General features: G+C 57.8%; 16 protein-coding genes and 3 non-coding genes across 19 annotated transcripts; 10 read left to right on the top strand and 9 right to left on the bottom strand.

The window, feature by feature from the left end:
- Positions 1 to 6,455: 6,455 nt before the first annotated feature.
- Positions 6,456 to 18,197, top strand: BESB_071030 (Lon protease family protein; the record flags this gene model as incomplete). Its single annotated transcript, XM_029365476.1, has 20 exons — positions 6,456 to 8,081; positions 8,550 to 8,691; positions 9,094 to 9,208; positions 9,711 to 10,368; positions 10,781 to 10,879; positions 11,466 to 11,669; positions 11,947 to 12,003; positions 12,597 to 12,723; positions 13,106 to 13,215; positions 13,653 to 13,755; positions 14,307 to 14,443; positions 14,686 to 14,839; positions 15,110 to 15,217; positions 15,404 to 15,542; positions 15,793 to 15,893; positions 16,257 to 16,434; positions 16,673 to 16,848; positions 17,115 to 17,299; positions 17,812 to 17,871; positions 18,084 to 18,197. The coding sequence occupies 20 exons, from the start codon at positions 6,456 to 6,458 to the stop codon at positions 18,195 to 18,197; spliced, it is 4,593 nt and encodes a 1,530-aa protein (XP_029217960.1).
- Positions 18,198 to 19,245: 1,048 nt separating this feature from the next.
- Positions 19,246 to 22,931, bottom strand: BESB_071020 (Mov34/MPN/PAD-1 family protein; the record flags this gene model as incomplete). Its single annotated transcript, XM_029365475.1, has 7 exons — positions 19,246 to 19,341; positions 19,877 to 20,252; positions 20,521 to 20,609; positions 20,899 to 21,019; positions 21,200 to 21,321; positions 21,863 to 21,901; positions 22,383 to 22,931. 7 exons carry the CDS (start codon positions 22,929 to 22,931, stop codon positions 19,246 to 19,248), a joined length of 1,392 nt encoding a protein of 463 aa, XP_029217959.1.
- A 2,485-nt stretch (positions 22,932 to 25,416) lies between these two features.
- On the top strand, positions 25,417 to 32,045 carry BESB_071010 (rhoptry neck protein RON9; the record flags this gene model as incomplete). Its single annotated transcript, XM_029365474.1, has 9 exons — positions 25,417 to 28,174; positions 28,676 to 28,827; positions 29,092 to 29,238; positions 29,552 to 29,770; positions 30,093 to 30,299; positions 30,536 to 30,766; positions 30,992 to 31,085; positions 31,367 to 31,443; positions 31,827 to 32,045. The coding sequence occupies 9 exons, from the start codon at positions 25,417 to 25,419 to the stop codon at positions 32,043 to 32,045; spliced, it is 4,104 nt and encodes a 1,367-aa protein (XP_029217958.1).
- A 4,425-nt stretch (positions 32,046 to 36,470) lies between these two features.
- Positions 36,471 to 38,084, top strand: BESB_071000 (dual specificity protein phosphatase; the record flags this gene model as incomplete). The annotated part of the gene is made up of 3 exons (XM_029365473.1): positions 36,471 to 36,736; positions 37,411 to 37,465; positions 37,887 to 38,084. The coding sequence occupies 3 exons, from the start codon at positions 36,471 to 36,473 to the stop codon at positions 38,082 to 38,084; spliced, it is 519 nt and encodes a 172-aa protein (XP_029217957.1).
- A 2,121-nt stretch (positions 38,085 to 40,205) lies between these two features.
- Positions 40,206 to 44,066, top strand: BESB_070990 (uncharacterized protein; the record flags this gene model as incomplete). Its single annotated transcript, XM_029365472.1, has 4 exons — positions 40,206 to 40,991; positions 41,300 to 41,464; positions 41,760 to 41,893; positions 42,431 to 44,066. The coding sequence occupies 4 exons, from the start codon at positions 40,206 to 40,208 to the stop codon at positions 44,064 to 44,066; spliced, it is 2,721 nt and encodes a 906-aa protein (XP_029217956.1).
- A 1,204-nt stretch (positions 44,067 to 45,270) lies between these two features.
- On the bottom strand, positions 45,271 to 48,112 carry BESB_070980 (uncharacterized protein; the record flags this gene model as incomplete). Its single annotated transcript, XM_029365471.1, has 4 exons — positions 45,271 to 46,025; positions 46,405 to 46,507; positions 46,707 to 46,776; positions 47,112 to 48,112. The coding sequence occupies 4 exons, from the start codon at positions 48,110 to 48,112 to the stop codon at positions 45,271 to 45,273; spliced, it is 1,929 nt and encodes a 642-aa protein (XP_029217955.1).
- A 5,504-nt stretch (positions 48,113 to 53,616) lies between these two features.
- BESB_070970 (uncharacterized protein) lies at positions 53,617 to 58,211 on the top strand (the record flags this gene model as incomplete). The annotated part of the gene is made up of 7 exons (XM_029365470.1): positions 53,617 to 53,934; positions 54,543 to 55,435; positions 55,629 to 56,079; positions 56,523 to 56,670; positions 57,098 to 57,255; positions 57,597 to 57,651; positions 57,985 to 58,211. The coding sequence occupies 7 exons, from the start codon at positions 53,617 to 53,619 to the stop codon at positions 58,209 to 58,211; spliced, it is 2,250 nt and encodes a 749-aa protein (XP_029217954.1).
- A 1,783-nt stretch (positions 58,212 to 59,994) lies between these two features.
- On the bottom strand, positions 59,995 to 66,182 carry BESB_070960 (uncharacterized protein; the record flags this gene model as incomplete). Its single annotated transcript, XM_029365469.1, has 5 exons — positions 59,995 to 61,337; positions 61,616 to 62,160; positions 62,304 to 62,904; positions 63,113 to 63,244; positions 63,764 to 66,182. The coding sequence occupies 5 exons, from the start codon at positions 66,180 to 66,182 to the stop codon at positions 59,995 to 59,997; spliced, it is 5,040 nt and encodes a 1,679-aa protein (XP_029217953.1).
- Positions 66,183 to 68,442: 2,260 nt separating this feature from the next.
- BESB_070950 (uncharacterized protein) lies at positions 68,443 to 83,387 on the top strand (the record flags this gene model as incomplete). Its single annotated transcript, XM_029365468.1, has 14 exons — positions 68,443 to 69,963; positions 70,448 to 72,967; positions 73,348 to 73,944; positions 74,422 to 76,431; positions 76,832 to 77,152; positions 77,497 to 77,710; positions 78,012 to 78,204; positions 78,604 to 78,684; positions 79,052 to 79,374; positions 79,796 to 80,015; positions 80,372 to 80,495; positions 81,182 to 81,481; positions 81,743 to 82,081; positions 82,530 to 83,387. The coding sequence occupies 14 exons, from the start codon at positions 68,443 to 68,445 to the stop codon at positions 83,385 to 83,387; spliced, it is 9,621 nt and encodes a 3,206-aa protein (XP_029217952.1).
- A 1,175-nt stretch (positions 83,388 to 84,562) lies between these two features.
- On the bottom strand, positions 84,563 to 84,635 carry BESB_075730. Its single transcript has one exon. It is a non-coding gene; the product is annotated as a tRNA-Val (tRNA).
- A 545-nt stretch (positions 84,636 to 85,180) lies between these two features.
- On the bottom strand, positions 85,181 to 85,253 carry BESB_075720. The gene has a single exon. It is a non-coding gene; the product is annotated as a tRNA-Val (tRNA).
- A 1,767-nt stretch (positions 85,254 to 87,020) lies between these two features.
- BESB_075710 lies at positions 87,021 to 87,093 on the bottom strand. Its single transcript has one exon. It is a non-coding gene; the product is annotated as a tRNA-Val (tRNA).
- Positions 87,094 to 88,371: 1,278 nt separating this feature from the next.
- Positions 88,372 to 95,147, bottom strand: BESB_070940 (splicing factor U2AF protein; the record flags this gene model as incomplete). Its single annotated transcript, XM_029365467.1, has 8 exons — positions 88,372 to 88,803; positions 89,320 to 89,763; positions 90,253 to 90,534; positions 90,961 to 91,032; positions 91,456 to 91,517; positions 92,113 to 92,423; positions 93,778 to 93,898; positions 94,511 to 95,147. The coding sequence occupies 8 exons, from the start codon at positions 95,145 to 95,147 to the stop codon at positions 88,372 to 88,374; spliced, it is 2,361 nt and encodes a 786-aa protein (XP_029217951.1).
- A 359-nt stretch (positions 95,148 to 95,506) lies between these two features.
- On the top strand, positions 95,507 to 98,164 carry BESB_070930 (putative 50S ribosomal protein L33; the record flags this gene model as incomplete). Its single annotated transcript, XM_029365466.1, has 5 exons — positions 95,507 to 95,655; positions 97,116 to 97,133; positions 97,209 to 97,343; positions 97,565 to 97,756; positions 98,143 to 98,164. The coding sequence occupies 5 exons, from the start codon at positions 95,507 to 95,509 to the stop codon at positions 98,162 to 98,164; spliced, it is 516 nt and encodes a 171-aa protein (XP_029217950.1).
- Positions 98,165 to 102,482: 4,318 nt separating this feature from the next.
- BESB_070920 (histidine acid phosphatase superfamily protein) lies at positions 102,483 to 103,028 on the top strand (the record flags this gene model as incomplete). Its single annotated transcript, XM_029365465.1, has 1 exon — positions 102,483 to 103,028. The coding sequence occupies one exon, from the start codon at positions 102,483 to 102,485 to the stop codon at positions 103,026 to 103,028; it is 546 nt and encodes a 181-aa protein (XP_029217949.1).
- A 1,057-nt stretch (positions 103,029 to 104,085) lies between these two features.
- BESB_070910 (histidine acid phosphatase superfamily protein) lies at positions 104,086 to 105,882 on the top strand (the record flags this gene model as incomplete). Its single annotated transcript, XM_029365464.1, has 1 exon — positions 104,086 to 105,882. One exon carries the CDS (start codon positions 104,086 to 104,088, stop codon positions 105,880 to 105,882), a length of 1,797 nt encoding a protein of 598 aa, XP_029217948.1.
- Positions 105,883 to 107,928: 2,046 nt separating this feature from the next.
- BESB_070900 (uncharacterized protein) lies at positions 107,929 to 115,173 on the top strand (the record flags this gene model as incomplete). The annotated part of the gene is made up of 8 exons (XM_029365463.1): positions 107,929 to 111,390; positions 111,811 to 112,363; positions 112,776 to 112,906; positions 113,347 to 113,406; positions 113,724 to 113,789; positions 114,283 to 114,366; positions 114,785 to 114,823; positions 115,063 to 115,173. 8 exons carry the CDS (start codon positions 107,929 to 107,931, stop codon positions 115,171 to 115,173), a joined length of 4,506 nt encoding a protein of 1,501 aa, XP_029217947.1.
- A 1,110-nt stretch (positions 115,174 to 116,283) lies between these two features.
- Positions 116,284 to 125,941, bottom strand: BESB_070890 (uncharacterized protein; the record flags this gene model as incomplete). The annotated part of the gene is made up of 13 exons (XM_029365462.1): positions 116,284 to 116,780; positions 117,463 to 117,832; positions 118,100 to 118,177; positions 118,515 to 118,596; positions 118,902 to 119,033; positions 119,364 to 119,533; positions 119,750 to 119,789; positions 120,197 to 120,447; positions 120,809 to 121,086; positions 121,413 to 121,755; positions 122,570 to 122,651; positions 123,124 to 123,215; positions 124,106 to 125,941. The coding sequence occupies 13 exons, from the start codon at positions 125,939 to 125,941 to the stop codon at positions 116,284 to 116,286; spliced, it is 4,251 nt and encodes a 1,416-aa protein (XP_029217946.1).
- Positions 125,942 to 126,204: 263 nt separating this feature from the next.
- On the bottom strand, positions 126,205 to 127,483 carry BESB_070880 (uncharacterized protein; the record flags this gene model as incomplete). The annotated part of the gene is made up of 2 exons (XM_029365461.1): positions 126,205 to 126,284; positions 126,880 to 127,483. The coding sequence occupies 2 exons, from the start codon at positions 127,481 to 127,483 to the stop codon at positions 126,205 to 126,207; spliced, it is 684 nt and encodes a 227-aa protein (XP_029217945.1).
- Positions 127,484 to 134,642: the final 7,159 nt, after the last annotated feature.

Below are 134,642 nucleotides of genomic sequence, written 5' to 3'. Positions count from 1 at the left end.
AGAGCCGCAGGAAAGCGACAAATGTATCGAGGAGAAATATCCGCCGAAACCCTTGCCCCCCGTCCCCCCTCCCCCTGTGATTTCACAGACTGTGCCTCAGACTTTTGCGTTTCAGTTGCTGCTGGACGCCGGGGCCGATCCGGCACTGCGAACTGAAGGAAAAAAACGAACGCCGCTTACTCTCTGCCAGCTGAACAAGCATCATCGGTGTGCCAGGTGAGTGAAAAGCCAGTTATTTGCAGGGCGCAAGCATCAAACTTTGGAGCTCCCCGAAGTGGTGACAGCTACTAGAGGACACCTGAGCCAGGCGTTGAGCCTTATACTCTTCATAAGTTGCCTGAGACGGGCCAATGCATCTCTTCTTCCAAAGCGTACTCGTCATCTTCGCTCTAGACCAATACCGTCGCGAAACACGGCAACAGTGCACATCACATTCCGTACGCCGTATGAGCTGTCCGACGCCAAGTATTTCACTGTGACGCTTTGTTGCTTTTCAATGGCTTCCTTTCCGCCTCTCTGCCTCCACTCAATTTCTCTCCCTCTCTGTGTTTGCATTTGCACTGCGTGTACGGCCAGCTACCTCCAGTGTCGCTTGAGTAGCTGCGGACGACGGAAAGCCGTGACGCGCTCCGAAGACCTTCCTGCGGGCGAGCCTTCTGCAAATCGCCATGCCGAAGAGTCGGCTGTGGCCTTCGAGTCCACAATAGGAACATCGGGGCCGAACGGAGGCGCCAACGTGAAAGCCTCTCCAACAGCCTGGGGCATTGTGACCAACTTGTGGCAGGGCGCATCTACAGCGCTTTGGTGCAGCCGTCTCCTGTTTCGCGACGTGTCTACTGGGGAGAGCGCGCGAGATGCATTGGCTGATCGAGTTTACAGTGTGTGGACAAATCCTGTCATGGTATCACTTGTGTCGCTCTTCGCAGCTTTCGCTGTTTCTCATGCGGGAGACATCTTCTCCCTTGCCGTTGATGTCCTCCGTTGAACCGCTAAACGTATCTCCGACGTCCCCCCCTGACTAACTACACAGAGAGTTACTCCTCGATTTCGCCTATTGCTGGATGTGGGCGCTATAAAAAACAAACTTGTTCTGCCCTGTGTCTGATCCCCTGCAGCACCATGTCCCTTGCACGAAGGAATCAGCGAGTTTTGTTAAGAGCATTTGTGTGAGTGCGGAGGACAGGTTGCCTGAATACACAGAGTCACCCCAGCACTGTCCTCGGCCGCTCTCTATGTCCTGCGAATACGAAGGCGCAACTGAGAAAGCGTGCCTGGACCGCGCAGCCAGCGGAAGCGCAGCCCTGGTGCTGAGGCGTACAAAAACGAAAAGCACCGTTCAGTAACATGTTTCGAAAGGGATGAGGCCGATGATTGTCATGGTAGAGAAATACAACTTAAAAATTGTCCTGACTCGCCTGGGTGCCACGCGGCCCAGCATAGAGTCGGGGGGGGGCTGGCTGATTCTGGAACGTAGACAAGTCGCGAATGTCGGAGATTCTTAGCCACGGGCGGCAACTGCCAGGGGGCAGAGGCGTAACTGAATAGCTGCAGAGAGTGAAGTTGAAACCTGAGTTCAGGGGTCTGTCCACTGCAATCTTCGTGCTGATGATGAACTCCGCGAATTGGTGACAAAAACACCGCGTGCGCTTCATCGCGGAGAAGAACTGGCCCTTGCTCTCCATGCTTTGTGCTGACGCTTCTGCCATTATGATACGGGGTTAAAAGAAGCGCACTTGGAGCATCTGGATTATCCCCCTGGTATTCGCCTTTTATTGTGACTCTGGAAGCACAGATGTGTGACACAAGATTCAACACAGCAGACAGGCGACGTACGCTGCTAGTTTACCGATATCCGGCCGTTCTCCTCGGGCGAGCCACATACGTTGACTGCCAGTACCCGCCATCTCGCAGAGGCTCAGCACACGGCGTGGTTCTTTGTGGTAGCACCGTTTGGAAATCCCGTCTCTTGACTTCCCGGGCGGAGGTAACACCCTCTGCGTTTTGGAGGCTGTCGCGACGGTGCCACGCTGTCTGGAAGCCTTGCAGCGCCTGTGGCTGACGAAGTTGCATTCGCCCTCCTTCCCGCCCCTCCTGCCATGTGAGGACTCCCCTGGGAACTGCGTATAGAAAGGTATATAGGTAGATAGATATATACAGAGCAGTGATCCGCTTGCACAGGTGACTGCGCACAAACACATGCACATCGTCTTCATACAGACAAACATTTCTGTTCTCTGATCCTATCGGTAGGTATACCTATCGGTGCATGCGGAGAAACGCGAAGCACGCATGCGTTTCGTTGTGTGCCTCAGCAGCAGAGTCCGTGAGCAAACCACCCAGCCCCCGGAGGCGGCAGAGGGGAGAGTTTTGCGTTGCTTTGCATGAACTACCTTTTGGACGAGAGGCTGAAAGTGCAGCGCGCGATCGTGGGGTGTGGCGGCAGCCGAGACTTCCGTCCATTCTTTGCGCCTCCGTCTCCGTCCGCGAGCGAAGGCAAAGCCAGTCACAGGTACGGCTGCGAAAGGGAAGATCCAGTTGTGTGGTGAGGCACGCATTCACACCGTGGCCGTTTCATGAGCAGTTGGGTTTTGGTGGGCGTGGTGAACACTCCGCATTCTTGCGCTGGGTCCACTACCATTTAAACACGACGGCGCAACTGAGTGTGTCTCATAGGGTGCTGCTCACGGTAGCAGAGCACCGCATATCTGCGAGGGAACGTCAGACCTGTGACTGGCTTTGCCTTCGCTCGCGGCGAACCTTCTTGTTGGACGGGCAGCCCCTGGATGCCCAGCGCCTGCGTGACGCGGGAGTAGGCACATACGCCGTTCCTGAGAAAGCACAGCAAACCTCTCCAGCAACCGCAGGTGATTTCAGCAGAGCCGTCGAATGGGGAAAAAACGCGGTCGCGAGAAGGGATGCCTCTCGAGTCCGAGGCACTGGCGCCCTTCAGGTGTGTGTGGTGCATCCGCACTCCACAGAATAAAGTGAAAAAACTCAATATTTGCGCCTGAAACGCCCCAGACCGAATGCAGGCTACACACCTCGCAGGAAACTGGAACTAGCAAATTGTGTGTACACCAACCCGCCGTGTGGGAGAGAAAAAGCGGGAGCCCGCTTTTAAGCGATTTCCCCTCAGTGTTCCCGCGTTCTAGCACTGGAACGGACTGAACGCTGAGATTTATGACAGGAGAGCAGGCGACGTGACGCCACCGTCGCAAGTTTGTTTTACACATGCGGAAATCCAGGGCACCACACTGGCTCGAATCTGGAGCGTCATCTGTGCTTATCTCAAGAACACCCAAGCGTATGGATTCGCTCTCGAAGCCAGATGAGGTTGAACAGAGGGCGTGGCGATTTCATGTACCGATGCTACATACGCCTGAGCACATGCACTCATCATTTACGTAAAATTCGTGGGGGCAGGGCAGCCATCACACACAGACACACACGCCAAAGCAGTTACACGTAGATAGAAGCGTCTCCCCATTGGTGTGTGGCTCAGTCAAACCTGTGCCCGCCTCACGCGGCTGCCGGTGAGGGAAACAAAGTTGAGAACTAGCGGAACCGGCGTTGAACAAATGGAGAGAGACGCACGGGCCTTTTCCGCAATTCACTCGGCGTTCCACGTTGCCGCCTCAGAAACAAAGCGGAGAAGACGTCTGCGCAGGAGCGCGATGGAACTGGATTGGCGAGCGGCAGAAAACATATGCATGCATGTGGGTGTATCCAGTTGTGAATATACGAAGCTGTTCTCACGTCTCTAAACTGGCAACACAGCCCTTTAGTTCCCTAGGCGTACACATATATTTATGTATATCTACCCACGCACTGGGCAACAGAGCAGACTGCATATGTAGTTGAATACATGCAGCTGCAGACGAGGGACGCACGGATACCAACGCCCAGCCAACGAGGCCACCGGCACACGAGAACCGTAACGTGACTGCCGAGGTCGAGTTGTGGCCAACAGTTCCCTCTAAACTACTCGTGATACGCAAAACAGATCGGCGTTTTCCTGTTTAAGAACCGGCCGTCTGTCTCAAGGCGCTCCCCGCAGGAAGGCGTGCAGCGCCGAGGCTCCGCCTCTGGTGCCGTTTTCACAGGTGCCTTTCATTTCCTCACTACTTTTCTTTCGCATGGGAAGGCCCAGTACATGACTGTCCTCGGCTCGAATCCCTCTTTCAAGATGGCAGAGATGTCTATTCCGCTGTCGTACAAACCGCCCATTCTGCCTCTCTGCAAATAGACGCGGCAGGTCTGTAGTTATCAGTGATTCGTGGGCTAGGCGAAGATGAAACACGCCCGAAGAGCAAAAGGACTGGAATATGTATCGTTATAATGGAACGTCTGCAGAGCGAACGCAGCCCTCGGGGGAAGCCTTTTTGAGCTTCTTTGTCGGGCGCCCCTGTCAGCCCCGCAAATCTCTCTCAGGTATGAGGTAACTCCGCTGTCTGTGACGATCAAGCCGCGTTCTGACTCAGGCCTCGGCCCTACGAAAAAACGCAGACGCGGTGTTAAGTGTGTTCTTGCAGACCAGTTGGTAAAATATGAGTGTTCCAGAGAAGCAGCCTCCTTCGTGGTAAAGCCCAAATATAAGCCGAGACTCTGCCTTTGAGGCTCCAGGGCGCGTCAATTCCCCGGCGCGTCACTCAGCGCAGGCGGGGAAAGGCTTCCACAATGCGCCGGGGAGTTCGCTGCGAGCGACAAGAGCAAATCTCGGCGTAATGAAATCCGCTTTATAAGCAGAACTTTTGCGCTGCCCGTGCGGGGGGCGTGAAGGAGTCTACGGGGTGGGGAGTAGGGCGGCGGAACGCAGCGCGATCTGGCTGTGTGACGCCACAGCGACCAACCAACGCGCGCCCGCCCAGTTTTAGAGGCGACGACTACAAGTGCCTTAAGGTCAGGTTGAAAGGTGAACGTGATTACGACTGCATGGGCGACCTGTGCGGCATTCGCCACCCTACAGCACTGAGGCAGGTATGTGTTTGACTATACTAGAAACTCTGTGCTTCAGCACACGTGCCGAGAGCTTCGTCCAGGAGTACCGACGTGGGACAAAGCCTCCAGTGACTGAGCGGTGGAGGTGAGAAGCGGGAGACAGAGGAGACGAGAGAGCTAGCTAGGCGGCGTGGAGGAAGCGGCGATCAGAGGGCACGGTGAACAAAAGATGAATAGGAGAAACGCCGAGAGCGAATCACCGCGAAGGATGGCCTAGGGTAGAACGAGGATAAGCAGAGGGGGAACAGTGGGGCAGGAAAAGCAGACCCTAAACCCTAAACCCTTTCACCAAGGAGCGTTTAGAGACAGTACAGAGGAGCGGAAAGAAGACGTCAAGGCGTAGCGCGTAGGAGTCGGACGAAGAAAGAAGACCGGAACGCCTGGCGACGGTGGGTCGCATAGGGTAGGGAATCCCGTGTATCGAGTTGAAGCTTCGTTTTCCGAATCTGCCGATCGACGACTGCGTGCCTAGCCGAGTCGGCGAGAAGAGCTAACCGAGGTGCGGAGGTGATGTTGCAGCGACCTCGCGAGGCCGAGACGCGCAGGCGGCGCCGCCGCAGGGGGAGAGGAGACAGCTTGCTGGACGCAAGAAAAGTTAAGGCAAGTGAGATAAAGTGCACACTGCCAGAAGCAGGCAGCTCAGCGGGGGGCCCTACGCTCGAGGTGGAAAACGCCGGCGCGGCTGCGAGTCGATGAACGCGCGCCGACGGCGGCCTCGAGGGCTGAAGACACGCGAGGAAGGGCGATGAGAGTTGCTTCGTGACGCCAGAGGCGCAAAAAGAAGTAGTTTTTGTTCGGTGGGCGTTGGCAAACGCGAAGTCACTCAGGTTGCTCATTGGCTTCGCGCGTCTGGAGGGCAGTGGCGGCATGCACACGCCCTCCTTAACGAGACTCGTCGACTTCGCGAGGCGGTGGACGGCTGCGGCCGCTGCCCGCGCGCTTGACGTCCAGGAGGGAAATCGCTCCATTTTGAGTCGAACAACACGGCGGGAAGCGCATTGCTTCGTGTTTTCTCGTTTCGCGGCTAGCGGCTTCCTCGCTCCCTTTCGCAGACGGCCTCCTCTTTCTGTCTGGTACCCTTGTCTTCGTTCTGCGAGCCGCGCAGTGGCGAGAAGAAGCAGCTTGTGTGGATTTTGTTTAGTCGTCAAGCGTTTCCCACCCGTTTGGCTCTTCTCGCGGTTGCTCTGTCTGCTTCGGCTGTCTCTCCCTCCTTCCTTTGCATGTCCTCTCGCTCATTTCTTCACTTCATTTCACTTCATTTGTTTCCAAACTCTTCATCGCGAAAGCTCGCAGGGGAGGGAGCCTCGTGGGGCCGCTCCTTCTGCTTTTCCGCCGGTCTCTCCATTTTCTTCGACTTTTCCTCGCCTTTCCAAAGTGAGAAATATCTTTTGCGACACAGAGAGAGAGCTTCTTCTCTCTCTGTCCCGCCTTCCTTCCTGCCTCGGGCGTCTCACAAGATGGCGTGTGCGCCGCGACCTCGCGGCAGGCCGCGGACAGGAAAGACTTCCTTGTCTCCGCTCTCCACGGCGCCGCCTTCCGCGTATGTACAGGGCTTCTACGGCTCCTCGTCCAGTGCGCGTTCACAGCAGACTTTGGTTGCCGCGAGAGCGTGTCGTCAGAATGGAGGGGAGCCCAATCCGTTTCAAGGCGCTGGCAGCGACACGAGCCCGAGAGAAGGCTGCCTCTCTGCTTCCTTGAGTGCCCACCTGACTCGGCGGAGGAGCCACGCGTCTGCCTCGCCCACTGAGTTCTCTTTCTCTCCTATTTCGTCGGCTTCTCGTTCTTTTTCTGCCTCTTCGTTGGCTGGAAGTCCATTTTCTTCGCAAGCCTCGGGGAGGCGCCCATCTGTCTCGGCCGCCAGTGCGTCGTCTCTTCTCCTCTCCTGCTCGCCTGCTTCTTCTCTCCCTGCCGGCCGCCCTTTGTCTCGCGTTCTTCCGCTTTCTTCTCCGCGGTGCCCCCTTTCGCGCTCTCTTGCCTTGCGGCGGCGCGCCGCGGCCCCTGCCGCTTCGTCCTCCGCGTTGCTTTCTACTTCTCTCGCGTCTTCCTCCGTGGCTGCCTTTGCGCATGCAGAGCTGTTCGCTGCCGCCTCAGCTCTGTTGCAGCGCCCCTCGCTTCCTCTGCCTCATTCGTCGCGAGTCTCAGAACGCCTCTTCGCCTCTCAGCGCGGAGCTGCGCAGCCCTCAGGAGACGAAGCGGCTCAGCGGCCTGCGGACGCCTCTGCGGAGAGAGGAGACGATTGCCTCGCAGAGAACGCCGCCCAGCGAGGCGAGGAGGCGCAGACTGAGGCAGCAGAGGGCGACAGGCCGGTAGGCGAGAGCCGAGACGCGACAGGAAAGGAGACGGTGGTAGAGAAAGAAGATGGTCAGGCGGGAGTAAACGTTTCAGGAAACCGCCCGCGAGGTGCGGCGCTGCAGGATTTCGTCGCACGAAAGGGGCAACGCGATGAACTCCCACGCAAGGACTCGCGCGACGCCCTCTCAGCCTCACACGGAGGCGAGCCGCGATCCTCGGCGGCGGAGCCCGGCGAAGAGGCTGCCGCGGGGCTGCGCGTCGAGTCGCAGACTGCGGAGACGCAGGGGGCTGCTGCTCCGTTGAAGGCCTCCGCTGATTCCGCGCTCTCTTCTTCCGCGGAGGAGCTGACAGAGCTGGACGTTCGCGCCTTGCCTTCCGCGCTGTCGCCCTCGGCCGCGGAGATTCAGGCGCGCCTGGAGGAGGCGGACGCAGAGGAGACGCCGAGCTCGTCGCCCGAGGCACTTCCGGGGGGCGTGTCGTCTCCGCGCGTGGGCCGCAAGCGGCGGGGCGGAGAGACAGATGGAGCCCGACGCCGGGGGGAGGGCACCACCCCAGAGGGCGGGAGCGCGGCCTCGCTGGGGTTTTCAGCGAAAAACGCCCGAGGCGGGGGAGGCGACAGCGGCCGGGAGGGGAGCGAGGCGATTCTGCTGAGCGACAGCGCGTCGTTCTCCAACGGCGTGTCGCCGCTCTCCGCGCTGCCGCCGCGATTTCCTGTCCTCTCCGCGCTGCCGCTCTTCCGCCGGCCTGCGTTTCCCGGCTTCTACCAACTTCTGCACATCCCAGACAATGACGTGAGCGAGGGAAAGAAGCGGAGTTTCCTGCTGCTGAAACTTCCGGCCTTCGTGGCGTCGCCCTGGCGTGCTTCCTCGCCTGCCTCCAGGCGCCCTCGCGTTGGTCGCTTCAGCCGATCGGACGCGAGTGTCTCGCAGATCTGGAGACTCGAGGTCTAGTGCAGTTTGATCTAAAGATTACGCGATTTGCCTCGAAGACGCGAAGTAGCGCAGCACACCAATAAATTCGCGTAAATATGGACAGAGTATAGTTGCATATTTGCATATATACCTGTAAACAGGTAGATGGATATGCTCAGATATAGGTAGATAGATATAGACAAATAGGTATACAAGTATATGAGTGAATGTGAGCGCTTTGTGAGTCGCTCGCCGGGTGACGCTGCGTATGCGGATGAGTGCTTCTCTGTGTGGAGTCCTGTTTTTCTCATGCGAGACGCGTTTGCTTCAAGGTGTCTTCCTTCGCAGGTTTTCGAGGCTCTCGTGCGACAGAAGAAGAGCGGCGTCCCCGGCGGAGACTACGTTGCTGGCTTCCTCACAGTCGAGGAGAAGGAGACGCAGCAGGAGGAAGATGAAGAAATCCCTGGCGCCAAGCTGCGCAAGGATGCAGGTAAACGAAAGGCGACAAAAAATGCCGAGGTGCACACCAGGAAAAAACTCTCGCGATGTCACTCGAGGGACACGCTGATATAGTCGTGCGTGCCCACCCGAGGCCGAGGCGATCCAGCGTGGGCTGGGGAGTACAGCTGCAACTGAGGGACTTTAGATAGATAGAGAGGCATGGCAATAGATATATAAAGGCATAAACAGACTGATAGAGAGCTAGGGACATAGACAGACAGATAGAGCGATAGACACATAGATAAGCAGATGGATAGAGGCATAGGCAGACCTAGATAGACAGATATATAGATGGATAGATAAATAGATACGCTTGCGAGTCTTTGTGGGCGTCATGTTGGTGTGCTGCGGATGCTTGATTCTAGGCGTCGCGTGGTCTTTCTTTTTCCAGGTCGCGTGGCAGATATTTCGGAGCTGCATGACACCGGCAGTCTTCTACACCTTCTCAACTTCGCGCCGCACAGCCACGTGAAGGGGGGGCAAGTCGTCGTCATGCCTTATCGCCGGTAGGCTGAGATGCAGTGCCTGGGCTCGTGAGTCTTCGGCGTCGTCTGTGTTCCACGGAGGCAACGCGAGCCTCGCGTTTCTTCTTTTCTTGCTGCGATGTCTCTGTGTCGCTCATTTCTACGCATTTCTATTCACTTCTATTATGCGGCTGAAGGAGCAGCTGCTAAACGGCCGCGTGGAGACATACGCACACAGTCCACAGCTGTATACGTATACCTAAAGAAATGCGAACGACACAAGCACCAATTTACACATACATATAAATATATGCAAATGCCCTTCGATGGAGTCGTGGAGTGTCTGGAAACGCCGAGATCGCTCGACAGATTCATATATATATATTTTTTTTCCATATATAGTGGATATACGCGTGTGTTCACGAGGGTGGAAGATCTTTTACGTGCTGCATGAGCGGCAAACGAGGGCATTGGTCGGCCGTTTTTGTCGCGAGTTAACCCCGTCACGTTAGTTGCCTCTTCGCTTCTTCCTCCTTTTATGCAGCGTTCGTCTGTTGGGCTCGGCAGACTCGCCCACAGTCCCTCAACCTGCCGATTCGACGGCTGCCGCCCTTCTTCCAACGGCTGCCGCCGTTCTTCCTCTCTCTTCTTCCTCGCCTTCCGCGGAGCTCGAAGCAAGCGTGGCGCAGGATGCGCTGACGGCCGAGTCGCTTGCGGATGAGGAGTCTGGCGCGCCCGCCACCCCTGTCGCTTCCGCTGAGTCTCCGTCTCCGCTCGAGGCGCCAGAGGCCGCTGAAACCGCCGCTGCCGAGGTCAAAACCGCCGCCACTGAGGCTGAAACCGGCGTCGATGCCAAGGCCGAAACCGCCGTCACTGCCAAGACCGAATCTGCTGCTGGCGAGTCAGCGGCTGAGGAGGGCTCGAGGGGCGACGGAGGCGCAGAGGGAGACCTCACGACGGCGGCGGTCGCCTTGGCCTCGGGAGAGGCCGCGAGAGCGAGCGCTGAGAAACTTTTGCTGCCTGTGTCGCAGCCAACTGGCGCGCCGTTCTCGCTGCTGCGCGTCCGCATCGCCTACTTGCCTGACGAATCCGGGAAGCTCGAGGCCACGACCGACACACAGAGGGCACTCCACCTCGAAATCGTCGTGACTATGAAGGAGCTCCTCAAGCAGAGCTACTTTTACAAGGAACACTTTGATCAAGTGAGAAGCCAAAACGCCTCTGCCGTCTTCTCGTACGTACACATATGCCTCTACATGACGCGTGACCCCTCCTGCACGCAAGCGCTGTGCGCACATGTGTAGGTTAGCTCGCCTGCTGCGCACAGACATTATCTATGCGAGTGCTTATAGGTGTGTGGAGACGCATTTGAACCCGAGGGGATGCTCAAGAAGGCCGCATAGATATCGCACTGTGACGACAAGAGACGCATCGGGGGGGCGGAGACAGAGGCCCGTGGTCGATTGGAGGACTGGAGACATGAAAACGTGTCAGCGCGAAAACGCGTCGCTCCGCATCTGTTTCTTGCTGCAGTATGCGACTGCCGCGAATCCCGGAATCCACTTTGTGCGCATGCAGCAACTCAACGAAACCTGTTTTTTCCTTTTTTCACAGGTTGTTCGCTTTTACAACTTGGATTCCCCTCGCAAGCTGGCGGATCTCGTCGCAGGCATGTCGTTTGCGAAGCGTCACGAGCTTCAAGCAGTCCTCGCGGTGCGTGCGACTCCGAGAGAAGAAAAACTCGAAACTGAAGAATCACACAGCACAGCCCATTAAGAAAAGCGGCGCATCTCGTCGAAGCGAAGAAGATGCAGAGTTGTTCTGTGTTCCCCTCGCGCTCTCGTGGGAGAGGGGCGTGTGCTGCCGCGTTCATCACGAGTTAGACTGGATCCGCTCGCGCTTCTCGTGCCGAATGGGATGCAGCGTGAAAAAAAGGCAGGATAGATCCCAAGATTATGGAGACGAGTCTGATTACGAGATACGCCTATATCAAAGTTTCTGTGACTACAGCACAGCACCTTCCCCGCTGCACTGTGCAAGGGGGGGGGGGGGCGGGGGGAGCAGCGCGTCTGCCGCCGCGAGCAGGGTTTGCTCATCGTTCTCACTCGGTGGCGGTCGCTGTTCGATTCCCCTGAAGAGTCACGCCCGGTGCGTGTTTTTTTCTCGTTTCTCCGCAGGCGGCGTCATCGCTGTGTCTCGCTCTGTAGCCTGCTGTCTACTCCTCTCTGCCGGCATCTAAATTTTACGTTTTGTCGTCCCTCCCCACAGGCCTCGCGCGTTTTCGGCTTGTTTTTTGCAGGAAGGAAACATCGAGAAGCGGCTGCGGCTGGTGCTGGAGATCGCCAAGAAGGACCTCGAGTTCTCCAAGCTGCAGGTGCAAGTGAAGACGCAGGTCGAGGAGAAAATGAACAAACTGCAGCGGAGGTTCCTCCTCAACGAACAACTCAAATTCCTCAAGAAAGAACTCGGCGAAGTGAAGGACGACAAGGAGTCCATCCTAGACGTAGGTCGAGCCTGACGCACGGGATGCGAAAAAATTCGCGAAACGACCCGATGTAAAAGAATTGAAGGCAGAGCAACAAAGGCGTATTGCCTCCGCTGATAGTGCAGCAATTAAAGAGGCATTTTTCTCAGGCTACCTGAGCTTCGCAGGCGCTATAAGTACGCGCCGTGCCGCGTTTACAAGTATATATGCCGTTATTAATTGCGATTTTTGCCTGCTTTGTTGGAGTTTTTCTTTGTCATTTTCGGCTCTCTGGGTGGTGCGGTCGGCGGCGCAGACATTCCGGGAGCTTCTAGAGAAGAAGAAAGACGTCATGTCGGAAGAGGCGCAGAAGGTGAGAGGAGGAAACCAGGGGGAGAGGGCGGGGAGAAATCGAGGAAATATTGCGGGGAAAAAGTTGGAAATAAAGCAGACTGCGACACACCTGGAGTCCTTTCAGCTGAAGCAGAATCTGAGAAGAAAGGGGGACGGCACGGGGCGACAGGCAGCAGGAACGGCACGGCAAAGACCTTGAGAGGCGAGGAAACTTTTTCTGTCTGTCGAATTCGCCTCAAAAGGAGGTGGAAAGGCCAGATAGAGGAGCGAAAGCGACACAGACTTTGGAGGGAGGGTTCCAAAGGTGGGACACTCTGCCGAGAGCGGGGCTGCAGAACTGCTGAAAGAGAGGCACCGCGACAAAAAACGAGGCGGCTGCAAAGCGAAGTTAAGCAGTACTACAGCTCATCGAGGGCTAAAGTCAGCATAGTTTATGAAAAGGCGCGGCGCCGCCGGGAAGCGAGAAGCGGCGCAAGGGCGCGGAGCGAGGAAAAACAGAAAGCGAAACTGGCGTCGAGGTGACACAAAGCGACGCGAACGGCGCCTTGATCAAGAGCTTATGAGGACGCGAAAAGGGGGGCAAAGCGCATGCCGCGTGTCTTTCCTCCTCAGGCTGTGACTTACGAACTGAGCAAGATGAACAGCCTCGACCAAGCCTCCTCGGAGTTCAACATCACGCGGACGTACACGGATTGGCTTCTCAATTTGCCGTGGGGCGAATACACCGAAGACTGCAGCGGTGAGTGAAGACGTGCCTCACACTTCTACTAGGGGCCTCGCGACGGCCTGCCTAGCCGCTTTTTTCAACAACTTCAACTGAAACGCGCGGCCGCGTTAGTCATTTGAGTGTCGGAAGAGGGGGCGCTGCGAAAAATGCTGAAATTTCTCTGGAAATTCGTAAAAAAGAGATCGAAGGCTTGAACGCATGGCTGAGATGTTTTTCGTTAAGCACTCCATGAGGGCCCTGCAGCGAGGCGCGCGTTTGCGTGTCATGCGTCGCTTTGAGCCCTTTGAGTGAAGCGAAGTGTGAGGCAGATATGTGGGGGGAGCAGGCTTGCGTGGGCGCCGGGCGACGCGGCGAATCTCTTCTTGACTCGTGTGCATGCGCGTCCCATCTGCAGACATTTTCCACGCGGAGAAGATCCTGAACGAGGATCACTACGGCCTCTCGGACGTGAAGGACAGAATCCTCGAGTTCATCGCCATCACCATTTTGAAAAAGGACGTCCAGGTGCGTCTGGCTCAACTGTGTCTCAGCGTGCCTCTGCCTTGTCTATTCACTAGATCTTTCTTTCTAAATAAATTATGTTAATTCAACGAAATGTACCTCTAAGGAAAATTTCAAAAGTATTTTCTGGGAAGCCCTCCCACGCTCGAGGGCGGTGGTTTCATGTCGCCTCTGTTTTTGGCGCGACGTGCGTGTGCTCACAGACGTGCATCCGTTGCCTCAGCTGGGCTCGACGCGCGCTTCGCTGCGCTAAACTATAGATATTCAGGACGATTTGCGTTTGCATAAAGATCTCAAGAGTCAACGTTTGGGGTACAACGTGTGCTTCTATGTTGGCGTCTTCCACCGCCTGTAGTGCCTCAACGATGCGTGCCCGCTGAGGCAGATCCACGCATCGTCTTCTGTGCCGATTTTCGGTTTGGATTTTTCCGTGTTTTCAGGGGAAAATCATTTGTTTAGTAGGGCCTCCGGGCGTCGGGAAGACATCGGTCGGTCAGAGCATTGCGCGAGCTCTGAATCGCAAGTTTTACCGAATCAGTCTTGGTAAGAGGATTCAGCTCGCATGCTTCAGCTTTTTTTGAGAGAATCGACAGACGCCTCAAACATCTTCATCATCCGAGTGTGTGTGCGCTGCCAGTGTGCGCCTGCGTGTTCGGGGGGGGGTACGCTGCATCTCTGCATGGTTGCATGCCTTCAAGGTGATATTCTACTCTGCATGTTGAATCCAATGAACATCATGTACGAGTATAGCAGCACCAGGGTAACGACATCGGGACGCGTGTGTGCGTGCCTTCGGCAGCCTCTTTTCTGTTGAGACCTTCCGCTCCAATCGAGTCTCAGGTCTTGTTGGCGTCGTGTCGCCCCGATGGCCGCTTGAGTGTTTCTCTCGCTGCTGTGGAACTCTTTGGAAAACACATTCCTTCTGCCTCGCTGGAGGCTCTCTCTGGGTCTCGCGTCCGCCCTGTGCTCTTTTGTGCGGCGTCTTCTCGAATTTCCGCGCGCTTTACAGACGGCGGGCGCGGGCCCTCACACGTCGTTCCACGTATTTGCTTTTCCTCAATTTTTCCCGATTTTTAAAAGTTTTCTTTTCGCAGGCGGCATGTGCGACGTGGCGGAGCTTCGCGGGCACCGGCGGACGTACATTGGCGCGCTGCCGGGCAAAGTCATCCAGGCGCTGAAGGAGTGCCGGACAATGAATCCAGTTATTCTTCTCGATGAAATTGACAAGCTGGTGAGCGCAGTGGGATTCTGCGGTGCTCCCTGTTGCTCTGCACGTGAAGTTTCGCTTCCGCGAAAAAAACGCCGGGTTTCGGCGTGCTTCTTCGTTTGCTGGCCGGGGGTGGCGGCGCCGCCCGGGGGCTGCGTGTGTGTGTGTGTGTGTGTGTGTGTGTCGCGTTGCGATCGGCGTTGGCTTTGCCGCGGGTGTTTCGGTGCGCGCATTTTTTGTTCTTGCGTGTGGCGTGCCGCCTCCAGGGCCGGGACTTCCGCGGAGATCCGTCGTCGGCACTGCTGGAAGTGCTCGACCCGAGCCAAAACAAATCCTTCAGAGATCACTACCTCGATGTGCCGGTTGATCTGTCAAAGATCCTCTTCGTCTGCACCGCTAACACTCCCGACGTCATCACAGGTCAGGAAAGCAGCAACTCGCTGTCTCGCGCGTCCGAGTGCGGGCCCTTCGCCTTCTCGCCGCGGGTAGGCTGTGGAGGGGACGTTAAACCGAATCTGCAACAGAAACATATTTTTGGATAGTTGCATATGAGCGACTAAATGTCAGTCAAGCATGCGACGGTGCTGCGAGTCTTCCACTGCGCGCCGCGAGGGCGTGTCTCGCTTCTTCTTGCCTGCGTCTCGTCCGGCGGCTCCACGTTTGAAAAATAAAGTACCGCTTTTCTTACAGGTCCCCTTCTAGATCGCATGGAGGTCATTCGCATCGCGGGCTACATCTTCCAAGAGAAGCTCTCCATCGCGCAGAACTACCTCCTCCCTCAGACGCAGCAGGCCACAGGTAAAGAGCGAGGAAGCGAGACTCCCTCGAGTCGAGCGATTCCCTCGATTTTTCTTGCAGATGAGCTAGGGAGCGTCGTGCGGCTGCGGTGCGAGCAATTGCGGGTCCGGTCGCTGCGCCGGACCTGGTTTCCTGTTATTTCTTTCAATTTTTCTGGTTTATGAGGGCACTTTTGAATCTTTCCAGGGCTGACCGACGAGCAGATCGACATTGCGGCCGAAGTCTTGGAGAAGCTTGTCCGTGACTACGCGCGCGAGGCGGGCGTCCGGAGTTTGCTCAAGCTCATCGAGAAAATCTACAGAAAGGCTGCACTCACGCTCGTTAGGTGCGGTAAAGCGCGGGAAAAATCTACCACAGCGTTGAGTCAGCTGCCAACAGGCCTCTGCGCGCGCGACTCTGTTGAATGCATGCATACGAATATATATGCATACATATATGTATGTATACGTACATTTGTACGGACACAAGCTATTTTTGTGGGAAGAGAAGACAGTTGGAGCATCTGTCACGCGTTTCTCCGAGTGGTTGTGAGGTTTTCTTTCGTTACTGCAACTCTGTGTGGCTGTGTTTTGCAGGAAGGAGCAAGAGAAAGTCCGAGTGACGCTGGACTGCCTGAGCAAGTTTGTCGGGCAGCCTGCCTTCCAGTCCGACCGTCTCTACGGTGTCACGCCTCCAGGTTAGAAACTAGAGTGATATTATTTTAGGCGGCGAAAGGTGCAGCAGCGCCTCGAGTCGCCTCATCGCCTCTCAAGTTTTCTTTCCAAGGCGCCGTTGGCGGGCGGCACCATCGCCACCCTCTGCATGCCGGCTGTCTGAAGCGTCTCACATCGGTTCGTGTGGAAGTTCTCTCTGCTTCTGGGGCTTCAATTCCATTTTTTGCCATTCCGCAGCCCCGCGCGATGCCTCGAACCTCGGGTGCAGTCCTCGCATCCGCATCTTTTTTTTGTGTTTTTTTGCGGGGTTCTCTTATGCGTGGGCTGGCGGTGTGTGGCCGCTTCACCTCCGCGCGGGCACTGTGTTTTTTAATTTTTCTTCGCAGGCGTGGTCATGGGTCTCGCGTGGACGCAGATGGGCGGTGCCACGCTGTACGTGGAGGCGATTGGGCGGCGCCCGCGAGAGACGCCGCGGCGTTCGGAGCCTGACAAGCAGGCTAAGACGGGAGAAGAAGGCGCCGAGGAGGAAGACGAAACCAAGAAGGGCAGCCGCGCCAGCCGAAAGTGAGACCTGAAGTGACACCTCTGAATCGCCTCGTCTTCTGGTCCCGCCGCGCTTGGCTCGTCGATCGCTTTCTTGTTCCTTGTTCGTCTCCGGACCCTCAATGCCTCGCAAGTCTTTCGTGAAGCGGCGGGCGGCCGATGCATGCGGCGCGGGCTCGCAGCGGTTGATCTTCCGCTGCCATTTGGGTCGCGTCTTCAGCGCCTCTTCTTTCTTTTCTGCGCGACTTCTCTTCTTCAGGGCGCGCGCGGCGGCGGGAGGCGGCGAAGGGAGCTTTAAGGTCACCGGACAGCTGGGCGCCGTGATGAGCGAGTCGAGTGAAATTGCTCTGACCTTCTGCCGCATGTTTGTACGGCTGGTAGAGCCGAACAACTCCTTCCTGGAGACAGCTTACATCCATCTCCACGTTCCCGAAGGTGCGTCTCTCAACGCCCTTGTTTCCTGGTTTGTTGTGTGTCTTCGCGTTCTCGCTTTACCCCGTTTTCTCCCTTGCTCGCTGTGAGGTGCTTTACGTCGCCAAGGTTTCGCAGAGGCCGTGCAGACAGCCCGTTTTGGTGCTTCTTCCTTTGCAGAAACAGAAGTGATCGGTTGCGCTGAATCCGTATCAAACATGTTTCACAACGAGACAAGAAGGTTCTTCTTTGTAGCCTCTTGAAGTGGAGTTTTTCTCCTTTTTTCTCAGGCGCGACCCCCAAAGACGGCCCCAGCGCAGGCATCACGATGGCGACGGCGCTCGTCTCGCTCGCACTCGACAAGCCTGTGCTGCCCGACGTCGCGATGACAGGCGAACTCACGCTGACAGGAAAAGTTTTGAAAATCGGCGGCGTCAAGGAGAAGGTCATTGCGGCGAGGAGGGAGAACGTCAAGGTAAGGCAGTCAAGGCCGCCGAATCCTCCTTCCGCACACACGCACATATTTGTCTATACATATATATACATACAGATATATAGGTAAATATATATGTATGTATATTTACATGTCGGTGGATAAGTCAGTCTATATGTGCACAGCGGATTGGCAAGGAAGGGAGTGAGCCCGACGCAGCGGGGAGGCTAGAGAAGAATGCTTTCGGCGTAGACCTACCGAGCGAAGGAATCGTCCAACTGGCTAGAGCAGACAGACACTGAGACCCTCGCGGGTGAATCTGCACAGAAATTCAACGCTACGTCAGCACAGCGTCATGCATTTGCATACAATTTAAGATGCGTACGATGTATTTCTGCACATATCTGATAGGAGCCGCTGACGCGGGACCAGTCTCTGTCGCGGCGTTGCTGAGGCGAAAGGCGTGAGAGCCGGACGGGGTCTCGACTGGAGGGGGGCACGACGCGACGATTTTTGCTGCTTAGTTAGAGGCTGTGTTTCGCGTTCCTCTGCAGACTCTTATCTTCCCCAAGGCGAACGAGCGCGAGTTCGCCGAGCTCCCTGCGCATATCACGGTGAGTTTTTTCATTCGGGTCGCTTACCAGACAGGAGACTGACAAAGCACGCCTCCTTACGCATGGGAGTGCAGCTTCGCGGAAACCTCCGTGTGCGCATTCATGCGCCCGGTTTCCCCCCTCCCCCCCCGTTTTCTTCTGCTGTGCTCCGATGTGCTGCTAATGTTCCGTGTTCTGTTTTAATTTTCCGGTTTTTGATTGTTCGTGTTCAGGAGGGACTGCAGGTTCACTTCGCAGCGACGTACGACGACGTGTACCAAGCGGCCTTCGGCACAGAGCCTCCGAGCAGACGAGAAGAAAAAAGCGGCATGCGAGGCGGCGTTTAGGTTTTAGAGTTTTCGAAAAAAAATATAAAACAAGCGGAATGCACAGGCAAAGGAAGGACAACCGCGCATGTTGACGCGAAAACGGGAAATTGAGGCGAGGGAGGCGCAGCGAAATTAGAGATATGAACCAAGTTTTGCTGGGAAGCAAAGAAAAAAGTGGAGGACGGAGAGTCAAGGCGAGCGGAGGGAGAAAAACTAAAGAGCCGCGTGGGCGACAAAGGAACACTGAAAAAAACATGGTGGATGCAAAGATCAAGTATTCATATCTCGCTCGAGTTATCTGCGTCATTCCGTTTCCTCAGACTCTGTATGCAGGCCTCAAAAAAAACTTGCACATCTTGTTGCTGTCTCGAATGTGCTCGTTCTCTCTTCTTCTATTTTCTCTTTTTCTAGCGTCCCGCTTTAATTTTCCAAAGTTTTTTCCGGGGAAAGAGGAGGCACCGCCTCAGTTGAACACCGCGAGGCAGCCGGCGAGCGAGATTCGCCGTTTAACCAGAGCAATCTGCGAAGGACTTCCTCGGCAGGCGACGCGCGAGCTCCTTGCAAATCCTGTTTCCATCGGTTTGCGACTCCGCTCCTCGGGTGTCAAAGGAGGTCCGCTCACTAGTTCAGAGTCTATTCCGTCGCGCAGTCAGCTGACCTAAATCTCTCACGAGCAACCTCACGAGAAGCTTGTTTGTATATAAACTCATAATAATAAATATTTATATATATATATATATATATGTTTGTACACACATGTGTAGATGAAAGGCAGATAGCGCACGCACGGCTCCTGTCGAGTAGCGGCTGAAGGAGGCCGCGGCAGTGAACAACGGTCGATAGAGCCAGAAAAAGAGAGATCTGCACAACTCCGCAGTAGTCGGCGGCTAGAAAGGTCAGACAGATAGATCGGAGGAGACCAACGCAGCCGACAGCTCCGCCCCCGTCCCGCAACCGCTGCGGTGCATCGAGGCAGGCAACGCCTCCACTTAGAGACAGATGACTGAGAAAACGATCACGAGACGCCGCTGATCCTAGACGGATTCTTCGCACACGTCTTCTGTTCTCACGAAGCGTCGGGAGCGGAGCGTCTCTTCTCGCGAAGCCGCTGCCGCAGCGCGATCCAGGAGCAGCTTTCGTCCGCAGGCGAGAAGATCAAATCCTGAGAGAGGAAACGCGCAACAGAAACACGCGCATGCAGCGAGCGGAAGAGGCCACCGTCGCTAGCAAGCGACAAGGGGGCAAAATCGAACTGACACTTTGAACTCGCATCCGCAGAGAAAGCTCCACCCGTTTAAAGCGCAAAAGAGACCAAAAAGACTCGGCCTAAGCTTCCCTAGGCACCACACAAGCAAGCCATACACATATTTACACGTATACGTATATCTATATATATACATACACATATATAGGAATACATATCTACATACATATGTATATATATATATATATACTTGGAGAGCGACGCATCAGCCACTCAACTGCAGGTACATCGGTAAGCCACGTCCTTTCGCTTTTCAGTTTCAGTGAATCTCGAAAGAACGCCGCGAGGGCCTGCGAGCTTCAGAGGGGCGCCTCGGCTGCAAACGGCAGCAGGCCGCTTCGGATTTCACATCTCTCGGCGTTTTCGTCAACCCCGCCCCTGCTGCTGAGGCGCAGAGTCGCTTCGCGAGGGTGTCATTTTTTCATCTTCTTACCGAGACGGCGGCAGACACGCACGCATGTCGGGCGTCGCAGGCGAGTTGCTTCGCCTCTCGAACGACGGCGTCGAATGACAGTTCCTCACGCGGTTCGCCAGCCCGCTCTCCCGCGAGGAGCCTCGCGGCGTGCTTCTTCCGCAGGCTCGACTCGAGCATCAGCCGCGTCTGCCGCTGCATGCGCTGCTGCGCCTCCTCTTCGTCCGCCAGCGCCGCGATCCTGTCGGCTCGCGCGTCGTTGGGCGGCGCCGCGGCGAGCGACGACGCAGCCGACGACGCGCCCAAAGGACCCCCGGGGGGTCCTTTGGGCGCCTGCACGGCCGCCGAAGGACGCGCGCAGGCCCCCTCTGGCGACGCCGACGCCGAGGCGCGAACCCTGCGCGCGCCGCCTCACGCACGACGCACACACACTCGGTCCTGAACCCTAGGAGAACGCTCAAATGCGACGGGATCAACCAAGGCGACCAAACTTCGCCGCGCCGGCGGTGCGGCTCTCACCCTCGTGTTCGAGCAGCCACCCGACCCTCCAGCGGCGGATCAGCGGAGGAGGTGAAGGCACGAACCGCGTGCTCGCGACAGCGCTATCGACGGCAGAAAGAAAGTTTCATCTCCGCATAGGACGGAGAAAAAAGGAGGACACTCACTTGGGCAACGGCGGAAAGAGCGTCGCTTCGGCGCGCCGCGACTTGCTGGCAACGTCCAGCATCTGAGCGGTCCGGTACGCGCGGCGAGTCTGGCGATGAAACACAGCACACAGCAAGGCAGCAAGAAAACTCGAGAGGAGAGAGTTTCGAGGGATTCCTCCGGAAAGACGCAGTTTCATCTGCCCACGAGGCACACCCCCGCACACAGCGTGTCTACAGTCTACAGTGCCGCACACGGTGAACGGCCGCTGCACGCGGAGCGGGCCTGTAAGAACGGATCTTCCGCTACTGCCTCTGCTTAAGGTCCTCGCGGAAATCTTGGGGTGTTACGAAGATCTCGAGAAAGGCGGAAAAACAAGAAAAAGGATGCAGGCTTACAGCCGCACTCTGGCTCTGCGGCGCCGGCAGCAGAGGCGTGAACCACGAAGCCTGAGCGAGGCGCCGAATGAGGAGGGCATCCAGGGACGAGCAAAGCAAGTCGAGTTGCAGCTTGTAGTACCTGCAGGTGGAAACAGCCGAAAGGCGAGACAAAAACGCAACGATGAAACTGAAAGAGCGGGCCGCGATGCCGCAGGACACACTCGCAGGCGATTCGCGTGCGAGGCAAAGAGAGCGAGGAGTGAGTGTAGAAAACAAAAAAGCACGCCGCCCTGAAAAGACCGGAGACGCCCACACGTACTGTCTCCAGTGAACGCCAAAGTCGTCGCCTTTCTCCAGGGGGACGCTCGCCCGCACAGCGCAGTCACCCGGCGAAGCCGAGTCAGGCGAACAGCCGTCGGGGTAGCAGCGGAAGGCGCCAATCTGCGAAAAGCACGCGACAGCAAGCGCGGCCGCAGTCGCGTGATGAAAGGGCGTCGCCTCGCGGACGACGCGCCGGAAATCGATAAAAAGGGAAAAAAGCGAGCGGCCGCCTGCAGGCGTGCACAACGCACCACCCAACTCTTGTCTTCGAACTCAAGGGGGACACAGAAAAGGCAAAAGGAAAGACAGGAAAAGCAACGCGAAAGGCGAACACCTAGCGACGATGGTCTGCCGCTCGAGGCCAGACGAAAGCGAAGACAGAAGGGGCGCAAAGGCGCAGGGCGCGGTGTTGAGAGCGTCAAAACAAAAAGCGGGGCCTGCAAGAAGCGGCGCAGGGCCCCGCTTCTTGTTCTACGGAAGCGAGTTCTCACAAGATATCCAGCGACGACAAGCTTCTCGTGAAAGCACGACGAGAGATACGCCACGAAACGTCGCCAGAGACGAGAGAAAGAGAACAAGGACAATTCCACCGCGTGAGTCCCCCCAGCTTCTCGCTTGCCCGTCTCCATTCCGAGATTCTGGCTCGGATGGCCTCACTTACATCGACTTCGCCGGTCGCGAGCGTCCGCGTAGGATCCACCTGCAGCAGACGCGAGGCGCCAGAGGAAATTCACGATGAAAGTCAGGCGGAAGGCGAGGAGGGGCAAACCCGCTCTCTTGCTGCACGAGACGGAGCGAGACGAAACAGAGAGAAGCGACAAACGAAAAAAACGAAACGACGTGCGCCTTTGTTAAGCCGAGTGGCGACCGCGTACAAGCGGGCCTCACGCGCTTCTACACGGGCGCCACCCATACGTGCTTATATCTACATCGACCTAGACAGATAACGAGCGATATATAGAAGCGGACTGACAGATTTAGGTCGAGAAGGACGTAGAAACAGAGAGAGGGATAGAGCTGGGAGGGATACAGATACAGATAGATATACAGATATAGACATAGACAGATACAGGCAGATAGACATAAATTGATGTGCATTTCTGGTTCCCTGCAGACTGAAGAAGCGCGTGTCGTCTGGGCTCGGTCCCAGCGCGAGGCTTCGCCCAGCCGCTGTCGCGTACCACGATCGCGAGGAAAGGCTCCTGCCCTCGCTGGTGAAGCTTCTGGGTCTCGACGTCGATTCCGCTGAGCCAGCAGCGGTAGCCGGGGTGGCTGTGGTACCATCCAACGACGCAGAGATTCGCCTCGCGGGCCTCCTCCGCGCGGCAGACGAAGCTGACCATATACTCGTTCGCCTCCGCGCCGGCGTTCACCCGCGTCTCCGTGCCCTCAACCGGCAAGCGGAAGACCGAATGAATGACGAAGGCCTGCCCATCCGACGCCCCCTCCGGCCTCGCAACCGCGGAGTCGCCCGGCTGCATCGACCCGAGCATCAGCCCCATGACCTCGAAAGGAGCGCCGCCGTCCGCGTGCAGAAGCATCTGCAGGAGGGCGAGAGGCGAGAGGCGCACCGCCCCAAGAGCCCTGGGCGCCAGCCGCGGCAGCAGCGCATGCAGCGCCTGCTGCTCGGCGTCGGACGGCGCGTGCGCCAGCGAGAAATCCTCAGGAGAAAGCGCGGGGGACAGAGTCGCCCACGACGACGCAGCCGAGGTCGCAGCGGCCGCCTCCATCGTCGTTGACTGACTCGCAGCGAAGGCCTCGCGGACGCGCAAAGGAGGGCACGGAACGCGCGAAGCGGGCTCGCCCAGCGGTCGCCGAAAGGACGAGAACGAGCCCTACCTGCTCAGCGGCAGCTCCACCTGCGGGAGGCCTCCATGGGGCACGGTCATTGTCTAGCTTCGTCCCTGTCTTCCCCCGCAGCCTCGAACGGCGAAGCGACGAGACGAGTAGGAGCCAGGCGGCGGCGGGCTGGGTGACAACAGTCTCCTCCTCAGACTCTGGGGCTAGGTCGTGTCTTCTATCCCCGCGTTATTTGGCGCCACACGCGCCTCCTGTGTCGGAGGATGTGCGCCGTCGCTCCAGTCCTACGCCCTGTGGGCATTTATTTGGTCGCTCTCGCTGGCGTGGCGGCCCTTCGTCAGGCTGTGAGTTTTTTCCACGCAGTCATGTCACGATTCCCTCCTTGTTCGGCACCACACTCTGTGGGCGTCACAGCCGGTGCCTCCCCCCGAAACCAAAGCGGAGACTTTTTGGCGGAACTGCTTCGGGCGAACTACAGTCTGAAAGCTTGATGCGGTAGCCTCAACCGCACACCGGCTGCGAAAACCGAGCGCGCCGAGGCGAACGCTAGACCTCCTAACGCGCTCGTTCCTCGAAACGGCCCAAAGAATGAGACGTGAATCGAGAGTAAAGCGAAAACGTCCACTTATGCAAAGATGAGAGGGTCCTCATGTTTTTGGCAGCGTGTACCTGCCACCTTTTCTCTCGGTTTCGGCCGCGATTGGCGCATGCAGACAGAGATGGAGAGCGCGTTTCTGCATGAGCCTGCCTGGCGCGGTGGGAGGAAAATGAGACACGTGCGAGCGCGCGAGCGGGCGCAGCTCTCTGGCGGATCGCTTCAGGCTGCTGACCAGTGCGGAATGGCTTTTTCGTGCCAGCTTCGAGAGCAGAAAAAACAAAAAACAAGCACATCAATGGCTCACGAGAACCTCTTAGTGGTTGGAGGCCTTTGAGCTAACGAAAAACGCGAAGAGCTTCAGTTTCCCCACTTTATCGCGGAAAGCGAGGCGCGCGACAACCGCTGCGCCGAGGAGGCTGAGAGTGTCCGGCAAGACACCGCGCGCGCGGAAGGAGCTAGCTAGCAGCAGTGAGGCTTGCAGGGTCGTTCGGTCTTTGATTTCCTCTTTCTTCGACGGCTACGCGGCCTATCTTAGTTATTTTTCTCGTGTTTCCGTGTCCGGAGGAAAAAGCCTTGTCTGCGTTTTCGAGACTCACTCTTTTCCCCTTGCACGTCGCCGCGGGAATCTGCCCCGGGCCCGTTTCAGCGGCAGGGCAAGTGAGGAGGCGCAAAACTCGTCTCTCAAAGCCCTTGTATTTTCTGAATGTGTTTTCGTCTATTTTTCTTCACTTCACTTCCGTTCGTATCCAGTTTTTTTTGCGTCAGGCACGTCGCCCCCCAGGCGCGGATCCATCCTTCCGGCAGACTGTCCTCGCCTGCGCGCCATCGAGATGCCACAGCAGACGCCGATCGGCGTGCCTTCCGTGACGCGTTTTTACCGGAATTTACTTCAGGCTCGACCTCTGCCGGCGACAATCTGATTTTCCTGTCTTAGGAGCAGTGAAAGGACTCACGATGGCGTATGGAGGCTACCCGGGACCGTCTTGAGCTGACTCGTGCTGCATTGGCATTTCTCTTCGGCATGTCCGCGAATGACAGCAAGCCATCTGGGTCGTCATTCCTTGCAAAGTGGAAACACGCTGGAGCGAGGACCACAGCTGTTGGGGACTCGGGAAAGTCTTAATGTTTCACTGTGATCACTCTCGCATGTGCCACTCTGGTATGTACACTGTCCGAATTTCAGATACATCTCCGCGGTGCACGTACACCTGAACCTGAAGTGTATGTACACCTCGGTGTGGAGTGTACAAAAAAAATTTTCCGAATGTTGTCAATCTGACTGTCACCGCACGCATTTCTTTCCAGTGGCCATCTGTGCTTGAGACATGTATATGTTCTCGTCTGTCTGAACGGGCGGGACCTGCGGTGAATCAGTCCTTTTCTGCGGAGGCTTCGCGTATGCAAAACAATCGCGAACAGCGGTAGACGAAAGTGACCGTCAGGGTATTCTCCCGGATTTCGTCTTGAGGAGGGCGCAACCCAGCCCCTTAGGGAGACGCTGGGCAAGTGAATAATTCGTTTTTTTGTTGAAAGCAGTTGTCGGTGTCACATCCTCGCGACCAAAGATCGGGGGGAGCATATCCTGTAAGAGGCCGGTATTCTACCACGGACATACGGCAAGCTAAGTCTGCAAAACTGCGACGTTCTGAAAATTCATGTGACGGTACTTACGCATCCAGTCCTGTAGCATCGGAAAACACGTATGTTGTTCGCCCAGCTGTCTCCGGAAGGGTGTGGATCGGAAAGGCGCGTGCACCACTCCTTGGTACCCTCCCGTCCTTTCCAAAACCTCTCTTCTTTTCACCTCCGTTTTCACCATGGAGCGCACCGGGGGCCGTCGTCCCTCTTTCGTTTCCCGTTTTCTCTCTTCGTCGTCCTCCGCGATGATTGTCTTCGCTTCCCCTCTCTGCACGTTCCTGGTCCTCTGTCTCGTCCGTAGTTCTTTAGAAGTCTCGCTGGCATCGCCTTCGTTCTCAGATGTATGGACACCGGATCCGTCTCCTTCTCGGGCGTGGTCAGGTTGGAGAGATGCCGCGTCGGCCGCACCCGAAGCTGAATCGTCGTTTTCTCTCCCCCCCTCTGTGTTTTCACTGGAAGACGAGAACGACGTTCCTGCAGTCTCTTCCTCGTTCTCGCCATTTCATGTCGCCCACCGGTCACTGGGCGGATTTCCTGCTTCTCGGAAGCTGCAAACAGACCGCCGCTTCCCTCTGCATCGCGCGAGTCCAGCCAGCTGGCTCGCGCTCAGCGAGGACAAGGACGACGACGGAGGCGACTCCGAGAGCGAAGACAAGGAGGTCCCAGCGGAGGGAGACAAGACCGAAGAAGAGAAGTCCGCTGGCGATGAGCCTGACGCCGAGGAAGATTCCGACGAGGCCCCCGAGAAACAGGAGGGAGCGCCAGAAGAGGAGGGCGAGCTGAAGGAGGAGGAAGTGCCGGCCGCGGCTGAGCAAGGAGAAGGAAAGGAGGAAGGCCAGCTTTCCAATCCGGAGCCTGATGCCACGCCGGCAAGGGCGCCAGAGGGGGAGGCAGAGGCGAAACCAGAGGCTGCTAAGCCAACCGCACCACAAGCAACACCTGAGGAACTCACCAAAGAAGGCACAGAAGCTGCCAAAGCGAATGAAGGCTCAGTAAAAGATGAAGAACCGAAGGAGAGCGAGACGCCAGAGGAGTCGAAAGACGGGGAAGAAAACTCCGAAGACAACCAGGGTGACGAGAAAGCTGAAGAGCCGGAGGGAGAAGAGAAGGCGACAGAGAGTGCGGAAGAAGGAGAAAACGCCGAGGGCAGCCAGGATGAGGAGAATGCAGAAGAGTCGAACAACGGAGGAGGGAAGGCTGAAGAAGAGCCTAAGGAGGGAGAGGAAACGAAAGAAGGAGGTGGCGACGAGGCTACAGAGAACAAGAGTGAACAGGCGGAGAGCCAGACTGTTGCTGCCTCTCCAGCAGCGGGCAGCGAAGCTCCTTCTGCTGAGAATGCCGAGACAGCGGAGGAAACGAAGACCAGCGCGCCCGATGTGCAGGCTGTAGAGTCCGAGCCCCAGGGCGGGCAGCCCTCCTCTCAGACGGCCGCGGAGGCATCTGAGGCCGCCGCCTCAGAGACGCCACAAGCAGAGGGCACAGAGCCGGAGAGTCTAAAGCCGGTCGCCGAGGGAGACGATGAAGGGCAGGGACCGGCGAAAGAAGAACCGGAGGCTGGAGAGGCAGAGGGTTCAGAGTCTGCGGGCGAGGAGGAACCCGAGGAAGGCAACGCAGAGGCAGCTGTAGGCGAGTCTTCCGAACCTGCAGACAAGGAGACAGAAGCCGCCCGCAGCGAACCTCCAGCGGCGCCTGTCGCCCGTGACCAGAAGGTAGACGCGGCAGAAAAGCCCGAGGGAGAGGTAGAAGCAGCAGAGAAAACCGAGGGAGTGGAAGAAGCAGCAGAGAAACCCGAGGGAGAGGGAGAAGCAGCAGAGAAACCCGAGGGAGAGGGAGAAGCAGCAGAGAAACCCGAGGGAGTGAAAGAAGCAGCAGAGAAACCCGAGGGAGAGGGAGAAGCAGCAGAGAAACCCGAGGGAGAGGGAGAAGCAGCAGAGAGACCCGAGGGAGAGGGAGAAGCAGCAGAGAAACCCGAGGGAGAGGGAGAAGCAGCAGAGAAACCCGAGGGAGAGGGAGAAGCAGCAGAGAAACCCGAGGGAGAGGGAGAAGCAGCAGAGAAACCCGAGGGAGTGGAAGAAGCAGCAGAGAAACCCGAGGGAGTGGAAGAAGCAGCAGAGAAACCCGAGGGAGTGGAAGAAGCAGCAGAGAAACCCGAGGGAGAGGGACAAGCAGCAGAGAAACCCGAGGGAGAGGGAGAAGCAGCAGAGAAACCCGAGGGAGAGGGAGAAGCAGCAGAGAAACCCGAGGGAGAGGGACAAGCAGCAGAGAAACCCGAGGGAGAGGGAGAAGCAGCAGAGAAACCCGAGGGAGTGAAAGAAGCAGCAGAGAAACCCGAGGGAGAGGGAGAAGCAGCAGAGAAACCCGAGGGAGAGGGAGAAGCAGCAGAGAAACCCGAGGGAGTGGAAGAAGCAGCAGAGAAACCCGAGGGAGTGGAAGAAGCAGCAGAGAAACCCGAGGGAGTGGAAGAAGCAGCAGAGAAACCCGAGGGTGAGGGAGAAGCAGCAGAGATACCCCAGGGAGAGGGACAAGCAGCAGAGATACCCCAGGGAGAGGGAGAAGCAGCAGAGAAACCCGAGGGAGATGAGCAGGCTGCCTCTGAGGCGTCGGCGGCGCCTCAAGAAGCGAAGCCACAGGAAGCTGAAGCCGCGCCTGAGAGAGGCGACGCGGAATCCGGAGCGGCCGCGGGCGAGATAGCGGGTGAAGCAGAAAGAGACAAAGAGGCAGCAGAGCAGGAGGCGTCAGCCTCCACGGAGGGAGGCGAGGCCAAGGCGGACCAAGCGGCTGCGGAAGGCCCGCCGACTCCCTCGCAAGGCGCGCCTGCGGCGGATGTGCAGGTTGGTCCTGAAGAGACAGGAGAGGTGAAGGAAGGCTGCTACTTCACGCGGAGAAGAGAAATCGAAGCGGAGGCGAAGGCGCTCTTGGCGGTTTGCGAGAAGAACGGTAAGAGTGCGGCTGCGGAGTCAAGGGGTTCGTCTCGGGCCGCGCGACAGAAAAGAAGCCAGCGGGCGCAGGAACCTCACAGAGAGCCAGCTGTTTCTGTTTTTTACAATCATTGTCTAGCCCAGGGAGTGTCCAAGTCGCCTGGCCTACGCCGCCGCATCTCTTTTCGTGGTCTGCACTCGTGTCTCACTCCTTCCGCCGCTTACCTAGACGGCGGCCTGACGATGCTCTCTCTCTTGCGCTCCTCTGCTCCTCTCGCGCTTTGGAGTAGCTTTTTACTTTCGTTAGTTGTGAAGAACGATTCCGTTCACGTCGGCGCTAGCAGATAGTCTTGGCTGTCGCGCTTCTGTTTGGGGGCGTTGCATTGGGAGAAGAGACGCGAAGAGGAACTGCCATGTGCGTCTCTTGCTCGCGCGATCTCCGCGGCTGTCATACCGTCTCGCGGTCTTGGGCGTAGAGGACTGAGAGCTCTCCCGTTTCGCTTGTTTTTGGTTTTTGCAGACAACTTCACCAAAGTTGATCGTGGCTTCTGCGACGAGCTGTTTAGGAGAATCGACGGGCCCTACACCGTGGGCGATGTCTCCGCGCTGCTTCGCGCTGCCGATGCGGCGAACAACATCAGCCGTAACTTCCGCTTCTGCCGCGCCACTGCAGTAAGTCCGGAGTCTCTCGTCTCTTGGCGTGGAATCTCCGCTGTCCTCCGGCCTTCAGGCCGTTCAGCTGCGCCGGGGGACGCGGAATCTAGCCGAAATGCCTCTTCGTGGCGACGCACAGACGAGCGGCTGCCTGGATGGAAGTGACTCTCTTTTTCCTGCTTGTGGTGGGAGTGTGGCGATCGCTGCGTAGTCGCAACCATCGAGGAGATGCCCTTCATGTCTTCTCCGCTGTGTTTTGGTTTTCTTTTCTTTCGTGTGCAGGCGAGCAGTCCGCCACGCGTGCGAGAGGGCGACAGCGTGATCCACGCGGCGATCGCGGCCTCGAAGCCGCGTGTCGTGGAGGTGCTTCTGCAGTATGGCGCCTTCCCCAACATCGAGGCCTTCCCCGTGTCTCCCGAGGTTGCTCTAGTAAGCACCAAAAGCGAGTTGAACGGCCTCAGGCGGGTTTTCCCGCGCGCGCTTCGCCTCGCTTGGGGGGATGAGCGTAGGGACAAGCTCGATAGCGGTGAATCTCGCCCTCCATATCCCATCTCTTGTTGGTACCACGGCCTCTCGCAGGATGATGGCGGTGCCCTACCGAGAGCTCGGAAGAGACGATCCTTTTGTCGCGCGGTCTGCAGGCATAGGACCTGCCCGGTTATCTGAACCAGTCATTAAAGAGGCCTGTGCGCGAGCGGGTCGAATTGGGAGTCTCGAGTGTTTGGACATGTGCGCTTTTCAGCGAACGGGAATGCGGCCGCTGCACTACGTCGCGCGGTTTCAGACGCTGGAGAACTACGAGACGCTGTTCCTGCTGCTGCAGTATGGCGCCAAAATCGACGCCCGAGATGTCGGCGGCCGCACACCGCTGATGATCGCCGCGCGGTCTGCTCGCCCGCACGCCAAGCTCTTCGCGAGGGCCCTTATTGAGCACCAGGCAGACGTCAACGCGAAAGACAAGGTGCGGAAAAATATGCTTCTTTATCGTGTATTCGCTCGTCTTGTTCGCTGCCGCGATGTGGAGGGCGAGGTTTTCCGTCCTTTGAGAGGAGCTTGCGTGGAGACTCCAATGCGGAGTAGCCATGTGTGCCCGAAAGGCAGACTCCCCGAACCTGACAGGCCCTCGTCGGCATTGGAAATGAGAGGGTTCACCACCAGGCAGTTTTCTTTTAACCTGGTTTAACAAGGCATGCGTGTATTCTTTACACACTTGGCGGCTTTCTCTGCTTTCTAATCGTGCATCTGAGAACAGTTTCTCTTCTTGTTTCGCGTGGATGGCGCAGGCGGGTTTGTCAGCCTTGCACTACGCGGCGAAGGCGAACTCGAAGAAGATCGTCAAGCTCTTGATCAACCGCGGCGCGACTGTGATGGCGGCGGACATCCGCGGGAACACGCCTTTGCACTACGCCGCAGCCTTCAACGCGCCCAAGGCCCTCGATGCGCTTTTCGCCCTGGCAGACAACATCATCGACATCAACGCAGCCAACAAGGTACGAAGCAGGGAGCGGAGGGGGGGAGGAGTTGTGTTCTGTGTTCCATGAGGAGGGCGCCCTCGGTCTGCGCCACGACCTCGAGCGCATCGCAAACCAGTTTTGCCCGCAAATTCAGATTCCCATATGCGACCCCCCCCCCCCCCTCCCCCGACGATCTTGGCACCGCAAGCGCGTCGGGTGCAGTCGTTTTTCATGTCTCGCGGGTCAGCTGCGGCGTGCTGTGGTATCTGCAGCATGGCAAGGCGCCGATTCACCTGGCGGCCGCACCGTGGTCTTACGACGTGGTTCCTGCGAGCCTCGCGCCGCCACTAGCTCTCGAGGTGCTTCTCGCGCACCATGCCGACCCCGTTGCCCGCGACGCGCACGGGAACACGCCGCTGATGGATGGAGTCATCGGCGGGTACTTGGAGATCGTCAAGCGGCTGCTGCAAATCGCCAAAGTCCCGCTCGACGACAAAAACAAGGTGCGCCCGAAAGCGAACGCAGAGACCCCTGGGCGTCATCTCGAGACCCGAAAACCCGCAGAGAAACCCGGCGAGTCTGTGAGGGAGAGCGAGCTGTCCCTGGGGTGACTTGCTGTCCGTCGTGGCGTTCTGGTCTTTTTGGATGTTCAAAATGGATACATGTCGTTAAAGATAGATTGCACTTTAGAACAACAGGACTATGGGTGTGGCTGTCGGGCTCTGCAGGACAACAAAACTGCGCTGGACCTTGCGCGCGACACCTCCGAGCGCAACGGCGACGAGCTTGTCGCATACCTAAAGGCCGTCGGCACAGGGCCCTGTAAGCCGCGTGCCGGGGGGAGGGGGGGATGATGAGAAGCATGCATGGCGGTCGGAGTCGCGAGGGACAGGCCGCCACACGTGCTCATCTGAGCATGTAAATGCGCAGAGTCTGGTCTCAGAAGGTGCCTCCTGGGAGGGGGGGGGGGCCTCTCCAGGCCAGGGGGCACACATGCGCTTGAGGGGGGACAGCGGGACTCCGCTGTGTCAGAGGCAGTCGCTCGTATGGTCTGATTGCCTGGCTCATTCTCTGTTGCTTGGTGCTTGTGTGTCTCTGTGCAGATTGTCCTTTCATTCCTCGCGTTCCGAACTCGACGCACGTCTTGTCTGACACACAGCTGGGCTCCTTCATGCGCGTGGTAAGTGCCCTCAGATTCCAGTCGCCAATCTAGGGACGCCGGAATTGGCTCGGGCTAACTCGCTCTGGTTCTCACGTGAGCGCGCGCTTGAGGCATACATGCTGTCTGTATGTGCGTTTGTTTCACGTTACGTTTGCGGGCTGGCGTCGTGTTTTCACAGAGACTCGCCTCTTCAGTTCAGGCACGGTGCTGTACGGAATGCAGTTCGCCCCTCGGCCAAAGGCACTCGGGTGGAGCCGAAGTATCTGCTACAGGCTATAAATATATATATGCATATGCAGAGAACCCCTGGTGTCTGTCAGACGGGGTGTGCGTGGCGTTTTCTAGTGTTTGGGCGCCTGCAAGTGTTTGCGTATGTCTCGTCGGGTGTGTCTCTTTCTCAGGGCGACACGGTGACCTACGAGTGTCACACCGGCTTCCAGTTGCTGGGTCACTCGACGATCACCTGCATGACCCGCGACGGCGCGCCGGAATTTGTTCCGGAGCCTCCTATCTGCAGTCCCTTGGCCCTGGCCGCTGGAGTCTCTCTCTCTGCCTGGCCCGCTGGCCTCGCGATGGCCGCTGTTTTCGCATCACTGCCGCTCGCGCAGGTCGCCTGGTAGAGGCGAGCGAGCCGTTCTTCGCGAGTGAACTTCGATGCGTTTTGGTTCGTGGAGTCTCCCGAAGTGTGCGACGCGATATGTGTACATGCTTCGCACAAGCAGTGTCCAGGGAGACCCGTTTCACGTTTCGTAAATAGTACTTTTTCATTTCGGTGGTGAACCGACTCTTGCATCCATTTCTGTGTGTGTGAGCGACGCGAAAAGTCGGTTCTCCTGGCAGCGCGCACGTGATGAGCTCCAAGGAACGCTGGTGCCCCAATGCGGTTCGAATAAATGGATCGACGCGGTCTGGTCTCGACAGACACGCAAAAGAGGGGGGCGTGGCAAGGCAGGTGGAGGCACAGAGCGTGCGGCGCACAAAGAGATGTTCGGGTTGCTACGGCCTCCAGACGAGGCGTTAAAAGGGAGGGCGCATGCGGTAGCAAGGCGAGCTGAAAACCCAGAAAAGCGTTGTCGCTTGCGGCAGTCAGCCCCCAAGGTGTCGCAGCTACATACAGGGAGACGGACAGACGTCGGGCATTTGCCGGCTACGCTTTCTAGACGGAGGAACGACAGCAGGGGAGAGCCCCTGTTCGGTCGAAGGCGAACAAAGAGCGAAACGCCACAAGCTGAGTGAAGAGGGGTTCTGCTAATGGCTCCGAGGTTTGTTTTTTGCGGAGGGGTGCAGCTACAGGCAGGTGAAAAAAGTGATACTGCTCACGGAGAGTGAGTGCATCGTGGTGAAAACGCCTGAGTTCTCTACCACGAGCACATTTTACAATGCTGCAGGTGCACAGCAGATACACGCTGCACACGACCAAGGGCTCGTGCAGAAGCGTCTTACCTGCAGTCATCTCCTGCGAAGTTTTCTAGGCATTTAAACATTCCGCCAATGCAGATCCCGTGTTAGTTGCAGTTCGACGGACGCGCCCGCGAAGCACAGTAATCTCTGCTCCATCCTGGGTAGCTTGCGCAGCCATGCGCACTGCAGGCTCGGGAGCTCTGTTTTTTACGGAGGGGTGCAGCTCTAAGCAGGTGAAAGAACTAATGCTGCGCACGCACTCTGCGTGAGAGGACGCGGACGATGTGCCCCCCCACATATCAGCCGTCTGCAACGGCCCTTAGGATTCTGCCAGCTTCGCACCAACGCACTCGGCCGAGGGCGCCTTCAACACACTCGGATCAGGAGGGAACAAAATCCAGTAACTTAGAGAGCTACAGTAGAGAGCGTATCAACTCTGTTATTGATCTTGGAGCTCGGCCGCTTTTCTGTGACCATGAGTCCGGATCTGCGCTAAGGCTGTTTTAGAGTGTTCTGGCCGCTCCATACAGTGTTTCACGCCTGGCAGCATTCACTTTTCGCAGGCCTGCGGACGGCAATCTGGGTGATCGCATTGACACAGCAGAACAGAACAAGGCGATTGACCGCGCAGCTTTTTCCTCCGCAACAGTCACAGGCGTGCATCGAGTGGCTGGGCGCTTGGTTTCTGTCACCTTTTCTCACGTGAACAGAACCATGCTGGCTCTCGAGGCGCTGGGCAGACTCTTACTACTCACGCAATCGCGGAAGCCCTTCGCGAAGAGACTGTGGCACGATTGCGCTCGCCAGATCGAAGCTGCACACGCTAGAAAGGCCAGCGCTGTATTGTCATCCCTCCCTCATTCTGTTGTGCCGCATTTTCGCTTCTCAGGTGTGCCTTCTCTTCCCGGAGCCGCCGGCGCTCGAGAGCCGAGTGTGTCGTGATCGTTTCTTCGCTGATACGCGCCGACTGCAGCGCACTAGGGCAGCGACCCACGTTATGTATTTGCTGAACCCGTTTTTATGTGATTGGCCCAAGAGTATCGAGTCTGTGTCTTCTCCTGGCGATAACGCGTCAAATCTGTGTAGCATTCACATGAACTATGGCTTTCTCGAGGTAGCTCGGTGAGCGTCACATGGTCGCACAACCCCACTCGGGAGACCAGGGGGATCAGCGTTAGACTCGGCACACGCTCACCACCCGTTATAAGGTTCTATCGTGCCTGGGGACAGAGTATGCAGTGCGGAATCCTGTCCAGTTCAAAGCGGAGAAGCAAAGCTTGGTATATGTAGGCCGTCTGCATCCCTCTCTCTCATGTGCTGAGCGTGGTATCTGAGCGGCACACCTCTCTCGGTGAGGCGCTGTGACGTCGAGCTGCTTCCCCGGTTTCTCACTCTCCAGGCTTGTGCAGAGCCCGAGGGCACCAGAAGCTGGTTTCTTGTGAAGTGGGGGTTTCGATTTCGGCTGAGCAGGGCGTGGCACCACCCGAGGCCGTCAAAAATGCGATCAAAAGCTCGCCTCTGCACTCAAGCGTAAGCCACTCACGACGGTAACCAGCAAGCCTGCAGATCGGCTCGTATAGCCTTCAGAGTCTTCCTTTCGCTCGTGTTCCTTAACGGAAATGCGAGAAAGAGACTGTGTGAAGGAACACGAACGCGGAGACAAAGACGAGAGCAGGGAGTTCGTGATGAAAATGTTTCCGTGTTGTGTGGTGGTGGGCGCAATGTGCTTTGGCATGCTGTGAGTGTACATACACCCACCGGGGTCGTGTTTCTAGCCCTCTTCGTGACGTTGCCCATTATTATTCTGTTCACGTCTCTCTCTCGGTTTTTTGGCTCTATTTGTCGGCAGTCACGCTTTCTTATCGTCGCCATTATCGCGTCGTCGCCGCCAGTCCTCCTCGTTTCCGTCGTGCGTCATCTCTCATTCCGCTTCTGCTGATACGGCCGGGGTCCCGTATAGGCGAAAAAAAAGCGCCCTCTCTGCTGACGGTTTGGGATTCCTTTGGCAGATTTCTGTCTTGTTTGCGTTCTATCTCCTGCTGACCGTTTTCCTCGCCGATGAACTCTCCGTTCCCTGACCTCTGGTGCTTCCTTTTCGGCCGCGAAGCAGCTCTCTGTCTCTTCACTCAGCGCGCTTTCTTCCCGCGGACGCAGTCTCCATATCCGCGTTGTTCCCGCCGGACCTGTATCCTTTTTCTCCGTTCTTCCTTCTAATAGTTTTCTCTCGTCTCCAATTTTGCTTGTTCCAGCGCTCCCACATTTTTCCGTCTTCGCCGCGATTTCGTCCTCATTGCCCGTAGAGGCATTGCGTCGTGCGTCAATCCGCCCCTGGCCCTCCGGGACGTCCATTCCTGTGCGGTACCATTTCTGTCTAGTCTTCGTTTGCTTCCCCGTCTTCGGCCACCTCTTAACTGAGCACTTCTCCCAGAACCTCGTGTATGGCGCATGCAGAACTTTTCTCCGCATAGGCGTCGCGCAGGCTAACGACAGTCGCGTACAGCCCACCCCTGGTAACTACAACCGTTCGTCTCTATGTCCACTGAGTCCTTGTTTTCTCCAAGTTCCTCTATCCGCTCGAGTTTCTTTCTCCGAAATTAGTTCGTGTGTTTTTGCGTTCAGCTGCAAAATGATGGGATGAGTTCATCAGACGCGACAGTTTTCCTTGTTCTTTGAGGGCAGAGAAGAGGGCCTTCTGAGAGTTCCTCGAAGGGGTTTTTTGCTCCCTGCTGTGCTTCTTTCTCGCGTTTGAGCTCTCCTCCGTCTCCAACTTGCGTGTCTCGCGCTCCCTCATCCGCGAAGCACGTTGCTCGCCTTCCGTAACAATCCCTTTCTTCGTCTGTCGCTGTGGGACCGAGAAGCGGCGTGAACAGACACTGGAGATGGTGAGCCCTCGCATCTGTCCTTGGTTGTCTGGCGCGTCATGCGGGTTTCATTTGTGCGCGGCAAAGTGACTGAACCCAGCATGACGCCGCCCCGCTCCTGGTTTTCCTCCCCTCTCTGTACTAAGCGTTGTGATTTGTGTTCGCTTGCTTCTCCGTCGTCGAGTCGTCTCTCGTCTTCCCCGCCAGGTTCCCTTCCTCCGCAGGTTTCGGTCTGTTCGCCGCATTTGTCTCTGCATTCAGGCGGTGCGTGCTCAAACGTTTCTGCTAGTCATTTGCACTTCCCTCTGCGCACGCCGCTGGAGGAGTTGACTTCGCGTGTGTTCTTACCGGTCTCCCTGTGGTCTGCGCATCCGGACAAACCGTCAGCCTCTTCCTCGTCCTGCACTTGGCTCTCTGCATCTAGGAGGAGTCCAGTTTGGGGGGCCGTCGCGCCTCAATCTCTCGTTTCTGCGGGGGGTTCAGAGAGGCGCGTGTTTCTTTCGCGCGCAGAGTCGTCGGCTAGGTCTGCGTGTTCCTTTCTGTCTCATTCTTCGACGGCCGCGTCTTCTTCTCTCGGCGTGAGCTCATCCTCGCCCTCGGGGTCGCACTGTGCGCCTTCGCCTTCGCCGCTCGCGTTTCTTCCCAGACTCGGCGCTCGCCTTTCTCTCACGTGGGGCAGTCTCGTTTTGCGGGCGTGTCTCTTGACTCTCGTCGGCGCCGTGTGCTTCGCGCGTGGGCTGCTTCTGGCACGCTCCCTCGGCCGACTCTGTCCTCTGAGAATAGATGAACGAGATTTTGCCGTTTCTATATCTGGGAGGCCTGACCGACGCCGAGAACGTTGCGGCGCTGGAGACGGCAGGCATATGCGCGATCGTCACATGCTGCACTTACCAAGAGTGTCCGAAATATGCAGAAAAACGTGAATTCGAGTACTTTCGAGTTGACATAGAAGACACCAGCCGGGAGCCGCTCCACCTCTACTTCCAAGAAGCCGGACAGTTCATCGATCGCCATGTCTCTCGCCAACAGGCCGTCCTCGTCCACTGCAAGTAAGGCGCGAGAGCAGAGAAGAAAGCAGTCAATTTTTATAAAAAGTATACTCGTATCAAAATGCAGAGGATCTCTCCAAGTTAGAGTTGAACCCTTTCCAATCTGCACCCAGTCTAGAAATTTGTAGCCATGTAAAATGCCGACGCCGACACGAACTGGACGGCTGTGGGACCTCCCGAGACTGAAAACAAAGTGGAGGAGGGAACAGACGCTGAGGTGCCATAGCGGTGAGCCCTTCTACGCGGGTTTTCGTAGTTTTCGGGAACAGTGTGTCCGGGTCCGCGAGACAAAAGGCGCCGGCGGCATGTGAGAGTCGCTCCACGCTGGGTGGGGTTGCCCCCAAGTTGGAGCCGCGTGCAGCTGGGAACTTGAGAGATTCGAAGGAATGAAACAGTCAGATGAAGCCTTCCTGGGCGCCCGTCCACGGGGCGAAGACAGGGACTGCGGGCTGAATGTAGAGCTGTCTTGCGGCGGCAGCAGAAACCAGTTGTTTGTCAGATTGTGGGCGCAACGTACGTCACAGAGACTGAACAGGCGAAGCGCTTGTGTGGCGCGGAGCTTGTTTTGGCCTGGGGTTTCTTGATCTTCTCTTAGTGGCAGGGCGTTCTTCACAGCATGTCTGTTTTTTGCGGCCCTGAGTCGCACTGTCGCCGTGCTTTCTCTCTGTCTTCAGGGCGGGCGTGTCTCGCTCGGCGTCGATTGTCCTCTCCTACCTGATGGGCTGCAAGGTGAGAGAACAGACAGAAACGCGCAGAGGACGCGTCTCACGTCTTTTTTTTCGGGGTTCGTGGTTTTTGACGGAGTCGCGTCCTCTGCAATCGTAGAGGTGGCGGGCTCGGATAGTCGGTCAGTGGAATTGTGAACCCTTCTTTTAGTCTCTCGCGTTTCGTATGCGCGTTCGGGTGCCTGTGAAGCTCGGTGTCTCCACTGTGCTGGAGCAGTTGCTATCCCAAGTGAGAGCAAGGTTTTACGTTTCTTTTCTCGAGAAAGGCTTTTTTTTTTTTGCATGCGCGGTGCGAACGCGAGTGGCTGGACTCCCGCCTTCACTCACGTGAATATATCGGTGCTGAAGAAGGCAGTGTAAAGGATCTCCCGGGGCGTGTGTGAAGGGGAAACAAGGTTTTCTTGGCTGTGTGTGTGGCTTCTCAGAACTTCGCACTTCAGGAGGCCTTTTTCCACGTGTTGACGAAGCGCGGCTGCATCTGCCCGAACATCGGCTTCATGGAGCAGCTCTGCGCCTACGAGCGAGAAGTCCGCGACAGCTGCTCAGTCTGCATGTTCAAATACACGGACTGGTATACGGCGGATTGCTCCTACCGCCCCGCGATCCCCGATTTGGAGCCCTGAAGTGCCCGCAGAGACAGCGCGAGCCGCACGGGGGAGGAGAGATGAAGGTTGCGGGAAAGTTTCGAGGATCTCTGTGGGAACGCCGAGGCGTCGAGGACTTTTGGAAGGTGCGAAAGCTCAGGCGTGAGAGGATGAAGCGAAGGCGCGAGAGGAGCGAGCGAGAAGACGATGGAGAAGGGCAGGCGCGGGAGAAGAGATGCGCTTCGGGTGGGTTCGATTGGGCGAAAGACTGAAATTTGCGCGGCGGGCCTTCGTACTGTCTTTCCTGAAGAGCCTCTACTGGGCAGGCCGTCGAATTTTCTGGAGTGCAGGCAGATATGTCGTGGCGGGAGAGTGAGCGGAGAGGCGACGCAGTGGCCGATGGACCGCTGCGATCTTTTCGAGGTGTGACTCGCGAAGCTCGAGATCAAGCAAAGTGAGGGTGCGTATGCGGCTTGGAGACGAGGATGGGCAGCTGCATGCGGGCGTGTGCAAGGCGCCACGACCCACGATAGACGGCTGTCGTTCCTTACAAAGCTGCGCGGAGTGAAGTGAACAGATCGCGCCCACAAGCAGCTCATCGCCGGGCGGAGCTGCGGCGAAAGTCGCGCGAACGTGCAGACGAAGAACAAGCGACATAACTGACGCCAGGAGAGAGAGAGATAGAAAGAGAGGAGAGAATCGCGCAGCGTCCGTGCCGGAGGGCGGACTTACTGCTTTTCCGAGTTTTGATTCCCACACACACACATAGACGTGTGTATCGAATATATCTAGCGCTAGATATATCGTGCACGATGTGTCTGATGTGCCGACGAATTCATGCTGATCTTCGTGACGCACCTAGGCATTTCTCCGTGTGGAAGAGATTCATGGGCCTGCCGATGATACGTTTTGGAGCGAAAGTTTTTTTCGTTGTTTTGAGCATATCCATCCCGTTGTGGGTATTTATGTCGACCTAACCAATTTCGTTGCGAAATCCATGGGAAAAAAAACTTTTCCGCGCTACCTTAACGTCTCGAGATCCTTCCGGTCGCGCGCCGCCCAAGACTCGAAACCGGGCCTTCGCCACCCCAGCAGACGCAGAGCTGTGGCAGCCTGAATTCTTGATTTACACTCGGTGGGCACCTTGTACCTATTCTGTTTCACGTCGAGAGAGCGTCGCACCCTCCGGGAACTTTTCGAGAATTCGCGTGCCTCTGCGTCGCGTATGCCCTTCCACTCTGCATGTGTTCACACGACACCGGCACAAGCATATAGAATACATATGTAGATTCAGTGTATCAGCTCCGTATCCGTCCGCAGAGGGGGCAGCGGCCTGTCAGAGAATTTGCTGGTCCGTCGGCTCGTTTGGAAGACAAAGGCAAGCTTACACGAGTCGCGTGTCCCAGATGAAGCGCAGCGAATGAGTTTCGAGGAGTCACGAGTGTTTGGCCGCACGCCACAGATTTTCGTTCGCCCAGTGCGAAGAGAAAGTTTTCCGTCCTCCCTCCTCCTCGCCGTCAGTGTGTAGAGCCGGGGGGCTGCCAGCAACGCCGCGATCGAGTTTTACAGCTGCTTCTGTGTACCCGATTGAGATGCCGACTTACCAGCGGGACGACGGCGACGGCAGGCACTGAGTCGAGTCGAGTCCCACAGGACCTCCCTCCAGAACGCCACGACAGAGAAGGTCGCTAGTTATTTGCATGCTGATGGAGCTCTGGCGATCATGACGCGCTTGATGACAACGGCAGACACGGAGGACTGCCTTCGTTCCACAGACTCAAAAAGAGCGCCGTGCCAAATTCGACACTGCGCATGTCTTGCAACTGTTCGCAGGCCGAAATCGATTGTGAAGGGACCTACCGAGAGAACCGAAACCGTCTCGCGCTGAACGTTTCATAGTTCTTTGAAAATCTCCACAGTGTGCTGTGCAAATGTTTGTCGCCTTCCACCGAGCCGAAGTTCGGCCGTTCTAGTTCATCTCACCCCCTCTTGCGTACCTGCCGCGACGCGCTGTCTTCTCGAGGCAGTCGTTTCGCCACAGCGCAGGTGCACGGACGGACGTAAACGCGTCACTGTCTCCTCTCCTTTCTCGCCACACTTGTTTCTACACACGGCACGCTTTTCTTAGTTGCTTCGGCAAGAGCCAGGGGTTAGACTCCCATGTCCCTACAGCTGTCGCATTCTTGGGTTGCTTCAGTGCGGCAACCCCGCGGTGTCCAGCCCAAGCGTAAACTCTTCTCAGCGGGGCTAAAAAAGGGTCTTTTCGAGCGGCTAAACTCAGGAGCCACAACGGGCGCAGGTCAGCATGCGCACGGGCAGAGTCAGGCGCCCCTAGATCCTCTTCCTCTCGCTTCGTCTGCGACGGCCGCCATGGCGCAGGCCTCAACTTCCTCCGGGCCCGAGGGTCACCTTCCCTCCGACGGTTGCGCCACCGCTTCTTCCGCTGCGCCTCTCTCCCCAGACGCGCGCTCTTCTTCCCCCTTCGTGGCCTCTTGGTCGTCTTCTCCGCCCCCCTGGGGCGTCCCCTTGTCGTCGCCTCCGCAGCTCTTTCCGCCGCCCTTCGGCGCGTCTTCGCTCTCTACGCCTTTTTGGACGTCTCCGCCGTCTGAAGCGCCTTCGCAGGCGCCTCCTTCTCCCACTTATTCGCTAGGCCAGCAGATCTGGAGCTTCGAGGACTCTGGGAAGTCAATTCTCCTCAAGGCGCGCGCGGGCGCCTTTGAGTTCACGTCGCTCCTCCTCGCCCACCCGCTGCGGCACCTTGAGCAGCTGCTTGAAGGAGCCTCACAGAAAGGCGAGGCAGAGCGCGACCCTGGAGGCGCCGCGTCAGAGAGGCTCCCTCTCCCTTCTTCTTGCCCAGCCTGCGCCCGCCCCAGCGTCTGCCTGCGCGCAGGCGACAGGATCGTCGTGGAAGGCGCCACGCAGAGCGGAAAGACGCTTCTCCTCAGAGTTAGTGGCGACCGCCGGGCTCGCGCGAGCCTGTAGGGCGAGGCCTGAACGATTTTCTCTCGGCTCCGTGGACGAGCCCGATGAGGAGACGGCCTTGGCCAAGTGTGGGTCCCCTGCCCGCGTGCGACCCGCCGAAGGAGCGTCGGGAGCGTGCCGACTTGAGTCTGTGCGGTGAAGTGCCCAGCGCGTTATTGGAGATGCTTTCACGTTTCACTCCTATTCATCAGTCTGCGTTTCCTGGTTTTTTACCTTCTTTTTCGTCTTGTGATCTGTTAACCTTTCGTGCGCGTTGTTGTCTTTGCCTGCAGCAACTGGCTGCGGAGATCGCGCTCGCGTGCTACCCCAAGTCCGCGCCCCTGAACTGTGACTCGCGAGGCAGGGGACAGGGCGTCCTCGTCCTGTCCTACGGCGGCGACGTCTCTCTCTTGAATATTCGCGAGACGATTGAAGACATGCTTGCAGAGAAGTTACAGGTACGGGGCGAAATACGTTTCGCGTTCCAGAGGGCCTGCGCGGAGTGGCGGCAGCGACTGCTCTTCATGACTCCTCTCGAGATCCGCCTCCGTCCCTCCGTTTCCCCTGTCGACTGTCGCCGTGTCTCTCTCCATGCGGGCGCGGGCCTCTGCGCCGCCGCTCGCCATCGCAGGCGTCATGCGGCGAACTCCCCTCGCGCATTCTCGTTGCTCGGATGTGGGGTGACACCTGCCTCGTGCACGAGTCTCTGCTGTTACGCTTCCTTCCCTCGAGTTCTTTCTCTCGCGCCTCCAGGCTTCCCCCACCGGCGCAGAGCCGCGCGCCCACGCCGCGCCCCTGAAGCCTGCCAGGGTCGCCCGCCCGTCTCGACTCTCAGAAGCGAAGCGCGAGCGACTCGCTGTGCGCCGAGCGGCAGCCCAGGCACTTCGGTAGGCGTCCGCCCTGATTGTTGTTTGGGTGTCTGCCTGCGATAGACGCGTCTCAGCGAGCGCAGTGGAGTGGCGACTCAGCGACAGTCTTTCTGTCCCATGCTCCCTGCCTCTTATAAAACTAAATGAGACAGCTGGAGTTACGCTCAACGCAAGACAGCGACGTGCGCGATGCGAATGGGCAGTCTCTGCGAAGATGCGAGCGACGAGAGCGCTTTGTTTCACAACAAAGTACGGGCGCCTCGCCTGTGTCCGCGTCGGAGTGTTTCGAGGAGCTTTGTTTCGGAGCCCACATGCCGCTCAGCGAGCGGCCAGCGACGAGGCCCTCCCCACGCTGGGGCGCTGGATTCAGAGACAGTCTCTCGCCACCCGCCCAGCATCGCGTGCTTCGTTCTTTGAGTCGGATTGTCTCCCCGCTTCTCGGCGTCGCCAGGCCCCGCTTCGCCCCTGAGGGCTTCGAGAGCCGGTGGCGCTCGTTTTCTTCAGCCAGCGTCCTTGTTGATGGCCTCTCCGCTCTTCTCTCGCTCTTCTTTGCAGGCACGTGTTTGTCATCAGCATATACACGCCGCTCCAGCTTCTGCACGTCACGAAGTGGCTGCCCTTCTTCTGCGCGACGCACCCCAGCGTCCGCGCTCTGCTGGTTGACGGCGTGGTGACTACCGCGGCCGCTGCGCTGGCTGCCTCCCCCGGGGGGCCTGCGCAGACGTTTTTCCGCTTCGCGCCTTGCGGAGGAGAGAGCCGCGATCCAGGGAGGCGAGAGAGGAAACGAAGGCGCAGAGGCGAAACCGCCAATTCCGACCACGGAGACTCCGGCGCCCTGGAGCGGCGCGGAGGGCTTGCTGCGTCCCTGGGCTCGGCGGGCGCGTCGCCTGCTTCGTCTGGGGGGGGGGGCACGGGTTCGAAGCCTGCCACCAGCTTCTCTCGAAGTGCCGCGCCGGCCGCGGCAGCCTCCGCCCGCGCCACGCCCACCTCCAGCATGCAGCTGCTTACGCTGGCAGTTCAGCAGATTCTGCGCGTGCACCAGGAGCAGCGGCTTCTTCTTGTCTACACGAAGCAGACCGCTGCATCTGCGGCGGCAGCCAGGGGGGGCGAGGGCGAAGCGGAGCCTGGCGACAAACGCGTTGCGATTCCTCTCCCGTTGCCGCGCTTCGCGGCGCGAGCGGGAGACGCTGAGGGCTCAGCTGAGTTGCCCGCAGAAGCGCGTTCACTCGGCTCTGCTGCCTCGCGGGCGGCGCCGCCGTCGGAGGAGGCGCGCGAGCGCCAAACCGCCCGCGGGCCCGGCGCAAGCCCCAGCCGCGGCGATCGCGCTGCAGACACGGCTTTTCATAGAGACAGCCTCTGGACACTCGCCGGGTTTCCGCGCTTCCCGCGAGGCGCTGTCGGCTTCCTCTTGCGTCGGGTGGCGTCAGACGCGTGGGTCCGCGCGACTCGACAGCCAGTCAGCAAACTCGTTTCCTGTTTGCACAAATCGCGCGCGAGACGCGGCAGCGAAGGCGAAGGAAGCGAGCGATTTGCGCGAGGCGCCGCGCCGCGCCGCGCCTCTCGGGTGTATCAGCTTCAGCTGCTAAAAGCCGAGTCGCTGGCGTCATGTGGCGCTCAGCCGCCTGAGGCGGTGACGCGCGAAGGCGAACCTCCTCACGCCTCCACGTTCCAGGAGGGCAGCCAGTCCGCACTCACCGGCACGGTCCTCGCATGCGTGTGTAGCTGCAGTTCTGTCGGCGGTTTGAGCGGCCGCGGCGCCTCGGGAGACCTGCGGAGGAGTCAGGCGACTCACGCGAGTGCGGCTGCTGGGGTCGGCTCAGCGGAGAGCCCAGACGCTGTCCGCGCGCGAGTTGTCTGCGCAGTGGCTGGCAACACTCATCTCGTTGCCAATGAGGACTCTGTCGGCGCGTGCCTCCTCCGCCGGTCCAGCGAGGCAGAGGGAGCAGAATCTGCAGCGAAGCCGCGCGGCGGCCTTCGCGAAGCGCCTCGCAGAGAGGAGGTGGAGGGGGGGGCGAGTGGTTTACAAGAGAGAGGCGGAGGCGCCGCTGCGCTTTTTCGAAGGTCATTTGCAGAGAGCGTTGCCGAGGGAAGCGATGTAGCCTTGGCGCGCAGGCAGGCCACGGGCGGGACGTGTGGTGTATTTGTCCTCCTAACGAAGCATGGCTCACGCGACGTGGTGCAACTCTTATAGACACTCTCTCGGAACTCCTGCACGCCTACTTGTAAATCCCATTTCGTCTCACTAAGCGGAGCTTGAGCCTGAGAGCTGAAGGAGGCCTCCACGTCGCTGCGCCTCTGTGCGGTGCACGTTTCTGTTTTCATAGAACTAAACTTGCTGTCTGACTTCTAGAAGCCGCGTAGCAGAGTGGTCGCGGAGGCCGCAGACGCTTTTGCGCGCCGAATAGATGGCGCGTGGAGCTAAGTGGAAATGCCGAGGGAAATGTCCTTATTTACCGCTTTACCGCAGAGAGGCCCAGACTCGCAGGACTGTGCTGCAGATTATCTGCAAGTGCGATTGAGGGAGATTCACCGTGACTCTTTGGATCGCCGCAAGGCTACGAGGACGAGAGACCCGAGATACTAAGGGCGAAATGACACTGCCATGGAAGCTGCCTTCTGACTGTCTGTGCTCCCGTGGATTCACACCCCTCCTGCGGCATCCAGGACATCCCTTCGTCGCGGCTTCAGAGCGACATGAAACGGCTAGAAGCCACGTTCCAGCGTTCAGCCTGAAAACGTGCTTGCACGTTCCCGCCACCAGCACGTGGTGCGAAGTCATCCGCCTCGACAGACAAATCTTCTTTCTCATACCTTCGTTCGAAAGATGTCAGAACTGGCGTACAGGCACACACGTAAAAGCGTGCCGCTGTGTGGCGGCCGGCTGGGATGTGCAGTTGAGAAGCAGTGAAGCCACAAACAGAGCCAAAAGGCGTTTTTAAAGAACCCACGCAGCAACAAGTCTGTGGGAACCCTCTCTGCATCGCACACGTGCTCCAGCCAATCCGCCGGGTGCGCGAGCACAAAAACGACTAGTAAACCGCCCCCCTTCACACAGCTTTCGCGGGCGAAAAAGTCTTCCCAAGTCCTTTATTTGGCTGACATACTGCGTAGACTCTGAACTCCTCGAGAGCCCATCGAAGACACGAAGATCCCCGCTGGGCGAACACAAAATTGATCCACTTTTCTGCCTCCAAATTTCGTGCACAGCATTTCGTCATGCTGTGTGCGCCAACAGGAGTTGTCAAAACGTCGTGCTTCTAACGCATGAACCCACCCACTCGCCTAGCCTCTGGCGCCTCTCCCGCATCCGACTATCCGGCGGCCATCAGGCGCGGACGGCTGCGCCGGCCACGGGCCTTCCCCACGTCCCTTTTCCGCCGACGGCGCAGCCCCTCCTAGGCACCCAGCTGTTTCTCAATGATCAAGTTCGCCAACAAATTGGGGTCCGACGGCAGACGCTTCAGAAGATCGTCCTGCGCGCCTGCGGTCCCGGCAACGCCCTCAGTGGAGCCTGTTGCCTTCAGGGGCTTAGAAGGCTGCTCCAGAAAGCCCGGGTACAAAAGGAACTGCAGGCCTCCGTTTGCGCGAGCTGCGGTGCAGACGCCTGCCTGAGACGAGAGCTGCCCGTTCTGTTGCATTTCGAGGAGCTGCTGCTGCAGGTGGGCTTGCGGAGAGGTCTTACCCGCGAGCCCTTCGGCGTAGCGCAGTGCAATGGGAACCGCGGCACCTGCAGCTTGGACACTCTTCTTCACATTCTTTGTCACACCTTTGGCTCGGCGCGTGACGGCCTTGCCGGTCTTCTTCTTGGGTGACCCTTTTTTCTTAGCCCCCGCCGCTCCCCTCTTCAGCCCTGTTTTCTGGCCTTTCACGCCCTTTGCAGCGCCCTTTTTGGCGCCAGCTGCTTTTTTCGTCCCTTTCTTGCCGGTGGCCGCCTTCTTCTTGATCGTGACCTTCTTCCCCTCCTTCGTGACCTTCTTCTTCTTCACAGTCTTCTTCTTTGCCAATACGGGCTCCTCCGGCTCTACCCGTTCCCCTGGCGTCGCGAGCCCCGGCGAAGTCTCGCGCGAACCCGCAGGCGGATACGCCGGCGAATCAGACACCTCCTGGGGGAGCGGTCGACGCAGGGGCGGCGGCTGCGGGATAATAATCGCTGAAAAGAGGCGAAGTCAACAGAGCACAGAGCGCCCATGAGTGCTCCAGGCGGCAATGCAGGAAAACATCCGCAAACGCAACATGCGAGACAACTCCCTACCCTGCTGCAGAATCAACAAAACACAGGCACGGGGCTGCCGAAACTCTGTCCTCATCCCGCCTCACGGTGCGGCTCCGCAGGTGCCAGAAAGCATATCGATAGAATTCCTCCCCCTCCCTCCCTGGCATGGCTAAACAGCTACCGTGAAGCTCCTGGGGGGGAAAATCTCCGCGAAAAAACTCTCCGCCCCACGCGGAGGGGAAGTGAATTACGGAAAAACATCCCATGTGCATGAAACGTTCGTTGGAGCAGGACGTCCACTGTCTGCTCCACTTACTGGGACCGCGCATGCCAGACTCCTGAGCCTCGTTGAGGACACCAGCGACCTCACTGCAGAAGCCACGGAGGACGGCGTCGAGCTCAGAAGTATCGGCGCTCTCCTGAGCATAAGCGGAGAAAGAAGCTAAAATATCAACTGACCAGAAGGACAACAAGACTCCATCACGCACAGATGTCCAGACCCCGCTCCCTATCCTTAGAAGCGCCGTCTTTCTCTTGCCATCCTCACTGACCTGGTGGCGGGCCTCGACTATCCCTAACCAGTGCGTTTCAGAGGGCCCGAGCCTCGCGCCGACTTACGCGAATAGTGTACACTGTCTCAATCGTCTTGACGACCTTTTCACGCAGCTCATTCATGGATTTCTCTGCACTGAAAGCACACGCACAGACAACCAAAGAATCGTCATGTGTCGTCCCGTGAACCCCGACGCAATACCCAGAGCGCCACTTCAGCGCAGAGTGAAAAAAATACGTCCTTGCCACTCCCTTCCGTCACATCGTGGGTGAGCATGCGGATGCAGCACAAGCGTCGGAGAAAACGAGCCCCTGCGCTCTCCCCGTGTCTGCCTTTCAGCCGCTGCTCTGCAATCGTGCAAGACTTATTGTTTGCGGATGGGCAATGTCCCCTCGGCTTCGAATGGCGAAAGACAAGTTCACAGCGGCTAGATAGCGCACAGAACCCGCCGGAAACACAACAGGACTTACAGCTTGGTCTCCTTCTCGAGCTGTGAGTTTTTCTTTTTCAGTTCGCTGGTTTCGTATTCCAGCTGGAGCTGTAGCTGCTCCCGGGCCTCGTGCTCCTGCGCGAGTCTCTTCTCCGTCTCGAAAAGCCGGATAACCTGCACACGGTTCGTTTCCTGGAACTCGGTGATCGCCTCGTCGAGTTGCTCCTTTTGTTCTTCCAAGGCTGCTTGCTCTGTTGTCAAGTAATCCGGGCTGGTGCACAAGAAGCATTGGAAATTCCGCATCCATCCCTTCTGCTTCTTCGGCGCCTCTCCCGCCGGCTTAGTCCCCTCGAGATCTCTGGCGGCCGAGGGGACGGAGGTTGTCCCCGCTCTCGCCAGAGACAGGTTCTGAGCGGGCGACATGGACAGCTTGCTCGACGGGTGCACCGTCCCTGGGGCGTCGCTCAGGTTTGTTCCTGACTTCTTCGCAATGCCAAAGATGGATTTCTTCGTGTGCGGCTTCTTGATTTTGTTCAGAGCTTCATCCTGGTTGACGACGAGGCGGCCACAGCGGCTCAAGCAGATCGCCTGCGGGTCCTCCTCAATGACAAGGACCTCGTAGCTTCTGTGTCGCGGGATCTTGTTCCGTGGAAAGGAGTACTTGAACTTGCTGGGAATCATGGGGTTCACATCGACGGCTGTGGGCGGCGGCGAGGTGGGGGGAGAGGCGATGCCGGGGCGGACGCAGGAGGGGATAGGCATGCCCACGGGCCCGCAGGAGAGCGCCGGAGCTCTGTAGCAAACGTCTGCCTCAGACGCAGTTCCAGATGCGTGCGAACTCGCGGGAAAAACCGCCGAAGTCGAGGAGACGTAGACGGGCTGGCCTCTGTCGGAGCAGAGGCTTGCGTTGCTACTCGCGGAATGCGTCGACGCATACGGGTGAAGAGCGGCGTCTGAAGTGTGGCCGCCAGCCGAAGGCGATCGAAGCATCGTCGGACTTCCTCCCCCAGGGGACGTGTGCTGCCAGGCGTTGTCCGCCATGTTTGCTGGACGACCACACTGCCTGAAATTCCCGTATACACAAAAGCGGAAAAGTGGCACTCTCCGGAGTGACGCAAGGCGTGCACGAGAGACTCAAAGGGCCATTTCAGACGGAAAGCAAGTTTCCTCACGGGAACGTCGCGCCAAAGGGAAAATGTGGCACAGGCGCGTGCGGAAAGCGAACGGCAACAGCCACTCTGCACTCTGTATACTCAGTTTGCAGACACCAGAACCTGTCGTCGCGTGTGGGTCCAGACTCCGCCCGAAGCCAAGACACCGAATTGAGGAAACGAACGCGAAGCCGTGACCGGCAGGTGAGTTACACAGTCAACTACGTTTAAGTCGAAAACAAGGCGCACTTTTCTGGCGGCGATTCGACGACAGAGCGGGTACAGCGAAACTCCGAGCGGCCGTCCTCGCACCTCGACAACGAAGCTAGCGGTCAGCCCTCGATGCCGTCGTACGTCTTGATTCTCCGCACAAGTGAAAAATGCGAAAACCACCTGTCGCGACACCGCAGCACAAAACAAGTTGATCCTCCCTTCCTGTGAAAAGTACGGGTATTCCTTCCTTCTGCCCGCCGAAACTGCACGTTTCGTCTGTCCTCGGCGGAGGCGATGATAAATTCCTTCTTCGCGGAACACACACCGACGGACGACTCACAACTCGACGCAGGCCATGGTCGTCACGGCGTTGCTCAGCCGAAGGGGCCGTCGCTAGCGACTCGGGAGATGGGCGCAGCGTCCATACGTCGCCGGCCACGCGATGCAGATCGCCTCACGGTAGAAAGTGCGTGGCGCCGTCCATGTGCGGTCATTCGTTTCGCTCGCCAGCATGAATTTCTCCGATTCGCTCCGCATTTGAGTGTCGGAGGCGGCAGTCCCCGGCAGCGTCGCGAAAATATGCAAAGGCACCAGAAACCGTAGCAAACCGGTCGCTGAAGCCCCGCCGTCAGGAACAGGGGCCTAGTTGCTAGGAAGTGCCGCGTCCTTCGGGCTGGACGTCGATGGGGACTGCTGTAGCGCTTCGAAACCTGTCGAGGGGTGCAAACGAGGACTCGCGCGACGTCTAAAGGAATGCGAAGCAAATTCCTACACGGGTTCAGTGTTGGGTTCAGTGCCGCCCCCTCCATGCTCGGAGGGGGAGGGGCGGGACCAGAGACTGCTCCTCTGGAACGGCCTCTTACACAGGTCGCACACGAAGAACCAAATGCCCGGAGTGCTTGGGCCAGTCCCTGCCAGACTGAGATCTCTAAAGCCAGACCATCCAACCGGTCCCAACCGTCAGCGTTTTTCGCTGCAAGCACTCGACCCTAACCCCAGTAGCCGCACCTCGGGGTCTGCCGGGCTTGGAACGCTCAACACGGACAGGTTTCAGCACGCGCTTGGCCGCGGCTCGGGGGACCCTTGTAGCGAGTGAGAGGAAACGTGAGGGTTGGTCGCGAGTTCTGGCGGGGTCAGAGGCAGGGTAGCTCCTATGCACTGCCTGTCACTCCGCGAGGGAGCAACTGCGGCTGGAGTTATCCATCGGTCGACCAAGACAAGTAGCTTTGGTGCAGGGTTACCACCTGCTATGAAGACAACTTACTGCACGGGTACGAGCATCCTCGCTCCTCGCCCGCTGTTTCCCTCTCCCCCCTCGTCCCCCTGAGTGAATGGCTTTTACCAGCGGAGTATCTGCGTGTGTGGTGGGGGAGTTCAGTAGCCACTAGACGGTCGTCTGTAGTCCGTGTCGCACAGCGTCGTGCGAGTACGGTGCGACGACGTGAGTCACGCCGCGGTTTATCCATGCAGACACTGGTCGTGTGGCAGTTCGTTCACACCGAAATGTCCGGCCTGTCCTCTTGGATGTGCGAGGCTGCGGCGACGCCTCCATGTCACATAGGAGAAAACTCACAGTTCAGATGTGCCAAGATAATGCCTCAGCCCTGGCGTAATGCGTGGCCCGCTGAGGTAAGCCACGGTCGCTGCTGCGCTTTGGACGTGCGCCGCAACAGAGACCTCAGACCTCAGTGAGGCAAGGAAACGCTCCGTTCCATCTCTCTCGACGCCAGTGCCGAATTTGTGTGAACACGCTCTCCTCAGTCGGCCAGATTTCCGAAAGAGCATACACTGAAGAAGCGCTGGGAGTTAACAGCAGATTCACGTGAAGCGGAGAGCGAGGCGCAGTGCGGATACGCTTTCGGAACGGCGTAGTGACTTCCTGCGAGTGGCGAGCGAGCGTGGCAAGCAGTTTACATACGTGCTCCAGTCTGCGAAGGGAAATGCAGTTTGTTTGCACAAGCATATATATGCTTCTTTGTATGGGCATGGCTGCAAATGCCAGTCCACTGCAGTGCGCGCCCACCCGGGCGGGTTTGTGTCTCCTCGCCTAGGCAGCCGTAGTCAAATTTTAAACGATGGTGTGCATTATACAAGCGGTTCCACATGCTGCTATGCTCAGTGTAGGCCTCCGATCCGCGATAAATACAAGTCCTGGGCAGGCAGCGCGTTTCCCTTACTCGCGGAGGCAGCATGTCCCGACCAAGCCGAGGCTTGCCGTCTCGTTGGAAGAGCTCCCTAAAGATGAGCGGACTTACACGCTAGACCGCAAGAAGGGACTTTGATGCTCGCTTTAAGCTGCTTTGCCTTCGACGGCTGGAGAACGGTTGCCAGTGAGGAACTAACGGGACATCGGCCCTGTACAAATCAGGCTGTCTAAGGATTCCGATCGTGTCTTTACTATCAAAGCACATGACACACGCCCGCGGGTTATGCACCATGTTCCGCGTTAGGATGTAACAGAAGAGAACTCGGTAATCAAAGACAAACAGAAGGGTCGCCGGAAGCGGGGTCGCCTCGTGAGCATCGGACTGGCGATTCCTCTGGCGGTGGACGGCACCTCAGTGCACGGCTGCATTTTATGCAAAGCGCGTCCTAGAACATTCCTCCCAAATTGGGTGCCTGAGTCGATTTCTTTTACGCCTGCTAGACACCTCGCCGCCCTACGAGTCAAAAGCAACATGATTCTCCAACTAGCAACGTGAGCTGATGCGCCAACCGTGCGGGAAGCGTCGCGCAGCTGTGAAAGACGAGAAAACTGTGTGCTGCACTGAGTACGAAAAGTCCGATCCTCGTATTGCGCAATGCTGGCTGAGGGGAGAATCCTGAACTCCGCAAACGTCTGGATTTTTAAGCTCCTCCAGACGATCTCGAGGGCGCTTTCCCCTCGATCCCCTTTCGAACTTTTAGCAAAGAGGAAACAAATGCTGAGTGAGACATTGAAGGCTCTTGTAGAAAGGACGGGGGGGAATCTCAACAATCGCAAGCGTGTTCGACTCGTGCCCTACGCGAGTAAAGCTATGCAGCTTCGTTCTGCGTTAGCCACAGTGTACGCGCTTTACAGATACCTGAGAAATGTCTGCGGGCAACATAGTTATTTCTTCTCCTTTCCATCTTTCTACTTGCCGTGTCTGTACCACACTAGACTATTGCTACGCATTTCCAGGATCCTGGAGTGAGATATTTTAGTTGACGAAACAGAAGACTTTTACATGCACCAACGCCCTGGCCGCTCTCTGCCAGTACACCGGGCCTGGGCCGCAAGCTATCCGCACAGCAGCAGGAGAAAACTCGCAAGCAATCGAACTTTCGATATACAGGAACGTCGCCAGAGACGACCCCCCCTTCCAGAGCCGCTGGTGGTGCCCCCGGCAGCGTGAGCGCTCTAGATTCTTTTCAGCCTTGCTAGTCCTGGGGAAGGGGCGACTCCACACTGCGTATATACCGTCACAGCGGAAGAACCTGGTTTTCAAGGTGCGACGAATATCCGCACATACACATTGAATCCCGGAGAAGCAGTTCTCTGCGCAGGAAGACTCGAGGAGATTTCCGCTGATACCAAAAAAAAAATCGAGCGCCGGCCCTGTCCCCGTTGCATTCGCAGTCGCCCTCGCTCAGCCATAACGAGTCGGAGACGCTGCAGCTTACCTCTGCAAACTCTCGAGACAAAAACCACAAAAAACACAGTGGAAGACACGCCGCAGCTGCGTAGCAGACTTTGTGTCCTGCATTCGTCGACAGGCGCATTCGCAAGTGCTTGCAAAGAAGGCTGAGAACCCACGACCAAAGAAAGGCACACCGATGTTTTTCCTGGCAAAAGAAAGTATTTGGCACGCCACAGACCCGAATTGGCGACCTCCCTTCCATGAAAGAACGATAGGGAAGCGCCACGAAAAGGAATACTCTACTCACTAGGCACTGTATGGACCGCACAGGAAACGAAGAATCGCTTGGATTGCGGCTTCATTCCACTGCCCTCTCGCCCCTGACTTGCGGGTTTCACGGAGCCAAAACGTTCTTGGTTGTCTTCCTTCGTTGGATGGCTCCAATATCTCTCCATCCCTGCTTCCATTTTGGAGCGGGACCTGCAAGCAAAGTCGAAGGGTATCAGGGAAAAGTCAACTTCATCCGGAAGACTCGTGCGCGCGTGCCGCCCTCGCCGACTTGCAACGCCAACTTCGTTTCGGCATATCCGCATCGACATTGCAGCCATTTGCCTCTTTTTCCCTTTCTCCTCTCTCTGCACGCGTATTTATTCGCGTGTGTGTTACATTATCTTTCATTCGTCTGTCTTTCCTTTTCCCTCTTCATACCGTCTTCCCCCAATTTCTACTGTATAGGGCGCATTTAGTTTGCGTACTGACTGCGGGTGGATTCCAGGCTGTTCGAGTTCTTTTGTCGGTCTGTGAGGAGCGAAACCGAGGGATACTAGACGTTCTTTCATCTCCAGCGCAAGAAAGCTTCTTCGGTCGACCGTCGGATTGCTCGGGGGTCCTCGAAAAGACATGCATTTGCCCCCTCGATTGAAAACGTCAGAACTTCGCTGAGGCAGCCTCGTGCTCGTACCCTCTGTCGCTGTTGACTTTTTTCTTGGCTATTTTTTCTCCTGGAGTTGGACGCTGTCCGTCACTCGTCTCGTTTCTTTGCCTGCGCTCTGCGCCTTCTTATCTCCCGTCCATCCCACTCAGATGCAACGACTTTCGGGGCCTCGCTCGCTTCGCAACTTCCAAGCCTCCAATATTCTCTCCTCAAAGCAACGCCATTTTCTCTTTTCCTCTTCCTTGAAGCGTTAGGGGAGCCTCTTGAACTGCCTCTCTTCCGGTGTCTCTACACCTGCCGCACCAGGCCTAGGTCTACCTCTCTTTCGTGCGTGAGAAAAAAACGAAACCCCTTCGCTTGCTTGATCCTGCTTCTTCGCGGCTCTCTAAGTTCCTCTGCGGCTTGGCGAGGTTGCGCTTTCATTTCCAGGCCGGAGGGTTCGTCTTCGGGTCTCTCTTTTCTTATATCTGGTCGTTCCTCCGGCTTTCCTTCGCTTCGACCACGTGTCTGGATTCTGTGCCCCCGGAGCGTATTTCGTCCGCTCCTTTCCGCGCGCACGTGTCTTCCTCCGCGTTCTCGCCTGCGGCCCTGCCCCAGCTTGTTTCGCGTCTGCCGTGCGTCCTCCGCGCTGCCTGAGTCTTCACCATGTCGTCGAGGGTCCGCGACGAGAGCGAGGCGGTGGCTGTGGGTGTGGCGGACGCGGAGGGCGGTGAAGACGACGGCCGCTCGTACGTCTTTCTCCGCACGCTGCCCGCGGCGAATATCCAGGCGATTCAAAGCGAGATCATGCAGCGCCTGGAGGCCATCATGGTTGGACAGAAGGGCGCAGAAGTCGGACCTGACGAAGCGACGATTCAGGAGGACATGAACATTCTGAACGAATACGTCTGGCATCTGCTCACCCAAGAAGCTGCCAGCCAGGGCCGGCTCAGAAAGGAACTCGCTGAGTTCCTGCAAACAAATGTAAGTGCTGGTCGCAGCCCCACGCAGAAGCCGTTGAAGGACGGCGCGCGATGGCGGAGGAAGGAAGCCTGCACAGTACTTCTTTCCTCGTTTTCGCTCCGCCTCAGACGCCTTGGGCCTCTCACCAGGGGTGACTCTACATTCTGAATCCCTGCCATGCACGGACACTACGATCTGAGTCCCTGTTAATGCCTTTCTGCTGCCTCCTTCCTTCCGTGTGCTCCCCGCTTTTCGTTTTTCTCTTCTGTTTCCTGAGTTTGCTTTCTTCTTTCTTTGAGCACATACGCAGTGGGGGGGTTGGTGCGTCTAGGAGATCTATCGCCAGTTGCGCCTTCTGGGTAGTTCATGCCGCGCCTCGGCTGTCTTTCTTCCGACGTGCATGCTCTCGCCTCTTATGCAGGACGCGCGAGGCCAATTTCATATGCTGGATATACCTGCATTTTCTGGGGTTTCGTGGTTCCACTGAAACGAAAGCGGCCGCGTGAGGCGCGATAGCCCCGGCATGCGCATTGGTGTCGTCGTAGGCGCAGGCGTTGTACTGGGGTCAGCTTGGGGAGGGTCCGATCTTCGCGCTGCGCGTGTGTTTGTGTCTCTCTTTTGCTTGACAGACGGAGGACTTTGTTGGCTGGCTGGACACGCTGTTGTCGGGATACGAGGGGGAGCCGCGGCGGTCTGAGGAGGACGAAGAAGGCGCCCTGGAGCAGGGGGCCGCGACGCCTCCCTCCGCGAAGCTGCATAGTTACGACCGGAAGGGCCGTTCGCGCGGCGACGACGGCGTCTCCTCTCTGTCACGCGAAGCCGACGACCGCCACTACCACCGGCACCGGAGTTCGCGGCACGGCGGAGACTCCTCTTCGGATCGATACAGAGACCGCCGCTCGTCGCACTACTACGATGACGAGCGGGTCCGCGAAGAGCGAGAGAGGCGTCACCGCCGGCACAGATACGAGGAGGAGAGGCGCGACGAGCGGCGACACCGCAGTCGGCGGAGACGCGATGAGGGCGACAGGAGCGGCGACCCCGAGCCCCGCCGCAGCAGGAGCCCGCACGCCTCCAGAAGAGACCGAGACGCGTACCACGCGAGTTCGGCGCGACACTACGAAGACCCGCGTGGGGCGGCCCGCGCGGGTCTTCGTGGGGGCGAGTGCGACGGCAAAAGCCGCGCAGGGCGGCTGATTGGTCTCGCCGTCAAGCAGGCGACGGATTCGGCCCGCGGGTCCGAGGGCCTTGGACTCCATCCGGGGGCGGCCGCGGTCGAACGGACCTCCGGTGGGCTCCAGAGCTGCAGGAGCCGCAGCCGCAGCCCTGGACACGTCCGCGCCGTCGTCCTCGTCGAAGACCGCAGCGGGGCCCGGAGGGGACACGAAGAAGGCAACGAGGCGTTCCGCGGCGAAGGCCAACGAGAAGAGACACAGCAGCCCGGCGACCTTGACGCGAGCGCCAACGGCGGGGGGCTCGAGGCCGGGGTAGCAGGGGCGAGCAAGACGAAGGCGATTCTGAGGTGAGACGCGACAGCCGTCGCGTGTGGAGGGAGCCCTGTGCGACCGGCTGCGCCTTCAGAGTCCAGGTTTAGGGTTAAACGAAGCCGCTTCGCAGTGCACGTGTCGCTGCCCTTGGAGGAGATTTTTGCCCGCGCGTCGGTCCTCGGTCAGCTCCGTCAGCTCCTTGCCGTGCGTGTTTGCTCTCTGCCTCAGACCGAATCCGCGATTCGCCACGGCGATGGCGCCGCCTCAGGCGCCGTTCGTGTCCGATCCCGCGACCGGGCCTTCCGGCTACGCCCCCGCGCTGTCTGCGGCGCCTGGCGGGCCTGCCTTCGGCTTCCACCCCGACGGCGGCCGCGGGCTGCACGCGTCTCCAGGCGCGGCACCGCTGTTAGCGCCGCAGGGAGCAGGGAGCGCACCCTTCGCCGCTTCCTTCTCGCCGTTTGCAGCCGCGAGCAGGGAGGGACACCCCGCGGACGTGGAGATGGGGGGCCGCGACGGCCCGCTCGGCTCGGTCTTCGCCAATGGCGAAGGCCCGCAGGCCGACGTGGTCGTGCGCGGCGGCGGCGCCTCAGGGCTGCTCGCCACGGGGGGCAGCTTGCCCAGGGGACAGAGTCTGCCAGGAGCGGACGCGGGAGGCGTTCCGAGCTCCGCGCAAGGAAAAGTAAGCCAAGAAGAGCCGGCGGCGGCGGCGGAGACGAGCTGGGCAACGCAGCAGGGAGACGCATTCGCGCGGCCCAGAGGGGCTGGTTTCGAAGTCGTTTGAAGAGCTGGAGCGCGCGAGTGGAAAGGAGAGACGAGATTCCCGTTCCGGCGCCGGCGGGAGGCGCGGAGCCTGACGAGAGCTCTTCTATGCGGAGCTGTTTCGCCCGCTTCGCTCTTTGCTTTCCGCTCCGCGGCTCCGGAGGGGCGTTCGCCGTGCAGCATTCTCTTTAACCCTAAACCCTGGACGCTGAGGAGAGACGCGGGCGGGGCGCGTGCGCGCGCGGAGTGAAGCCTTTTTCTCTGCTTGTCTGGGGACTGGGACAAGGTAGTGTGTGCGTGCGCGCGTTCCACCTTCGAATCGGTCGATTCACACGCGCGGGTCGGGTGGCTTGCGTCTCGCAGGTGCGGAAGAGATGCATCAAATGGCCGCGCTGCCCCTTCGGCGCGAACTGCATGTACATCCACCCGACGGCGAAGTGCACCAAGTGGCCGCGCTGCGCCTTCGGCGACGCCTGCTTCTACTGGCACCCCGCAGTCATGTGCAAATACGGTACGCTCTCGCCTCGGCCTTTTCTGCGCTTCAGCTGCCGCCGCTCCTGCCCCAGCCTCTCTTAAAAGACACATGCGTTTGTTACCTCTAGACATATATATATATATATACATCTGCATTCATACCTTGGAGTGGCGATCGGAGTTTCGTTCTACGGAGCGACGCCGTCGACGCGTCTCGCCGGGTGAGACTTGCCGCGCCAAGATTTATCTCTCGTCGTGCGCTTACGTTGGCCGTAACTTCCTCGCGGTCGCTCTCCCTTCCGCGCGCCGATTCGGGCGTACTGATACTTGCACTGCGCCGCCTTTCTTTCTCAAACGCGTGCCCCTAGCGTGGTCGCGCGCGAGTAGGTACAGAGAGAGTGGACGCGCAGGCGGCAGAGGTGTTGAGGCTGCGCGTTTTTTCGATTTTTCTTCGCCGTCTTCAGGCTCCAACTGCGCGAACCCGTACTGCAACTACACACACGAGCCCGTGGATCCCGCCCTCGCTGCAGCGGCGGCGAGCGCGGTCGGGGCGACGATGCCAGCGGGCAGCCCGCAGACCGGCGAAGCACTTCCTGGCGCTCCTCAAGAGAACTCGCGAGCGGTGAGTGTTTGTTCTCTCCCTCCTCCTCTGTGCCTTGCCATGTCGGGTTTCCAGCTGCAGCTGCTAGGACGGGGTTGGGAGGGGAGGGGGCCCGGGCAGGGCACCTCCGTCTCTGAGGTCTTCAGCGAGAAGGCGAGAGCGTCCCAGCCGCTCGTTTTGCTTTCTTCCTGACCTCTGCCCGTCTCGACGCCGTGGAATACACTTGGAGTGCGTGCGCGATTCGGCAGCGCGTTTGTTTCGCTTTTGTTTCGCCGTCCCATGTGCGCCACACTCACGGGCGGTGTGTAACGGCTTTCGGCCTGCTTTCTGGTGTGTGTGTCTCCCCGCGATGTCTTTTTCAGTTCCTCGGCACCTTGGGCGAAGACGGATTCTACCGGAACAAAACTTGGACTCCAGGTATGAATGCGGAGTGCTAATTAAACAGAAACGCTTCGCCGATCTGACTGCGCGATGCAGACTGCCGTCCAGACCCCGTCTGCCCGCCCGCCCGTGCGTGTGTGCCTGCCTGTTTACGATTATCACTATCCGTCTCTCTTTATGGCTCCACCTGTCCGTGGAGGTGTCGCGTCGCTTCTGCCGCCGCGCGCTGTTGAGAGAGGGGACGATCCCCGCACTGGAGCTGCGGCGCCTTTGCGCTCTCTCTGTCGTTACTCGCCTCGATCTTTAAAAGGAATCCGCTGCGCTAAACGGGCGTCGCTTCGCGTGTGCGTTCGGCGCTTTTCCTTGCAGGAAGCCAGGCCGATGCGGCGTGCGCGGCGGGCGGCGAAGGCGCGCGCGACACGCTGCAGGCCTCTGTGGAGGCGCTCAGCCACACTCTCCCCGGCACGCCGCCGGAGCTGCGGCGCGCGCGCGAGGCCTCTGAAGGGGGCCTTCAGGGCGAAGAGCTGCGTCTGCCGCCGGCGGAGGGCGCGGCGGAGAGCGGGCGCGCCGACGAAGAAGGTGTCATGGAGGGCTGAGCGCGAGGCCGAAAGCGCAGGCGCCAGCGAGAGCCGACGGAAAATGAGCGACGGGCGCGCCGTGCGTGCTGGAGGAGCCTTGAGACTCGCAAAGGGCAGGGCAGGGGAAGGGCTGGCGGCGAAGCGGAGGGAAAAGAGGGGGGGGCGGGGGGGGGAAAGGAGGGGAAAAGGGCACCTCGTGGGGCTCGTGAGCTTCGTGTGTGCGGATGCGGTTGTGTATGAGTCCCGTGTAAGTGTGAGATCAGGTCTCGGAGGCACATGTGTAGACCGTGACATACGTGGTGTCTTGGATATTGGCGCGTCGAGGCGCCTGGCGAGAAGAGGCGACCGAGCCGCGCCGCGTGAACCGCGCAGGAGGCGCGGCCCGGCGAATTTTCCGGACTCGAAAATCTTCTCACACGAGACCGTAGATTTGCACTGCATCTGGCACTGCGCAGACCTCGCACACTCGAGTCGAGACTTCTGTGGGGCCTCCGGCACGGCGTGCATGCAGCTCTCGCCAGCGGGGGGGCGTGTCTCTGCTGAAAAGATGCGACTCAAAACTCAGAGTCGCACCTCGCAAAGGCTGTCGGCTGGCAGCTCTGCGTGTTGGCTTCCTCTGCCTCGCGCGAGGAGATTCGCGGCGAGGCGAGAGTCAGTAGACGGGCGACGAATCGTGAACGCTGACTCACGCAGAGGCCGCTGAAAAGCGCGCAGTCGCAGCGCAAGCCCTGGCTCGGGAGGCGCTTCGCTGCACCCGCAAGCCCGCAAAGGAGTTTCACTTAACAAGAAAAAACGTCTTCCCTTTTTGTGGACTTACGCCAAGTGCGCCGCGTCCAGGCATCGGGAAACTCGACATCGACAGCACGCGCCTTGCACTGTGAAGCGCAGGCTTGCAATCGCGCTAAGAACTGCATGCCTCTCCGCAGACGCGGCGAAAAAACTGCCCGCGCACAGTCAAATCGTTCACAAGCAAACGGGCACATTATCACCCCTATTCACTAATAAAATTATAGTCATGCAGTGAACTGGTGGTGCCATATTCACATATACATACATTTACATATATATATATATATATATATATATATATATATATACATCCGTATAGGTATATATACATATATATAAATATATATGTATGCATTCACATGCGCGCTCGATGAATAGTCGCGCACAAGTAACGACTTGTAGTGGCGGCCCTCTCGTAGAACGAGAAGTCTGCGAACGAACTCTCAATGCCCTAAACCCCAAACTGAAGTGAGAAGGCAAACACCCGAGCGAGACACGCGGCGCGCGTGTCTGAAGGGAGAAGCGAATAATCTCCACGACTCGGCTTCTTCGTCCCGTTCTCTCGTGCAACTTCATTTCGATTGCGTCTTGACTCGGTTCCTCTGGTCTTCTTCGCTCTCGCAAGTTCGTTCTTGTCACTCCTGTCGTCTCCTCTCTCTTCGTTTTTCTTTTCTTCGGGCCTTTAAGGTTCGAGAACGATCCTCTCTATCTCTCCCCCCCCCCCCCTCCCCCCCCCTCGTCGGTTTGACTCGACTTCCGTATGGTTTAACCGCTACTGTTGGGCTGGGTTTCAAAACCCGAATCCAGATAAGACAGCTATTTACACGCCGAAGTCGCTCATCACTTTTTCTCTCCACAGCGCCACAGGTAGGCTGCGGCGCTGAGAGTATGAAGCAGGTGCAAGAGGCGAAGCGCTTTTTTTTTCTTTGTAGCCCAGTGTGTCTCCTCTTCTGTCGCGTGACGGTTTCTGCGCCTCCGCGCGTCTCCGCGGACGTGCCCTCTCTCTCGCCTCCTAGACTTTTGGCTCGTTTCTTGCTGCGGCGCCCTGCGGGGCGTCGGGCGCCTCGCTAGCCGCATGTGAGGAAGAAAACTCCGTTGAAGGAGATGACGCAGACGGAGAAGAGGAAAACGAGGCGGGCGCGCCGCAGAGAGCGCCGGCGGCCGCAGGCGCAGCGCACGAGAGAGAAGAAGGAGGGGAGAACGCGAGGGACCGCTCAGGCGACAGAGAGCGAGAAGACGAGCCACGCGAAGACGGAGAGGAGACGAAGGAAGAGACGAAGCATGTCGTCGAGAAGACGGGTGACAAGAGAGCGCGCTCGTTGCCGATTGACGTCGTCTCTTGCTCTGACAAGGCAGAATCTTCCGATAGGCTTATGACCTCTCGGCTGCCCGCTTGCTTCTCGCTGACGAGCCGCCAGTCCCTTTCCTCTCTGCCGCCCTCTCTCTCTCGTCTTGCTCTACCGGCTTCCACGCCAGAGGCGTCGCTGCCATCGGCGACCGCCTCCTGTGTCTCTCTTTCTCTCCATGCCTCGCCTCGTCTGCCCCTGCCGATGAGAGATTCCTCTGCAGCGTTTTCTGTGCTTTCGCTTTCGCAAATCGCCTCGCTTCCTTCGCTATCGCCCCCGCCCCGTTCGCTCGCGCTGTCGAGCTTCGCAGTGTCGCCGGAGGTTACGGACCGCGCGGTAGACTGAGAGAAGGAGAAGCTCGCCTCTTGCGCGGCCTGTAGCAAACTTTCTCTCTGTTCGGCAGCTGCGAGTTCAGCTTTCGCGGGCTGTCCTTCGCAGAGGCGTCCTCTCTCGTTGCCGCCTCCCTGCGGCAGGTCTTCTTCGCCTTCCGTTTCTTCCTCGTCGGTCACGAGGTCTATGCACTCGACGTCCCTGTCCACTTCCGGCGGCGCCTGCTGTCTCCCGTCTCTCGCGCCTGTGGTGGGGCCTGGCCTCTGTTCCTCTCGGCTTTCTTCGAGCTTCAGGCGAAGCTCCCGCCTGCGCATGGCGCCGCGCAGAAACGCGTCCAGCGGCCTCCTGGTCAGCTCCCGCGCTCGCTCTACCTCCTTCCGACGTTCCCTCTCTCTCTCGCGCTTGCCTTGGAAGCTCGAAAACCCAACAGAAATCTTGTGGAGCTCGAACGGTGGTGCGGGACCGGCTCGTTCTCGCAGTTCCTCCGCCTCCGGGGCTTCCCAGCTGTCGCAGGCATCTGGCTGCACCGCGCGGCTGGAGAGCGCGAGAGGAAAGTCAAATCGAAGGAACAGGAGGAGTGCGTAGTGAAGAAGCAGAAAAGCCTGACAGCCCTCTGCCGGCGGCCGAGTCTCCGCGCCTGTCCCCCGCGTGAGCGGCACGCGCGCCGACGCGTCGTCGCCTACGGACCGAATCCAACAGACGCGAGCAAGATGTGAGGCTGCTGTGGTGTCGCATTCGAGACTAAAGGCACGACGACCTGAAAACGCAACGCCGTTACCTTCGCTAAGCGGTTGCTTGGACGTTGACGCATCGCGACTCAGAGATGCAAATCACTCTCTCCCTACATCCATATCTATCTATGTCTATATCTATACATCTATCTATCTATTAAAGGAGGCCCGCAGGCCTCCTTCCCTCGTTTTTTCGCCTTTTCCTTGTCTCTGCGTCGATTCTCACCTGGGCAAGTCGATGGAGGCGACGAAACAGGAAGACGCGCAGACAAAGCGCCTGCGGAGTCTCTGGAGGGCACGGCTGCTCCAACGACACACTGCTCTTCTAAGCAAGAGTCAGAGGAGAGAGAAGATAAGGTAGAAAACGACGAAGAAGCAGGTGAGTAGGGGAAGCGGCTGGAAGCCTGGTGCGACAGCTCGGCGCGAGCGGGTTTGTGGCCTGTGGTGGCGTCTCCGTAGGCAGGCAGAAGCCGTTGAAGGAGACGCAGAACTTCAGAGGGAAGCTGCGCTTCAACCTGCGAGAAAAGAGGGCGATGGGCGTCGCACAAGAGCGAGACGAGATCCGATGAGGCGCAAAAAGAAGGACAACTTAATGGGGAAGAAGCAGAAGTGGCGCTAGAAGACGACGAAGCAGCCGCAGACGAGGAAAGGAAAGACGCCGCAGACGCCGAGGGAGACGGAGGAGCCGACGCCTGCGTGGCTGCGACGCAAGGATCCCAGAAAGACGAGGGCAGCGTCATCTGACGGCCCTCCCCGTTGAAGTCCTTCTGCCTGCGAAAGAACAAGAGAGCAAAGGCGAGCACTCAGATCTCTCTTTCTGTTCGCATTCATCTGCCAGCTCGTCCGGTGTCTCTGCTTGTCACTCTGGTCGCTCCAACCTTTGCTAGGCCTCCCCCAGAGTCCGTTTTTCTCACCGAATGTGCAACTTGAAGGACGTGGCGACTTGCTCGAACTTCTGCTCATGGTCGGCGTGCCGCTTCAGGAGCCTGGCGACGAGTTTCTGGGCCTCGAGCACAAAGCGCTCGGGTGTCCGTACACCGCGCGCGACGTAAGAATCTTCCGCACTCAGGCTCTTCGGGGCGAGCGTGGTAACGACCGGCTCGCCTTCGTCGCCGAGACAGAAGGCGCGGAGGCAGAGCGCGGACAGGAGGAAGGGCGACGGCGCAGCTGCTGTGGGAGAGGCCTCACCGGATGAGAGGGAAGGAACGCAGGCAGACGGGGTAGGAGATGCTTCAGAGGCGAGCAAAGCGCCGTCGTCCCCCTGCGCGGCCTTCGCCCTGCCCAGAGGGGCATCTCGCTCGCGCGTGGAGCGGCGTTTCTCGGCGTCCGCGCCTTCGCCCCAAACGCCTCGGGGCAGTCTGCCATCGACGAGCTGCGTCTTCGCGAGAAACGCCGCGGGAGCAAAGTGGAAGTTCGCGGCTTCCAAAAGGCCGACCAGCCGCGCGAGCGGCGCGGCGAGGAGGTCCGCACAGGTTCGAATCCGCGCGCGGTGGAGAAGGCGAAGCAGGGTCCAGCCTGAAGGCGAAATGCATCGAACGCGGGCAAGGAGAGTCGCGCGCGCGCAATGCGCTCGAAAAACATCCGACAGGAGGAGAGCCTGGCGCTTCGCGCACGAAACGCGACTTGCACGAGAGGCGAGCGGTCCGCGACACGAGGGCGAGAAGAGGCCTCTCGCGCGCAAACAAGACGCAGGACAACGACTCACGCCGAATGCGCTGCTTACCGAACCCAGGGAGTTTCTGAAGCGAAAGCGGAGCGAGGAACTCCCGCCGCTGCTGCGGGAGAAGAAGCGTTTGGTGGCTGGGCTTGTTGTAGGCGCCGACAAGCTTGGCTAGAGATTTGTTCGTGCCGATGCCTGGGAAGGCAAAAATGTCGAAAAAACGCCGTTGCGCAGAAAACGAGGCTCGCATGCGGCAGCGCCTTCATGCCGCTTTGGCACACCGCCTCTTGCGACCAATCAGAGACACACACAGTCTTTGCGCGCCTCAGAACGCAGAGCGCGAGACCCCGAGATCTCTCGAGTTGGGCGTGGTTCCGTGTCGCTTCCCTCCGTGTCTTCAGCTCTGCCCCCTCTCCGCTGGCGGCGTCCCCTTCTCGGGCGCCCTTCCGCATCGTCTCCCCGCTCTCCGTCGTCGCTGTAAGGACGTGAAGCGACATTAACAGGCCTGCAGACTCCCACTACCAGTCTCTGTGTGACTCGAGCTATCTCGTCCCCGGGCTCGCGTTTTTACTCTAGATTTCGATCGTTTTCCTGGCTTCCCTCTCGCAGAGCCCCGCTCGCTGGATGTCTGCAGTGACAACGTCGCTGCGGCCTCGGGACCCCGCTCGCAGACAGGAGGGGACCAGCGGCGACCGCTGAAAAGAAGTCGCGTACCTGCGGTGCTCGTCAGGCCAATGCGCGTGTGGATGTACGAGCGGACAGCCTGGGCGAGATGCGAAGCGATCGCCAGAGGCAGCAGACAGGGACAAAGACGTCCGACGGAGGCGTCGCCGCCTCCGTCGGGTGCGCGTTGTTTTCCTACTTCTCTGCGACTGAGGTCGGCGTCTCTCGCGGGCTCTTCGCATTCCCCATGCGCGTCTCCTCGACGCGAAGCTCGCTCAGTTCCACCTGCCTCGCTGGCGGCCAAGGCACTCTCTCCCTCGGCAGCCACGTCTTCGCGTCGCAGTCTCTTTCTGCTCAGCCCATCGCCTGCCGGCACGGAACCTCTTTCGCCGCTGAGACGCCTTGCGCCGCGCGCCTCCTCCTCTTCCTCGCAGCTCGCGAGGCAATAGAGCGCCTGCTGCGAGGCGTCGCAGAGGACCCCAAAGTCCTTCTTCTCCGCCGATCCGCCTTCAACGCCCGCCGCGGCGCCGCCTCCGCCTCCGCCTCCGCCACCCGCCGCCTCGTCGGCCTTCTGCGGGTAGACGGAGGGCGCGAAGGCGAGGAACACGAGCGCGCAGGACGCCTCCGCCCCCTCGGTCTGCCCACTCGGCCGCGGAGGCTCGCCTTCTTCCGCGACCGCCACGAAGGCGCACCGCGAGCAGCGGAAGGCGCCCTCTGGGAAGAAGAAATCTTCGCGCCCGCGGCCTGCAGCCAAGCGAGGGGGGCACTCCTCTCGCGGAGACCAAACCGAACAATCCAGCAGCTCGCGCCTGTCTTGGGGAGTGCCTGTCAGGGCGAGCGAGAGGCTTTTCGCCTCTCCCTCGCCCTGCTCTTCTGCACGCGTCTCCGCACGGCTCTCTTCGCGACCTGACTCGCTTGCGGCGGCAGCGCGGGCAGCGGGGTGGCATGAGGAGGCTTCTCGCGCTGCGCATCGCTCGCGGCGGACGAAGGCGTTCGCCTCCTGTCCCGAGGGCGTCGCGGGCGCATCCGAGCCTGCGCCCTTCTCGTTCTCGTCTCGCGCGTCAGCGAGCCGCGAGGCAAGAAATTCGCGCAGGGCGCGTGCGCCGGCGCTAGCGAGGGCGGTGACGTCGATGAAGAAGTCATCGAGCCCCAGGCGCTGGACGGCGAGCGGCTGCCGAAGCATCGCTCGCACAACCGCGCGAGAGGCCTGACGAGACAGAGAACGGCAGTGGCACGCGCAGACGGACGACGCGCCCTTTCGCGAAGAGCTGCGCCGCCGAGAGGCAGGCCGCGCCTCCGCAGAGAGGACGAAAGAGGTGGGAGACGCCGAGGGCCCTGAGGCGCGCGAGGCACAAGCGGGGAAAGAGCCATACCGAGCGACGTCCTCACGAGGAGGGCGAGATGAACGATGCGAAAGTAGACCAGCAGCGGAACTAGACGGAGGCAGAGAGCAAGCAACCGAAGAACAAGAAGACGAAGAGCAAAGAGACGACGAGCAAGAAGAGTAAGGAGAGGACGAGTAAGAAGAAGAACAAGACGACAGAGCGCAAGACGACAGACTACAGAAATGAGAGGGAGAAGAGGAAGAGCAAGAAGACGAAAAACAAGAGGAAAAACACGAAGTCAACGAGGAGGACGATGGGTTGCATGAAGAAGAGGAAGCAGATGAACGGGAAGACGACGAGGGCTGAGAGGTCAACGAAGGTGCGCGAGGTCGTGAAGCAGCTCCAGGCGCGGAGGCCCGCGAGGGCAAAGCCTCCACCGCTGGGGCGTCAGGCTCGTCGCCGGCCGAGGAAGACGGCGACCTGGAGGAGGGGGGGGAGTTTTCCAGAGCGAGAAGGAACGCTTTCTCTTGGATGGCGTTTAGAATGCGGTCAGATACGTCTCTGTATTTGCTCAGGTCTTCTCCGTTCTTCACGACGAGGCACGGGCATCTGCGGATGGCCTCGGGCAAGTAGATCCCCTTCCGCAGCTTCCACGGGGGGCATCTCGCGACCAAGTTCGTTGTCACAATCAGCTGCTTCTGCCGCACTGCAAGCGGCTTCCCCGCGACGGACGGGTCCCGTAGGGTCTCGACTTGCGCGTAGAAGCAGTCCATATCCACGTGAACTACGGTTCGCGCCGCGCAGGGCGACTCCGCGGACAGCCCGGAGGGAGGCGGCGAGCTGGCAGACGCCGAGTAGGCGGAGGACCGACAGAGAGAAGAGCGTGCCACGCCCGGTGCCGCGCGGGCATCCCCTAGAGCTGCGCAACAGCCGAGGCCTGAGCAGCAGCAGGCCGCGGACGCGCGCAGCGCCTGCGAGGTCGCGTCTCTCTGCCTTCCTAGAGAGAGGGAGAATTGAGAGCAAGGAGAACGAGACGGAAAACAGAGGGAGGGACAGGAGGACGGAGAGGTGCCAGCGTGACGACGCGCAGGAGAGAACGAAGCCGACGGCACAGAGCGCACTGCGGCCTTGTTTGGGGCGGCCATCTTTTTGCGCGTCCCTCCCACGACGAAATGAGAAAGAAAACCCACGAGGTGCGCATCTCGCCGATCTGCGCGCCTCTCTGTCTTTCTTTTCCGCTCTTTCTTTTCGCTCTACTGGTCTGCTGTCTGCGCGGCGCTCTCTCTGGCGCCCTCGCCTTCTTTGCCTTCCTGCGGCGTCGTACTGAGCGGCCGCTCGCCCCCGCGGGTCGCCTCCGCAGCACACGCGGTCACCCCGTTCACACGGCAGGCGAAAAAGGCGAGAAAACGAGAGACAGTGACGCGGTGGGTGCGACACCACGCTGCGCAAGCTATGTCTTGCGCGCCCGCGTGGCTGACGTCGAGGACGCTCACCGCCTCTTCGCACGCGGGCTGCGATGCTGGGCCTTTGATCACCGACTCTAAGCGCCCTAGCGCCTCTGCAAGGTGCCTGGAGCATACAAGTCTCCAGAGTTTATGGGCAGAGAAAACAGCCTCTGCCAAAGATCGCTGGGGGGTCGTTCATGCAGCCACGAACACTTTGCGCAGCGGCCTCACCGTGCGGAGATGCGGCGCACGACGCGAAGGGAGACGGCTAAGACGACAGCCGCCACCACCGTGAAAGAACTTCAGCAAAGAAGCACAAATAATTCAGCGCTTGGCTGTCAAAGAAGTCGCAGGTGACTCGCGGAGAAGGAGGAAAAGAGGAAGAACATTCCAACAAGCGTTTGAGTCGATGCGCTGCGCGGATGACGGCCTCTCCGCGCCTCCTTCCTCCCTCCTCTCTTTCCTCGGAGGTCCTCCGTCGCCCCTCTAACCCCCGAGTGCGGGAGAAATCGACGAAATGGAAAAATGACGCCGAAAGAAAAAAGAGCACAGCTCGAGAAGAAGTTTCTGGTACTGTTCTGCATTGCACACACGTGCATACGCGCGGAAAAAACGAACGGCGCCCACATGCGCGCGTGTCTTCCTCGCAGGATGTGCGCTTTTCTCTCTCCCTCGCCGCGTGAGCCGTACATACACTGGAGCGGAGAGACAGAGCAGCGCGAGGCGTTCCATTCGTGATTTCTGGCTAAACTCTTTCCTAACACACAAGCAACACACATTTGAGTCCCCGTGTCTTGCAGATGGAGCTAGCGACTCAGAGGACGCCTCGTTTCCTCAGAAGAGAAGAGAGGAAAAAAGCTGCAGACCGTTTTGCCTCACGCGAGTGGGCGCCGAGCCCAGCAGCCGCCAACTGACGGATTGTAGGGCTGTCCCCTCTCTTCTGTTTCCGCGAGGCTGTTTTGCGCGAAGCATTCTTTCTTTTCTTGCCCTCGTTTCTTCTCCTTTCTTTGGGGAATTAACTAATGGATCTGTCCACATTTTCCTTTTTTTCCCATCCCCCTCGCCGTTCTGCGAAGCGGAGCCTCTTCTGCTGCGGTCTTTTCTCTTTTCTCGCCCCGATTGCGGCCTCGTTCTCGCCTCCCTCTCCTCGTTTTCTCTCGCTTTTGCTTCGTCTCTTTCTTCGTTAGTCTAGCTATGCTTTTTAAACTCACTCTGGAGGCGTGAAGACCTTCTTTCCGCTCGATTTCCTTTCTAGCGGGAGCTTCCATCGCTGCTCGCCCTCCCGCGCTCTCCCCGCTTGACGCGCGCGTGTTTGTTGTTTTCTTGCCGAATTTGTTTTTCACTTGCTTTTCTCCCCGGAGGAAAGCCTTCGTCTCTGTATGGCTTTTTCACGTCTCCTCTTCCTTCCGCTACGCCTTGCCCCTCTTGTTCTCCGCGGCGTCTCGCTGCATGCGCCTGCTCTGTTTCGCGGGGGAGTCTACCGCGGATCTGCACAGAGTGAGGCAAGGCGGTCGTGCACACGCCACCCCCGTTGTGTTTTTTTCCATTTTTTCTCGCACGTTTTTCTCTCTCTGATTTCTCTAGGAGAGTTAATCTGCGTTGCTTCTTGACGCAGCGCGCGCGCTCCCTCACCGCGGGCGCGGTTGTCTCTTTCCCCCGCCTCCCCTTGGTCTGCCTTTCCCTTCGTCGTACCTCCGTCTTGCCCTTCTTCAGCGTCCGCATCATCTTTGTTTTGTTTCCTTACCCCCGTGCCGCAGCGCTCCGCGTTCCCCGTCGTTCCGTCTGCTTCCTCTGCTTCGTCTGTATCTGCGGCGCGGCTCTACGCCCTCCGCAGCTGAGCGCCGCGCCTCGAGTTCTGTTCAGTCTTGTGCGTCCGCGCACGCTGAATCCTTCTTTCCCGCGTCGCGTTCCGGTTTCTGTCCCCTGCGCGCCTCTCTTTTCGCTCTTCTCTGTCTCGAGCATGGAGGCGTCCGCGCCCGACGCGCCCGCGTCGCCGGCGGCGCGCAGCCCCCCGGGGGACGTGGAGGAAGGCAGCGCGCCGCGTCGGCTGAAGAGACCTTCGTACGAAGACGACGAAGACGAGCCGCTGCGCGTGTCTGAGAAATCCAAGAAGAAGAAGAAGCTGAAGAAGCGCGAGAAGAAGCGCGATCGGCAGGGCGCGGAGAAGAAGCGGAAGCGCAAGAAGAAGCGGTCTTCCTCTGCGACACGGAAGAAAAAACGCCACAGATTTCTGAAGGACAGCGCGCGCGAGGGCGAGGAGGAAGACGAGGACGAAGAGCGCCGCAGACGCGTGTCCGACCGCAGCGACTCGGAGGACGAGAGCGAAGAGGAGGAGTCTGCCTCAGATGAGGAGGCGGAGATCGCGAAGGAGATGAAGGGCTTCATCGTCAGCGAAGAGGATGAAAGCGGCGACGAGGAGGAAGGCGAAAGCGACGACAGCGAGAAGGACGACAACGAGGAGGGCCTGCAGCAGCTCGACGAAGAAGATCTTGCGCTGATTGAGGAAAACACGGGGTTGACCGTCCGCAAGCAGCCGCTGCGGCCGCCGGGCGTGGAAGACGAGTCCGCGGACGAAGAAGCCGGCGAGACGCAGGACGGGGAGGCAGGCGGCGGGCGCGCAGACGCCGCGGCGTCCTTTCCTGCGGAGGAGCGCAGGTATCGCCGGCTGAAGAAGCAGCATGAGCCGCGGGTCTCGAAGACTGGCGGGGTGTCTGAGGCCGAAGGCCAGAGCGAGCGCGACGATGGTCACGAGGACTGGCTGTTTCTCGACGAAGACAAGGGCGAGAATCGTCTCCTCGACTCCGGCGAGGGAAGCTTGGCTTCCCCTGTAACGGCCTCCGCGCTGGAAGACCGCGACGGCGACCGAACCGCTGGGGCTGCGGCGGCGCTCGTCGGAAAAGGCCTTGCGCCGGCGAAGCGCGGGTTGCTCAAGAAGGCCGCGGGTCGCTTCTCCGCGGCGGGCGCGCGCGAAGACCGGGCGGACGTGAGCGACGAGGACGAGGAGGCGTGGCTGGAGGAGGAAGACGCGCTGCGGGAGAGCTCCACGCAGCAGCGCATGGGAGAGACCTGGGGCCTCGTGTACGACTGCTTTGGCGATGTTGAGGCCGTAGTCCGCATCCTCTGCAACCAGCGGCCGCCGCGGCACGCCTGGCCTCGAGACGGAGAAGAAGATGACCTGCAGGCTGGCGACAGCGAGTTCGGCGACAGAGCCGCGCGCCGCCGCCGCGACGCACTCCTCGGAGACTGCGAAGACGAGGAATCCGAGGAGGCCCGCGCCCGCAGCGGTAGGGTGGACAGGACAGGGGGCCGCCGCCTGCCTGGAAAGCCCGGAAGCAGACGCGGCGACGGTTGGGAAGCGATCGGCGAACCCGACGAAGTCAAGCGCGAATTCCTCACGGCCTTCGACGAGCAAGTGCGCCGCGCAGACGAACCCGAGCGGCTCTACCTCAGATTCCTAGACCGACCGAAAACCACCTCCAAGGTAAGCTGAACTTTGTAGAACGCGGTAGAAGAAGAGGAAGAAAAAAAACGCGGAGGAGAGAGAAGCCAACAGAGGAAGCCACGGAGACGGAAACAAAGGAAAGGAGAGCAAAGAAGAGAACGGGAGAGGGAACGTGAAAGCCAAAGGGAGAGGAAAAGAGAAGAGCATGAGAGAGAGGAGGGAGTTTCGAAATGCAGCCGTACAGACGCCGCGTAGACAAAGGGGAGACGGGATGGGCGGCACGGATGGTATCCCGTTTTGGTTGGCTATCTAGAAGCAGGGCAAGGTTTTTCTGCTTCTTGTGGCGCTTACCTTCACGTTTTTCTTCCGTGCCCACCCCCGCCTCCCTCCTCCCCTCTCTCGTTCTGCCGTTGGCCTCGCGTTGTTGCTTTCCCTGTTGGGTGCAGGAGTTTCGTTTCCCTCGATTCTGCGTGAGCGCCAGAGTCTCCTGCAGCCTCGGGGCGTGCGTGTTTTTTTTTCTCAGGCGGCCTTGGTGTTGGAGAGCAAGTGGATCACGACGCGTTTGTTTCGCGAGTTTGGCGCGCAGCTGACGGAGGAGGAGCTTCAGAAGCGGTACTTTGATTCGTTTTTCGAGGGCTGTCGGCTGCGTCGGTCGCCGCAACACGACGTGAGGCAGAAGGTGATTCTTCTTCTTGACTGGGTGCTGAACGAGCGACTCGAAATCGTCTTCATTCTGCACCACAAGCTCCATTTGCTGGCGCCGCCGCTCACTGAGGAGATGATTTGGCGCGTCTACGAGCTCGACCAACAGTACGCGCGCTTTCTGGCGAAGAAGCGCAAAATCTTTGAGTTGATTGAGGAAGTCGTGGACGGCGTCGCGCTGCTTCAGGGCGCGCGGCAGAGCGAGGAGGCCCGCCAGCGTCTCCTGCAGACCTGGGCGTTGTGCACCGAGAAGCGCGACGACGCCCGCAGCGGCGGACGCGGCCTGTGCGACGGCAGCAGACGCGCGGAAGACGACTTTGACGCCGCGGATCAAGGCGACGAGATCGCGCTCGAGGACTTCCGCACCTTCCTCCACGCACACTACCGTCAGTTCATCGCCACGGCCCGCGAAGCTCTGCAGAAGAAGCTGCTCGCGGAGGACGGCGACGCCGCTTGCGGCAAGCGCGAGGCGGGCGAGGAGGAAGACGCAGAAGACGCGGGCGACCGCACAAAGGCGTCACGGCGCGCGGCGGAGCGACAAGGGCCCTTTGGAGCCGACGGGACTCACGAAGAAGAGGAAGACGACGGCCTCGGGCTCTCGCCGGCGCGCCGCGCGGCAGACCGAAATGGGGAGGGAGTCCCCAGCGAGGAGGAGCCAGACGCGGAGAAGGAGGAAGAAGACTGGCTGGTTCGACAGGACGACCTCGCCGCGGCTTCGCCGGACGCCGCGCGTGACCCGCATGCGGCCGAGGCTGCTGCTCATTCCGCCTACCTGCTGATGACGGAGCAACAGGGTGCAGGCGCGTCGCAGCTGGGAGGGGGCCTTCAGCTCGATCCCTCGCTTCCTCTGCCGCCCCCTCCCGAGGAGCTGCTTCAGCTTTCTTCGCAGTTGCCTTCCGCGGCCCCGGCGCTCGCGAGCGGAGCCCGCCGCGCCGACGGTGCGCGCGAGGAGGAGGAGGCGGACGCCTCCGCGGAGCGCGGAGACAGTGTAGCTGACCTGTCTGAGGAGAGCGGCGCCGCGCCGCTGTTTCGGTCCGATGCCGTCCTGAACGTCACCCCACCCTTCTCGCCGTCCTCGTTCCTGGGGCCGCGCGAGCTCCGCGCGGAAGCGGCGACGCCGATCGAGGCCGAGGAGCCCAGAGATGGAGACGAGGGCGCGGAGGCGTTGGAGGCTCGTCGCGGCTCTGTCTCTTCGTCTCTCATCGCAGGGTGCGGCCCAGCCGCGCTGTCTCCTCGCCGCGTGTCTGCCTCGATGCGGGATGGCGTCTGCACGCCTGCGGCTCGTCCTTCGCAGGCGCTCTTCGCGGACGAGAGTCTCTGCCGCGCGTCGCCGTCCGGCTTTCCTCACGACCGCGAGGAGGAGCCCGTGGTCGCGGGCGACGGCTCGCCGATGGAGGAAGAGGAGGACGAGGCGCCCACGCAGCTCGTGGGCGGCGGAGGCGACGCGCCTGCCTCCTCGGCTGGCGAGGGGCGGCAGGAGGCGGAGCACAACCCGCGAGAGGGCGCGGGCGAGGAGGCGCCTGCGCCGACGGCCTCGGCGTGGAAGTCCCGTTGGGGCGTTCAGGCGCCTCGCCCTGACGGCGAGCGCGAGAGGGCGCCGCGAGTTGACGCAGGCGATGAGCGCGAAGCGGCTGCTTACCGCAGCGGCCGCGAGAGGGAGGGCGGCGGCCGGGGATGGAGTCAGGGCGATCGCGTCTGGCGACGCGAGGACGAAGAGCGCGAGCGGCGCTGGCGAGACGAAGGCGCGTACGACGCCCACGGCGGGGCGGAAGGCCGCAGAAGCAGGCCGCGAGAGCGAGAAGACGCCGCGCGAGGGGGGGAGGAGCGGCTCAGAGAGCGGCGCGAGGAGGACGAACGCGAGTACGCGGATCACAGGCGACGCGACCGTGACGACGGACGCGTGCCGCCGTCCCATACGTCGAGTGACAGCTACTACGGCGACCGCGAGCGCGGCTCGCGACGCCGATCGGCTGCAGAAGACCGCGGAGGACGAGAGGACTACTACGACAGACAGAGCCGAAGCGGCCACCAGTCCTGGTGGAGAGACGCGTCGCCTCTCTCCCCGCGCGACCGCGCAGAGCGGGAGCGACGCGAAGGCGACAGAGAGTGCGAAAACGAGGGTCGCGGCCGCCTCCGCGGCGAAGACGAACTTGCAGAAGCCAGCGAGGCAGCCGAGTGGGCGGCACTCGAGCAAGAGGCCCTCGAAGAAGAGCGAAAACTCGTGCTGGAGGAAAGAGAAGAGAAATTCCGTCGCCTCCTGCACTCGACCGCAGCCGGCGAACAGCCTGGGCTGCGCGTCGGCGTCGGCCTCCGCGAGATCCCCGGGCTCGAGGCTATCGAGGTAACTTCTGATCTGCGCCTTGGCGAATGTGCCCCCGCGAGTCCAACGCTCCAGACAGCAGCAAATACGCCTATAAATATATATATGTATGAATACGCATATAACAATAGAATATGTATGGTAGCTACGTAGTGAGGACGTGTGCGTATGAATATTCCGTATTTACTGCGGCTTTTCACGCGCGCTGTCTCTGTTTTCTGACGTATGCCATCGAATGCACACATGCGTGGTGCTGCCTAGGAGTGCTGAAGCTTCGCAGCATCTTGTTCAGAGCCTCAGCGTCCTGCGGCAAGTAAGTCGCGAACCAGGCCACAGGTCGCCGTCTCTCGTCGCCTCCCGATTCGGCGTGGGGCGTCTGTCTGTCTGTGCGGTCGCTGCAGCTGGCTGATCGCTACAACATTTTCTCGCTGTGGGAGGCGTATCTGTTGCCTCCGGACGCGTTCGTGTCGAATTTGGAGGCGCTGTCCTTCGCGTCTTGTGCGTTTTCGCCGTCACTCTTTGCCTCGCGCTTCTCGGCGTTGCTGCGCCCCACGGAGACGCCGCACATTCCGATTGCCTCGGGGGCGGCGCTCTCGAGTGTGTTGACGTACGCGGCCTCGTCGTTCCTCTCGCAGTTCGTGCCGCATCTGTTTTTGAACGCGTCGCCGGATCTTCCGCACAGCAGCCTGGAGAAGCTGCCGCGGCTGCCCGTGGAGACAGTTGAGAACCTCGAGGCCGCCGGCGACGCGTGGTGCACGCCCTTCTGCGTGCACCCGTTTGACTCGGGCAAGCAGCTGAAGCGCGTCCTGGTCGCCTACTACGCGAAGATCCTCGCCTCCTACCCGCCGCTGCGCAGCCTCATTCGCAAGCGCTTCCACCAGATCTGCTCACTGAGCACGCTGACCACCGTGAAGGGCGAGGCGGAGACAGACCCCGCCAAGCCCTGCTGGCTGGCCCGGCGGCTCTGCCGGCTGCCGCTTCTCAAATTCATCAACGGAGTGAGGTCGCCCGAGGCGCGGGCTGCACTCCTCTCTGTCCCCTGGTCATCACCAGCCTCGCATCTGCGGAATCCCGCCGCGTCCTACCTGTCGACTGGACTGCACTGTGCATCGGTTGCGTCGCACTTTTTTTGGCTTCCCCCCTCGTGTACGAGGTGCCTCGCGGGGGCGGTGCCTGCTGTGCGCGTTGCTCGTTTTCTTTCGCTCTGTGTGTTCCGCTTTTTTGCGTCTCGAGGGGGGCACTGCGTCGGGCGCCTGTGCTTGTCGGGGCGTCCGTGTCTCAAACTCTAAACCGTAGACGGTCAGCGGATTTAGAGTCTAGGGTTTTTTTCCCTCCGTGTCCGCGCTCCTCTCTTCTGTGTGACCTCGGAGGGGTTTCTCGCGCGCTGACACGGGGCATGGGCGCGTTGTGCTGCCGCTGTGTGTCGGTGTGCGTCTTTCAGAGCTGTTTGTGCGCGAGGTGTTGGCTGTCTGCAGATTCTTCCCTCCTTCGAGGAGGCGCCGGCGATTTCGCCATGGAAAGACCGCGCGCGGCGCAAGGCGGAGGAGGAGGCGCGGAAGGCTGAGCAGCGGGAGCATCTCAAGAAGTTGGTTTCGCTCGAGGAGAAGCGCAAGTACTTGGAAGAGGTGCAGAACGAGCTTCGGCGCGAAGAAGATGAGCGTCTGTCGCCAGCAGAGGGCTCGATGACGCGCGCGCGTCGCCTGGAGACGCTGTTGAAGAAGCGGCAGGAGACGCGGTGCACAGAGCTCTTTCTGCAGGTCTACCGCCTCGAGAAGGCAGGCGAAGTAGGGCTCTACATTCATCCGCAGACCTCCGTGGAGCAGGCTTCGTCCCGCTTCTTTCACCAGAAGGAGTTTGAAGAGCGCCACAGGGACTTCCGGCGCATGTATCGCAGCTTGGTGATCGACAAAGGCCGGGAGGCGCCTGCACTCGAGGCGCTGGCGATGAACAAGACGGCGGCGGACGCGTTCGGCACCGGCGTCGGCGCGTCACTGGTCTTCGACCTCGTGAAGCAGAAGCGCTTCCTGGATGCGGAGCAGACTGCGTTTCTGCGCAGTCGCGCCCAAGACGCCTTCCTCGTTCAGCGCCTCATCGACGAGCTGCTCGCCGCTTACAGTCCGCATCTCTGGCAAGCCTCCACGAGCGCGGGCAACATCGGCAGCCGCCACTTTGCGGCGTTCTTCAGCGAAAAGGCGCGCAACACGCAGAGGAGTCTCCACCCCGGCGTGTCTCACCACGCGGCGGGCGGCCCCCGGGGCGCGGGCGCGGAAGAGGAAGGCGAGTCGTTCACCCAGTTCCTCCAGCGCAGCGGAGGCAACGTGTCGGCTGCGAACGCCTCGAGCGCCATGGCTGGCTGGCTCCACATTCAGCGGGAGATTCTGCGGCGCGTCGTCGAGGCCGAGTTGTTCCCGATTTTCAAGCGCGAAGTCCGCGAGGAGCTGCTGCAGCGCGCCCAGCAAGTCGTCGTGACGCGCTGTCGCGAGATGCTCGAGTGGCGCCTGAACACGCAGCCGCTGCGGCCGTCGCCTGAGCAGATTCGCAAGCGCCAGCAGCGCGGAGACGACGACGGCGAGAAGCGCAGCAAGAAGGCGCGGCGGAAGCGGGGGGAACGCGAGCACGCGGACGCCAGGATGGCCTCCTCGAGCGACGAGGAGGACAGCGACTTCTTCGGTGGCGAGGACTCGGACTCGAGCTCCGGCAGCAGCAGCCTCTCGTCCTCCTCAGAGGCCTCCTCGAGCTCCGGAGAGGAGGACGAAGACGCGTACGCGGTCTCCGGCGCCTTCCAGACCGAGCGCAAGCGCCAGAAGGCGGCGCGCCGACAGCGAAAGCTGCAGAAGCAGCAGCGACTGCTCGAGCGAAAGCGCCGGCTGTTTCAGGAACCCGCACTTGTCGAGGTGCTTTCCTTCGTGATTGAGCATGTGCACCAGGACATCTCCGCGGAGCTGACCAACTGCGCGACTGTGGGGAGCGCCGTGGACACGCCGGGCGTCGCGCGGAATCCGCTCGGGGCGAAGCGCCGCAGCCGCGTGCGCGTCCACGCGATGCTGGTGAACGCCTGGGGTGAGATGGACGAATACGACGTCTACGAGTTTCTGCTGAACGCGCCGCTGCCTTCGCAGAGGGACCTCGACGAAGCGGCGCAGACCGGCAACCAAGACCTGAGCCAGGCAGACGCGACCAACGGGCAAGTCGGCGCCCCGCGCCCGACCGTCATCACCCCCGAGCAACGCCGCGCACACGACGACTTTGAGCGACTCCTCCGCTTCTTTAAAGATCACTTCATCGACGCTGCGGTCGTCGGCGTCCGCGACCGATTCGCCCTCCTGCTTTACTTGATCCTCAAGGAGCGCCTGCTCCCCAAGCTGAAAAAGAAGGCGCAGCCGCTCTTCCTTGAACTCGCCAGTCTCGAAGTCCCCATCATTTGGGCCGGAAGCGACAAAGTCCCGCCCGCCCTCAAACAGAAACTTGACCGGGAAGGGTTGATGGTGAGAAGCAAGCGCAAGGCCTACACCAGCCAGCGGATTCAATTCACACCCCGACCATATATATATGTATATGAAAAAATATGTATTTATACAAAATTATTTACTTTAGGGTCTAGGCTGATGACGCATATATATACATATACATATTTGGATGTGCACTTGGCCGCGTGATGGGTGATGGATAGGTGTATCGCGTATGTAGTTCCGCGGGTTCACGCGTGTGTCTCAAGAGCTAGGTGAAGGGCCGTGGTGGGGTCGAGGGTTTAGGTTGCTTTGCAGTGTTTCCTTTTTCTCTATCTGTGCGCGTCGACGCGTCGTGCTTGTTCCCCCGCTGCGCGCCGCGGCTGCCTTTCGTTTCCTCGCTGGAGCGTGTCTTGCCTTCCGTGTGGCGTGTGCGCAGTGCCTTTCGCTGGCGCGCTCGCTGCAGGATCCGCTGGCGGAGATCGCGGGGCTGTGGAGCGAGGGCCGGCAGAACTCGCTGCTGCAGCTCAAACTCCACCCGCTGCAGAAGCTGGTGCCGTCAGACCGCCTTCAAAGCGCCCTCGAGCGCGTCCTGCTCACTGCCGTAGGAAAAGTCGGCGTCGAGCTGAAGCGCGCCTTGCGCGGGGGGTCCGCGGCGCTGGGCGGGAATCCGAGCGCCGCCCTCCTGCAGTTCGTGCCTGGTTTAGGCCCGCGCAAGGCTGCTCGCCTTCTCAGCATGTTCAAGAGCTCCACGCTGCTGGTGAGGAGCCCAACCCGCCCGAGGCGAGAAACAGAATAACATTCCAACTCAGGGGCCCTTTGAGGATGAGTTAGCTGCGGATATGCAAACAGCAGACCTGCATAGTACGCGTGCAGGCTGAGAAGCTAGTGACGACCAGTTCCACTTGTCGAGGCAGAGTGAGGCCTAAACAACTACACATTGATCTCTATTTATATGTATCTATCTATCTATATATTTGAGTGAGCAGGCGGAGAGTTCTTGCGGGTGGCGTGGAGTGTTAGGGGCGCAGGCACGCGAGCGTATCGGTGGTGTTTCTCGATAGTTTTTGAGTTCCCTTTCTTCTTTCCGCGTCCTCACGGCAGATGCGGTCTCAGCTCTGCGCGCCGAACGACGGCGGGAACTCAGACAGCGATTCAGGCGGCGGCGGCCGCGGCGACCTCGACGACTTCCATCCTTCGCAAGTGCAGAGCGAGAAGCGGCAGTCGCAGCCCGTCGGTCTAGGCCGGCAGGTCTACATGAACTGCGTCTCCTTCCTGCGGCTGAAGAACAAGACCTCCGACCCCGAGTCTGTTGACGGTGAGACTGAGAACTCAGGGCCGTCGCCGCAGTGCGCTAGCGCAGAGCCGCGCGGAGCTTGCGCGCGCTACGTGGGGTAGAGTGCCTCGAGGAGGAAACCGCACGAGAGGGCCGTGTTGGACCGGCGGGGCGGGGCCGGCGGGGAGGGGGGGGGGGAGGAAGACGGGCGCGTGAGGGCGTGTTTCTGCTTCCCTGAGTGCGCCAGCAGTGTGTGGAGGAATTCTGTCGACTTGTCGACCGCCACGCGTATCTCGCGAAATGTTTTCTCGCAAGAGTGCGGATGTGCGCCGCGTGCGCGCAGCACTCGACGACACACGCATCCACCCGCTGGAGGGGCGGAGCTTCGTGGCGAAGATCTGCCGCGACGCCGTCGCGGAGAAGGAGGAGGGGAACGCGAATGGCGAGGAGGAAGGCGGCGAGCAGGGCGGCGACGGGGGCACGGGGCGCCGCGACGACGAGGCCGACGACGACGACGCGATCGTGGAAGTGTTCAAGTAAGCGCGCGTCGCGCCTCGCGCAGAGACTCGCAAAAAACCTCACACGGGCGAGGGGGGAAGGGCGGGGGCGGGGGAAGGAGGTAGAGGGTAAGGCGTGGACGCGCCCTGAAGGCGGCAATATCGTTGCGTAGTGCGCGTGCACAGAAACCGCCAGGCAGCGGGTGAAACTGCGCGCAATAGGAAAGCGAGGAGACAGCAGGAGAAGGATCGAGGGCCGGACGGGAGGAGCCGGCCGAACGAGACAGCACGGGGCACCAGGGGGGGGAGGGGGAAAGGGAGGGGGGGAGGGAATTCGTTGAAGGGAAGGGACCGCGGGAGAGAGGACGGAGAGGGGAAGCACGTAGAACAGAGATGCTGCTGAAAAAGCATGCATGCAAGTTGTTTTTTCTCGTCCAGGAAACCATCTTTGCTCGACGACATGGATCTCGAGGCCTTTTCGCAAATGCTTGCTCAGACAGAGGAGCAAGCGAGATCTCTGTGAGTTTCCGCTTCTGCGGGTTCTTGAGCCTCATCTTTCCGCATCCGCACATGCACGTTGGTGTGCGCTAGTCATATTGCTGGCGGATCTGCATCTTTCTCTCTGTGTCGTTCCCCTCTCCTCTTTTTCATTGCCACCTAGCACTCATGAACATATATATGTATATAAACATATATATATGTATATGTATGCATATATTCTCCCGCATGTTTTCCATGGGACGTGTTTCTGTAGGCGTGTCGCGACGATATCCCATGCAAGATATCCTGCGAGTACTACGCTCGTCCGTCGCTCCCTGCTTAACGCGACAAGTCGCTTTTGTTTGTGTCTGTGTCTGTAACTGATTTAATGTGTCTCTGTGCGCAGTCCGTACTTAGAGTTCATCACGTCGGAGCTGCGTCACCCGTACCGAGATCCGCGGCTGCCGTTTGAGTCGGCGAGCGAGATGGAGGTTTTCTTCTGGGCCGTCAACGAAGACATGGAAGACTTCCACGCGGGCTCGAGCGTCTCGTGTCAGGTTGTTTTCGTCCGCAACACCTCTCTAGTCGTGCGCCTGCAGCCCTCCGGCATCCGAGTGCAGCTGTCTGACTTGCGTGAACTCCGCTCGCTCCTCGCACTCCGCACTCAAGTGAAACGCGAAAACCCAGAACTCGAACAGCGGCCCTACGAAGACCTTTCGCCTCTGCTAGGTGAGACGAAACGCGAGATAAAAACCTGCCGCCAGCACTGCCCCTGCAGCGGAGCCGTACCGGTGTACTTCTGTATATATCTGTATTTATTTATTATTTTTATCCATATCTCGGTGTGCCGGATGTAATCTTTCGGCGGGGGGTCGCACGTGGAAGGGGAGCGACGGCGGCAGACGGAGAGAGGGCGTAACAGAAAGCGACTCGAGGAGCGAGGAGTCTTGGAAGTCCGTGCAGAGTCTAATCGCACTGAACGTATGTATGTATGTATGTATATGTATATTTTTATCTTTAATTAGATACGCACCAATATGTAGAGTCTAGAAATCTATGCGACCCGTGGCGCGCGCGCAAACAGCAGACGGACGAAAGGAGGGAAGTGCACATTTAGCGCGGATCCGTGAAGACTGGTTTTAATTTTCAGGAGAAGTGCTTCACGGCCGCATCGCGTTTTTGCATTACGGTATCGAACTCGAGCGCTCGGGCTTCCCGACGTACTGCGTGGAAGTTGTCGTGACTGGCGACGTCGTGAAGGCTATGGTCGCGCAGAATCTCGTGGCAGACATCTCCCTCAACTCAGTTCACGCCTACCTCTCCCCTGCGGCGAGATTCGACGGGCTCGCGGTGCGACGGCCTCTCACAGTGTAAGTGCGTCTGCGCATGCGCAGGGCTCCACTTACGCTGCCGCGTTCCTTACACGCCGTTTGCTTCTAAAGATAAAGATGTATACCTATATATATATATATATATATATATATATATATATATATATATGCGGATATACAGATATAGGTTCGTGTATATGTGCGCATTCATATGCCTGGGCGGCACTGCCCAGGCAGCACATAGTTGGAAGCCGGAAGAGGTATGACGCTGCGAGTGCGGCGAGTGACAGGGCCCTCCCTGATACACCAGCGTCTATCTATCTACATATATATATATATATGTATATATATGTGTATGTCCCTATATCTGCATATCTACGTGTGCATTGTTTCAGCGAACTGGACGAGCTCCAGCTGCAGCAGCAGAAGCAGCGACAGCGCGTGCGAAGGAATATTCGGCATCCAAACTACAAGCCCGTGACGCCGCTCAAGGGCCTGCAGCTCCTCCAGCGTGCAGAGGTAGGCCGACGAGGACTCCTCTATACACATACACATATATTCATAGAGGCGTGTATATGTGGCGTTTCTCTGGGTGAGCAAGCGTATTTGCTCGTGTGTGTAGCGTATATTTCGTAGATATGGTGCAGAGGCTGCAGATGCAGGGGTCCCGAGGTTACGTGTGCGTTCTGCCGTCATCACTGCGTCATCATACCTCCTGTGGATTCCAGGTGTCTGAAGCGTTTCATCGGAGTCAGTTAGGGGCTGGATAGCCATCTGGGCGCAGTGTCTCGGCACGTGAAGGGCTTGTTCCCTTTTATTCCGAACCGAAGCAACACAGGAAGAGGGACGGGAAAGCGCCTGCTGTATGCGCGCGCTAGAGAGGCGCCCGCGTCGCTCGGGATCCCATCGCGCGGACTCAGGACGCGCAGTGGACTGTAGAGCAGAAAGAGTCTTACGGGCTATTATAGGCCGACGCGCGAATGGGCCTGTAGCTGTGAAGTAGGCGTGCGCTGGCATCCTGCGTGCTTGCCTGAGGCCTGTGGGAGGTTCACGCGTCGTCGCGCGTGCGTGGGTGGTATACATATACGTATATACACGCATGCGTACACATGTTTATGTATATATATGTGTATTTACGTGAGTGCTTTTCGCCAGCATGCCTGTATACTTGCGTGAGTGTGTAAGACCGGATTGTGTGCGCGCAGGTTCCCGTGGGAGAAGCGCTTTTCCGTCCGGGGACTTCCGCGGAGGGGCTGACGCTGATGGTGAAGACGTGCTCCGAGCCCTTCAGGTGTTTGTCGCTACCGGTTGAAGAGCGGCACGCGCTGCTGGCTGCGGACAAGTCCCCCGAGGGTCTGGCCGCGGCGCTTCAGCAGCAGGAGCAGCTGGGAGGCGTCGGCAGTGAGTTGATTCTGCAGGGCGAGAAATTCGACTCGCTGAACGCCATCATCGCGCAGTTCTGCGACCCCCTAAGAGTCAACTTGGAGGAAGTCTTCAGACATCCGGTAAAAACACGCACCAGCGAAGCGAGCCGGCGGAGATTACAGTAAATTATCTGCGAACGAAGACGGGACCGCACTTGTATCAATGCATATCGTAGCGTGTGTCTTTTAGGCAGACTTCGGAGACCTTACGGTTTCGCAGCGCAGCTCGTTTCGTGCCGGCGCTTTGATGCGCGTTTCTGGGTTAGCGGGCGCGTTGCGGAAATGGCCCAAGTTCGCACGCATGGGTGTGCGTTTTCTTTTGCGTTGGGTTTTCTTTTTCAGAAATACCTGCCGATTCCGGACTTGGCGCTTGCCGCCGAGAAGCTGCGACAGGAGGCTGCGTCGCGTCCGGGCTCGATCATGTGGGCACTGCTGCCCCCTGCGGCCCCCGCGCCGGCGGTCGTTGCGGGGCGGGACCCCCGTAACGGGACTGAAAACCCCCTGCGCTTCCAGCTCGTGGTTTTGCCGCCGCAGCCGCCGCAGGCCGCAGCTGTGGGCGGCGCCGCACGCGTGCTTGTCGACGGCATCTACGTAGATCACAAGAAGTTCTCGCTGTGGAATCAGGAACACAAGTCGCTCCAGAAGCTCGTCTGCTGGTGGAAGGAGAAAGGCTATTGGAGGGTAAGCAAACAGACTACGCGGGCGCCCCCAGCGGAGCGAGAAGCGTTGTCGGGGTTTCCCGTACCCGTAGACTCATATGCACATACATAAAAAAAATATATCTATATAAATAAACATATTTATGTGTATATTTGTGTGCATATATCTGTATGTCTGAGGGCCTTCGATGGGGCACGAAGGGTGGTGGAACCAGCTGCTTGCCTCGCTTATCGGGTCGTTTCCTCAGAGTCTGTGTGCGTGCGGCTCGCTGCGGCCGAGGCGGCTGGCCTGAAGGCTCGGTGGGATCCGCAAGGCTTCGGGACGACAAAGGCGCCGCGAACGTGCGGCGTAAGTTGCGGGTGTGTGGTCTTCGATTGCTGCGTGGGACGTTTGGCGTGCCAGATGTGTGTCCGTGGATGATTGCTGAGGGACTCACAGGTTTTTCTCTCTGTGTGGGCGTGTGCGTCAGCGCCAAGAACTGCTGAAGGCGTACGCTGAGGAGAAGGCCCGGCTGCAGGAGGAGCGGAACCGGAAGCGACAGGAGCGTGAGCACCTCAAGATGTTGGAGGAAAAGAGAGAAGAAGAGGAGCGCACGACCCAGCGGCAATACGTGGCGACCTACATCCAGCCGCGCAACGAACAGAGTGCGAAGGAGTGGTACGAGCGCGCGCTGCGGCGCCAGAAGAACTACGAGCCCCGCGCCGCAGGGACCGTCGTGGAAAACGCACTGGGGTCATCTGCCGACCGCGGCGGGCGAGGCGGAGAGCGGAGGACGCCGAATGCCTTCCCGGGGGGCGGCGACGCGTACTTCTCAGGGCCCTACACTCAAGGTTCTGCGTCACTGCATGCGAGGCCATCGGGCTACGCCGGGGGTTCGCCCCACGGCCGCGGCGAAGCCCGCTCCAGCCCGCGCCGCGAAGGAGACGACTTCGGCCGCGGAGGCCGCTGCGGACCCTTCAGCGCACCCGAGCCCTTTGGCAGCGGCCCCCCCGAGTTCGCGCACGCGGAGCTGACGCACGGCTACGCCTCGGGTCACATGGGTCGCGGCAGCAGGTCGTTTTACTACGGGGGCGACGCGCGGCGCCCAGACGACGGCAGAGGCTCAGGATATCTTCCAGGCGCGCACCGCGGCGGCGGGCGGGACGCCGAGCGCACCAGTTTTGAGAGGGGCGACAGAGAGCGCGAGGGAGCTTGGCAAAGAGACGACGGACGACGTAACAGGTTCGGCGGCGAACGCGGGGACCGGTGGGGCAGAGATAGAGACGACAGAGACAGCCACCGACGAGCCCAAGACCTGGACGACGACCCCTTCCGCCACGGACTCTAAAGAAAACTGGAAAGTGCCGAGTCGAGGCTACACTACCATAAAAAACGATATGCTTGCACACCTAAACCTCTACAGACGTCCGTTGCGGCGGACCAAGAGCTTCAGGCGGTCCGAGGCTCTTTGTTGAGCTTCGGCCGCGACATACACATACATATACGTGTATATATATATATATATATATATATGGCAGTAGGTGTATTCAGATGGTGTAAGTGGGGTTCTGAATGAGGCTTAGCGTTTGTGGTTTATAAGGAGATAAGAGAAGTCGAGGCGTCTCTGCCCCCCAAGTAGGACGCGAGTGATGTACCTTCTGTTACTAAGTCGTGCGGGCTGGAGACTCGAGGGGAGCTCTTACATGCAGCCGTGCTTGCGCATTTATCGATGTATCTAAAGATATGCGCAGCATTGCGACGTCCAACGTGTGCAAGGAGGGAAAAAATGAGATGGCAATACTTGTTTTCGCGCGTCTTCTTTTCGTTTCGTTCGTTCTTCGAAAAACGCGATTGCGTGCGCTTGCCAGTGAGCGTAGCCGTCCGAGGAGTCGTCCGTCAACCGCACGCGCGCGAAGTTTCTCCTCGCCACGCCTTCTCGTCGTGGTCTAGTGTGTCCCCGTAGTCGCTTGCGACGAAACGTCGTGACCTGCGCCTCTTGCGTCATGATGAATGTTTGCCGGTATAAAAACGCGGAAGCCGTCCCTCCGTGGTGCGCGAGACCGGCTCACGTGCTGCAGCCCATCTCTCTCGGAGGGCAACGAAATGTACAGCAGTCCGGTCCTGCGCCTGAAGCGCGGCTCTCCCATACGCAAGAGGCTAGCGAACTCGCACTGAAAACAGGCAGAGGCTGTTGGTCTTGGTCGTGCTCCCTTGCTGCACATCTGCACGTCCCATCACGCCCGACGTACGCAGAGCACAGGATACCTTCCTGACGCCACTACATGCATCAGTTGATTCTATAGTTTGGTCGGGAGTGCTCCACCGTGGTGAGAAATCCTGAGTCATCAGGAGTGCTGCTTTTTCATCAGGAAGAAGGCCTCGCGGTCGTAGTGACTGCTTCGCCCGAGTTCAAAGCCTTGGGTCTTCATACCTCATCCGCAAATCCAAAATTCGAGGCACGCTGTGCAGTGGGCAGCGGTCAGAGTAACGGTTGCCAACACGCGTTGCGGAAAGTAAACGTTATACGAGCACCGGGGATCGAACCCGGGATCTCTCGCGTGTGAGGCGAGCGTCATAGCCTCTAGACCATGCTCGCGACGGTCAATAGCAATTCATCATGCGGCGATCCGCAACGTCCTAAGGGTAGGGGGGGTGTGAAAACGAACGTCTTCTTCGTCATTTTTCCGTTCAATACGTCTATAATCTTATTTGAGTGTGGTCGTTTGAAGTCTTGCACTGATTCTCACTTCCTCCAACAGAGCCCTCTGTATCCTGGTGGCTGACCTCCCTTGACGCACCCCAACAACACGAACGAACGATTTTTTGCCTCTCGCGGCTCCTCTTTATCTCTCTCGCGTGAGAATCGCCTGTGACTAACGGTTTCAGCTCCCTCTAGCCGAAGTCTCGCGCCTTTGCTGTCAAAAGGCGGGTAATGCATCAACACCACGCCCTGATGCAAAATGCCAGGCTTGATTCAGCTGTACACGTGAGTATTGTTGTCCTCTGCAGTTGTGCTGCTGCATTTCCTTTCTCTCCAGCAGCCACTCCTGAAGCAGTCTTGGTTTCGATAGTGCTGGTAATCCCGGATAGCTTGTTTCGACACTTTTTATGGTTGCAGCAGCACACCCAGACAATAACTTTTACGAGCACCGGGGATCGAACCCGGGACCTCTCGCGTGTGAGGCGAGCGTCATAGCCACTAGACCATGCTCGCGTGGTAACCGCCGGGTTACTCGCTCTTTCGATGTTTTAACCACGCTCGATGCGGATGATGCGCAGGGAACACGTAGGCGCGCCCCATTTCACGGAATCCCAAACAGAGTCTGTCGACGTCCTTGTTTCTGAATCTCCAGGCTCAACTGAAGTGACTGCGGGACGACCCGGCAAATGGTAGTCCCCTACGTTTAGAGCATCGTACGCACATAGAGATCATTCCTCTCGTGCGCGCAATAGGACGTCATGTGGAGTGGGAGTGATCGGGTCACAGACTAGATGCTGAGGTACAATTCCTTTGCTTCTTGATTCCGCGCAGTGGTTCTCCACCTGTTCTGTCGTGTGGCGTTCTCACCGGAACTGTGCATTTCTCGGATGCTTCTTGATCTAGAGCGGCGTGCTCTCATCGGTGAGGTGACACCCTAATCGGCAAACGCACTTGCACGCATGAGCAAATGGTAGTGTAAGGTCCCGCGCCCTCCGGCTCGCAATCGTGTTTTAGTGTTGAAGTCTAAAGGCACTAGCCGGAGCAGAATCACAAGGGTACGGGTAACACGCTTACAGGATTATGCGAGACGTCGTGTCTGTTTTTGCCCACAATAAATGCGTCGAGCAGCTTGGGCTAACGATCAGTCGCCTGCGAGGCCACCTTATAACGTTCGACACAGTCTAGTATGTTACATACGGAGTGAAGACAAGTCTCGTGTTGCACTCGGCGTTCACATACTATGGAGTAAGTAAGGGTATGCCTGTTTTTGTTGGAGCTTCTTTCCTGGATCCCCATGAAACGCTGCTTGGAGGCAAAACAATTCAGACAGGTTTCCACGTTTTTCCTCTTCCTCTAATACACATCCGGTGCACCCACCCGTTAGCTCAGACAAACGCAGTCAAAAGGGTGGCGACCAAGCACAATTCCAGATCAATGGGTTTCCTGCTCCCCACCTCACGTTGTGATTCGCGAACAAGTTGATCTGCCGACTTATTGGAGATCGCGTCATCGGCCCTGGTTATTCTGCGTCGACGACTCTTGGGGTAGTATGTATTCACGCTGCAAAGCACCCTTTGGTCATTTAACACTCCGGCAACAGCGTGGCTGCACCTTCCGGATTGTGTATACGTGACAAGTTGCTCTCCGGGACGAGGCGGAAAGACACTGCGTCAAACTTACGAGTGTAACTACGTGAACAGCTCGTGCGCATTCGTCTTTGTGTCGGTCCTTGCTCCCAGTACTTGAAACCGTTACAACACCGGGCGTGTATCTGGGGAACGGCGCCCAGGTTGGCATGTGGAGGTGCGTCACCCTATACCTTGTTTTAGAATGCGCACAATACTCTGACTAAAATGACACATCCTTATTCAGAATATGACCATCAGTTAGTACCATGCAGTTGATGGCGTGACTTCTATGTAGGCTGGACAAGAGAAACTACGAAGAATAACGTGCCACGACAGCTGGGCGCTGAACGGTATCACACCCTGGTTTAAACAGCGAAGCGCAGCTGTTTATTTTAGCTGCGAGGGGCAAACGCGCGGGCTCGGAGTAGTTGGTAGCCGTCCTAGACTGGCAGTCGAAAGGTTTCAGGGTGTAGTGTAACTGGCAAGTCCGCATAAGAACTGGTAAGGCTTGAGTTCTCTAATCGGCAGAAGCGCGTTCTTAGTAAAGTTTGCTTCCGCCGAAAAGTTTGGCAGTAGAAAAACGCATCAGAAATGGAACTTTGTTGCATGGAAATCCTGCGCGTGAACAAACCAGCAAGGGGTTTAGAAAAAGTACGAGCACCGGGGATCGAACCCGGGACCTCTCGCGTGTGAGGCGAGCGTCATAGCCACTAGACCATGCTCGCGCGTGGGAACAGCGGTCGTGTCTCTTGCTTCCATCATGCATTCCAGGAAGCTAGTTTATTTGGGCACGTCCATTTCCGGGCGTGTTGCGTGGCAGAAGCTATTCGCAGCGTGGCTCTTTGCATTTTGCCTGTTTTGGCACAGAATGAGAAGCATGCCACTGTCTGCCTTCCAAGTCCCATTTTGCATGAGTAGCGCCGGTGGCATAGTGTGTGTATGCATAGCGCATATATATCTTTTCAGAGCCTGACCATGCGTTGTCTTAAGACAATCTAGGCATATAGGTTGTGCGAGGATCCAACCGTACAAACCCCAGATGGCTATGTGCATCAGCGCATGCAGCGAACCTAAGAGCGCTGGCTTGCATTCGTGCAATTCAACTCGCGGTACAGCAGGTATGAGCGCCGGACGCTTGCAGCGTTTAGACGGGCAGTCCTGGCAGTATGCGCGTTCCTGGTGTGCCACAGACCGCAGTGGTCAGACAGAGCAGCACTTCCTTTACCGTCCCCTAACGTCAGCGGAGACCAAGCCTTGCTGGTACAGGTCATAGGGGACTACAACGCTCAAGTGGGGCCGGCGTTACACATTTCCATCGCTGACTGGTTTCCCTCCCAAGGATGTTGTCACGCCACGTGCCGCTGACTCACCTCACTACGAGAAGCTATGTGGGGACAGCTTTAATCGTACGTGTGGTATGCAATAAGTTCCACAGAATTTTCATGGATGAGACTAAATGCTTCTATATTTCGATTCATAGAAAAGCTGGGAGACAAGGTCTGAAGGTATCGAGGCAATCGCTCGCGCAAAACCTTGGTCCCGTGGAATCGCGCACCGCTCTGCCTCTCGTTGTTTTGTTAGCTGGATGCGACAGGCTGCTGCGCCTGAGCGTGGACATCCCTTCCCGCGTCACTCGCTCGAACAGCTCTCTACGCACATCAGTCGCCGCGATGACAGTAAACCCGCTCAGAACGCGCGAAAAACGCACAAAATGTCCCCAGACGCTCAAAGCAAAGATCGACGCACTCGGCTCCACGACCGAAGAAAGTTTCTTTGGATGACCCCGGCATAATCCAAGAGGCTCTCCTTCACACGCGCCGCCGTCGCTGCTTCCGGCCGGCACCACACGTCCTTCCCGCACTGGCCTCTACGCATGCGCCTCCCTCTCTCTACCGTGTTGCCTCGTCACCCCCTTTGACGTGTCGGCGTGCGGCGCCTTTTCTTCGGCCTCGTCCGATCTATTTCTCCCCCCTCCTCTTCCATCTGCTGCGGTCTCCTCCGGGCTACAGGAAGGAGGAAAGGCAGGGCGCCGGGCGCCGCGTAGGGGCTCCTCCTTGGGGGGCAAACCCTCCGGAGCCCGCCTGCGGAGGCGTGAGAATCGTGGGCGCGGATTCAAAAGCGGCGGGCGGAGCGTCCCCACATCCAGTCGGAGACGACTGGTGCGAATGTGGCGCAGCAGAGCGGCAAGAAGAGTCCGTGCAGGAGGAGAGGCCCGGCAAGGCAGAGGCCGCGGCCGACTCAGAATCGCCTTCCTCCTCTTCCTCTGCCTTCGGCTGACGCCGCGGGCCGTCGTACGCGAGGCTCTTGTTATGCAGGGACGAGTGCGAACGGAGAAAGTTGGGCTTCGGGTCGTAAAAGTTCTCTTTGCGAAACTTCACTTCGCTGAAATAGTGCGCCTCAACGATCTTGCCGCCGAATTTGCGGCCATTCAGCGCCTGAGAGGCATCAGCCGATGGAGCCAAATGGACACATCGGCAGACTCTGAGGCCGCGGCAGGACTCTCGCGTGGTCGCACACATCCGGACTCTAAAAATCGAACTACGGGAGCAGCGGCAGCGGCATACGGCGACGTTGTGCCTCATTCTACACAGCAAAGCTGCTGGAGTGGACGACGGCGCCTCTCTCAAGCCGCAGTCCGATGACGAGTGTTGGGGACTACAGAGACACTTTTTTATGGATATCAACCTGGCGGGACATTCCCCACACAAGCGCCGCCGGCGCTCTTGGTGAACATGAGCGCGAAGCGCCGCGACGTTCTCCGCCCTCTACCTACCTACGCCCTTTCTTCTTCCCCCCCGCCCCCTCTCACTCCCCTCCTATCTCTATTCAGTCTTGTCAGTTCGCGGCCTTCCCAGTCTCTCTTGCTTTAGAGGAAAAGAGGCCGCTCCGATCCTGTGTTACTTGGATGTCCCTCAACACCTTCGGCTCCCCTAGTCTCGCGCTGGTCTTACCTTCCTCGCTTTCGCTGACCATTCACAGTCCTCGAATTCGACGTAAGCGAAACCGATCGTCGCGGGTTTCTGTTCGCCTCCCTCTGCCTTGCTGCCCTCGGCTTCTTTCTTCACAGCTCCGTCTTCCGCGTCCTCTTCTTTCGCGCCGTCATCGCCTCGCTCGGTCTTCTCCGCGGTCGCGTCCTCAGAGACTTCGTTCTTCACGAGCATCGGGGCTGCGCCGTCTTCACCCTCAGCCTTCTCTGTTTGGTGGGATTCGCCCCGCTCGTCCTTCTTCATCTGCGTCTCGCGCTCTCTCTCCTGCTGCTGGTACACAGGGTCGCTCTCGTGCTCAAAGCCACGAACCGGGCGCGGAATCTTAACTGAGAGAACCGGGCCTCCGCACTCTTCACACTCGAGGCGAATGTCTTCCACGATTTCCTCGTACTCCTTATCGTCCAAAAGCTGAGGAAAAGCCGCACACGCCCAGACGCGCCCGCTCACTTCTCTGCTGCATACCGAAGCTCCGCAGGACGCCCTCCGCGCACGTCTACGGATGCCTCAGTTACAAACCCTCTGCGAACATTTCGGATCATACGTGTATCAACGATTACATGTGTATATATGTATACATGCATGTAATATATATTTGTTTTCTAGAAAGACGTCCCCGGCAGGACAGGAGCTTGCTGTTTGCGGCTTTCTCGTTGGTTTTTGGACCTAGCGTTTCGGCCTCTCCTCGGCGCAGCGCCGCCCGGAGCGGGTGTCATCTCCCAGAAGACTTCGGCAAAGAGCCTCTCCCACACGCGTCCTGACTAGAAGCCATTGATCTACTGTATAGTATAACGGGACTTGGGGCGAACCTGCGACAGACGAATATATGCTGGATAACTGTATATTGGCGGGCTTCCCAGTTCAGGTAAGCCGGTCTCGCGCCGGCGGCGAGCAACTTACGTCCTCAACGTCGACGATGTTGGAGAGAAGGAGAACGCGTGTGCAAACTTGAGGCCGCAGCAGAGCCTGGACACTCATTTTTTCGCCGTCTGCGAACTCCTCTTCTTCCTCTTCACCCTCGGACTTGATCTGTTTCGCCTTTGCCTTCTTGAAGAAAGGCGCGATCACTTCCTGCTGGATGGCCTCCTCAGCCAGAAGAATGCGGTACGGAGAATTCGAGTGCAAGATGTCCATCGCCTGCTGCTGGCTCTCCAAGTCAACGTACTCGACGATGCACACGATCTGCGCGAGCACGCGGCAACAGCGTACGCCTACATTCACATCTGCTTCTGTGTGCGTCACCTCTTGTATCCGAGGCACGCATAAATACGTATGTGTATTTATCTTCACTTCTCTGCACGCGCAGATACACATCTATCTGTCTATACATATCTATACATATATGTATAGATGTCTGCTTCTCTGCGCATCATACCAGGCGCAAACCATCACGCAGTCTTACAGACAGACGCAGCGCCGACCGACGCTTCCGCACGCTCTGTGCGTGGAGAGAAATAGTGAACTTCGCCTAAGAACACAACACTGAAGTGAGCGGGTCCCCGCAGAGGCGCGGCAAACAACTTGACACGAGCCGGAGTGTGGAGCGCTAGGGATGCGACAGAGACAGGCGAGAAACCAGAAAGCCAAGAGCTGCATGAAAAGCCTTACTTCAGACCCGTCGTCTTTCCTCAGCAGATGGAACGCGTTCACCGGACCGAAAGTCTCCACGAGCTGCCGCACCTACAAAAAGAGCCGCGCCCTCAGGACAGAAACGTCTACCGCATGCACCAAAGACAACATTCATCCTGCATGGCTAACTATCTCGCAGTTGCAAATGCGTCATTTTATACCCACAGGTGAATATTCGTTGGAAGAAATACACGCGTGCGAGGAAGCCGCGGCGCAGGTATGTTGCCTGGCTGCGCATTGCATTGGATGCGAAGGCGCGCTTCAAATTTGTTCGCATAAATTTTATACGTATTTGTATACATATATATAATTATGTATGGATATACTCTTATACATAAATGCATCTACACTCGAATAAATATAATATATATATATATATGGTGCTTCACAAAAAATTTGCAGCGACTGTCCCAGCTACACTGCTCGCCTTCGCGCTAGGCCTGGGTCTGCGTGATGCCTTGCGTCGCCTCTCACCTTCTCTTCAGACATGAGAGGCGGGAGATCGAGGATGCACAAGCGCTCTGGCTGCTGATTTTCTGCATGCAAACCCAAAATCACCGACACGAGAAAAACTCGTTTTCACTTTATTGCGCGGAAGCTTCTGACATCAGGAGCCCGTATGCTCGCGGCCGAATAAGAAAACGCCAATCGAGGAAAACGAGAGGGGGGGAGGAGGGGGAGGGGGGAAAGCATGGCTAACGCGTCTCACTGCAGGCGCGGCGCTTCCGGCATACATATATGCGTCTATCCCGGCCGTGCTCCTAGGGAGGAAAATAACGCACCAACCACAGCCGGCTGCGTGCAAACGGTCCTGGCCGCCCTCCGGGAAACGCGGGTGTGCGTATATAGAAACTCAATATACATATACATATGTATAATACATATACATATATATACCTATATATACATATACGAAACTGAGATGCGGTACTCGCAGCTATTTTTCCATACACGGGCGTGCACTGAAGTACCCATCGATGCCAAAAACGTCGGCACAAGTATTGTAACGCCAGACGCACGCGGCTGGGTCTTCCGCGCGCTCACATACAGGCGGATCCGCTGAAGGCGGGGTGTCGGCGACGGCGCGCGGAAGACGAGCAAAGCCCATAAAATCAGACGGTTTCTGCTTACTTTCCTCCTTGATTTGCGCAGCGGTCATGCCGTGCGCCGCGAGCTGCGCCGCTGCGAGAGCTGCCTGCGGATTGGAGGCGACAGTGGCGACGTCGGCTCCGCCCGGCACCGCGCCTGCGAGTCCCCCGCCCGCGGTTGCCAGGCCCCCTACGGCCCCCGCTTGGGCTCCAGGCAAGCCGCCAATCGCACCAGTCGCGCCCAGGCCCGCCGCTGCGCCCATGCCCCCATGCGGGTGAAGGAGAGGAATCGTCGGCGGAGGAATGAGGTGATTCATTTCTTGCGGGTAGGTCTTTGGTCGTCCGATGCGAAGACTGGCGAGGAGAGGCAGACGCAGCGACGGAGGGCGATACGCAGCACACACGCGCAAAAACAGAAAACACAGAAAACGAAAGCATGAGCCGCGAAATCAGTTCTGCGAGGGTGCTAGGGAGGGGCGGAGGGAGGGTTGAGCAACGCTCTGCCTCGCAGGCAGACGACGAGGCGCACTGGCGTCTTCTCACAAACTGAGAAACGGGCACGATGCTGGCGACCCGCTCTCAGAGTGTCGAAAAGATAAGCACGCTGCCCACGTATCCAGGTTCGAAGTCTACAGAGTTTCCATCCCTCGCACTTTCGTTTTTCTTTGCTGCGGTCCCGTGGTGTGTACGCACGCCTGGAAGCTGCGCGAGCAAGAAAGCCCCCGATCTGCCTCGCGGATGCCGACCTCACATCGACGAGGCACTCGACAGAGGTGGGCACGCAGCAGCGCAGAGCTGCGCCCTTCGCCTGTCTTCCCGCCTCCCGCCATCAACTACAGGCGTCGCTGCCGCGAAGATGGCCTCCCCTCCAGCTGGGCTGCCGCCCGCGCCCCCCGCTCATCTCCCCCTCTGGCAAGGGGCTCGAGGACACAAATACTAACAAACCGCCAGTTTTTGATGGGAACACATGTGGAAATTTCGCAGCGATCGAGCGCACATAGAGGAAAGCGACACGCCCCCACGAGCCAAAAAGCGAACTCCCCCCAGGCGGCACTGTCATGCCAGACAAACTGCACGGATTCAGTGCAGAGAACCGAAACGTCATCCGCGTCAGCGCGTCATCTGCCTATTGTTTTTTCGGCTAGCAGCAGCCGCCACAGCCGCGCTGCCCGTGTCGAGCACATGGTGGCTGCATGGAAGTCCCTTCGAGCTCCGAGTTGCCACTGGGTTGTTATACGCATGCGCAGGCACTCCCCACAAGGTAGACATACACACACATAAATATATATATATATATATATATATATATATATATATATATATATATATATTTGTATAATTGCATGCATAGAAATGGACAGTCACGCGCGCACGCCGCGTGCTTGAGGCCCCGTCCGTCTCTGGTGAGGGAGGGACTTACTTGCCGATCACCTATAACGGTCAGTGCCCGTTCATGGCTGATTCACACTGTTTAGCAAGTTCTGAAAAGAAAAACTGAGAGGAGATCAACAGGACGCCCAGGGCGCGTCGTACACTCTCCGTCACCTCCGAGGCTCACGGGCACGCGCGAGCCACCGGTCCCGTTGTAGGGATTCACGCATCACAAACAGCATGGAGACGACGCGAGGACGCCGCCGCGCGCGGAGCAGCCAGCCGGCAGATTCGTGCAAGGCGACCCTTTCCCCTGGGCGCCTGGGCGTCAACTTACTTGAAGCCCATGCAGTTCAGGCCGTTCAGCTGCATGCCGTTGCTCGCCTCTTCCATCGTTCTGAACTCAACGAACGCGTAATGGCCGTCTGTGCTTCGCCACGCCTTCACTGCGGGGGGGCCTGCAATGCGATGGAACTCCCACACGAGGAGTATTCATCAGCTTTTTCTGGGTAGTGTATACTACGAGTTGGACTACTGCTTTGGACTTTGAGGTCTTTGTTTAGCGACTCGAGTTCTCTTGTGATTTTCAGATCTTCAGTATTATAGGACCTATGATGTCTTTGTTCATTTGATATGAGTGACCACGTACGATCATCGAATTAAACGGTTTCAAAATCGGAGACGCCAAGCAGCTGGACGCGAAGCCGCGCCGCAGCCTATCGCTGCAGACGCCCTAAATATGGAACTCTACACCCAGATAAATCCGCGCACGCCCTATCTACGAGAACTATCATGTGCCTCTTCGTTTTCGATACGGAAACAGAGCTCTGGTGGCAGACTCCCGCCTGGCGCGGCGGCAACTTCTGGCTCGCCGTATCCGCGCAGCAGGGCTCCGCAAGTACCCGCACCGAGCAGAAGAGGGACTGCGCGTCCAACACACGGGACAGGCCTCTCTGCATTCGCCGGGCTTGCAGGCCGCCCCAGGCGGATCTCCTCTCCTCGTTCCTCGTCTCCGCTCGCCCCTCTCTCCTGCCCGTCTCGCCTGTGTGGTGCAGGCGCGTGTGTCTCACCTGGCAGCAGCGCGCCTCCGACTGCAGCCATCGCAGCGTTGAGGAACTCCATGAGTTGCGGGACTTCGAGGGAAGGCGGAAGGTTGCCGACGTACAGCTCTCGCGCGGCTTTAGTTGCCGCCGCGTCCAGCGCGAGGCTGCTGGCGGGGCCGGAGAACGCGCTGGCGGCAGGGACGATCGGCGCGAGGAGTGCGCTGTTAGCCAGGGTCGGCGCCACGGCGGTGAGGGGGGGTTGAATCAGCTTCTTCTGGTCCTCCGAGGGCTCTGTGGCGGTCGTTCGCGGAGGCGAGTCGAAGCGGTACTGCTTCTTCTTCTCACTCTTCCATCCGCTCGACGAGAACGAGGAGGAGGAATAGCCGCGGCCGTCTTCATGGCGCGACCGACTGCGGGGTGGCGACCGCGTGCGCGAGCGCCGCTTGCTCCCTGAACGCCGATACGACGAAGACCCAGACTTGAGCCGGTCTCGCTCCCTCTCCCTCTCGCGCTCTCTCTCCCTCTCGCGCTCACGCTCCCTATCGCGTTCTACTGACCGGCGGCCGCTCCTGAGCCGTTCATGCTGAGAGGACGCTTCGTGGCGTCGGTCCCGCCGCGAGCTGCTGCGCCGCGGCGAGGGCGACCGGCGAGACGAGTACCCCATTTCGGCGACGGGAACGGGGACGGGGTCGCGGAAGAGACAGGCCGGAGCCGGCGGCGTGTGGGGCGTAGCGATGCACCCGAGACGTCCGAGGGAGGCTAGGCGCCCGCAGGCAGCGCACACGCGTCAGCCACGCCACAGGGACAGCAGCCGATCGACACCGAGCGCGCCGAGAAAAAGCCGATGCGCAGTCAGGCTCGGCGGCGAGAAATGGATGCGCAGGTCTCCGATTGCCCAGCCGGCGAGCGCGACCCGCTCCAGTGGAGCTCCTGCCCAGCGCACACCAGACAAGAAAAAAATCCTCTTCCACGAAGGGATGTCGGCGGTCTACCGCTGGCTCGAAGACCGTTTAAGCTTTGCGCATGCGCACCCGACGGGGGCGGGGCGGCAACGACGGCGACGTAACGAGAGGGCAAGCGCGCGCTGTGAAGCGTTTCTCGACCAAGAACAAGGCCGGAGCAAAAGGTAGGGGAGGTCGCGAGGTCTCGAAAAAGGCACGACGTGCGCGCAGGTTAGTGAGGGAAGGCCGAGTCGCTCTCGCAGCACCTGCGCTAGACCGACAGATGAGTAGAAACATGTGCGAAAAAACAAGGGAGACGAAGGAAAGGAGCCGAGCGCAAAAGAAAAAGAGGGACGGCTACAGTCAGCGTCACTCGCCAAAGCTTCTCGCCCTGTTTATCAACGAGTGCACGAGGGAGCCCCGAGAGCAGTCGAAAGAGAGAGTCACAACTCCAGGTCTACAGAGCTCGACATGAACGCGTAGCGGACGGCAAAGAACGGCTCCGGCCGCGCTTTCTGACGTCGCTTTCTTCTGTCTGCTTTCCGCCAGTTTCTCCGTGAAATGCCCGCCAGGCGAAGTGCCTTTTGCCTCGGTCTGTGCTGCTCTTTCGCCGCCCCTTCACATCAGCAATACACTCGCGAAAGCGAAGCAGCCGACGAGCTTCAAACGCCACTCTGCCTAGCGATGCCGGGCCCTGTGAGACTTCGTGAAAGTGCTGGTTTTCCTCGTTCGCTTTTGTCAGTTCCGTCGTCCGCGGCCTAGTCTCCGGCCGCCGTGGTGCAGGCTAATATACGAAGGCTTGGGTGCAGAGGAACTGCCGCAGAGGATGCGTGGTTTGGATCGTGTGCATGCGAAAGAATCATGTGAACTGAGTTGGCAACCTTGCGAGCCAGCTCCGACAGAGGCAGTGTGCAACACGCAAGAACGGTAAAGAGATCCCGGAAGAGTGACACATAACTGTTTCTGCCTTCCAGAGGAACTCGGAAACGAAAGCATCCGTCTCCTCGTCCCTTTCCTCCTGAGGAGTCGCCTGCCTCCGCGGGCCTCCCTAAGGGAGGGGTCACTCCAAAGTGAAAGTAGAGCACGGCAAGTCGAGCCAGTCGTTCTCAAATTTTCTTCATACGTACCAATTCGCGCTCAAATTGCATCTTTTTGCGTCAGTCGTAGTTTTTTTCTCCACGAGTCGCTCCGCTCTACACGTGCAGAATTCAGGGCATCAGCAGTTGCGCGCGCGCCTGTTCAGCCCCTAGATGGGGCGTTCAGGGTCGCTGGCAGTGGGTTTTTCCGGCGGTTTCTTCGGCTTCGTTCCAGTTTGCATGCACTGCACTGGACACTCCTGCCTTTGAGCGGTACAAGGATGTCTCTGGTCACCTGATAGTCACCAGGTGCTCGCCCGGCTGCCGTGTCGGATGACCAGGAATCTACACGGCCGATGAAACGCGGACTGCAGCTCTCAAGAAACCGGCACAGACACGCCGCGAGAGAAGTTCAGAGGGAAGAAAGAAGGGCGGGAAGCGCTCAGCTCTACGAGAGGTCACCACAAAACGCGTGCAGTCCGTATTGTGCCAGTGTGAACTCGAACGGTCGCCGCGGGGCCTTGCCCTCCCCCAGCCCCCCCCCCCCCCCCCCCCCCGCTGCCTCTGTGTTTCTTTCCGTATTGGCTACTTCTTATTTGTTTCGTCTCGCTTCAGGTGCGCGAGTTGCGCACGGTTAGTCTCCCCGCTTGCCTCTGAATCGCGGACGGCACTCAGCATGTTGTTCACGTCCCCTATTCTGCTCCGCAGCCGCAGCAAGCGGCTGTTCGTACAGCTGAAGAGCGCCGCTCTGACGAACTTCTGCTACCTGACAAGGAAGTCGCCTGACAAGAAGAACTTCCGCATAGCCTTGCGAAAATATGATCCAGGAGTCAACAGACACGTGTAAGAAGCAAAGGCCGTGCGTGGCGTTGGCCCCTCTGCCGCCAGTGAGCAAATCGCCAGCTGGGTTTCGAGCAGGTAGAGGCGTTCAGTTTTTTGCAGGATAGTGCCCTCTTCCTCTCGCCTGTTTTCTTTTTGAGCGGAAGACCTCGCACGTACGCGATAACATTCGCGAGGAGCCTGGGGATGCGTTGCGACGACTGGATCGGTGTGGTTGTCTGCAGCATGTTTTATGAGGCGAGGCTGCCGTCTGAGAAGAACAAAAAACAGATAACTCTCTCCCTTCAGCGATATATCCGCTGGACGGGGAAACAGGTCAAGCTCCTCCTCGACAAAGTGGAGAAAGCTTGGGAGTACGGGCGCTTTCAGAAGTATTTTGACAACCAAGCGCCTCTACTCACTGACAGGCGTGGAAGGTAAGTCTGTGTGTGCATTTGTCGGCGCGTGCCTCGTGCGTGGCGGTCGTCGTTTCCTTCACATGCATACTTTCTGAATCGAGTAGAGTACATCGATGATCTACCGTCCTTGAGTGCTGTAACTGGGTGATGGTTCGGGGCAGGCTGCGACCAAGAGGGCCTGGTGCGTCGCACAAGTAAAAACGGAGGAAGAAGGAAACGGATGGAGCCGAGGGGCTGCTAGCCACATGCATCTCCACATGTCGAGCCGATGGACACCGGAGTTGTGGAGTGTGAGCTACGGACGGCATGGCGTGGGTGCATGCCTGTTTTGCGCCTTGCGGGTGTTGTTTCGCTCCGTGTCTCACTGCGTCGTTCGTGTCTATTTTTCGTCGTTTCGTTTGCAGAGCAGTTCCCCGGTACAAGTAGAACTCACGCAGACCGGCAGCATCGTTCGGAGGCCTTGTGTCAGGCACCCTCCGACATCACGTCGCGTACAGGGCTGCGTTGGGGACTTTAGCTGCTGGTCAGAACGAGGCGTCTGCGACCGCGTCCACGCAGGGTCTGGCTCCCGCGCAGATGTTGTCACGGCAGCTTTCCAGGAGATCGGAGAGGCAAATGGACTCTGGCGTGCGCCGTTGCTAGTCTTGTCTTGCGAGTTCTGCCGTTTTTTCTTCTTGGTGAGGCGCCACGAACGACCTCGACGGCTGTTCGTCTTGGTGCACGTGCGATCGCGGGTGTGTGCGTACGTGCGCCTGGCATGTGCGGCGAGGACCACTGCACCTGTGATGTTGGCGACGAGTGCGGCGCGGACATTCAGACCGTAGTTGGTTGATACGTTTTGTTTTTGCGAGTCGTGAAGTATCTTTTCTCCGACGAAGAAACGTCAAGTATGTTCTCCAAGTCGTGTGAGGAGTCTGCCCTCCGAACAGTTCTCTCTCACCGGCAAGCGCTGGCTGTACTCCCGTTCGACGTGGCAGTCTCTGCTCGTCGTGAATCAGCGTATCAGATAGTGCTCGTCTTGCTTCGCATACGTGCGCAAGGCCTAAGACTTATCGAAAGTGAAAACTGCAAAGCGTCCCCGGTTTCGACGCACAGCCAGCCAAGATCGCTCCGTGGCAAGCGGGCCCACAGGTTAACACATCATCTTGTAGCGGCGCAAGCAGCGTCGTCGAGAAACGTGATGTATGCGCTGAACGGTTCCTGCTGGGTACCACGCGCCACGGGGAGTAGAATAGGGGCTCGATGAACCCCAGGCCAAGTTGCCGTGACTGGGAGACTCGACAGCGGTGATACTTAAGCACGGATGTGGCGACACGCTGTGTTCTACGCATTTGAGAGAAAAGTACCTTCTTGTGTAGGTGTGTTGTACTAGTTGCGTCAAAAATCTATCTGCAGGAAGGGGTGGAAGTCAAAGGGGTGACGCGAGGAAGGGGGACGGAGGACCGCAAGTGATATTCAGGAAAACGTGTGCATATTTGTTGCTCGCTGCCGGGCTTCACCGGCATAGGACTGCAGACACCACAGGTGAATGCGTCCCATATTCACAGTACGCACAGGTGTGTGTACTTATTTTCTTACGAGGACACACTACTTGAAGTGCCTGTGTCCTGGTGAGGAAACGAGTGTGGGCGTCTTCACGTGTGTACCCTTCTGCGGTACACTTGTACGCATGCGTGGGCCCGTACCGAGGCAAATAACGACACACAAGCTCAAGATTAAAGGGCCCAGCAACACAGCAAGGAGCAAGCACTTGCTGTGTTGAGCAGCTACGCATAAATCCCCCCGCATAGGGTGCTAGCATCCGACGCGTTTCTCATAATATCAGCTGTACGCTGGACAGCTCGCCATCGAGCCCGGCAACACCTTCTGTAAAGGCCACCCGCCCCGTACGTAGTGCTGCGCGACTATTTGCTTCGGCCCTCGATGCGGCCCACATGTACATGCATCCATATTGGACAGGCCGACCCTGGGTGCGCCATAATTGCCAGTCCACTGGACGTTGACGACAGTACGTTCTTATCTCTTGCCGCCTCCCTCAACCGCCTCATTATTCCACTAAATGCCTCTAAGAATGGCACTGTCTAAAGCGAAATCCGAAACCGCTCCCTCCGCGCGACGGGGGCTTCACGCCGGGACTGTTGGAGAACTGGGAGATAAGGCTGGCACTCGACGTAGCATCCAGAGTAATCAACGCAGGAACCGGAGAGGATAGCTTTACATCTCGGCGCGACTGTTGCCACTCTGACTGGCTCCGCCGAGAAGGTAACGAAACTTTTCTGCAAGGACCTCAACACTTACCGGCACCATATGCCATGGCTTTTGATCTGATGAAGTGAGACTGAAACTCCCGCCGTCTTGAGTGAGTTTCTTTGTCCACAGGAGACGTGTATCCAAAGAAGGAAGGCTCGGAACTCATGCGCCTCCAGTTTGACCGTGGAATAGCATTTTTCACAACTGTAGCTCAATTCTCCTGCGACAGCCCCGCGACCGTGGACAAACGATGTAGACCCAGTCTCTTGTGTGCTTACGCAAGCACCTTAGAGCTGAGACAGTGACCTGCGTGATTCTACAAAGTTTTTCAAAGCCACCACCCACGGTCTTGCGGCAAAGATGGTCTGCAGACACGGTGGCGACTTGCGCGTTGTTGTTTTTGTGGACGAACAAGTGCCACAGTAGCGGGAGTCCCTGTCGTTTTGCGTGCGTGTATGTGCGTCAAACTCAGCGTGCGTTGAACAAGTCCCTCCACCACCCATGTCCCTGTTGCAGTGGGCAAATTATTCCGTTCAGATGCTCATGCTTGGGGGGGGGGCGGGTGACACATGTCCCTGTTACGAGGAAGGATCGTGCCCTCGCGAGCACAGCCACACGGCCAGTACCTGTGGATACCGAACCATCCGCCGCTCGTTTGGCATAGGTGCGTTCAGCAATATGGAGCAACCGTCTGAAGTTTCGGTTCCATTTCTATTCTGGGGGAATCTGTAGCCTGTCATTGACATCAGGGAAGAGCGACATTCGTGCAGTGCGTCCGACGAAACCGCTTGCAGAGAATGATTCAAGGACCAATGGCAGCTCCGGCGGTGCTGCTGGCTACCAGCGGTGGCAACACGAATTGCATTGTTTACCGGGTTTGGCGATCATTTTCAAGCGATGCCTCAGAGCTTCGGGCATGGGCGTCCCGCACCCACGGGAGAAAAGCACGACAGTGTCGGTGTGCCGCCAGAATCACGCTGACACACGACCGCAAGTAGGCAAGTGCAATAGCGTGTTTGTGTCGCAGGGAAGTAAGCCTACGACCAGGGCTACAGCCTGTCAGTCCTCTGTAGTTGGTAGTCGCAGCGCTGTCGACTGCGCATTTCAGAGATCAAGCGCGTCACCAAACCATGGACACTAGACCCTGCCTTCACCTTCCGTCCGCAGAACACCGCTACCATGTTCCACAGAGGCCACAGGCGGGCCTCCGAATGATCGCGCTCTCACAAGTCGTCCTCGAGATTCTCCGTCGCCTGGCCTCCAGGGTGGCGATAACACCTTCGTGCGATAATACCTTCATCATGCCACTCTGAGCGCAATGCAATTATCAGTCGTGTACGCCTGGCAACACTTCCGACTACCAGAACCCCCCTGCGGCCGTGCCTCTACTTTTTGTCCGTTCCCTTACGCTCCTGTCGCACTGGTCGCGTACGCGTCGTCGCATTCCACAGCGCCAATCACTCTAGCTCGCCCTGATACATGGAACGATGAGGGGAGAATTCCTCCAATATCGGAGACAGCAACAGGTGCCGATGTCTGGACAGCGGGCGGTGTTTTGCGGCAGTGAACAGCAGTGTCTCGAGCGCCACAGGGGGGGGGGGGCCTAAGCGATATTATGGCCTCAGCCGCCATTACTGGTTATTTCAGTGGCGTTTCGACTACTGATATTGTTTGCAGCGTTGGGGGACTCGGTACGGTGACGCAACGTTCTTTCGCCTCGCTCGGGGATCGCGCGTTCTCGGTTTACGGGATGTCGGGGTTTCGCTCCCCTGTGGGGAGACACCGTCGGGCGGTGCGGGGGCCGCTGCCCGGGCCAAGGAAAACTGATGCAGCTCGCGGTTCGCTCTGACACTTCAGTCAGGTGTTTCTGCGTTTTTGCCGTGCATCCGAAAGCACCTTGTGGCGGCTCACAGACTGCCTCCACATTCCACATCTACTCGAGACCGGTATTTTCACCACGCTTGTCTTCGGATGCTAGGACACGGTCCGGAAGCGGGAGCACACATGCAGCGCTACCCAGTGCTCTTTTTTCAAGGCGTGTGCACCAGTCCGCAACTGTCTCTGACTTCTGACATTATCCCCTGCGGATTAGTACCACTAAAGAACCATGGCAAGAGCATGACACATGTATGACTACTACACTGCTCGAATGCGTGCGACCGCGAGTGCTACAGATGGGACATTTTCGCCCTCCGGCGGGCCCTTGGTGCAGACCAAGCTGTAGCGCGCATGTCACAAGTCAAGCCTTCGATGACAGCGGTCATTGGCATTTCCTACCTTGTTCTGAGCCTCTTTCGAGACCCTTTCGAGGTGCCGTGCTGCAATTTTCATTGGTGGTCCGGCGCCACAGCTCGCGGCGGCGCAGTGCACAGCGTCAGACCCCAACTGTCACGAGGAATGCGCAGGCCAGCTCCTAGTTCAAGGTGCGTATGAGTTGCGTGTATCAGGGAAGGAGATTCGTCGCTATCTGCAGACGTTTTCGCGCACCGCAACTATGCCAAAGTCTCTCCCAAACCAGAATCGCGTGGATATTCTGAATGAGACGTGCGGCTTTGATATTCACAGAGAGTGCGCGTCGTACGGCCTCCGGGGAGACGACTGCACTTCTTCGTCTCTGGTCAACGCCATTTTGACTGAGTTTCCCAAAAGTACTGTGTACGCCCGGTCGTCGGCTCTGCGAAGGACTCTGTGGAGCGCGGTGTTCTTTTTGGAGGGATTCTATGGTCTTCCATGGGGTTGTGGTGGGACGACAGACGAGCTTGTCAAGACGGCCGCGAGCCACGTTGAGGGTAGCCGATGCCTGATTCGTGAGGTTTGCGACGGGGACCCAAAAAAGGTTCTGGGTTTGCGCGGGCATCACCAAGAAGTGTGTACAGCAGTTGCTCTTCCGTGCATTCATGTGCCACGCACGGAAGGGGATGGGTTAATGGCCGCAGCTCTGCATCACAAGGTGTCATACGCGCAAGCGGAGGAGCACTTTGCTGTGCGGGAGGGTCCCCGTGCTTATGTAGGCAGATTGTTTTGTTTTGTTCTATCGTAAGGAATGCTGTCGTTCTTGCTCACGTGTCAAACTTATTGCTCTTAGAGACCGGCATCTTGCAACGCATAGCTTGATCTGGGTACCAAACGGAGGTTTCGTAAGGGTGCATCAAGTCAAGTGCGAATGCGTCAGGTAGGTGCCGGCGCAGAGATGCTCAACTGCTCATTGTCCCCACCCGTTCCTTGTGTGCCTCCACTTTAACTTCCTGATAGTGCCGCGTAGCCAGTACTGCGTGTTCGGTGTGTCGCAAAGAGCTGAGGCTTGCTACGCAAGCAGGGTTAACTGACGAAACACGAATGATGTGCATAGCCCCTGCCTCATGGTACGCCTCGGAAAGTTCCCTCGTTGTAACCACAGCCGCGGCGCACCGCAGCAGGCGGCACAGCCGTATACCGACGGCCGTTCCGTCGCTTCGAGACAGTTCTCGAGCCAGCAGCGGCCTCGCCCGCCCCCGCGGGAATGCGACGCCGTAGGGTGTCCGAGGGGACTCTTTCGTCCAAACAGTTTCGTGGGGTGTACAGGCGGCTGGCAGTGACCACCTTTTCCTGCCTGCCAACCCCTCCCGCGTCCTGCTGTTGTCACTCGCACAAACGCCTCACCCACCATAGGGCGATGCACCCCCTGAGCTCGCTTCACGTATGCGGCACGACGCCTTCTCCCCGTGCAGCAGCGCCGACCCCCACTGAGCATCCGGCGCACCGGAAGTTATGTCCCGACTCCCCCCCCTCCCGTCTCTGTTTCGTCGCACTCTATACTCTGCACCCTGTTTCGCTCATCCCTCTCATCCGAGGCGGCGGTGCGACGACGATTGGGTGTCTCAGGGACTGTGGAAACTAACGTGTTGCACTCACAACAATTTTGTATCAATTTTCTCTTCGCGTTTCGCGGGTCAAATATCGGTTCATTCCGAGTTCATACCGCGTCGAGTTTTGCAGTAGAGCTGGCGACAAGCGCCTCTGTCTTGTAGCCAGGAAGGGATGATAACGTGCGGTTGAGATTTATTTTCCCTTTAGTCGTTTCGCTTGGTAGGCGTAGGATCAGGCATTGATTTCTCAGGATGAAGTCTTTTGGCATTGCCTTCTTACTCGGCACTCTGTGCTCTCCTCACGCAGGCGCGAGCCCGAACGACTCGGGTATCGTCGCTCCGGCATTCCCGCTTGATTATGTTCAGTCGTGGCGCACCTGTCACACGCCGAGTCACTCGATGATAGAGGACATTGGCATTCCCTACGATGTTGCTGAGCCTCCTGCGAGACCATTCCCAAATGCGGAGCTGCAGTTCGCGTTGATTGTCCAGCGGCACGGCACGCGGCGATCGCAGTTCGAGGCTTCGCAAACCGAATACTATAAGGGAATGGGCGCAGGCCAGCTCCTAGTTCAAGGTGCGTATGAGTTGCGTGTATCAGGGAAGGAGATTCGTCGCTATCTGCAGACGTTTTCGCGCACCGCAACTATGCCAAAGTCTCTCCCAAACCAGAATCGCGTGGATATTCTGAATGAGACGTGCGGCTTTGATATTCGCAGAGAGTGCGCGTCGTACGGCCTCCGGGGAGACGACTGCACTCCTTCGTCTCTGGTCAACGCCATTTTGACTGAGTTTCCCAAAAGTACTGTGTACGCCCGGTCGTCGGCTCTGCGAAGGACTCTGTGGAGCGCGGTGTTCTTTTTGGAGGGATTCTATGGTCTTCCATGGGGTTGTGGTGGGACGACAGACGAGCTTGTCAAGACGGCCGCGAGCCACGTTGAGGGTAGCCGATGCCTGCTTCGTGAGGTTTGCGACGGGGACCCAAAAAAGGTTCTGGGTTTGCGCGGGCATCACCAAGAAGTGTGTACAGCAGTTGCTCTTCCGTGCATTCATGTGCCACGCACGGAAGGGGATGGGTTAATGGCCGCAGCTCTGCATCACAAGGTGTCATACGCGCAAGCGGAGGAGCACTTTGCTGGGCGGGAGGGTCCCCGTGCTTATGTCCCCAATAAAAATGTGCAAAACGCAATCGACATTGCTAAGCAGATTTGGGACATGAAAGAGTTTGAGCGTTCTGGTGGGCACTGGAGCGTGGGTGAAATGTGGTTGTCTGAAGCGTTCGCTGGGGAAACGACTCCGATGAAGGAGTTGAAGACGTGGGTGGAGAACAGGAGGAAGTTCTGCGCAGAGAGCGGTGAATGTGACCCGGAAGCAGTACCCTCTTACGAGTCCTTGCTCGAAGATCTCAAGGAGGGATTCAAAATGGGGTATGAGGCACAGTACGGCCTAGGCGGCTTTGCTAGGTTTGTGTCATCCCCGTATCTCTTCTTGTTCAACGGCATCAGCAGGGCCCTTGTTTTCGGCCGTCCGGAGGACTGGAAAGAGCTGCGCCTGTTGATGCAGGTGCTCAGCGGCTTTGAGGAGCTGAACGTGGATGACGAAGACCTTCTGAAGGAATCTATCAAGCGAGTGAAGATGTATTTGTTATCCTTCCACGATTTTGTGTTGGTGGGCACGATGGGTGCTCTACAGGTTCTCCCCGACGAGGTTACCCCCTTCGCATCACGCTTTTCTCTAGAGCTGGTGAAGGCTCCTGGTGGTGACGCAAGAGAGTTCAAGCGCGTCGCAGAACCCTTTGATGTCGAGAAGGGGCTAAACCCTGGAGGGAATATTAAGTACCCTAAGAACGGCTATTATGTGCGGTTCCTGTTGGGTCAGCCGGGGAAGACGATGACCCCTCTGAAAATGCCGTTGTGTGGCAACAGGGACGTGTGCCCCCTAAATATTTTCCTGAACGCGACGTACGGTTGGTTGCAGTCTTACAGTTTCATGGATGTGACTCAGGTCTTCCGCGACAGGCTCCGTGAGTTTGCAAGAATGATGATGTAAGGCATGATTGATCGCGTCGTTTTGCGGCAGGACGTCTTGGTTTGCAGCATGGGGATTTTGTTACTATACATTTCCATGTTCCGCCGTGCCCAGGCTGTGGCGGCACAAGAAATACTACAATGTCCTCGAGGCCAGTTGGCACAGACGTTATCTCTGTTTCCGCCAGATCGCATCCGATTGCAAAGTGCTTGGAGTGTCGCTGTTGGTCGCGTCGAAAGGATGCTTCACTGCCGCTTTGGCGCCTAGCGCGATTTTGTTCCATGGGGTGAGCCTGGGAAGCGTTTGAGGCGGACACTCCTCCTGGTGGGACGATATGCCAGTGTTTTGGTTTCATTCCATCCTGGCTTGTTTCGTTTTTTCCGGGAGCTTCATTTTATTTGCGTGTAGCCGCTACAAACGTTTGTGCAATCGAACTATTGGATGTGGTTCTCAAAGGCGTTCATTGCAGCGTGCAGTTGATAGTCGTCTGTCGCACACGAATTGATGTAGAGAGAGGTCGGCGCGAAGTAGTGGATTCCTGGTGATTCAGTCCAGGCGAAGCCGTAATCCGTTGTGAAGATGGTTCAGAGAAGGGGAAGCGTTGCAGATTGACTTGTCGATTTTCCTCGCGATCCGGCTTCAAGGTGTGGAGGCTGTACTTAGTGAAGATAGCACTGATAATGCGTATGTGAAAGCGGACACCACAGCGGAGGACTACGGGCCGAATATCCATATTCCCCTCACACGGAATTAGTAAATACCAAATGGTGTGCAGCTGCCAGTGGGAGCGTCACTGCACATGTTCGCTGCGCGGGACTGGAAAACAAGTGAGTCTCCACCGGTAAGCCAGGACGTAGCACCTACCGTAGGCGGAAATTATGCACTGGTAGTTGTGTCGCACGCACGTCACGTCGCATGCGCGGACGGTGAGCACGGGTGGCGCTCATGAAACAATATTAGTTTTCGTTAATAGTGCAGAGGAAAACGAGGAAGGGGGAGCGGCCGTTTAAGATATCGCTCGAGAGGATGGTGTTCCACCGGACAAGGGCGATTGGGAGGAGATAGGCATGGCACAGAACGCGAAGGTCTGAAGACGATGGGAAAAAGGGTGCGCAAGGCAGACGAGAAGGAGCTCAGGCTGCCCAGAAATCGACCGTTTCGTCTCGTTCCGCACAGATTTTCTCGTGAACAGTTGAATGGTGGAAGTCTGCCACAGTTAGGACGACCCTCACGCTTAACCAAACTGCAGTGAGTTCTGGATGCGACCTACTTCAACTCGCTTGCAAGTCGTACAGAGCCAGAGCGGAAACTCGTGTATACACAATCAAGGACGTTTCAATGGGGTGTTTGAACAGTTATATCCCCTTCCCTGCTACATATTGTTCCGCCATCCGACTACTTCCCCTGAGAACGTTTCCAGATAGCAGAGAAAGGTTCAGAAACTTGAGAGAGCTTAGTTCTTTACTTGCTGCTTTTCGTGCTGGAAATTTAACAATAGTCATCAACGCTGGTCAAGGACACCGATTATATCGAGGGGGGCCTGAACCGACGCAATCGATGCATGTGCATGCGTTGGACGTCTTGCTAGTATGGTTAGCCAGGACCTCGAAAGAAAGCAGGATAATATTAAGCCTTAGAGGCGTAGAAACGGTGCCTCAACGCTCACCGGAAAAAACCTTTCTCTTACTTCCCCGGTTCCTACTGTGCGTCACCTACCACAACCCAAGCGGCGGGATTGCCGTCTTGCCGTAATGATACACTTGGCTTCTAGTGTTGAGTTGGGTGCGTATCTCAATCTCTGTGTCTCAAACTCGCCCTCTGCTTCCGCTTCCGTCGGTAAAAACTTATTCATTCCTTTGTACCCTTTCTACACTAGAGACGGCCGTCGTGTTTCCGTCCTATCGTTCTCATGTGTTCCTTCTGTTGTCTGCATAAGTTTCACCGACTACTGGGATGTGCGATGCGGTGTCTGCTTTGTCACTTTCCTCTTCACGCGCTCTCTGTCTCTCCGTCCAACCGAACGACCTGACCTATGGGGATGTCAGCTGACGATGATATTAGAGAAAAATGGTTGTTGTCCGTTGCCTTTGTCTTCTTCCTCCGTTCAGTCGGCTGTTTCATTTGTTTTGCTTCATGTTGCTGTTGCACGCCATCGCTGGCGAGGCTTTCGAGAGACGCTCGACGACGGCGCGCAACTTCGACTTGTTCTCGATTTCTTTTTCCGCTTGTCCACCTCGGTCTTCCTGGCTTTCTTCTGCCCGGTCCTCCGCTCTGACGATGTCCTGCTCGGGTCGTGGGACTGGCAACTTTTCAGTCGACTGCAAGGCGCGCTTCCTTCAATCAAACAACGACGTGCTGGCACGCATTCACTGGTCTCCTGCCCGCGAGAGTTCAAAGGATGGAGAGAGGGAAACGAGTTTCGTTGAGGGTTCGAGGGGAAGGGAGAGATTTTCAAGTGAGCATCCCGCCTTGCCCCGTTCGTCGACTTGTGCAGGGGGCTGGAGCGACGCATGTGCCGCGACAGAAGGCGGAAGGAGAGCAGTCTGCACTTGCGCGTCCCGCTTCCCGAGGCGCCAGGACCCCAGCTGGCGTTCCTGGAGAGAAGGAAGCGTTCGCTCTCGTCTGCGGTCTCCTTCTCGAGCAAGGGGTAGGAGGACGCGTACACCCGCCAGTGAACCCGGGGGAGGGAGTCGTCTTCGCTCGCTTCTCGAGCTTTCGACTTCGAGGGCTTCCTGTGCCAGAGAGGACTGCGGAGCTCGGTGCATCCCGCTGCCCGCTCATTTTGCTCCCAGTCGCAAGACGCAACGCTGTCACTGCCGCCGTCTGCGTGCGTACTCGCCCACGTGCCTGTCCCGTCCGTCGGGTGCGTCTGCTGAGCTCCTCGGCGGCTCTTCGTTCTCATCTTCAGGTCGACGAGATCTTCGCGCCGTGCCCTCGTCCGCACCGGCATCGTTTGCGGCGTCCCCTTCGTGTTTTTGGTCTGGTCGGCCGTCTCCTCTCCCTTCCGCCTCGTGTTCGTGGGTCTCCTATTCAACTTGCGGGCGGTCACTTCACTCGGATTCCCGCTTGGCTCCTGCGCCCTCCATCCTGTCTCCGCTTGTCTCTCCGCCGCGCGCGTCTGCGCTCGCGATCTTGCACGCGACAGCGGCTTGGCAGTCCTCGGCTCTGAAGACCTGCGACATCTTTGGAGAGCCGCAGGTAAGGCGGAGAAGTCTGTACGAAGTTGCTGAAAGATTTGACGAGCTGGCGAAACACGAGTACGATGGAGTGCTTAAGCAGGTGGCTGAAGAGGCCAATCGCGAGATGCGCTCGAACTGCCTTGGGCGGGTCCCTCGCAAGCCAGAGGCACTGGAATATGGTCTGCCGAGTACGGGTGGCGGGCAGACAGACGCAGCGGCTGCGATATTGAAGCCCGGGGGACACGATGGGCGACTCGAGCGCCGTGACACGAAGGACGAGCCAGCTGAGTCCTCGTGCCACGGACGGCCGGCGTCGCTTTCGTCGAGAGTGCTGTCTGGCACGCAAGCCGATGCTCAACCGGGCGCGCGGAGAAACACCGAACCGGTGTCTGCCGCGCGCGAGGCCTTCGCGGCTCGCGCCCCTCGCTCTGCGCCTGTCTCTAGGCGTCCCCTGCTCTCCTCTCCTCGCGCGCCGGTCTTTCCAGCCTCTCCGCTTCTTCCCTTCGGCCCTGCGTCTGTCCTCCCAGCTCCCTCTTCGTCTGAAGGGTCGACGGCGCAGGACGACTCGCGAGGAGACGCTGGACGAAAGTCAGCAGGGATGAACGGAAAAGCACAGACGGCAGGGGGAGAGGAGGAGCGGCTCGAGCAGTCTCTCGAAGCGGCCCGCTCGGCCGCGGCACTTCTTTCTGCCGTCGACGCGAGCATAGCTTCCTTCCCACTGCGCGCAATCGCGAGGATATTCATCCGTGTGTGTCAGCTGACCAGCGTTCGCGGAGAGGACCTGAAGGACGATCCACGGTATGCGAGGCTCCTTGCCGCTCTGGATCTACGGCTGCAAGAAGACGTCCAAGCTGTGGCTTCTCAGATTGCGCTCTTCGATAGGAAGCGAGAAGAGGATAGGGTCGATCAAGAGGCGCAGAGAGATACAGGCACCCGGGCGCGAGAGCCCCTCAGTTTAGCAGGGAACGGGGACCGCGAAACTGAAGCCGCGGGCGACGGTGACGCGGCTGCAAGCGAAGGACCTGTGCAGGGAGAAACAGTTTGTCGAATATCCTTGTGTTTTGAACTGCTTCCTGAGGACCTGGTTGCTTTGGCTAAAGCCTTGAGACTCTCTCGCCTGGCTCTAGATCTGGATATGGTGCTCCGTAACGTGGAAATTCTCGCACTGCTTCAACTGCCGTCATTTTCGCTCCAACAAATTTGCGAGCTCGTCATGTCTCTTGGTGCCGTCCGTACAACAGGCCTCCGTCCTCTCTCGCGCACCTTCCTCTCCCGTGCCGCGTCTCGCCTCGGGGTTCTGCTTTCTGCTTGTCTCGATGAATACGAAGCGCTGCCGATGCAGCAGGACGGGGGACACGAGGGTCGACGCGACAAAGTGGCAAGGAGTGAGGCGCCGGAGGCGCGACAGAAAACTGAAGGCGAAACCAAGGAAAATGGGCGCGCAGAAAGATGCGACGAAGGGAAGCGCAGACAGGAGCGGGGCCACCGGCTGGGTGCTGGAGCGGCGGAAGCGACGGAAAGCGAATCGAGGCAGACAGAAAGTCGAAAGGTGAACCGCAGGAACGAGAACCTGTTCCGAGAGGCCTCGAGTCTCTCGTCTAGCATGGCGTCGCCCGCGGGGACTCGCTCGGTGGCCTGCATCGAAAAAGATCCTCTCCGGTTCACGCAAGCGCGATCTCTCTCGTCTGCGGTGGAGAACGTTCTGGGCACTCTTCCCTCGTTTCTCCAATATGAGGAGGAGTCGCGTGTATGTGCGCAAGACTTGAAACGTCCGGCCTTTCTCTGCGAGACGTTCCTTCGCTCCCTCGGGCGCGCATGGGCGCAGACAATGTCGCTGGAGGAGCGACGAGAGATTCGCGGAGCCGCTGGAGCGTCAGAGACACCTCAAGGCCCCCAACACCTCCTGCTGTCTGGTTCTCCGTGTTCCACGCTTAGTGAGAGACAGCAATGCGGCGAACGAGACGGAATAAAGAGCGAGGGCGCACGAAGTGGGAGAGGCGCGGGGACGGAGGACCGCGAAGGCGGCGGCTGCGGCGTGCCAGGGGACGGAAACAGACACGGCGAAACGAGGGAGGTTGTAGATTTCTTGGAGAAGGCCACCCATATCCGATATATTGCTAAAGCCCTAGCAGGCACCTTGAAAGCGGGGTCCGCGGACGATGAGAGAGTTCTGTCACCTCTGACTCGGGCGGCGTTTGGCCTCCTGCGCGACTGCGGCGGAGAAGGAACCAGTCATTGCTCACACGGAGCGAGGGGAAGGTCAGGAGAGGCCTGCGCTCATGACCACTTAAAACGTTGTCGGATATCGGTGGCGCAAGCCCTGCTGGAGACGCTAGCAACCTTCTCGGAGGTGAGGACAAGCGATCTGTGACCAACGGCGAAGCGCTAGGCGCCTTTCCACGGTAGAGTCCAGATCCCTCTGACGCGTCGTGAGCCTAGGGCGCACTTTAACAGTCTGACCAGTTTCGTCTGTTCACGTCAGCAATAAGGATTCTTTCAGATGAGTTGATAAGAGGGCGTCCAACTGCGTGCGCTGCTCTCGGTCTGTCTCTCGGGGAGGAAGCCTGCGGCACTGCAAGTCCAATTGTTTGCCAGGTGAATTTTCCTGTCCTTTTTTTCCGATGCTACAGGTGTAATTAGCGCTCTAATCGGTGTCCCTGACACGCATCAGGTTGAATCACCCCGCAGTGCCGTTTGATGACTGCGTGGATTCGCTTCTTGTCCTGTAGGCGGGTCGTTTTCTCGCCGGGTGCATATCTGCGCACTGCAGCTGCTCTGGGGTGATGCTTCGTTGCCGGCGGTGACAATCAAGAAACGCCTTGAGGAAGACTGGCTGCGCTGCTTTCGCGTCAAGCTGCACGTCTTCGTTTCCTTCGTTCTGTGCCCGATTCTGCCTCTGCAGGCGGGAGCTTTCAGCAAAGAGCTGTGGAGCGCAGCTCTACCCACTCTTCGCTCTGTTCTCCCATTCCTCTCTCTCAGCTACCTGGACCAAGCTCTTCGTTTGTATGGCAGAGCCCGAGTTACGGGCACAATCCAGCCTCGTCGTCTGCAAGGTGGAGGAGAAGACACGTTCGGCGCACCCGACGTGTTGACTGGTGAAGGCGGAGGCCATGCAACATATAGGCAGGAAGCAAACAGAGGAACACAGGACGGAGGTGGTGCAGGTCGAGACAAGGAGTTCTTGGAGTGTCTTCTTCGCGTGCTGATGGCACATCCACGTAACATGACCAACGGAGAACTGTCAGCGTTCGCAGATCGCCTTGTCTCCAATGCCTTCTGGCTTGGAGGCGTGGAGTCTGGGGTTGCTGAAGAACTTGTCGCCAGTAGGTGTTGACGGAAGAAGTCGCCGAGTGGCCGCGTTGCCGACAACGTGTCTACCTGGACGGGGCTCCTGCATGCATGGAAACACATATATGTACAGATAAATGCATGTATACATGGTGCGACCCGCGGGCACTCTTTTCGTCTGTAAGGACTCCCAAGGAAATGAGGATATCCACAACCTACCGATTCGCCAGTGTATGGTGACAGCCACACGCGGCTGGCTTAGCTCTCGTGGACATGTGGGGTGCTGTCGGTGCGCAAAGTTTATCACACGCGCCGCACGCGCCAGCTACAGCTGCTACACGCTGCGTAATGCTTCGCTGTTGGTGCAGCCGCGCGCTTTTCAGGCGATATAAGCTTGACTTGCAGGAACCTGCTTCGTGTCAACCTGACCTTCTGTGTCGCGTGCAGCGGTGTTCGCCGAAATTCGGGAACGGTATATCGACGGTGACGCGGACGCGCAGGCTCGCGTGGACCTCCCACTGCAGCCTGCAATGAACCTTGCTCTTCTCGCAGGAGAATGGGGCGTGATATCCATGCAGGTGAGACACCGTGCCTCTGTGTTCCGCGTGCTGCCTTGCGAATCTCCTTTGCCGCAGCCGTCTTCCTCGTCGTTGAACCATGAGCCGACTGTGAGCACATGCACTGCAGGCAGGCGTATGGTGTAGCACTTGTAACTCTCGGTCACGCTCTCTTGCAGAACAATGCAGTGCAACTCGAGTATGGGCAGCGTCGCTGCTTCTTGTACGGCGAACCAGCCGTGCTCAGGGTCTGGGCGGTGAGCGCAATTCCCTGCAGCCCTTGCGATTTATCGGCTGTGGTGCGACCTGCTTCGGGGCCATTCGGAATGCTCCTGCCGCCTTGCGACGTGGAATACGGAAAAACGTACCCACATCTTCACCCAGGCGCCGCCGCCACTCTACTCATTGATGTTCCCCATTCTGACTACCTGCTTGGATTCTTTCTCTGGTCCGCTTTGCAGGCACTCTTCGACTTCCTCGTCCTGTCACTTCACGCGCACCGCGCCGAACTTCACTTTGCTGTCAGTCGAAGTGATACGCTCTGGAGGGGACCGTATCAGCGGCTCTCCCCCTGATCACTCTGTCGACTCCTCGCGGCATAGATTAGTGCTGTTCTGTGTGGCGCTCCCTTGGCGTGTTCTTCCGCGAAGCTTCCGTTGCGAGAACAACGGAAGCTTATTGGTGACAAGGCTCAGACGGTCTCTCATGTGGCTACTTCATTTCGTGTAGCTAGGCGTTTTTCTGAATTCAGCCAGCGCAGTGGCCGCTCATTCGTTTATTCACGTGTGAGCATGCACTGGTTCACGTGCCTGAGCGTGCACTCCTGTTTTCCTTGCAGGACCTTCTGAAGCTCAGCGAGGCTCTCCGCCGTCTCTCGGCCGGCTACGATCTGTTGCATGCGCTGGTTAGCCGTTTGCTCCAGCCTCTGTTGCTGCGTTCTTTCCCTTTGGCATCATATCGCCGCATAGTATATTGACTCGCAGCTGTAAATAGAGCATGCCCATCTTGCTTAAGACTTGCAAGATAGTAACGAGAGGTAGATAAGGCGCAAAAAGAACTGGTTTTGGTTTTCATTTCGTGGTGGACTGCGAGAGCGGTTGGAACCGTTGAAGCACTCGCTGGATCTCATGGCTGTCGCTGCTCCCAACAGCCGCACCCGTCCAGTGCGCCGCAGCAGATGCGGCTGTCAGGCGCTTATATGGAAGCGTAGCGCTCTCAGGCAGCTGCACTGCAGAGTACTGGTTATCGCTATCTGATTCCGGCGAACCACCGCGATCAGTGTGGATCATCCACAAGCTTGTCGGCGCGTTCTCGCACACAGCGGTCGAGGTATATGCATGCATGGCACTTTACACGTTTTCAGAATACGGCTTTGTCTTGTGAGTATGCACTATCAGGGAGCAGAGGCTCTTCTCGATTGCATTTTGCATAGGGCGGAAGAGATTTACGAGAACCTTCGAAAGCGCGCGTCGAGTATTCCAGTGAGCTACTACGCCTTATAGCTATATCACGCGAAGAAAATTGTCGTGATCTCTGTCCTGATGTGTTCGATCACCCCTCGTGGAACCCACTACAATGCCAGGGGTCAAGTGGTTGGCAAAAACGGTTGATCACCGGGTCCAGGCAGGAGGCCGTGACTCTTCGGGAAGGGCATTTGCGCATGCCCCTGAACCACCACATTGATTACAGGATTCATGTGCCCATGCGAGAGGGCCTCATGCATTTCGTCTCTGCGATGCCGGCATCTTACAGTTCTGCATGCGCAGGCTTAGCCGCAGCGCCCGGCTTATATCTCCGGGAGACCCACCGGTATCCTGTCAACCGTAACGCTTCAGTGGCATGTGAAACGCGAAACACTGTTTCTGTTCTAGCTGTGGCCTTCCTGTTGCTCCCTCATAGGACGACCTTTACACCGAATTACAAGAGGCTAACGTCAAGGTAAGTTACCCGTCGCCTCGGCGGACAAAACGACACAAACAGCTGCTGATGTGAGCTGGCGAGCACGCAACAAGAACTGAAGGGACACGCACAAGTAGGACGCGCTGGATTGATCTGATGAGGTCCGAACAATCATGTGGAAGATAGGGGTCCAGCTGGAAATACTTGAGGAGCTACGGGACTCGCCCCCCGGTAGTGGACAGTGCGCTTCACTATTCTTATCTCTCTGTTTGCTTCAGGAGCACATTAGGGGGAATATGAAGGTGAGTTTGGTCGAAGGTCTTTCTCCATATCTTCGAAGTCTAGCCACGCTCGAGGAGGAAATATCTGTAATGCTATCGAGACCCTGAGAAACCGGGGACGCGAGTTTCGCGCTGACGAACTCCGGTGAAGCCGAAAATACCCACATCTGCCGATGTCGTGGGCCAGTGACTGAGGACGAAAGCTTCAAGACAGATCGAGTATTGCGGGTCCGAAGAGAGCATAGCAACTCACGAGATTTGGCACACGTGCCCGAACATGTGCATCATGATCCGGAGCCGGTGAAGTGAGAGAGACTAACGGAACTGGTGGTGATTCTAATGCCACCTCGCGACTTTACAGCTCGACCTTGTAAAAGCGAGAAATGCGACTATTTTGACAGATGCTGTCGAACGTGTTGAATACAAAGTCCGCCTACGTATACTTTTCAAAACAGAAGAGAGATAAGACCCCCGTGTGAAAAAGTCTTCTCCTCGTCTACGCAGAAAAAAGACGAGCCTCACACAACCAGAGCAGGAATACCGCATACCCACGCCTTTATGATCCAAGCTGATAAATGAAATTCGGCGTTGCTCTAACGTAAAACTTATTCTCTGCGATATGCGCGCGAGAGACCTGCGAGTCCAGAAGGCGTGGAACGCGGCTGCATCGGTAGCAAAAGCGCTGCTGTGAAGACGTGAAGCGAAAGCTCCCACCTGCTGTGCTCAGCTGGAAAACCCGTAATCGGTGAACTGAGTCGCGCACCCCTGCCAAACTTGGTCTCATCCAGGGCTCCTGTATGTCGGTTTCGTCTTGGCTAGCAATATGCATTTGAATGTACTTAAACTTATATTTGTACCCAGACAGCCAACGCAGACTTGAATAAAAATGCGATCGAATTATATGGCTTCCAGTTTCAAGCGATCGCCCGCGCAATTTCATGGGACGTCAGGCGGTTGCGTGGAGCTGCACAGAGGAACAGGAAACTCCAAATGGAGCCTGACGAGTTGACGGTGCCCCGCGGCCAGCCACATCCGAGTACGGTATGCAACGGCGGGCGCGCTCTCGTCGTATCCCCTTTCCGGACAAGCATCAGTACAGTCATGGAAGCAGGCGCCAACGTGTATTCGGCGCACTTTTGTTGCCCATACTACGGCCACGCATGTCAACATTCCATCTGCTGTCTGTCAAGATCTGAGTGTACCCTTACACAGAGTGAATCAAGCGAGTGCTACTCTTGGCGAACCCGTTCTGTGACGCCTTCGCCGCCTCGTCCGCTGCTTTGTGCTCGTATTTTGCTGAGTATCGCCTACTGCACTCAAATATACTGCAGCTTCTACAAGTCCGCCCTCAGCAGACTGTTCAGCCGCGCCACCTGATGCCTTTCGCGCAGACAGTATCACCTCCCCGCGTCCGAACGCGGTCCTCCAGGCTGTGGCAGCCTCTGAGACGCGGCAAGGACCTGTAGGAGTGAGGGACGTGCTCGAGGGACTGTCTACATTCTCTGAATTCTTCCCACTCGATTCGCCGGCGCTACAGGTATCTTCAATCTTTCCCTCTGGATGCAGCACACCCAGGGAGCCTCCGCCTGCCGACATCGATATCACGCCGCTCGAACGTCTCCTTCGAGGTGCATAGGAGACCCGTTCGCGATTGCCCTCCTCTTCAGTGTCTTCTCTGTGACAAATCATCCGACATTGGTGCGATAGAGAGCGCGCTGCAAAGAGACACGCAACACAAGAGTACCCCTGAAACGTGAACTCCTCACCCTATGTGCAGGACCAAGCTCCTGTGAGAGTCCCGCTGACAGATGCTGGCAGCGGTAAGGGATGGGCGACTGAACCGACCTGAAGAACTCTTCCCGGTTGCCTGAGATCCGGGCAGCACGTCATCCTTCGCAGGGCGTCGCTGGCTTCCCCAGAGGGAACAAGGAACAGACCGGCACCGACGCGTACGAGTGTCGGTTCGTCGCGAGTGAAACGTTTGCGGAATTTGTGGCACCAACTGTCGAATGAGCGTTGCCGTTGACGGGCGCGTAGTGCTCGCTTCCGGTTGCACCGAAGGCGGGCGAGAGGCCCGCCCACGGGAGGCCCATAGGATGGACTCCAGTACTTGAATATCACTGATATACGTTGGAGGTAAGAACGGCGCGTAGAGACGGTGGTAGCGGTGAATTTCCTGTATGCGGGCCCGGAAAGGTGAGGAACGGAGAGGGACATATGTGGGCCACGACAGATCAACGAGACACGCGTTCTGTGCTCCGTGCAACCGATCAGTCTACTTTCTTGGCGTTCGTAAATCAACTTCCTTGCTCACCTGTGGCGTCATTGAGGGCTTCGTGGCTTGAATGGCGGCAAGGAGATGACGCTGGCCAACTAATACTCTCACGGGTGGCGCACCCCTCATTCCGCTCGGCTTCCGTTGCATCTGTGCGGCACTACACAGTTCCTCGTCACCTTCGCAAGGCATCTTGTTCCCACACTCGCTTGCGGCGTCAAGCGATTGGGGACGGGAGGGCGATACCGTCAGAGGTACGCGAGATGTGCAGACTGAGGGCGGAGGTCTGGATGCAATATCAAGGCGCTCGTGCACAGCCATGAGCTGGGCAGATTTTACAGCAGCATGAATATCTGCTGGTGCGAAATCCCATGGTATGGCTTTCTCGGCATCCGGTAGAGACACATCGTTGGCGGTGCCTGTTTTCTTTGCGCAGGCCTCCAGAATCTGGAGCCGCTGGTTCGAGGAAGTGGGCAGACCACAGTAGCAAACCTACGAAAAAAACAAAGCAGGAAAGGTTGCAAGGCCAGAGCAGTGTTTGGAGAGGGCATGCGCCCCTTGACTACGTCGTCTTAGTATGTGTCCTCAACAGTGATTCACAGTCACGACCACATTGCTTGCACCGTTCCCTACCCGGACGACGTGCGAGTTCACAGGTGACCACAGGCAATCTGTATCTGCTCGTCGTCTCCCGAATGTGTTTTCAGCAACCAGCGCTGCCGCACAGGCATGCTGCGCCCTGAACGGTTCAGTGCTTGCCTTTTCTAGGCGACCCGGACGCAAAAGAGCAGGATCGAGAAGATCGGGGCGGGAAGTTGTAGCAATCACATAGACACCCTGAATCGAGCACACACGTGTCGAAGCGCGTCCACACTGGAGCAGCCGCCTTTGAGGAGCTCAGTTCAGGGATGAGCAGCCGCCTGTCTGTGCCGTCAAATAAGTTAGCATCCCTACAGAACAAGAGCTGGCGCAAGCCCGCTTTTAGAGGCAGCATAGTAAACAGCAGTATCGCTGACATTCACCTTTGCCTGCATCTCGATTGCGAGGTTCTCTGGCAAAAGAAACAGCAACATGGCATTGCCAGCAGCATAAATATCCCTCGTTTGTTCGGTATAGAAATGCTTGTAGCAGCACCAAAGCTGCTACAAGCATTTCTATACCGTGTAGGCCTCACTTGACGCTCTTCCACTCCGTCCAAGTAGCATAGGAGCTGGTTCACGACGCGGTCAGTAACCCCAGTGCTATCTCCTCCGCGTCTACGTGGCAGAGAATCCCGCACGCATAGCACGCCACGAAACAATTCAGGAAAGCAGCATGCACAAAGACACAACAGTTGGCCCATTTACGACAGGCAGCACTGACTGGATGGGAAGAAGTGCTGGTAGCATGTCTGAGTCCGAGCAGGAAACGGACCATCGGCATCCGCAAATGGTACCCAATGAGCCCAGAGCAGATGAAGCTTGCTAGTGGGTCATCCGACTGTCTACATCATCCACCGCAGTTTTGTCACGATGAGACCACTGGCAACGTGACGTTCGCTACGCATGCCACACTTTCTTACTTTGGTGCCAGAGAATCTATTTCGTCGAAAAGGACGACGCACGGTTTCGCTTGCTGAGCCTTGTTGAACACTCCGCGGACTGCCGCCTCGCTTGAGCCTATATATTTGTTCAACAGTTCCGGCCCTTTCACCCTGACCACATCCAAGGTATATATATCGAACGACTGAAACGATCCACGCGCATCTGGCAACATGGAGAATCTGACAGCTTCACAGAACGGTGAGAGGAACCAGGTGGGACGTGCCCTCGATGCCTGTAGGCGGAAGGCAAGGACGTCTTGCACGTTTTCAAATCTGATAAGCTACGTTAAATCTAGTGGCAGCAGCTCAGTCGAGCGCCACGTCATTTACAACGTGAGCATCACACCTTTCGGGGGTACTACACACCGAACGATGTGCAGCGCTGTCGGCACTGAAGGCTGACTGCCCCTGCACTAGCGCGTCACTGAAGACACTACTCACTCCAGGCACCGCATTTCTAGGTCGCCCACAGCCGCCTTCGCCAGCAGTGATTTGCCGCATCCTGGAGGACCAATGAGGAGAACTCCACGGTGAACAGAGACTCCAGCTCGCCGCATCAAGTGTCCAAATCTGCTTTCCATCGTCAGCATATCCCGAAGGTCTTCTTTCACCTGCGGAGCCGGGAGAAAAGGTGGAGACCGTGACGGCGCTAGGTAATGTACCACGAAAAAAGAGAACAGGGCGATTAACTGGTGGCTGTTTCCCTCCCCTTCTGAGCATGCTGTCGACGACTGACGGTTGAGTTTGCGATGCCAAGGCAGCTTCAAACAGCGGAACTCGAGCATCGAGGCCGCATATTTGGTTGTGCGTCTGCAAGAGGAGCGTACCTTCTCCAGGCCTCCAACATCGCGCAGCGTCAGATTTGCCCTGAGAAACAAGGAGCGACATCACGCTGCTTTATCTATAGCAGTATTATATCAACGGCAAGCCCAGTTGTCCCCATTTGAGACTCACCCGCCCCTACTGAGGATCCTACTTGTGGAGCTACTGTAGCACACTACAGCTAAACGCTCGCAGAGCCTCAGCGCAACACTCTGAAAACCTCTCCTCCGCGTAACTGCAGCTGAATCCAGGCCTGCGGTAATTGTGGAGGCTGCGATGTCTGTCGTCACAGGCAGGCGGACTTCACCCCTTGTGATTTTGGCGGTCTGGAGGTATGAACGGGACCCTTCAAACAAGTGTTGGAAGACGTTCCTCGCTGACCTAGATTCGCCCACATATTTTGACGAGCATTAGGTGGCTTCGCCAGTCACCCCGGAGCATGGCACACCTACTTTAAGAAATCATGGCTGTGCAGTGCACGAGGGACAAACTCGCGTAAGGCATGGTCGAAATGCGCCCTGCAGAGGACCACACCATGGGAAGCTGCTCCGCCTCTTCGATACGGTGGTTGCTGCACTTGGACGGTAAGCAAGTCACGGTGTCGGACGCCGGAAGGAGGAGAAGCACCCGAATGGGAAACATGCCAGTCAGACTCGGGATTAAGACCATATCGAGCTTCTGCAGCTGCCTGTTCAATGAGCGCCTGCGTGAGGCAAACACCAGGCGTGTGGCCTTTGCAGTAAGACTCACGTATGCAAACACTGGCTGCGTCGTGCCTTTCAAAGCCTTCCCGTCATACAGAACCGATCTGTAGACAGACGCCAGACGCCTATCCACCTAAGATCCCTGCAGAGACGCCTACAGACTGTGTCCGTCATTGACCTGCTGGCGCACACGCGCGTGTCACGGCACTACCGCGCGAAGCTCATGTGTTTGCCGTCACTATTCCTTTTCGTGCAGTGTGCTGCACCTTGGCCGCCCTGCCACTCACGATTGCAATAGATCGCAATTCTAGTTTCTGCTGGCCAGTGTTTCAGGAGACGTTACGCCCGCGTCACTAGTACCTTGAAATCTGCGATGCCGAATCCTTCCGTCTTCTGGCTAAGCGTCGTCACATGCTCCCATACTTCTTCATGGATTTGCAAGGGCATGCGGCATGAGAATCTGTTTCTGGACAACATGTCCCACGGTCTCTCTAACGCTGTTCCACGTTTGGAGGAGCCGTGCGCACCCATCATAAGCCCAACCCTTTCCTTTGCGCGCCGGGGGGCGTGATATCGCTGCGCCCTCGGCACAAGACGCCGTAGCAGATGCTGTATAACGTCGGCTCGCTCCCGCGACGCTGCACACAGTACGGCACACGCTGCGAAAATGCGGAAAACCTTCGCAGAAAAGGCTGTGATGAGGCAGGCTCGACTGCCGTACAAGAAAAGTGACGAGGCCGCTCTCCTCGAATGCCCTACTGAAAAGGCCTCTTTGCAACCGAGTTTTCAGGCAATAATTAAGGTAATGGGAGATCCATTGCCATTGTGATTACAAAAACTGGAGACCTTCGTCAACTCTTAACGCTCCAACCGACACGTTAACAAGGGGGTGGGCAACAACTGTAGCCAGCCATAAATCTAACAGAGTACGAGAGCACACGGTTCTACAAGCCCACCGACTTACTTTGCGGATTCTTGAGCTGTACAGCCTCCCCGCCAAAAAGCGTTGGTGTTCGCAGGCTCTGATGGAGCGTTGTCGGGCGTAGCGCCGTGGCAACAACAACGAGCCCTGGCAGAGGATAGGCGTCTGTCCGTGACGGGAAGGGATTACTCTGCATAGAGCCGAGTTCTTCAATTGGCTGCGGCGCGAGCGCCTTGCAGCGGGTGTGAGCCCGATGGTTAATGAAGGCGTCAGCCGCGAGTGTCGGTAATAAATCTGCGAGAAATTCGGAGAGTTGCAAACTCCTTGCACTCATCATCGAGTGACCCGCCAAAGGATCTGGATTCGGTGCCCCGCACAGCGCGTCCTGCATCGAACACACACGAGGATGCAAGAACAAACACCAAATTCTCTTTCTGGCTTGTCACTACCAAAGAGTTTCAGTCCAGTTTCCCTCTTGAGGGCCACGTATAAGCGGTCATCGCGTAGTCGGCCAGGCGTGCCTATCGTCACTGCGTCACGGGACTGCCAAGATCCGACCCGCAAGGAGCCCCAGCAGGTCCGCTCGCCCGCGGACCGAGCGAATGCTCATTTCAAGCTGTAACGTTCCGCGAAGAATTCCACCTGCGATTCAGCCCCGGCCATGCGCACCGGTACTACCGTGGCAGTTGCTACACATCCGTGTCCTGAAGACGTGGGCACACATCTAGTAGTAACCGCTGTAGACGACTTGAGGCCCTGCTGCTTTGCGGATCATCAGACCGACCAAATCGTCCAGAATTAGGAGTGACGGAGCATGTAGTGCACAAGCCATTCCGACAAGGGCAAACAAATCCTTGACCACTTGGAAACGGATAGCTTCAGCAGCGAGGAGCTTGCATTTCACTCGTAGAGCTGCGACAAACACACGAATGGTGTGGGTGTCACCGCGAGAAAGAAGTACAGAAGCATTTTCTCACCAGAAAAGTTCGGGGGTGCATGAAGCGAATCCAGGCCCCTTGGCTATTCGCTTTTTCGGTGTGTGCTTGCTCCGCATATGCAGAGATTTGAACGTTTGTTAGGATGGACTGTGGTCTGTTTGAGTTACCTCCGAATCAGACACTGAGCATGCAGCCACGTAATCTGTAGGGATCTGCCAATTGTTTCATTCATGGTGACCGGTTGTCGACAGACCCACTTACCAAATACGCCCGTTGTCTTCGCCAAAAACATGCCCACCGCACGGCAAAGTGATGTACGACCGGATCCGCTGGGCCCATGAACCTACAGAGAACTGGTCAAACACATATCGCCGGACATGCTTCCCTGGCGACAAACCACCACTTGATATAATATGCAGGAGATACAGAAGCATCTTTCACCCAGCTACGCTTCAATCTTAGAGAACAACATGCACACCAGATGGGAAACCTCCGGTTTCCAGGGCACAACACAATACAGTGGGGAAGCGAGCCGAGCATTTGTGAGCTGTGTAGGCAGGGCTGTCGGTGGCGTGGTACATGTTTGGAGTGCCAGTCCTACTTGCAACAGCGTAGAGAGCTCAGACATATTTGACGCCAATGGAATACGAGTCTACCGTACCAGCAAGGGCAAAATACGAGTCTACCGTACCAGCAAGGGCAAGGGTGGTGAGAAAAGGGAAAAGTTTCTCAGAACATTGTCGATCACCGTGGGACCAAGGGATAGCGAGGGCGTGCCAGTCGGAACTCCTAGCCTCTGCAATACTGTATCACACCGGGCAGAGCGCGTGGGCGCGTCGAGCTTTATGAGCATACAAGAGTATTCTTTCTTGTTGATTGCGCGCAACACCGTTGTGTCAGTCCGAGTCTGAAGAGTGCGCACTGCCACGCGGAGACCAAAACGGATCATCGCACATCGATTCCCAGTAGAGCTAGGCCGGTCTGCTACATGTGTACAGCTCTGCGTGGGCGATACCAGGCGCGCTAGAGCGCCGGGTGTCGTGCTGGGTTGACGGCTCAAAGACGAGCATACGATGCAATGGCGCGGGAACTCGGAGCGTATGCCACGGACCTTAGGCATGAGTGCGAAAGCCCACATGCTGTACGAATTTTTGAATGTCCTAGCTGCACCGACGAACTGTCAAGAACTCGCGAGGTACACAGCGACGACTGATGTCATCTACTTTTGGTAATATGTCCTCGGGCATGCCCTTTTCTCTTACTTGCGCTCGCCAGTGACTCTCTGGCATCGAGAAAGAAGTTAAGAGAGAAAGAATGCATGTCTAGAAGAACCGGGTCTTGACGGTTGATGAAGACTGACGATGCAAGTGACCCCAGCATCGTCTCGCGCCCCCAGTTGGTTCCGTGCGCCTCCGCTTCCGACTGAAAAATTCCCCACTGATGCCTCTTCCATGTGTGGAAATGACCTGATTGTCTCGCTCCACATATGTCAGCGTCGAATGATCTTTGTGGCGCAGCATCTGGAGCCAGATGCTCAACACATTCCAGCTCAGTAAGCTGCAGGACCTCGGCCCCATGATCCAGTCTTGGCTGCGACGCCCGTAGATGATATCCCTTCTGCCTCGCTTCTCGTTGCACATTCCACCTCCTATTTCCAGGCTTGGGGGTGATCCCAGTGAACAGCGAACAAGTATGCAAATGGTGTGGACGGAGCCACCACTGTGACAATGCAAGCGCGTGTCGCTCGCTGTTTACGACGAGCCAGCGTTGCTTTACAGCCTCGTCTCCATCTCGTACGCTTTCCTTGCGGTTGTTCGTGCAAGTGGTGAAGTGCGGCTGGAGCGATGAAACGCCCCTATCGGAAACCGTTGCGGGACCTGGACGCTCGTCGACACGAGCCTGCTTTCGGGCCGATAACTCGGAGTTCCCGGTCGTATGCGCCAAGTCCCAAGCTAATGCTGCGGCCTCCGGAGCCGAGGAAGCGATATAGACGTCGACAGGATCCGCAACGTAGAGTAGCTCTTCCCTACTCTGGAGCTTCCGGAGCATCTCCGAGTCACAAAGCACAAAGGAAGGACCGGGATTCTCATAGCCTGTGCCATCCTGTGCAGCTACCCCCTTCGGCAACGGTGCAGATGAAGGCATGCTAGGCATTTCCCCACGAACTGAGGAGATGATTGAGTGCTGCGGGGGCGCGAGTGATTCATAATCTCGGCCGTTGCCACAGTACCTGGCAGCAACGCCGCTGTCACAAAGCAGCTTCAACCGAGGATGCCAGGCATTGGTCCAAGCTTCCGTGAGAGCAGGGGGCAAACAAGATGGAGAACAAAATCGGAAGATATTGTTCCCCGCTAGATCCACATTGATATCTCCGTCGACAACGCCACTTTCCCTGACGCTTGTGACGTTGTTTGATTGACGCCTGCTGGGTCCGTTCGAATCTTTGGAAGAGACTAGGACACGTGGGAATGACACAATAACATCAATATGAACGGCGAAACCACATGCAGCAGCTGAAGCATGTTCTTCGGCGTACTGCGTTATTCTTTCACCATGCTGCCTATCGTGGCGGCATGTTCTCTCCTGTCGCGGGTGCGCTCCTACACGCGTCCCAGGACTGTCATCGTGCTCAGGAATTTCCAGTGACCGGTCTTCCAAGATATCATCAATGGTGCCTTCGATCCCGACTGGATACAGGTTTTCGATCTCGTCCACAACGACCTGAGCGACGGGCGCGCAAATAGAAAATTCTCTCGGCGCTGAATCGGCGCGCCCGACCCTGCACAGCCGGGTGTAAGCGCTCTGGAGCTTGTTTCCACAGGACTCCTCCACTATCGCTGAACTGTTTGTCTTTCCTGTGGGGTTGCCTGTTGTATGTGGTAGTGCAGTTCTCACCAGTGTATGGCTCGTGCCGTCGCCGGAACATTCGGCCCTCATCTGGTCGCCAGAAGCCGAGTAGAGGTCTTCCAGGCCATCGTGAAGCCTAGCAGCTAGTGCAGTGTCTAAATCTTGGATGGCTGTTCCTCTGTCGTCATCTTCTTCTCGCTTGAGGAGTCTACATTTCCGGGGCAGGACGCCACGGGAAGTAGCTTGATCTGATTTACTTTCAGGTGCTCCTCGCCGGCAGCGTCTCTCACTTTCAAAGCGACAGCGGCGAGTTGCGGTGTTCACGATCCTTGAAGATCGATGCTCGTTAGAGGTGTTTCCTTCGTACCGACGAGAGCACTGTTCCACCGTATCTGCACAAACTCTCTCGCTCTCGCATTCATCTTCCGAAAAAGGGAGGGTGAGAGAGACTGGCAGGACGAGCCCGTCCCACAAGGCAAACGGGCAGCAATGCTGTGCTTCTTTGTTAGCGAATTGGCCCTGGCGGCACACGGAAGGAGAAATGGAGGCAGCCTCCTGACCACCTGTCTGGTGAATCAAAGTGTCAACCACAGCACGCCGCAGAGCCAAGCGTCCCTGCGCCGTACGGAGAAAAGATGACACACTTGCGAGGCCAACTCGATCTCCTGTGTTGTGCGACATGTACTGCCGACCACGCCTGTGAATCGGATCATCATGGACGGTATATTCCTCGTCCAGCAGCGAGCTGTGGGCTCGAGGTTCTTTTACGGATGCAGCTGGCACCATGCTCGAAAACAGACACAAAGGTGTGAGGCATAAAGAAGGCGGCAGGATAGGCATCGAGGTGCACGCCCACACGCTGACACAACTGGCTATGGGAAGTTCGTACACCCGCCGCAAGAATTCTGGCACAGCTATGTACCCGGGCGGAATCCGAGAATCAGCGAAAGCTCTCAGAACCAGCCGATCACCAGCAGCATTAGCGTTGAAAGATCCATACTGTCGTGGTGAGATCCAGATATAGGCGGCGTTATCCAAGGCAGCGTCCTCTATGGAAACTCCACTATGAAGAGAGCGATGGTGAAGTCCTTCTCCACAGAGATATGCATGTATCCATGGCTGTTGACGCCTGAAAGCCACCACATGACATGGATGCAACAGGCATCGAAAATCCCAAGCATTTTTGCGTGATAAGGCTGCTGTTGTCCTAGGATGCGTCCCTGCACCTGCAAGAGGACTGCCTAGGGATGCCGCTGTCATCTCATTCATCGGTGAAATATGTCCAAGCGGGACATTGTCTGTCACCTGTGACCACCCTGGCCCCGAGCTAGCTCTAACATTGCGCGACTCCTTTGATGGGAATGGCACAACTCGCATAAGGAAGAGATGCATAGGCAGTTGGCCTGTTTCCTGATCGTTCGGGACGTGACCGTTGCTGGATAAACCAGCGACAGTCACCCCACCGGCACCTGCCAGTACCCATTCTTCTGTGTGCTCGCTACGCGCAGCGGCATTTTGAAACTGACGTCTCCTCTGCGCGACCCTGGAACTAGACTCGTGCACCTGCCAACTTTCCTTGTGCGAGGAAATCTGAGCAGCACTTGTTTGACCGCTTGGAAAGGGCTGCACGTGCAGCTCGGTATTCTGACTTAGAAGCAGGAATGGGGGACTCGACGGGGGTGTATGATCGTGTTGTTGATGAATCTCTCGGGGGAATCGCACACCGCTCTGCAAGGCAGTGCTGCCAGTCTTTGCGTTGCCAGCACCGGCCTGGCCTCTGTGGTCTGTACGCTCTCTGGGCTGGCTCCAACCAGTCGGCGCTGCAAAGCCTTCCCGTACAACGCATAGTCGGGCAGGTTGCTGTCCGTTATGAAACCAGACTGGGAAGGGAATTCCGGGCATGAGAACAGCCGTTTGAAGGAGAAGTCTTTCCTCAATCTGTTGTGCTTGGAGCTCTACGAGATCCCAGTCTGCAGCTGTCACACAACGCAATTCTACTTGGGCAGGCATCAGGCTTGTGAGTTGCCGTGGAGGCAGGGCTTGTGTCGATACACTCTGCACCGGGGCAACAGCGCTACCTTCTGTTTGAGACGGCTCGAGTTGCATATCTGGCGCGGTTCCAAAATCGATGAACGACAGTTCCACAGAATCCCACGGCTGCAGACCGTAACATTCGCAAAGAGCTGCGGAGATTCCCAGGAACAGGGGTTGTGCTTCTTCGTGCGACTCTGCAGCATGGGAACCGCGCACGCCGAGGCAGTTGATGCGCCTCTTCTCAGAGCCAGCTGCTTGCAGCATCGCTGCCATCAAGGAGTTCTCATCATCCATCGTAAGGAAGCCGCCGACCCAGCCAACAAAAAATACGCGCTCTTTGTCCTTGTATGGTTGATATCCCGGTGTGTCAGAGTTTAACTCTGGATCACGGGGAAGTTTCACTTCACTCTGACGCCGAGGCTTCCGTTGCCAATCCTGATTTCGTTCCTCTCGCGCCTTATTCTGAGTGACCAGTTTCAGAACGCAGCAGAAATGTGGATTCCGCTCACGAAGTGGGAGCAGAACACGAGATAGCTGCGCCGAAGGGGTAACGTAACACGATTCAACAGGTAGTGCGGCCAGGCGCAAACCGTTCGCAATAGTAACCGAAGGAAATGTGTGGTGGTGTATCGCCGGTTGACTGTCGCGACCCGCTCTCTTTCTCAAGCGTGCTGCGGACGACTCCACGCCACCATTCCTCGCAGGAGACGAGAGATCCATGGCTGCGGTGAGAAGACGTCCACGCGGGAACCGACTGCATGGGCGTGGGCACAATTCGGGCGCTATTCAAGCGAAAACCACGCCGAACACAATCTGTACTCCCTTCCGAAAAGATTGTGTTTTCGCAAGAGTGTCACCAAATAGACGATACTGGGTGGTTTGGCACGTAAACCGGAGAGGCGTCCATATCGTTATCATAGGTGAACGCCAAAACTTGTGTGCCGTCTCACAACCATGGGCCGACGAAAAACCTGCTCGCATGCGAAGTACATGCTCATAAAACCAGCAGAACCTTTTGCAACACCACCCTTGGGGACCTGTCTCTGGGCAGGGAGGGCGCAGCGTTCTGTCAGACAGCAGCAATTGCCAGTCGCAAAATGCACTTACGTAACGCTGATCGCCTATAACCGAACCGATAGAAAGTACGTGACATCCCCGGGCAGATCTCCTTCTTACAAGATATCTTCTCTGTCACCGCGTATGTACGTTAGCTTTCCCCTGGCAGAGATGCCACATTCACATTTTGGGCCAAAAACGAGAACACCCCGCCGGTCCCTGGCGGTTCGGGGGACACGCTACCGCCTTTGAAGGACTAGTGGCTCATACCACATGACTGTGGCCCTGGGTAGTTCTTCGCAGCAAATTACTCGCCAGCAAGAGTTGTTCTTTCTGATCTGGAGAAGCTGGCATTCCGCTATAGTTCACATGGGGGGTGACGCTGACACAGGCGTGGAGTATGTACGTCCAATTCTCTGCCCTTTCATTGTCAAGAGGCTTGTCTTTGTTTCGAGCTTCTATGGTTTATTCAGTGTGCGCTTGTGGAAACGCAGTAGTTCATTGACACGCACGGGCCCACCGTAGGCGTCGACGGCAGGCAAAAAACCACCCATTGAATCGCTTCTACAGCAGTAGAGTTTTCACTTAGGCCTGCAGCACCGCTGTTTAGATATGCAGCCACAGTATAAAACCGACTCATCAACTTTTTTCCCGGGAGAGTCTGCCGCAAGTCGGACTAACGCCATACACCGGGTCGCGGCAACTGCAACAGAATCTTGACGCGCAGCCCCGCTAACGCTGATGATAATTTCTACGCAGCTGATGGCGAGAAAAAGATTGGCTACAGCGTACACCACTACGACCGTGCAACATTTAGCGTTACGCTGCTCACCCTTCACTGCATGTCCCCTCCGTCTGCGCATCAAGATGAGTTCGCACATCTCCGTTCTATGGTAAATAACAGTGCCAGAGTGTATCAGTTCGTTGTCGGCACAGCTGCCGAGATGTGCTCCTTTCCTCGCCGGCGGGCGTATTCCACCTTCAGCCTCTTCGGGCCGAGGCAAATTGTACTTGTATCTTTTTTGTAAACGAAACGTTTCATGGCGGACCAAATGAATCACGGTATTTGCCGTGTGATTAGGATGTAAGCGGGCTAGGTCAAAAAGAGCCCATCTCTGAAGTACCAGCGCGCTGAAGAACCAAAAACTGGAAACACAGTGGTGCTCGTCAGCTTGGAAACAATGCACGGTCGCAATATCACAATCGGCAGTTGTCGCAACAGAAGGGACGTGCAGCATTCTCTGCCTTTTTGCGTGCCTCACCCGCTGATTTCTTTCGATGCAGCTTTCTGCTGCACTTTCTCTCAGACACTGTTCCCTGTTGACTTGGCTTGTCGAACCACCCAAGTAGACAGCTTACTCTCACGCGTGATCCCATCTTCCCATGGGATCCCTTCCACGAAAAACACTGTTGTCTCCCGACAGCTGGATACAAGCGCTGTGTGCCTGTTTCCTTCCACGGCGACTAGAAATCGGCTCGAAAGCCGTGGCGAATTTACACATTTTTGGCGTTGTTGTCAACAGCAGCCCTTTTGTGGTGCATTTCCTCGGTGCGGGCCCCATGTTTCCCTGTCATATTAACTGCGCCACATAACTACTGCCGTCTAGTCGACGAGAGCAATCCACGACTAGAGTCCGACCCCCTGTAAGGTACAAACAGTAGCGTCGATGGTATCGTTCTTGTTTAGGGGGGAATAGTGGGAGATCCCCCGGCACGCCAGGCTTTCAATGTCATCAACGGTTGCCTACAGCACCACAATATCAATGGAACAAGTCTTCTCGCCCGAATCGGACCATATACCTTAGGCATGCTGACCCACGGTCGAGTGCGAGTAGTGATTCTTACGGATCACGGGCGTGCGGAATGTGCAAAAGAAGCCCGGATGATACCCTGTCAATAGACGTGCATGCTACATGTACAGGCTTCTGCGGAACCAGCCGGAGCAAAAAACTCGGCGAAACAACTGCTTTCGGATAATGTGACCCACGGCGGATCATGGCCCCAACTTTTCCTTGCAATCCAGGGCTCAGTCACACTTTAGACTCTCTGATGTGCGGAGGGTTCACACGGTCGTGTGCCGTGACTGCTGCGCCCTCCGCCTTCCACAATCAAATCTGTGACTTCTCTGTCTGCGACCGATCACGTCCGGAAGCTAGCCAGTGGCCAAATGTTCTGTGAGAATAGCTACAGGAGTTCCGGGAGTCGAATTCCGTAATCGTTCTGCATCTGTCCATTGCTGTTCGCTTTCGAAGGTTCCAGGAGGGGGTATACTGGTGTACTGCAACGCCATATAATCTAGCGGTGCAAGCTGGGTCCTTTCAAGCATCGGGAGGCGCCGAGATGTCCATTCTACTACGTACTGCCCAGCGGACACATGCAGCCTCTGGTCTTCTGCCGCGCAGCGAAGCAGTGGCGACGTCTTCGTTCCTATCTGAGCCGGCGGGTGCAGTCTTTCTTTGAGGAGTGCGACCACTAGTCATTTGGAGCAGAAGAGGAGCAGTGAGGCGTTGTTTAGCATTTCAGCCAATACCAAGCGTCGCTTTGGTAGGGACACATCAAGCGGGTTTCTCGTTGAGACTTGTCGAACTGCAACTGCCGGCGCAGGCTCACGTTGTCTCAGGAGCCATCTGAGCGCCTTCGAATAACAGCCACCGACGCGAATTTGCACCACGTGATCTAACTAAGTCCCTTATTCTTCTGGATAGTCAGACCACGGCAGTGGGCGATTCAATGCAACATTGGGTGTGCATGCATAATTATAGCGTCGTATAAGGAGAGATACCTCTGTTGTCTGTAAGACGCCAGTTTGAGAAGCAGCGCCGCTACCATCTTTTGCCTTCGCCACCGAAGGAAGACCATCAAGAAGTACACGCTGGAAACACACCGGCTCTTGAAACTGATGCAACTTGAGGAGCATCACCATACGTTTGGGAATGCGGACCTCGGCAACCGGCGACGCCAGACTCGGCAAGAGTTTTCCTGAAGACTGCTGCTTTCGCGGACAGCTTGCCATCACTGTCTGAGCGTACCCCATTGGACTCATCCGTTCGATAGGTCGCGCAAGTCACAAGAAGATGAGAGCCGTATGTACTAAGACTACTGCATGAACAAATCATGGCGGGAAAGATTCGAGAAAAGTACTATCCTCCGCGTAGGGAGGCAGTCGCCAGCGAATGGAAATTGTTTAACGTCCACATCTGTGCATATCACTGATGCTTCAGGATATGCATTAACAGAGCGGATATATTGTTTTATGCGTCCTGAGTTATTAGCACGCGCATCATCTTCACGCGCGAATCGAGAGGGATGGCCTTACCGCCTGTGTTGCTTTCCTGAACCGCCCCTTGCAATTCCTTCGTCAGCCATGCCTTCGCAGCCTGGGTTGCACCCTGCAGAAAAGCCTTTCTCTTTGTTAATCGAGGAACATGCCCCAACTAAAGCCCTTCACACAGATTCGCTCAACCAGGGGGGACGATCCTGCGGAAGACAGACAAATCAGAGTTTTCGTTCCATTTCGAGTGACGATGATGACTGCGCGTGTTCGCTCTCGCTGCATCTTTTGGAACGATGCAGCAAGAGTTGCGCTGCCCTATTCGTGGAACAGGGAAGCAGAGAATGCGGGAGCGTAGGTAATGCCATCCGTACTTGCTCTCCTCGAGGCCGAGCACCTGTGGTCCGTGCGGATGGGTCTTGTACATCTCGCAGTGTAAAACACTGCAGTGCCCTCTGCGCAGGTCTGACGCTCGCTAGTTTGGTAGCCAACTGTGAGTCTGCGCCGGCAGCCCACGTTGACAGTTCACCAAAGTGCGAAGCATCCCAGGAAGGACCCTCAATATTTGACCACTCCGCTGCCTCAGGAAAACACGTCCAGGCATTACCGGGTTCGAGCTTGTTTCTACAGTATCCGCATCATCTCAAAGCCGGTGCGCACGAACTTGAAGGCGAGGAGGAGGCTACGTCAGCCACCTGCTCAGACACCGCGGTACACACGGAGACAGCGAGTCATCCAAATGAAGACGCACGCCACCAGGAACAAAGCGGCACAGCTACTGCAATAGGCAGAGATATGCAGTCCACAGAATTGGATTTCGTTGGGAAACAGAGGCAAGGACAAGTTCCATATCCCGACCGTAGTCCGAAAAACGAGTGTGTTGCTTACGGCACCACCCACCCCACGTGTCACCAGGGACGTGGAAGCCACTTTCAAACAAGATATGGAGTCAGCTCGTCAGTGTGTGGACGGAGACGACATGAAGGGCATACCCACGGCAGCTTATGCCGTGGATCCGCCGGAGTTGCCTGCTGGGGCAGCGGCGCGGTGGAAAGCGCATCGCGTTCCGGAGTATGCGGATCTTCAGTTTTGGCTCCTTCGAAAGATAGCGATGAAGAAGCACACTCTTCATGCTATTACAAGAACGGAAGAGCGTTGGGAGGCAGCCCTGAAGATTGGGCAGAGAATATCTCCGCTACCACACAATCCGAGCAACGGGCCTCCCGTGACTCGTCTAATAGTGCGAGTAGGAGTATGGAACGTCTCACCCTTTTAGCACACCGGTTGTCTCTGTGGGAGGTGAGCCGCAAAGTCCCTTCCTGCACAGGGAAACCATTCGGCGGGCCACGTCTACCTCTCCGTGTTCGGTCAGCATCATCCGGCGCCTTGTGCTGTTCGCCTGCCTCTAGTACATCGAATGCTTCCACCATGTCCAGTACAAGACAGGCATATGCGGCGCTTAAGAGAGCACGTCGCAACACAAGAAGCAGAGATTATCGCCCCGACGTCTACTTCTGCAGTATGAGTTGCAAATCGTGCCAGCCCCAACAGATGACTTGTTCATCCGTTTCAGCCACGATATGTGACGGCCAAGGATCTAGGGCACAGAGTGATGCCATGTGTCCAGTGCGACTGTATACGAAAAAGACGCGCTTCATCGAAGAGAAAGAGTCTGCCTCTTGTCACTCAAGAAACTTCAACACGAACGCTTACCACTCTGAAGAAGCTGCAGCAGCAGGAGGATTTATCACTCCATTCCAAGCAGAACTCAAACGCCACCAGCAGTTGGCAGCGGAGCGCCGGACACCGAATGTTTCTCTTTCCATTCTCAAAATGCTGGAGGAAGCTCCCACCAAGACCTCTCATTCGCCAGAGAGGAGGCAGGCTGGTGTGCCTTGCAACCTCGTATGTCACTGCTCTGTCGATGGGCAAGAAGATGAAACTGCCAGGAGCATCGGTTCGTCAGTCGCAGACAGACTCGGGGATCGTAGGGTTTGTGAGGAGGAGAAACAGCGTAGCGTTAATGGCTATGTGGGACCGTGGCGCACCAGGAACGACGACCACAGTGTGCAGTGCCTGCCTTGCTCCGCCAGCAACGAAGACCCAGGAAACGTGGGAAACCGGCTGCAAGTATTCGATCACCCGATATCTTGGGTTCAGGCCTTTATCGCACAAACCTCGGACTGCAATGGCGACACATCCTGTGGGACGAAGCAGGTAGGCATTCGCCCGCAGTGTGCGGTAACCACCCTATCGGGGGAGAAAAGGTGGGGGGACCGTGCTGATTGTACAATGAGCATCAGTAACACTGCTGTCGTAGGGGGCTTCGAACTCGCAAAAGACCGTTCTCTCCGCAGTGTGCATCGCGGACATGCTCTCCTCAACCCACGACAAGGCGACACGTACCCGCAGATGGGGGACGGGGTTCATCATCATTCAAGCCACAGTGTTGGCGAGAGAGGCGTGCGCCTGGATCAAATGAAGGAGAACACAAGTCCGCGATCAGCGAACTCACTCGCGACGCGACTTCGGCGTTGGGATACCCCATCTAATCGATGCGGGGAGGCAAGGTCGTCATGTTCTCTGCTGGTTCGAAAGTCGCCGCCGGGCGAGATGCGAGGCCGGAAGCGAGCAGCAAGCCTGTCATCGCTCGTACAACCGCCAACGGGGGGAGAGGGGAGACACATTTCCCAGGGGGGCCACAAGAGCACAGAAGAGGCAGACCACCGTGAACCGATGGTGTCCTTTAGAGTAGATGAAGCGCAAAAAGCGCTCACACGTGGAGACGGGCAAAAACAGACGGATATCTGTGCGAGGCACGACAGTGGCGAAAGCGATGATGACACAAAAGGTGAGCAATCGGTTTTGGATTTCATGTGCGTTGTTCAACTGGAAAATGAGACGAGGCAGAAAATTGCCGCAGACTCGCGAGGACAGCGCTCGTCGGCGCCGGAGGAGCCTTTCTCAGCGCCAGAGACGAATGGAGAAGCGTACAGAACAGCTCCAACCCATACAGATGGAGAATCAGTGAATAACAGAGGAGGAATAAAGGTAGTGGAGAACGAGAGAGAAGCTAAAGGTGCCGGGGGAACAGACGAACGGAGGGTGATACGTTGCCGTTGTCCT

The sequence above is a fragment of the Besnoitia besnoiti genome (assembly GCF_002563875.1).
Source record: "Besnoitia besnoiti strain Bb-Ger1 chromosome Unknown contig00007, whole genome shotgun sequence".
NCBI classification, from domain to species: Eukaryota; Apicomplexa; class Conoidasida; order Eucoccidiorida; family Sarcocystidae; genus Besnoitia; species Besnoitia besnoiti.
This window is presented reverse-complemented; position numbering and strand designations above follow the sequence as displayed.